This window comes from Meriones unguiculatus, chromosome 7 (assembly GCF_030254825.1).
Source record: "Meriones unguiculatus strain TT.TT164.6M chromosome 7, Bangor_MerUng_6.1, whole genome shotgun sequence".
Lineage (NCBI taxonomy): Eukaryota > Metazoa > Chordata > Mammalia > Rodentia > Muridae > Meriones > Meriones unguiculatus.
In genome coordinates, this window is record NC_083355.1 from 87,083,174 (window position 1) to 87,207,918 (window position 124,745).

General features: G+C 42.7%; 2 protein-coding genes and 1 non-coding gene across 6 annotated transcripts; 1 reads left to right on the forward strand and 2 right to left on the reverse strand.

Moving 5' to 3' along the window:
* Positions 1–17,241: 17,241 nt before the first annotated feature.
* On the reverse strand, positions 17,242–106,146 carry Dcaf5 (DDB1 and CUL4 associated factor 5). 4 transcript variants are annotated; one of them, XM_021633513.2, is made up of 9 exons: positions 105,775–106,146; positions 83,744–83,887; positions 79,692–79,728; positions 78,698–78,834; positions 76,812–76,941; positions 52,765–52,978; positions 36,679–36,745; positions 27,881–28,008; positions 17,242–20,882 (listed from the first exon to the last, which is right to left on the reverse strand). In XM_021633513.2, the coding sequence occupies exons 1-9, from the start codon at positions 105,986–105,988 to the stop codon at positions 19,128–19,130; spliced, it is 2,826 nt and encodes a 941-aa protein (XP_021489188.1). In that variant the 5' UTR covers positions 105,989–106,146; the 3' UTR covers positions 17,242–19,127. The 4 variants fall into 4 exon arrangements, with proteins under 4 accessions (XP_021489188.1, XP_021489187.1, XP_021489189.1 ...); XM_021633512.2 differs by having other exon boundaries at positions 78,698–78,837; positions 105,775–106,145; XM_021633514.2 differs by having other exon boundaries at positions 78,698–78,837; positions 105,954–106,143.
* LOC110546601 (guanine nucleotide-binding protein G(I)/G(S)/G(O) subunit gamma-5-like) lies at positions 53,093–53,900 on the forward strand. The gene is made up of 2 exons (XM_060386189.1): positions 53,093–53,125; positions 53,363–53,900. Exons 1-2 carry the CDS (start codon positions 53,093–53,095, stop codon positions 53,672–53,674), a joined length of 345 nt encoding a protein of 114 aa, XP_060242172.1. The 3' UTR covers positions 53,675–53,900.
* Positions 68,527–68,665, reverse strand: LOC132655681 (small Cajal body-specific RNA 3). Its single transcript, XR_009593464.1, has one exon. It is a non-coding gene; the product is annotated as a small Cajal body-specific RNA 3 (non-coding RNA).
* Positions 106,147–124,745: the final 18,599 nt, after the last annotated feature.

Sequence of the window (124,745 nt, forward strand, 5' to 3'; positions counted from 1 at the left end):
AAGGAGGTTTCACAGCTAGCTGAAGACTAAAATTCAGGGTAGTAGACTCCATTCCTAGCTGATTTTGCCTCTCCAACTCTGGATACTGAGTTTCTATGCTCAGTACTCAGTGTGAAAGGTAGGGAGACTCAAGGTCAAGGCCTGGAGCATGTCCCCTCACAGTCAGGACAGTGGGGACACCTGGTCTCACTAGGTGGTGTTCTTGTGAAGCTGTCGTCTGCACAACAGGCCTTCCTGGGCTCACCTGGCCTTAGAGCACAGGAAACCAGGAGGCTCTGTGCGTATTATCAGTCAGAGAGCAGGCTGGAGAATTGCTGGCACTGGACAAGAGAGCAGAGCAGTTTCCTGGCAGGCTGGGGTGGGGCACAGGGTAGGGACAGGAAAGGACACAGAGAGCGCCTTGGGGTGGAAGGAGTGCTTCTTGTCTTGTGATGTAAAAAAAAAAAAAAAAAAAAAAAAAAAAAAAAACCACAGGAATTTTGGCTGCAGTTCATTGCTGCTGCGCTTTACTGCATACAGGTTGCAACTCCGTTTGTGAGCATTCCAGAGGCAGGAGCAGGAAGATTGCCACAAGTTCAAGGTCAGTTCTGTCTACACTGGGAGCTGCAGGCCAGCCAGGGTTATATAGCAAGAGCCCGTCTCAAAAAAAGAAACGAAGAAAAGAAAAAAGTTAAAAATACTACGTTACAAAAACAAAATGAAACGAAACCCAACCTTTCTCCAAAGAATCTCCTTGTTTTTTAACCCCGAAGTAAAGAATGTGGCTTTACTGGGCGGTGGTGACACACACCTTCAGCCCCAGCACTCAAGAAGCAGAGGCCGCTGGATCTCTGAGTTCCAGGACAGCCTGTTCTATGGAGTGAGTTCCAGGACAGCCAGGGCTATGCAGAGAAACCCTGTATGGAAACAAAACAAAAAGTAGCTTATACTAAAGCGAGGACTTCGGTGGGAACAGGCACAGTGCAGGGAGCCTGGAAGTTTCCTGTGTCTCCTGAGTAAAAGGGCAGGAGCTCGGCCCCATGGTGTGAAGGGAATTACGCCAGTGAACCCTGGAAGCTTTGAGAGTTGAACTACTGTCCGGGCATCCCGATGGAGGGTTAAGGCATACAGTTATCTTCAGCAAAGGCTGGCGTAGTGTCTTCTTTCTTTCCCCTTCTTGCTGAGGGCTGGTGGATTTTCGAGACCATTGCTTTTCAGGCCATGTTCTCAGTCTACAAGTAAATAGGAAGCAGATTTTTCACCAGCACGTCTGAGGATGAAAGCGTCTCTCTCTGGATCTGTTTCTAACCTAATTGTTCAATAAAAACCAGCCTGGAAGCATCCATAAAGCTGTGTGCATCTAATAAATAGTGGTTAGTAACAGATGACCAAAAACTACTAAAAACGCGAGGCTGCATGTGCTGGTGCAGGCCTTTATGACCAGGCTAGCCTGGTCTACATGAGCAAATTCCAGACCAGCTGGGGCTACACAGTGAGATCAGTCTCAAAACAAATGTAAGGTGGGGGGTGGGGGGTGGGGGGTGGGGGGGAAGATGGCTGTGGATACAGGCTCCAGCTGCTGAACCTTACTGCCTGAGTGTGTGCCCAGAACCCACGGAGTAGAAAGAGGGGCTATCTCACAGTTTGTCCTCTGATACTCATGAACTTAGCATGGTGTGTGTGCCCTTCCCCCATAAAATAACAGATGTCAAACAATATGCAGTGGGCAGCCCATAATAATTAAAGCGGGTTGTTTTTATTCATCTCTTGGAATTAACCAGAACTAGACACTAAAGATAATTATGATGGGTTTTAACACTCAACTCTATTGAACATACACATAATTTTTCTTCTGTTGATGAAGCTGTGACCAGAAGCTATTTTTTTTTAAATCCTGTTTAAGAGGTATTTAAAAAAATAGGAGCAATAATGAAACAAACTTGGCCATGAACTGGCAACTGTGAAAGGCAGGTGACAGAGACTTCATGAATTATCCTGTTTTCATGTGGAATCATCCTGTTTTCATGTTTGTTTGTTTGTTTTGTTTGTTTCTTCATTATAACTTTTTAAAAATTCTTTTCTATCATGTTTTTGAGATGAGGTCTCACTAGGTAGTCCTGGCTAGCCTGAAACTTGTTTTGTAGAGTATGGCTTGAAATTTACTATAATCTTGCCTTCTGTGTGCGAGGTGGTGCATGCCTGTAATCCCAGCACCCGGGAAAGCAGAGGCGGCCAATCTCTGTGAGGTTGAGGCCAGCCCGGTCTACAAAGTGAGCCTAGAACAGAACAGCCAAGGCTACACAGAGAAACCCTGTCTGGAAAAGCCAAAAAAAAAAAAAAAAAAAAAAAAAGCAAGAAAAAAAAACCAAGGAAACAAACAAAAAACAAAATTAAATTAAATCAAGTAAGTCACAAACAAGTCCCTTGAAGCCCTTCTCATTCTTGAGTTCTCAGGTTTCCTTAATAAATCAATGTTTCCTTTGCTCAAAATAATAACAATTCCCCAAATTCTATTTATAGGTCTTCTAAGTGTTCTTAGAGGGTTGTTCCAGGGTTTCCTAGCACACCAGGTCTGCAGACACACAACCCCCCTAGAAATGGTTGCAAATAACCTATGCAATAGGTTTGGGTTTGCAAATAACCTATGCATATACTCCTGCATACTTTACTCTCTAGAGCACACGTAATGCGCTGGCTGTCCTGGACTCACTTTTGTAGACCAGGCTGGCCTTGAGTTCACAGACATCTGCCTGCCTCTACCTCCCGAGTGCTGGGATTAAAGATGTACACCACCGCGCCCAGCTCTAGTCCCTTCTATTTTGTTACGGTGACAAAACACCAGAGGGAACAACTGAAGAGAGGAAAGGCTTGCCTCACAGCTTCAGAGGTCACACACTGGTCAACTGGCTGCAGTGTTCCAGGGCCTGTGCCAACACAGGGGATCACGGTGGAAGGGCAAGGTGGGACGGAGCAATTCACCCATAGTAGCCAGGAAGCAGGAAGAAATGTGCTCAGCTCCTTTGTTCCTTCCTATTGAATGGAGCCCTCACAGGATGGTCTGCCTTGCTTCACCATCTTAGGAAATGCCCTGGCAGACACACAGCGAAGGGTGCTTCACTCATCTTTTAGGTGGCTCTCAGTTCCCATCAAGATGGCAAGATGAACCACACCAGCCTAACAGAACACTCCTGGGAGTGGTGATATTTGGGCAGATGTGGATGAGGCACCGGAGAAATCAGAAAAACCTTGTGCTCAGGAAGCAGGGAGTCAGTGCTCCTCTACCACAGTCCCTAGGGCTCTGGCCAGACTCCAGGCCTAGAGTACAGAGATGTGGGGGCAGGAGTAGAGGCTAAGCTCTGGCCTGTCCCTTGGAAGCATTCAGGGAGGGAGAGAAGGGGCCTGTCCAGGAGTCTAATGTAGGTCAAAACTTAGGCCTTGGGTACTAGGCAGCTCCCCAGAGAGTCACTTCACACTCAGGCACTATGACTGACAGAACTAGCCGTCAGCGCTTGAGAGGCAGAGTCAGGATCTTGAGTTCAAAGCCAGCCTGGGCTACCTAATAAGCGCAAGGCTCAGAGGGATACATAATGAGACTGTCATGAAAATCAGACGAATAGCCCTCTCCACAAAGAAACCTGCCCAGCGTTCTGCCCAAAGATACGTATCCGTTCAAATAGAGGGAGGTTCCTGTGTCAAAACAGGCCCTTAGCCAAGCGTAGCAGTTTCATTGTTAGTCCAGAGCATCCTATGAAGACCCTAAGGTCCATGGCATTATGCTTGACACACAGTAGGCACTCAGTCACTGGTAGTTAAGTCTGGAAAAAAAGACTCCAGTTACCTGGGACCCCGAGGAGAAGGTACGGTTTTTAAGAGCACTGGTGGCTCTTCCAAAGGACCTGGATTCCTAGCACTCACACAAGATGGCTCACAGCCATGTGTAACTCCAGTCCCAGGGGATCCAATGCCCCCTTCCGGCTTCCACAGGTCCTGCACGCACATGGCACACAGATAAACATGGCAGACCAAACACCCGTACACATGAAATAAATTTTAAAAGAGACTTAACTCACTTACGCAGAAATTGAATTGAAAGCTGAATTTCCCTGCAGGCTGTGGCCTGGAGAGCTCTCCGGGGCTGGCCTGCGGGGACCACAGGAAATCTGTTTCTAATGGGCTTCTGTGGAAGCTTAACCAGTCCTTCTATCCAATTAACAGGCCCAGCAGACATGAGGGAACAGATTTCTTCCTGAGCCTGGACACTGCCATCCCTCATCCCTTGGAAATGAGATTATGGGGAGGGCAGGGCCAGGGAGGAAACTGACCTAACTCAATTATCAGCCCTGGTTTGTCCATTTTAGCCTGGGAATAGGAAAGGAGGAGGTGAGATCAGAGGGGAAGCCAGAGCCTCTCAGGAAATGACAAATCTGAAAACATGGCCAGCGTAAGCCCACCTCAGCTTCCCTGAGGACCATCCTGGGATTAATAGACTCATCTCCGTGCTGTCCTTATCAAGTGCCAGTTGCAGAGGCCCCCGTTGTCCCTTGGAGATCAGCGTGGGCACCCTTTATAGCTACAGACTCTCCGCTTTAGCTCCGGCTCCCTAGTGATGAGGTGGTGGTTATCTGTCAAGGCCTTCAGTGACATTATTGATTCAAAGGCAGATGGCTGCGCTGTCACTGAGACTGGGGACAGCTGGTTTCGGATTTGTCACAAACCAGATATTGAACTTTGGGAGGTATTTGGCGCCAGTCTCACCTGTAAATGATATCTATGACCCTGTGGGAGACATAGGGGCTGTGTTCTTGACATCGCTCATTTCCCTCTGGATGGCAAATCATGATCTCCAGGTGGGTTCTCGGCAGCTCTTGTAAGTCTTGCCTCTTGCCCTTCTAGCCTTGAGAGCTGAAGGCCTTGTCCTGGCTGAAGAGGTCCAGGTAGAGCCACTCCATTAGGGACTTCAGAAAGCTTCTCTCTTGTCCCCAGAACAAGTCAGTGCTTTCCTGAATGACAGTAACAGCTACTTTGACACATTAGGAGAAGCCAGCCCAAGACAAAGCAGACATATACAGTAGGGACAGGGACCAGAGAACCGCATAGGAAGAACTTGGAGCCCCGAGAAAATGTCAGGGCCACTCCGTTCTGGAAATGTTCAGCCATAGCAGAAGGCAAGAACTTTCCATCATTACTTCATGTAGTTTGAGAATGAAAAAAAGAACTACAAAAGAAAGGGACATGATTAGTCCCGGGTATGGTGGAGGAGGAGGTTTAAGGGAGAACATAGCCAGAGGCAGAGACATCTGGGAAAGTCCAGAGTGAACACGACCCTGAGCTGGGCCATGTGAGGAGATGGGGGAGAGAACAGGGGAGAGCCAGACCAAGAGGCCAGGAGGGGATAGGGTAGACGAAAAGTGCCAAAAAGACTGGTGTAGTCAAATGTCTGGATTATACAGGGAAGGGCAGCCTGGGCCCTTCCTGGAGAAGTTCAGGGTAAGGTGCGGGTATACCAGCCATACCCTGTAACAGGTAGAAACTGAGGGATGCAGGGAGAACCTGGCAGCCAGGTCCACCTTGATACACTAATGGACACCTCAGTTAGCCAGCCATTTGTCCTGGGTTTGAGGCTTAACAGTGTGCATGGCATTTTCCATCGCCTGTCACCACCAGTATCTTAACCATGAACCAAGATTACATTCAGACTTCAAAGGCTCCTGAGGGGAAACTGGCTCCTGTGATCTTTCCCCAGTGACGTCCAGTGTACCTGGGGTGTGGGTGGGGCTCACTGGACACATCCACTCTGTTTGCACAGGAAGGGTGGTCAGGAGTCTGTTGGAGATTTTTCTCTTCTCTACCTATGTCAGCAGGTTGAGAAGGATTTTTTTTTTCCTAGACTGTTTTCCTAGGCTGGATGCAAGGAGCCCGTCGACAGATGCACAAGGGGAGGTGGATAAGTTCTGGCAACTAACTCTCAGGTGGCTGCTTCATTTATTTCCTGGCTGACTGCTGTGCTTAAAAACTGGGTCTCAGTCTCTTGTACCCAGGACAGCTGACTCAGAATCATTTTGCTGATCTTCGTTTCTCAGCACTCAATGCTCGCTGAAACGCAGGATTTCAGCTATGACCTTCCTTCCATCTTAACCAACTCCCCAAACTCAAGGTTGTATATTTTCGGCTGCCTGTTTGAGGGGCAGGTTAGGTTTGGGATTCATCGAGCTTCCAGCAGGTTCTATCTATGGGATAGAACGGTGCTAGGAATTTTCACACACATTTCCTTATTTCCTATCCAAATTGCTGCTGGTATTTCATACCCACTTCCTAGAAAGAAACAGTTACCAAGAGTTCTCAATACTGGTGCAGACAAGAAGGAAACATGTCTTTTTCCAGCTGCCACCGAGGAACTTCTGGTCAGGTGGCTCTGATGTCCCTTTCTTATTCCATTATGATGACTGGCTGAGGCTGGCTTGGTTGTTAGGTCCTTAGGCAGCAGAGGAAGAGGTTGCTAACCAGTAGCCCCATTGTCAGTTCTGAGTTCCTTCCAGGAACCCTTAGTCAGTCTGGTTTTCCCAAGCCTGAAGGGCCAGAGGCAACCACGTGCCACTGGAGTGCAATGGCCCTTGGGCAGGGTCAAGGTAGGTGAACCTTGACCAGTTCCTGTTTGAAACCAGAAGCATAAAGAGGAAGTCGCCAAGGCAAATTCGCAGGAGATTTTTCTCTCAGTTTTCCTTTTAAACATTTTTTACTGAGAAAGTTTGTGTGCCCTAAAATTTGCCCATCCAAAGTACACAATTTAGTATTTGTAGAGCTTTTAATTGCTATAGTGCTCTTGTTTGTTCGTTTGTTTGTGTCAGGGTTTCTCTGTGCAGCCCTGGCTGTCGCAGTTGAGACTGGCTCTAAACTCCTAATCCTGCTTCTACCTCTCAAGTGCTAGGATTTCAGTGGTGCACCATCACACCTAGCTCTGGACTTTTTTTTTCTTTTTCTTTTTTGGTGGAGTAACAACCCACTGTGTTTATCATCAGTTGAGTGGTCCACAGCTAGCAAGATCTTTATGTGATAGTGAGGTCCCCTCTTAGGTGACCAGCCCAGTTTGTCTTCACTTGGATCTCAGTTCTAGTGTTTCTGGTAGTAAGTGCCCTTATTTTATATGGCATGGACAATGTGCCTTCTCACTTTATGTACATGAACTTTTCTTCCTCTTTCTCTTTTTCTTCTTCTTCTTCTTCTTCTTCTTCTTCTTCTTCTTCTTCTTCTTCTTCTTCTTCTTCTTCTTCTTCTTGTTTCTCTGTGTAATATCCTGGCTGTCCTGGAACTCAGTTTGTACACCAGGCTGGTCTACAAACTCTGAGAGTTCTCACTCTCAAAGATCTGCCTGCCTCTGTCTCCTGAGTGCTGAGTTTAAAGATGTGTGCCACCAGGTCAGGGCTTTATTTATTTATTTTAAATCAGGATCTCACATTGTAGCCATCACTGGCCTGGAACTTGCTATATAGACCATACTGACCTTGAGCTCAATAAAGATCTGCCTGCTTCTGCCTCTGGAGTACTTGGACTAAAGGCTCACACTGCCATGCCTTGCCCTGCACATGCAATTTTCATTTTCATACATAGTACTGCCTTGGCTACTATTCTGCACTATTCCTTCACTGGCACTGTTTTTAGGATGATCCGTGTTGCCATGAGTATGTCTGGTCATTCTTGCCAGTAGCTGTGTAGCCTATAGGAGCAGTTTGCTGCCACATTTTTCACATCTGCCCCCAGGAGAATGAATGTTGGCCCCAGCTCTCTGCTACTGCCTAGTGGACATCCGAGTAGGGGTCTGTTTTGGGACCAGGTGGGAGCATCTAGAACACACGCCCAGGAGTGGATTTCTGCCTCAGAGAATGTGTGGTCACATCCATTGAGGTTCTGAATTGTGAGCAGTCTTTGCCTTCCTGGTGAACAACAAGCCTCGAACCACATGGAGACAGAACTGTTCCCACAAATTCCCATTCCAGAAACAGCAGCCAGGACATGCTCCCTATGAGGTCCGCACACCTCAGAGTCTCCGTGATGGGCTATATCTGAGGTCTGTACAACTCTGCATCTCCTTGATGAGGTACACCTGGCTACAGAAGGGCAGTACTAGCGCCATCTTTTTTTTTTTTTTCTATTGTGTTTACAGAGACGAAGAGGGGCACATGGGCCACGGTACTATGTGTGGAACTCAAAGGGCAGTGTGGAATTGGTCATCTTCATCCCTCTTTATGTGGATGTTCCCAGGGATGGAACTCAGGTCACCAGGCTTGTGTGGCAAGCACTTTAGCCCGCTGAACCATCTCACTGGCCCAGGTCCATCGTCTACGTCACATCTCACTATTAAGTCCCAGCCCTACTAAGTAAGTTTACTCTTTATAACTCATGGATTAGAGTTTTCAAGGGAAAGTACTTCTCCAAGAATTTGCTTGTGTTCTTGGGGTGCCCTGACCTGTAACCATCATGTCTGTGTTTTGTAACTGAGGAGAAGTCATAGGAAGGAATGGTTCTGAAGACCCTTGCTGGCACTTGGAAGATCAGGGAAGGGAGAGGAAAGAGTTGAAATGATTTGATGGGGATTTACCTATGTGGGCCAGTGGCCTCCCAGAGAGACTCAAGCGCTCCAGTGTAGGGGATTCTCTTGAGAGAACACCTAAGTTTGGGAATGTTGGTCATTTGGGCAAAGCTGAAGGCCATGTGGGCTCTTTAAAGATTGATTCCAGAGGGCCTCTGAAAGACTCTACTCAGCAGGGTATCAAAACATATGCTGAGACTCCTAATCAAACTTTGGGCAGAGTGCAGGGAATCTTATGAATGAGGGGGAAGATAGAAAGACCTGGAGGGGACAGGAGCTTCACAAGGAGAGTAACAGAACCAGAAAATCTGGGCACAGGGTTCTTTTCTGAGACTGATACTCCAACCAAGGACCATGCATGGAGATAACCTAGAAACCCTGCACAGATGTAGCTCATGGCAGCTCAGTGTCCAAGAGGGTTCCCCAGTAATAGGAACAGGAACCATCTCTGACATGAACTCATGGGCTGGCTCTTTGATCACCTCCATCTGAAGGGGGAAGAGCCTTACCAGTCCACAGAGGAAGACAATGAAGCCAGTCCTGATGAGACTTGCTAGACTAGGGTCAGATGGAAGGGGAGGAGGACCTCATTGGACTGGGGGAGGGGCATAGGAGAAGAAGAAGGAAGGAGGATGGGATTGGGAGGGGATGGGGACAGGGCTACAGCTGGGATACAAAGTGAATAAACTGTAATTAATAAAAATAAAAAGAGATTGCTTCCATTTAGAACCAGGCAGTCATGGTTCATGCCTTTAATTCCCAGCGCTCAGCAGGCAGAGGCAGCCAGATCTCTGAGAGTTCAAGGCCAGCCTGGTTTACAGATCGAGTTCCAGGACAGCCAGGGCTACACAAAGAGAAACCCTGTCTTGAAAAACAAAACAAAACAAAACATGTGTCTCTTTGAAGGAAGAGGAGCATCTGCAAAAGTCGTAGACAAAGAATCTGCTTGTGTGTAATGTGACTCGCTTTGCCCTCATTTTGGTTTCATGAGTTTGCCTCTCTCATCATAGGCTCTTTTTAAAGTGAAAGCAGCAACCCTGCTTGACAGACCACAGCACACACTCAGTGAACAGTCGGTACCAGCAACGTCACTGGACGCCTACTGGCAGCTGGGATGGGAGGTAGTAGCTTCAGTGCCTAGGGCTCCCCCAAGCTGCTGCCATTTCATTCCTTTCAAAGCCTCTGGCTTTCTAAGACACTTCTGGGCCTCACTTTACGCAGGCGGGGTTTAGGAAAAGAAGGATACCCTCTCTCTGCAGCACTGAGCTTCATTTGCGTGTGTGCTCAAATAAATGGCGGGAATGAAGATTGACGGGTGAGATTTTTAGAGTCTCCAGGACCCTCTACCACTATTTCTTGTCAGCATTTTGCTTCCTAGCAGTGTTGGATGATGGTCAATGGGTCAGTAGACCTGAAGGGAGACAAGATTGTGAGGGAAAAAAATAAAGGTTTTTTTTTTTTTTTTTTTTTTTTTTTTTTTTTTTTTTTTTGTAACCAGAAGAGGCTCAGGACTACAGAGCTGGAGAAAGCTTGACAGTTCCCTCTCTGCTGGAACCCTGGAACCGAGGGGCGGCAGCAGCTGGAGATCAATGGCCAGCAAGGGGCAGGAAGTGACGCAGAATGGCGTGGGGCACAAGATCTGGACCTGTTTTCAGAAGCCTCTCTGTTTCCTCCTTCGATTCCACTGAGCGGAGTCTACGATGTCTTCTCCAGGGGTCAGAATTTGTACAGCAGGAGGTCTGGGAAACTGTAGGGTAACCCGCTCCCCGTGCCTCATTCCCAAGGAGGGCTGACAGTAAGATGGCTGCTGTAACTGCAGGGCTCCCAGGTGTGGGCCTCTCTACAACCTGAGCTAGGTAGGGGCTCTTGGGGCCGGCAGAGGGGGAGGGGAGACTGAATGGTGATGTGCACGTTCTGTGGGGGAAGCGGAGGTAAAAAGAACTGAGGGGTGCTGAGAAGGCCTCTTTATGGTCTGGCTGCTCCCCTTGCATGAGCCATAGCAGTCAAGCTGGTGGTGCGGAGTTTTCCTTTGCCCTTTAGAGCCTGGATCTTCTGGGGTTTTGAAGGTGGGAACCCTAGAGCCTAAGGAGAGTAGAGACCCGGTGTCCTTCCTGTCTGCCAAGGCCTTGCTCCAATCCTACAGGAGAGTCCATGACTACATGAATGATGGCAAGAGCCAATTCCAACTGGAGCAGATGAGCTGGTTTTTTAAAACAAAAATATAGCTTGGCCTTTTTTTTTGGGGGGGGGGGATTGTTTATTTTGAGATAGGATCTCATTATGTAGCCTTGGGCTGGCGTGGGACTCATTACATAGACCAGGCTGCCCTTGTACTTACGATCCTTCAGCCTCCGCCTCCCGGGTGCTGAGATTAGATGTGCCCCAGCCCCTCTGGCCCTAGGTTGGCTTTGTAAACCTGATCCCTAGCCCTTTCTGTCTTCAGGGTAAGTCTGACTGTTGCTGAGAAGATGCTAGAGTCACACTTGCTATTGTCTTACTAGCATCAACCCAGTTTATCCTTCTCTTATTGCAAAGAGAATCCAAGAACTTACCTTTCTCTGGATTCCTTTCATGGCTATCGAGAGGGTGAAGAGGCATAAGTGCAATGTTTAGCAGGTCCAAACTGTCCCCTCATCTCCCGGCCTTATGAAGTGTTTGCCTACTGGACTTGAAATCAGGGGAAGAAAGCAGATAGAACGGCTGCGGACTAGACTTAGCCATGCTCCTGAATGATGCAAGTAGCATCCCACTGCAGCAGTAGGAACTCAAATCTGTAGCCTCCACGGGAGGCTCCAGCGGGGGGATCCAGGCACTGACCTTTGTGACAGCCAGCTCTTCCCTAGCAGATAATCGTGTGTGGAATCAGACAGAGCTGAGACCAGCCATCCACCTTTTGTGCTGACTCACCTCCCGGAGTTCAACCCTCCGCACCACAAAACCAACAAATCCACCCCCAAGCCGTGAAGGGCGTGAACTGCAAACTGCTTGCTCCAGCTAGTTTGAGCAGACCTAACATTCCCAGAAGAGGATGATTGGGCTTGCAACTGGGAAGATTCCGCTTGAAATGATTCCTTTCCTCATGGAGCCCTTTTTCCTTTTGAGACAGGGTCATTCTATATAGCCCTGGCTGTGCTGGAATTTGTTGTGTAGGCCAGGCCAGAGATCTGTCTGCCTCTGCCTCCAAAGTGCTGGGATTAAAGGCATGCACCACTACATGTAGCTACTAGGCCCTTTCTTGATTTCAAAGGATCGCTTAGTCTAAAGCCTATGCATGCTTTAAACCTAAACAATCAGGCTCCTACTCTCTACTTCCTTTTATGTCCATCCATGACCCAACCCCCACCCCCAAACTCAAGTCACTTTTTTTTTTTTTTTTTTTTTTTTTTTTTTGCCAAAGCTCCCAACCAACTCAACCTGCCTCCATGGGAGCATTTGCAATCCCTTACTATTGCTGTCTGTTGCCATCCAGCCCCAGTCACACTTGCTAAAAGTGAGGCTGTAAGGAATGTCATGTGGGAAGCCAGGCCCCAGGAAGCACACTCAGGAAGCAGTGAGATGGGATGGGAGCACCAGCCTTCGAGTCACCAACCGGAACTTGAAAGGATTGGTGAGGGAACCCCTTCCCCTCTCCCTCTGAAGCGCTTTAAGGTTCTGCTTCTTTGGTGCCTTGTCTGCCCCATGATGCTCTGTGTTCTAGCCTCTCTTCATGCAGATGTATTTACCTGAAACCATTTCACTTTTAAGTGGAATTCCGTTGCTTCTTTTCCACCAGCAATGCAGAAACCTCCCCGCTTACATTTCTCTGCCCGCTCCAAGAACCACAGCCATCGTCCTGCATCACTAATTCAGCTCCTTTAATGAGGCAGACAGTGAACTTCACCTTTCCAAACTTCTTTGGTCTAGTCAGACTTCCTTGTTGGTCTTTATGGTTTAACTTCATTTTGGATGAGAAACTGAGGTAGAGAGAATTCACATACACACACACACACACACACTCAACTTAGCATAGAAAACTGGTTAACCCTTCTGTGGTACATGTAGCATTTTTCCATGGCTTGCTTTTTTTTTTTTTTAATTTTGTTTTATGTGCATTAGTGTGAAGGTGTCAGATCTCTTTGAATTAGCATTACAGACAGTTGTGAGCTGCCGTGTGGGGGCTGGTAATTGAACCCAGGTCCTTTGGAAGAGCCTGTACGGTGCTCTTACCACTGAACCATCTCTCCAGCCCCCCATGGCTCGCCTCCTTCCAGGTTCTCTTAGGGTTGGCCCAGCCCCAGCTCTAAGAACTTGGCCTCAGAAGCCCGGAGAGCCTTGCTGTGCCAGCTCTTAAGGCCTAGGTCTTTTCCAGTATCACCATTTTAAGATTTTAGTTTAATAAAATTTGTAACTCATATCCCAACCTTTACAAGCTTGTCATGAGCAAGGGTCTTCGAGGTGTCTGTCAGCCATGTCTGGTTTTTAAACTTCCAGCCCTTTGGGCTGGCTCCCTGAGTCAGAGGCCAGAGAGGTCTCCCCAGAAGCTCCAAAGTAATTTTTATGAGGTCCACGGTAAAGGGGAGAGCACACTCTTCCTGTGTCTGCAGACTGAGACTTGCTGAGAAACAGCCATTCTTTCTCTGGGGGACGCTGACTACCCATATTCCTCAGGGGATTGCCATCCAAAAAGCCTTCTAGTGGTGTGCACACGGATGTCATGTCAACAAGCACAAGATCAGGGGGAAAAAAAGGTTTGCCGACAACTTGTGTTCTGTCTGTATCATATTATCATGTCATTTAAGACATGTGCCTTTAAGCTACATGATATATATATATATATATATATATATATATATATATATATACATACATACATATATATCCTATATTGGTTCTCTTTCTCCCTCTCTCCTTCCCTCTCTCTCTCACACACACTGAGAAGCTTGAGGCTCTGAGCAGTTGTATATTTGAGAAAGATCTTGGCTCACTGACCAGCTCTGCTGGGCTCTACAGAGATGTCTCAAAAATGATGTTTGAGTAGTCTGAAGAGCCCTCTGATCCAAGGTTCCAGAACAGAAGGGATACATTTAAGAGTTGAGGAACCTATCTGACAGTTCCCAAGAGTACAGGGGAGTTGCCCGACTCATGTTCTTCACTCAGAACCAGTGTAGGAGACACTTCTTGTGAGAGTTGAGTGCTATTTACACTCACAGGTCTTTAAGGAAGAAAGGAAATGACCTGTGGTTATTTAAGGTGGGGTCTTGGAGTGCCCAGAAATGTTGGAAAGCACTGCCTTTGAGATACTGAGAGGATAAGATGGGGGCTAGAGAGATAGCTCTAGTTAGGAGTGCATACTACTTTGGTAGAGGACCCACGTTTGGTTTCTAGCACCCATATTAGGTGGCTCAAAACCACCTGTAAACTCAACTTCTAGGGGGGGTCTGGTGACTCTGGTCTCAGTGGGCACCTGCACTGACCTGCACACACATAATTAATAAAAATAAATGTTAATATGGGTAAGGGAAATAAAAAGGTAGAGGCAAGCCTTCAACAGTCACTAACCAGTCAGGAACAGCCAAGTAGAAGCCAGGTGTACTGGTACACTCTTTTAATCCCAGCAGAGGTAGGTGGATCTCTGTGAGTTCGAGGACAGCCTGATCTACAGAGCAAGTCCAGAAATAATCTGTTTTGAAAAACCGAAAAACAAACAAAAACCCAAACAAATAAACCAACTAAAACACAAAGTCAAGCAGAATTCTGTATGTTACCCTGTGGAGTCCTGTCAATCACCATCACACACACTCCCCATGTTTATCTATGCTGGTATTGTTATCATAGTCTCCTCTTCCATTTTTATGGTATTTATTGATTCTAGGAGTTTCTCTACACTACTAGTGACTTCAACGATAAATGTGGGAATAGACCTGAAGGTTTTGTTTAGTGTTTGCTGCGTTTCAGTGTTGGACATCAGCCCCAGCTATGCTTCAGGCCTAGCAGGCAAGCACTATGGCATTGAGCGCCATCCCCTAATTAGCATGTTGGGTGCTAGCACAGGGATCCAGAAAGCTGTTGACTCTACTTAACTCACCACTGCTTCCACTATAAACTCTTTCAAAAAATTTAAACCCCCAGATGTCTTCCCTTTCAAGTTCCCTAGCCAACACAACTTCTCTCCTCTCCAAGGGCTCTTTTGGGTACCCGGATACATTAGCATTTGTCTTTCCCTCACTTTAGTGGAGAAAATGACAGGCAGATAGAGGGAAAGCAAAGCAGTACTGCGGCAGGAACAGCTCTCGGGCTCAGCAAGGAGTCATCTCCCAATGTAGGCCATCTGAAATGCTGGATTACGACCTCCTCACAGGACAGGCTCCACAGGACCCTTCCACACATTGTGAGCTCAACCGAGTGACTCCTCCTGCTTTTACAGTCTTCTCTAAGTTTCCATTCCAAGAGGCATCTTACCTACCAGCAATGAAATACAACTAGAATCTAGATGGGTTGGATTATCACTTATAGTGTCTGAAGCACTGGATCTTTGAAGAAAATGAAACTTTGTTTATTCAAACACGTTATTTCTTTTCTTTTTTTAAATTTTATTTCCTGAGGCAGTGTTTTTCTGTGTAGCCCTGGCTGTCCTGGACTCACTTTGTAGACCAGACTGGCAGGTGGATCTCTGTGAGTTAGTAGCCAGTCTGGTCTACAATGTGTGGAAGGGTTCTGTACCTCCTGAGCACTGAGATACAGCTCAGTCCTGTTTTGACTGGAATAACCCCACTAGAGAGGCACACAGCTTGCCAAAGGCCATTACTCTAGAACTAGGTGTGATTGAGTGTATCCATCTGCAATCCCAGTACCCTGGCTGAAACAGGATTATAGGCTAGTTAGTGAAACCCTGTCCTAAAAACAATATGAGCAGGGAATGGTGGCTTACACTGGAAACTGAGGCAGGATTGTCACAGTGTGAGATTAGCGTGGGCTGTACTATGAGACTGTGATCTTGCTTCCAAAGCAAAACACAATAAATTAACACCCTGCCCCCCCAAAAAAAACCCCACCACTACCACTAAAAACCTAAGCCTGCTAGCAAAAAAAAATAAAAAAGCCATTAATTATCCTGCTACTGGGGACAAACCCAGGCCTCAGGAGTGTAATGGCACCTTGGTTTATCCCCTGTGGTATACTACACAGCTGTATTCAGGGTGTAAGGGAAGAACAGGTTTCCCCTGGAAGTGTTTTCCCGACAAAGAGTCTTGGTTGATAGAAATGTTTCAGTTGTTTAACAGTTTTATAGGAATAACATGAGTTTTTCTATTTTTCACTGGTCTTTCTCTCTCACTCTCTGTGGTTTTTTTGGGGCAGAGTTTCTCTGTGTAGTCCTGGCTGTCCTGGAACTCATTTTGTAGAAAAGCCTGGCCTCAAACCTACAGAGATCTGACTGCTTCTGCCTCCCAAGTGCTAGGATTAAAGGCATGTGCCACCACCACCCAGCCTCTGTTCTCTTTTAAAGATTGCAACCTAAGATGTCATGAAAAGCATCATGGTATCAGAAAACATCGTTGGGGTGGGGCTTGTGGTGGTACTTTGCTGCAATGTGAAATTCCAACTAATAAAAATATCAGTTCCAGGATCTTGCAAGTCTGGGAAAGGAGACTAAGTGGACACAGCCTCCCCTACCTTTCCTTTCATTGTCAGATGTGACCTTTGTCTCAATACCTAGAAGTGACATGACCATTGTCAGACATGGGATTTGTCTTCTAGTCTTTCGTGTGGCTTTAAATCAAGTTTCCAACCGGGCAGGAATTAAAACAGCAAAGAAATAAAGGAAGAGGGTGTCTAAGCAACCAAGTCTTCCCAGGAAGAGAAGAGGAAGCCGGGGAGAAGTGATTAATAGGTTTATTTGCATATACACAGAGAGTCAGCGTTGCTGGGTGAGAAGAGGCAGGGCTGAGAGGAGGTAAGGCTTCAGCAGAGGAAGGCACCTTGACAGACAACACAAGACTCCTATTAAATCAGCACAGTTGCAAACTTCATTTGCCTCAAGCCAACAACTCATTGAACTCATTTATCGGTTAAGAATCATTTACAAAACCAGGTGAGAAATAAAGGAAAGAGAAACAGTTTCACTACCTGGACCTGCCACTTAAAACATATGTACACGGTGCAGGAAAAAAGTCCTGAAGAGGCACTTCCAGGAGTTCTTAGTCTGATCAGTGCCCTCGCCTGCTAGGAAAAACACTGTCATGGAAGAATTTGGGGATTAACTATGTTTTCAATATGGGAGGCCTGGATTCTACAATGCTTTAGGCAAAGGGACCTTTGAAGTAGTTCCTGGACCTCTGGAAACGAGTGTGGAGTGGCTAAAAGAAGCATCCCTTTCTCTCCAGCTCTGGTGGGTATTTCGGGCCCACATCCTGACAACGCAAACCTACGGTGCTGGAAGTCTCTCCCAAGGATGGAAAGCACCCCTCAAAGGATGACCTTTTTCTCAGTGTCTATAGTTACAAACTAAATGAACTCTGACTTTCGAATGTTTTTTGAGGACCCAAATGAGATAAGACAGCTTTTAGCATTAAAGACCACAGTTGGCACTTGGAAACTAATTATTAATAGCTAATTTTGCTTTCTTTTTCCTCCAGGAAGATATTGTGTAAAACAGAATAGAAGAACCAGGTATGCTGACTAAGGGGAAGAGAGACACACACTGAGTGGTTATAACTTTTTTTTGTATATAAAGAATTAAAAATTCCAATTTAATAATTTTGGAAAAGCAAATGTAAAATGACTTGGGCTTATAAAACCAGAATTTACAATTATTTGTGAATAGTCAAAAGAGAAATCATAGAACCATTTTGATTACAAATCTAAAGTAATTCTAGCGTTGGTTACAGAATCACTGTCCCTCCCCAGGAAGAGTCCAGCTGCTGACTATGCATCCCCGCCCTACTCAGGCACCTTCCTCTCCTTCTCAAACCGTGCGTCCACACCTCAGCTACATCACACAGATACTAGGCACATCTCCCTTCCGCAAAGCTCAGAAAGATGACATGGCCTCCTGGCTCTTACCAACCACCTTCCTTTTATTATAAGAGCCCTGGCTCCCAAAACTGACCGCCATCCATTCTTCAGCCTCCACAGGTGGTCTTCTCTTGGCTCCATTCCAACAGGACAGGTCCTCCTCAGAAAGGGATGCTGGGTCAGTGAGGACACAGCTGCCTTGTGCTAAGTCCTCCCTATGCCAGTTCCGGCCAGCCTCCAGCTGTCTAGCACCTTTACATCCACAGTTCCACCATTCTCTCTTCCTCCTGCTTTTAACACCTATACCAACAAGACTTCTGGGCATCCTTAGGTCTTCTAGTCTTGCACAACCCTTCAGGGACTACAATCACCATTACACACTGGAGATTTGATATTTTCTTCCCTCCACTGTTATCTACTTCAACAGAACACATTGTCTTCCGGGAGTCAGGAGACTTGTCTCTCCATACTCTCTGCCTCCTAACAGGTGTTACCACTCTGCAAAGCTCAGGTAGAACCCCACAGCCTCTGACAACTCCAAGCCTGAGGGAAGGTGCCAGACCCAATGGTGGACGGATTAGCGCTGGAGTAAAGTAAGTACCACCTGGTCTGCTCTGCACTACAACTCATTAGCTTTCCTCCACCAGCCATTTTATTAAAGTGAAAAGGTCTCCCAAGCGGTCCTTGCTTCTTTCAGTATGCCTTGACTCCATTATCTGGAGCCAAGGAAGCACCTGCCGGCCTTGAGTGCCTCTTAGGAACCCAGCACCTAGGTGGTTAAAGTGTGTTGTCCACTAGTCATTGGATGGCACCTCACAGCACAGAATGTAGCTCTACCCCTTCTGCAAACAGCGACACCATCAGGATCTGAGCTCTAGCGTCAACCTCTCGTTAGCATGGATAATGTTCTACTCAGAGCCACGGTGAATGCTCAGTGATGTGTTAATTGGAGAAAACATGGAGCATTTAAGAAAGGAGCCATGTTTTCCTCCTCAGCACAACCAATTAACTGAAAGCAGGCCTCTTTCCATTCGGCCCTCCTTTCTGCTAGCATAAATCTACAACTCATTGCAGCACAATCTGACCTAAGAGACACTCTTCGTTAGGACCAGGACACCATGTCATGTGAACAGTGAACAGGTGAGATGGCAAAAGCTACAGACCCACACGTCTTTGCTGATGGACAGCTAAAAGGTATCCTAGACAACAAGCCCACATGTGCAGTGGGCACACACACACACACACACACACACACACACACACACACACACAAACAAGCCAAATGTCCCAAGAAGGGCCCGTTGTCACAGAACCTGCACAGGACTGCTATGCTCACACCTCACTAGAGAAGGGCCATTAGGAGTCTCCCCCTCTCAGCAGAGCACGAGGCAGTTGCCAGGAAGACATTCTGACCCACTGGTGAGTGATGAACAGAAGGGAGCAGCAGCAGACACGGTTCAGGCCCCCGGTTTATGTGCCTTTAATACTTTTTCCTTTCCTCTGTGTTCACTAAACAAGAAAAACTATTTTGTAAGGCTACTTTTTGTAGCTTTTTGTTTTCCCTTTGTATTTATCATGTTTTAAATTTCTTCTCTGAGGAGGAATTCTCTGAATCTGTGTCTTCCAATTCAATTCGGTGCCTTTTGAGGGCACTGTGGCCATGAACAACCTTGTTGCTGTCCATGGCTGAGGGGTCAGTGGGGTCCTCTCTCATTCCAGCACTTGGGGTCTCACAGGTCATTTCAGCCCCACAACAATCTTTGTGTAGAAGTGTTCCTGTCAGGGATGGGTTGTCATGGTCAGTGTCTGAGTGTCCTGGGGAAGAGTAGGCTCCTGTCTCCAGCTCCCCAGAGTTCTGCCCATTGTTGTGGGGATGAAGGGGTCGGGGGTGCAAGCGTCCATTGTTGTGGTTGGCACAGAGGGTTTCAAGGCTCCTCTCCTCACTGTCATCAGACTGGGTCCTGGGACAGTTGCCAGACACACTGTTGAGAGTGGAGCCAGATGCCTTGGGGACTGGAGGAGAGGGTGGCTCCTCAGCCCGACTGCTCAGGGCCTTTCCATTAAGCTTCCTGGTTTCAAAAGCGTGTTCTAGAGGCCCACTGTTGTTAGTGTCCTGAGAGGTGCCCTCTGGCACCTCTGTCCAAGGATGGTTGCCGTGCTCTTGGCTGGCGCCACTGCTGGGGTTTCTAGTGGAAGTCCCTTCTTTACAGGCATCTTTGCTGCAGCCTTCCGAGAGCAGTTCCTGGTTCCTCTGAGTTGTATCCATTAGACAGGCTTCCTTACTGGAAGAAGGAGTTGGGTTGTCTTTGTGGCTGGTTCCTGCTCTTCCTTCATCTGCCTCCTCTGTCACTAAGGAGGTTTCTCCATCTTTGTTATTCGAGTAAGAGATATAGGAGTAGCGGAGCCATTTGTAAGCTTTATAAATCTTTCGCTCAACTGATTCCATGTTGGCAGCTGGTGGCGCCCGGCTTGGCTGAATATCCAGTGTGGAAGCACTCCGCTCGGGGGAAGAGTCTGGGGAGGAGGAGAGGTCATCCACCTTGATCTGGGGGTAGTCGTAATTGTCCTCTCCAATGTAGGTGTTTGTGGGCTTGACTGGAGCGTTGGGCCGCTCTTCCCGGGATGTCTTCTGTCGCCTCCGCATTGCATTTCGCTGTCGGGTGGTGGCTCGGCGTTGGTTCAGTTCCTCTTCATCCTCCGAACTGCTGGAGCTGCTGGAACTGCTGGATCCATCCTCAGGGCTGGGCGACCGTGGCCGAGGGAAGAGGTCTGTGTCCAGTTCAGCCTCACAGGCGTTCTCTTCAGAATCAGACTCGTTGGACAGGGCCAGGAGGCGCTTGTCCTGATAGCGACGCAGAGCAGACAGGCGCTGCTGTCGAGAGGCTGCATCCTCACACGTTGGTGTTGCTGGGGTTGACCCTACTGCACTTGTGGTGGTGACACGCAGGGGCCCCAGGTGGAAGGCGTTGTCGGCAGACTCATCTATCGTTGGAGGTGGGGAGTGGGGCAGTGAGGCTGAGGATTCAGAGTCAGTGTAGCCGGAGCGCTCACTGACTCCCGCATGCAGCTGAAGGATAGTGCTCTCGCTCAGGTCACTGTCTGAGTCAGAGCTCCAGCCCTCGATCTCTCGCCGCACCAAAGAGTCAAAGAAAGCCATCATCCGGGGGTCTTCCTGGACTGACTGGTTAGCGTAGTCGTGGGACAGGCCACTCCCACTGTTCAATACAAGGCTGATGTACTCTTCATGGGTGTAGAGGCAGCGGGAATCATCTTCAATCCGACCATCGAGGTCTCCTGTGCATCCTGGCTGCTTGTACGGGCTCCAGATCTACACAGAAGATGAAAGACAAAAGCATCCATTGAATGGGAAGTGTTGGATAGCTGGCCGTGGGAAAAGACCACTAAAGAGGCCCTCCCAGACGTCCTGTCTGAATTTTAAAGTCACAGAGCAACTTTAAAAGTATTTTCTTTCTAGATACAGTGGCACACTCTTGTAATACCAGCGCTTGAGAGGCTGAGAAAGGAGGGTCACAAGGCCAACCTGAGCTACAAAGCCACAACTTGTCTAAAAACAAAACAAATACCCCCCCCCACTGCCCCCAAAACAACAAAAGCTCTCTAGTAGACTGGCTCCTATTAAATGTATATCAAAAGTGAGGCTTTCGCAGGTGGGCAAAAGCAGTGTAGAGCATAGAATTAGACTCGTATCCAGATGTCTTTAGGCCAAGGATACCCATGTTGCCTCTTCCCCCTTAAGTTTTCTGCCAACACATTAGAAATTATAACCTTAATCTAAGAGGAGATGTGGAAGATGACTTGAATATTAGGTAATTTAAAAACCCTCAGAAAATTGAAGCTGTGCACAGAGAAGATACACCTTGCCAGGCACGATAGCACACTCGGAAAGCAGAGGCAGGCAGGTCTCTGTGATTTCAAGGCCAGCCTGGTCTGCACAGTTAAGTTTCAGGGCTAGTTTGTGAGACCCTGTCTAAAATACAAAACCAATCAATCAACCACACACTCACCCTAAGAAGATTTCAGCCTATAGCTCCACTTCTCCCAAACAGCAATATTCTATTTTTAACCAATGAGAATTACTCATTGGAGCTTGACAAGAATAGACAACTGCCTACACTGCACTTCCCTCTTGGCCATGTGGCATCAGTTACCCAGGAAACTGGGTTCTCTTACCCAGGGAGTGCTGGCTTGCTTCAAAGGTAATTTTCCTAGCTTCAGGAAGAGGCAAGAAGACACTGTCCCCAGAGGGGTGACTGTAGCCCCATTCCTTACCAGGTCATCTGTCTTTATGGCCCCCCACCCCAGCCCTGCCCAGTCAAGGATGTATACTCACAGCTAGAAAGTAGCAAAACTAGAATTTTAAAGTCAGGTGTTTTGATTCAAAAGCCGAGCCGTACAATTGTGTTAACTTATGCAAGATCAAGCTCAAGGTAAGTAAGCTGTTGCTGCAAAGGAGAACAATTAACTCCATCTGACTGGCAGTCAGGTCCATAGAGCAGCACAGAGCAATTCAGCTACCAGCCCACAGCCATAGCATCTCAATGAAAGTCCAGTCATTTTCATGCCTGACAGGCTGGTGCCTATCTTTAGATGACATCTAACTCAGAACAGTATCCTATCCTTTTCCCAAAGCTCACTAAGAACACATTTATCTCCTAGGAAACATCCCGAGGCCTACCCCTACCATCCATGCTTCAGCAATCCCCAAGTGGTGATCTCTCTGAAAGACTTCCAGTTCACAGGAAGCTGATGACACCTAAGGCTAGCTACTTCTCCTCAGCCAGCAACCCACATTTGTTCTTCTTTCAGTTTGTTTCCTGTCTACAACTCAAGTTTCCTCCCCTCTCTGGCTTCAAACTCTCACTTAGGAACTTGAAAGCAGCGAGTCTTAAACTTCGGTGTGTCCAAGAGATACCTCCAGAACAGGATTGACTCTGAAGACTGACTCTTGAAGAAACTATGACTCATTAAGTCACAGTTACTAAGATCATGCATTATTAACTCAGAGGGGTCAGTAGAGATAAGACAGGTTTAGTAACATGTAGTAACATATAATAAGGGTAAAGCAAGCAGCAGAGAGCAAAGGTTTTGTTTGAAGGACATTCAAATTCTTTGTGACAGCCAATGCTTGGAAAATGCTTAGGTAGCACAAGGCTCCAACTACAGATGTCCATCTCTGCAAACAGATTTCTGAGGAAATAAGAGTTTGGTGACTTAGGAAAGGAGCTAAAGGGTTCAAAAGCTGACCACCTTAGGCTGCCTTTTCAGGTCTCATCTTAATACTGAGCCAAGTGTTTTATTTTCCCAGTTTACAAATAACAAAATGCAATTAGCCACCATCCCTAATATGAAAACAATTCTAACCTTCATAGAAATCCACTCTGCTAACAGAAACGGCCTAACTACTCTACAAGCTACTTTTTAAAATTAAAATCTTATTTTAGGTAGCCTACTTCATAAGCCATCTTAAAATTAAAATTTTATTATATATATATATATATAATAAAATTTTGCCCACCTTGGAGGCCAGAAGAGGTAGTCAGAGCCCCTGAAGCTGGAATTGTAGAAAGTTATAAGCCACCATGTGGATGCTGGGAATTGATCCCAGGTCCTCTGTAAAAGCAGCCAGTGCTCTTCAACACTAAGCCACCTCTCTAGCCCTCTGACAAGCCATTATTAAAGTTCTAATCTCCCAGCCCCCATATTTTTTCTTCAGGAATAAAAATCACAACATTAAAGGTCAGTTTTATTTTGGCTTGGGAAGGTGTCAAGTTGAGCTAAACTGTGTATTCCTGAAGTTTGGGGTAATAAGACTGGATCAAGAGGCAGGAGACTTGGGAATGTGAATTCCTAGCTAACTGGTGACCTGGTTGAGACGTGCCTCCTTCATCTAAACACTGAATTAGATGGGTCCTAACGTAGTCCTAAGATTCAAAGCAAAACAGTCAGTGTTTGTTTGAGCAGTACAGAGCAGCAGAACACAAGTCCCACCACTTCCCACAGTCCTAAGTAAATGTCTTTACCCTGGAAAGCTGCTACTTCTCAACTACAGTTGAGAGAGTGATAAAACTACCTAAGCTATAGCTGGGAAGCAATAGGCATGCTACCTTCTCTTTAATTTGGTGGCTGAACCCCACAGCCAGGAAGCTCTAAGACCAAAATGTGTAAGCTGGCCATCAGAATTACTGACTCCTACTATCCTGGCACAGAACCATTTCAAACATATACGAAACTATTTCTTTAGCTCAAAGTCAACAATTCAAAACTGCAGCAAAGCTGGGGCTGGAGATGGCTCAGTGGTTAAGAACACTTGCTGCTGTTCCCAAGGACCCAGGTTTAATTCCCACATGACAGCTCCAAATATGGTCTATAACTCCAGTTCCAGGGAATTCAATGTCTTCTTCTGACCTCTGGAGGTACCAGGAATGCATGTGGCGCACAGACATACATGAATGAAAAATGCTCAAACACAATTTTATGTATTAAAATTTTAATGTTAAAATTTTTAATTGAAAGACTAGAGGCAGAGTGGATGTAGGATCCATCAAGGAAAAGTGAGAAATGAAACTGGAGGCACTCCAAAGGTGCCCCCTTCTGCCCTTCTCTTGAAGTCCACCACTTGTCAAAATCTAGCTCAAACATAATCTCTATTGAGATTATCCCAAATGGAGAAAAATTCCTCTTTCCAAAGTGTTTTGTCAACTGGGCAGTGGTGGCAAATACCTTTCATCCCAGTATTCGGGAGGCAGAGGCAAAACCTTGTCTTGAAAAACAAACAAACAAACAAACAAACAAACAAAAAAGAGACAACTACCTGGTGGCTCACAACCAACTATAGTGGGATCTGATGCTCTCTTCTGTCATGTGTACTTGCATGACATAAATAAATAAATCTTTAAAAAAAATTTTGTCTCCACATCTTGGGAACTCCTTTATCTTTACTTCTTTTCTCTCCTCCTGGGTTATCAATTCCTAGGGAGACTTGTGACACCTTTCTTTACCATATATTCCCCATAGGGCTGACCATGAACAGTAAGCACCCAGCAGATTTATCTCAATATAGAGCTTTGAAGGGGAAAAAGAATTTGCCCTATCCTCTCACGGTTGGCCTATAAAACAAACCCCTTTTGCTTTGTGTAGGTTTTCAGGGAAACAGAGGACCAACAGGGGTGTGAAGAGGTTGGCTCTCTCAATGGGAAGACCTGAAGAGATGGCAGTAAAGGAGGAGGACAGGGAGAAAGGAGAGCAGACAGAAGAAATCAGATCTCATGGGAGATGATGTTCCTGGAGCTTCTGGCCTATCCTGTAGAAGCAGCAAGCAGCAAAGTGATATTTCGTTAAATAGCAATTGTTAGGTTCAGGTACATCCCAAGGCAAAGGTGGCAAGCCGTCATTTACAAATAGGAGACATAATACAGATTGCTGAGAATTAGGGGCCTTTCAGAATGCTGTGGGCTCAGGCCAGGATAGTGACTCCAAGAGAACTGCAGCCAGCACTTTGTTTTAGCTTTATCCTTTCTACTGTCTCTCCTGCATTTATTTTTCCCTTTCTTTGAGACAAAGCCTCACTATGTAGCTCCGGCTGACCTGTGAATCTGCTATCTTCCTGCCTCGGCCTCTTGAATGCACACCATCAAACCCAATCTATGTTTTACATTCTATGGTATTCCCAGCCAGATGGGAAATGGGGAAACATCTGTGAGAAGCCAAAGCTGAGAACCTAGAAAACCCCTTTGTGTTTCTTTCTCACCGTACACAGTTAAGGTTTTAAGTGGCCAACTGTGCCCCTCTGTTCCTATGGGAACCTGGGAGCAGTGAGTTCTACTGCTCAGTATGGATAACCTCACAGAGAAAATATTTTCTTCTCTTTCTTGAGAACTTGGCCAGTTTCCAACCTATGACCTTTAGAGTTAAGACTTCAGTTGACTAAACAATATCTGGCGAGACTCAGCACAGAAGCATCCAAGTACATGCCAAACAGGAATTTCTCTTCTAAAGGAGATGCCCAAGCAGAGAGCTCTCTGAAGAGAATGACGTCAACAGCCCTAGAAAGGGCACGTTACGGTGCCAACCTATTAATCATAGGGCAAAGGAGAGGAGAAAGTAATGTGAGAGATAGAGCTGTCCAAGAGAAGGATGACTGAGATGGTCCAGTCAGCTGTCCACTCCCTTCCCACTAGCATGTGAATGTAGTGGGATCAGTCAAGCCACACAAAACCCTAGCATGGATAGGGAGGTGGTCACAAGGTCCCAAAACCCTAGCTGAGGAGCTCTGGCACCTGATAGCTGCTGTAGGAAGATCAGTTTCCAGAGACACAAGACACAGGAAGCTACACACACCTCACACCCCCCATATGCAAACCCCTACTCATCTCCATATACACCCAACTCATACACACATCCCATTCATACACTCATACACACCCCTCCCACACAGCCCATACATACCCCACACACATACTGAAAGCACAAAGTGGATTAAAATAGGCTAAAAAGGTATAGCACATAAAGTGGGAGGATAGTGTGGGGCAGGAGATGGACTTCAGGGAGTGGACTTGATCAACATACACTATATGCATGTATGAAATCTCAAACAATAAAATAAGGAGAAAAATAGCACAAATACAGTTTTACTTTTCCTCTGAAAATTATCTCAGGCTTTACAGTCATTAAAAATATTGGGGAATTTTAACTATTGTGGGAAACATAATCTCTCCTTACTCACAGGTCCTAAAGGATTTATCATTTTCGGGGCAGGAGGAGCTCAGTGGCAAAGCAACTGCCCAGCACATGCAAGGCCCTGGTAAAATCCCTAGTACCAGGTGAGGTGGGGAAGGAGGGAAACATTTTTTCCTTTTCTCAAACCTTCATTTCCTCAGTATAGAAAAGGGCTACTAGCACCCAGAACGTAGGCAAGAACGGCAGGTTACCCTTCTGTGACAACAGGCCAGGCTGGTCCCCTTTCTGTTAGCCATACAAATACTCCTTAGCCAAGGCGAATCTATCCAAATAGCATGGTTAGGATTCATTTCTCAGTCGTCTCAATCAAAGACATGTGTAGGTTTTTGTTTTTTTAATGCATTGTAAGACAATTTGGTCATGGTTCTGACAACTACTCAGTTAAAACTGTGCTAAAGCAGGAAAGCAATATAGACACGGGACATAGCAATGTAGACACCGAAGAGACAGTGGTTCTCCTAATGACATCAAACTGGAGAGTGGAACTTACCATCAAGATCAGAAGCCACTAAAACACAACAGGAAAGTAGTGTCCAGAAGACACTTCTGCCTTCAAAACCTGGTGACTAGTTTTAAAAGGGGATCTAGAGGTATAGCTCAAAACCAAAGGGAAGTCAAAGGAGACTGGGCCAGGAGCCCAAAAGTTTGGGTTAAGGTCATCAAATCTAGACTGAGCTCTCTATAGCTTCTCCATAAAAATAAACAGGTTTGATTAGCAGTTACCAAGAAGCACATGAAGGGATATTTATGGAGCATATATAATATAGAAATGTATCAGATGCATATACACTAATCAGTGTGGGGTCCTTAACATAACAGATCAAAGCTACCTATCTTTTATGGCCTTGTTTACACGTATATATACACATAGATTTATATAAAAGTATACATATATTTTTCCTTTACTTGAAATAGGGTCTCTAGTCCAGGCTGGCCTTAAACTCCCTTTGTAGTCAAGCATATCCCTTATCTTCTTGCCTCCACCTCTCAAGTGTTAACACTTGATTACAGGTGTGTGCCACCATACCCAAACAAACGTGCATTTCTGATAGAAATGAACACATGTAAAACACAGTTTTATAAGTATACTGGTTTATTAATAAATATGTTACAATGATTCTGAAAGACGGTAAATATTTTTTAAAAATCACATAAAAACAAACAAAAAACAGGCTCTTAGTATATAGCCCTGCCTGGCCTGGATTCACTGTGTAGACCATAGTTAACTTAAACACAGGGATCTGCTTGCCTCTGCCTCCTGAGAGCAGGGATTAAAAACATGTACATCCACACCCCACCTACTTTTAAAATATCAACTTCTAATATTTTAATCCCCTTTAAAGGCAGAATCTTGCTCTGCAGCATAGCGAGCTTTGGGCCTGTGAGTCTCCTAACCTCAGCTCTAAGTGTCAGGCTTACAAGCATATGCCACCATTCCTGGCACTCAATAAGAATTATGATGAATATTCAACATATTTAGATATGAATTCCTACAAACATTGTTCCAGTTTCTTCCAGTTATGAACTACAAACATTTCCCTAAAACAACAGAAGGGGAAAGTGCCTCACCTTGATAATCTTTTCTACACCAGAAGAGCAGATCATGTAGGTGTGGGGGTTAAAGCGAACCTGGTTAACAATGGACCGATGCCCTTTCAGCACCATGAAGGCTCCATTGACCACCCTGCCAATGCCACCTGGGAAGACAGAGGAAACAAAATCAAATGATAAAGTAATGACATATAAACAACTCTGAAGAGGAGCAGAGTCTTTTCATCAACTGTATGAGAGCAGAATGCATAATCTTTAGATAAAGTTGCCATGGGAAGAGCGATAGAACACCTCTCAGCATATGTGCTCTTAGCAAGAGCCTTTATTTAGCCGTAAGTGATGCCCACACTCACCCACAGTAATTCCACTGTCAATGACCCAAAGCTACTTAAAACTTCAGGTTTTTGGTCTCCAAGTTTTAATCCAAATGTTATATTAGAAAAAGCAAGAGAGCAAAATGAGATTGAATGCTTGGGACAAGTCAAGCTGCTAAGCCAGGAGCATGTGAAACCAGGAACATGCAACAATTTCAATACACAGGACATCTTTAACCTGTTTAACTCTCAATTTATACTAAGATAACATTAGAGGGAAGAAAATAGGGTAATAATGAACGACACATTTTTTTTGCCCTTGCATAGCAGGGAGAAGGGAAGATCCAGTGGATCTGGATCATGTTCATAATAAGCAAGGATGAAGAGCTGGAAAGAGGACCTGGGAGTGGCTCAGTGGATACTCAAGTGCTTGTTGCCGGCCTGACAACCTGAGTTCAATCCTAGGGCCTCACAACCATGGATGGAGTTGTTTTCTGACCACCTACATGCGGTGGCATCCATTTGCCCCTCCCCAAAATAAATAGGTAAATGTAATTAAAATAATTTAAAAACTTGGACTATAGAGTGGATCTTAATAAAACAACAGGCCATTAATAGAAAGCTGTAGCCATTTTTTTGGGGGGGAGGGGGCAGGCTTTCTTTGTGTACCACTGGTTGTCCTGGAACTCATTTTGTAGACCAGGCTGGTCTCAAACTCTGAGATCCACCTGCCTCTGCCTCCCGAATGCTGGGATTAAAGGTGTTGGATTAAAAGTGTGCACTAAGAAAGTTGTATTTTAAGGAACATTTTGTAGGCATTCTTTAGAGAATTCGAAAAGTACCAGGGGCTGGGCTTGTGTTAACAGCATAGATACTGTCCTGAATGAACCTGGGATAAACAGAAGCTCAACACACTGGCCATAGTATTACACCCACACAAACACATGCACTGCATTTTCAACAAGGTTGCTCTGAGCTGTCACCTGCAACTGAGTACACATGAGGCTATTAAGACAGGGCATGAGGTGTCCAGGTACAAACCAAAGTGTTATTTGACCAGTAGATACTTTCTTTGTGCCTCTACCGCGGAGGCAAAGGACCATAAAGTATCGTGTCTGCTCCATGTGCCTCACTCCACTCCCAGAAACACTCTGATCAAAACTCATTCCAAACATTTCCCAGTAGCCCAGTAAAGAAACAATGACTACAACAATACAGCGTCCCCCAATGAATCTCTTTCTAGAAATGCTTCTACATTTGGCTTCCTAGAGAAGTAGACTGACATGGTGTGATACAAATGTGCCTGACCTGTAGCCCATGGGCTGCACATATCCCAGGATTCAAGTACAGCCTAACACATCATGTCACAATGTCATATACTGAGGGTGGGATGGAAGGAGGGAAAGATGGCGTAGGCTGAGGGAGAGGAGAGGGATCCATGGGAACCTAAGGGCATACAACAGTTGTCTAGATACAAGGGCTCACAGCACCCCTTGGAAGCACCCTTTCAGTTTTACTTGTGCTGCTGTGACTTAGGGTTTATTTTAGCTGACAATTCCACGATATATTCCATCACTGGGGCAAGTATTGGAGCAGGATCTGAGAGAGCTGGTTCTGCTTTGGTACATCCACAGTCAACAGAGAGCATGAATGCAGGCATGCATGCTGTTCAGCTAGGTTTCCACTCACTGCAGTCCAGGGCCCAAATGGTGCTGCCCACTTTCAGTTTGGGTCTTCCCACATCAGTTACGGTTATCCAATCTTCCAGCTGGATGTGGTGGTGCACACCCTTAACCCCAGCCCTTAGGAGGCAGAGGCAGATGGATCTCTATAGGTTCAAGGGCAGCCTGATTTACATAGTGAGTTCCAGGACACCAAGGCTACAAAGTGAGACCCTGTCTCAAAAATCTAGAAAAATAAGAACAATCTTCCAAGGGCACACCTACAGGCCAGTCTCATCTAGATAGTCCTTCACTCTTCCAGGAAATTCTAGGTTAACAATGACACTAACTAGCTGGGAACAGCTGTGTGACTTTCTTTGTAGGAAAGGTTGACTTGACAAGGAGCATACAGCCATGGTTCTCTGAATTCTACTTTTTTTTTTTTTTGCGTGTGGGGGGATGTGTTTTTTGGTTTTTTGAGACAGGGTTTCCCTGTGTATCCTTGGCTGTCCTGGACTCACTTCGCAGAGGCTAGCCTTGAACTTAGAGATCCGCCTGCCTCTACCTCCCTGAGTTCTGGGACTAAAGGCATGTGCCACCGCACCTGGTTTGAATTCTACTTTTTAAACATCCCGTTCTTGCCCCTACCTCTAAATTGGGGTGGTCATTAGCAAATGCACTGGATTAAAGCTAGTGATAATCTTCTGTTTAAACTCACCTAACTTTAGGAGCGTAGTTCAAGCGACTCAAGTGTCTCATGACACCTGCAGTAGTTCTCCCCATTTCTCTCTCCTTGACAGCCCCACTCCTACCACAACTCAGCAGCCAGAGCAATCCTCTTCAAAAAGGTCATATCATGTAGCTCCTCTTCCCATCATGTTACTCAATACCTCCACCCTCCTCTGTTCCACTTACCTTGGCCTTCATCTCCCATTGTGTATCCCCTTTGACACCCTTGCTCTGCTCAACCCATTAGATCCCATGTGTGTCAAATACACTGGGACCACTCCTGCTCTAAGACCTTCCTTCAGGTTCCCTGAAATGTCCTTCCCCAAGACTGGTCTGTGCCCCTATTTCTTACCCTCTGAGGTTTTTGCTCAAATGTGACCTTGTCAACGATTTTGATTCAATCAAAAATTGCATCTACTGACTCCCGAAGCCCCACCAATGCCATTCTTATACCCCTTACTCTGTTTTACTGTTTTCCAATGACAACTAGACATTCTGTGTTATCCATGTCTACTGTTCCTTGTATGAAAAATTTCCCTCACTAAGAGTGAACTCTGTGATGGCAGGGGTCTTTTGTCTCTGCTGTGTAGCAGCATGTTTTCAATAAATACTTGATGACTAACCTGAAACATGAATATAATTTGCACTGTAGAATATAAGGGGGAAAACCCTCCACTTGTGGGCTCTATTACTCAGCGTATGGATTTATCCAGATGTTTATCTCTATGCTCCTGTTGCTAATTTTGGATGTTTCTTTTATAGCATATTTACTATAGTAAGAGCAAAGAAACAAAAGTGGTTAAACTCCCACCTATCCTTCATGATGTTTTAAAAGTCAATTCCATGAAAAGGTTACCAAACGCCTGAAGTCTCTTCTCGCTCCTCCTAATAACTGTCTTTTTATGGATCTTTGAATCCTCACGTTTTGAGACACCAATCCAGAAGCCACTTTTAAGTTGAGTATGTGCATGTACAGGTAGTACCCCTTTGCTCACCCCTATTACCACACAAATTCTTGTAAGTCAAGAAAGTGTTTATTGGCTGAGAATGTGGCCCAGAGGTATAGCATTTGGTTAGTATACTCAAGGCCCTGGGTTAAGCTCCCCTAGAATTGTAAAGGAAAATAACAGTATGTATCATTTCATGATCTGTCCAAACAACTTTGCAATAATGTCTTCTTTAAAATAGTAATGGAGCAAATTCAACTAAAGCCCTTTGTCATACTCTCTGAACCAAAGCTTGAAGGAGAAAGCTAGAGCTATAACCTGCAAGGATACTGCTTAGTATACAACTGCTGAGAAAATTAGCACTCTTGACTCCACTGGAAGAATTAAGAGTTTACAAATAAGGGTCTACAGAGAGTTCCAGGATAGCCAAGGTTATACAGAGAAACCCTGTCTCAAAATAAAAAACAAAAAATGTTTACAAATATGAAGGGCAAAAGACATTTCTCTTCCTGGCATACTTAGAAGAGATGGCCAAAGAAATCTTAACATTTCCAAAAGGCCGGAACCAACAGTTACAGGCTTTAAGTCACAGAGAAACACAATCAAGAATACCGACAAGACAGAGGGAGCAGTGGCTGTCTTCTGGGGAACATGTAACCACTTAAGAGATGAGAGAAGCCAATGAGGACAACAGTGCTGTCAACACAGCTCCAGGACTCCATAGGCAGCAATGCTTAACTGTACAGAGACAATAACACCGAGCTTTCTTCATATGTACTTCACATGTGTCCGAAACCAACTGTGTGTAACCAACTGAAAACAGTTGTTTTTCCAGTTACAAGGAAGGAAAAAACCAGATGCCTAAGCCTAACTCACCAAGAGCATATGTACATGTAGGAAAAGGAAGAGAGGGTTGGTGAGATGGCTCGGCAGGTAAAGGCAATCCAAACCTGATGAGCAAATCCTATGTGTTGGGATTAAAGGTGTGTGGCACCACTGCCTGGCTAAGCATGCCTATAATCTCAGCACTCAGTCCAGAATCAGTTAATTAAAAAGGCAGGAGGATGGATTAGGTCATTTCTCATTGACGTAGTCAAAACAAAATTCAAGGGCCACATATAGCTCTCAGATGTGCTGTTCGCTTGGCTGAAATTTGGATATATATATATATATATATTAAAGATTATGATTTAATTGCTAGCATTTAAAGATTGGAGGGCTAGAAAAATGACTCAGGGAGTAAATGAATTTGCTGCTAAGTCGAAAGGCCAGAGTTCAATCCCAAGGAATCATATGGTAGGAGAGAACCAACTCCCATGATCTCCACATGTGCACCCAGGCACATGGGAGTGTGTTCTTAAATGCACATGTGTACATGTGAGGGTAGGCACACACATGCGCACACACAGTGAATATAATTTTAAAAAGAGATGTCAAAGCATTTCTGAAGCTAGTCTGAAGAAAGGCTGAGAACACTCCCAGAGAGCAGATGTATCATCATGTACCTCTCTAGAGCCTACCTGCCAGGAACCGAGCACCTGATGTAAGCTGAGGCTTGAATATTGTTAACTGGTGGTGGCCTGAAAAGGTTTCACTATGGGGACATAAGCTGGAGGTGGAATTAAAGTAAAATCGGAGATCTAGGAGAACCATAGCTCTAGTCTGCTGTATGGCTCTTACAGTCATATTTTAAAATTTGTATGTTTTGTTTTATTTTGTGTGTGCATGTGCATGTGTGCATTTGTGTATGAATGGGTGTGGACTTGTTCTTGTCACCCCTTCTGGATAGAGGGGTCAGAAGACAACTCTGTCTCCTGTCATCTTGTTGGATCTAGGGATTGATCTCAGACCTTAGGCCTGTACCCAAGCATCTCTATCAGCTGAGCCATGACACTGACCATTACAGTCGTATCTTAACTGTCTTTCAAATAGCTTCCATATAGAAGAATTAACACACATAACAAGTTCCAGGTCAGTGGAATGGTGAGATCCTGTCTCAAACAAATAAGCCTGGTACACACTGTTAATCCCAGCACTCAGGAGACAGAGGTAAGCAGATTTCTGAGTTCAAGGCCAGCCTGCTACAGAGCCAGTTTCAAAACAACACAGAGAAACCCTGTCTTGAAACAAAACAAAACAAAAAAAAAAAACAAAACAACAAAAGCCAAACCCCAATCTCCCCCCAACCCAACAACAACAAAAAGTTAAACAATAAATGAACTACACACTATTATAGGGCAATGCAGAGAAGGCTGTTTTGAGTTTTAAGTAATTATTTGATTTAAAAATTACACACATAAGCCAGGCATGATGGTACACACCTTTAATCTCAAGTGTTCAGGGAGGCAGAGGCAGGTGGATCTCCGTGAGTTTGAGGCCAGCCTAGACTACAAAGCAAGGCCAGGACAGCCAGAGCAACACAGGAAAATGTTGTCTAGAAAAACAAACAAACAAACAAACAAACAAGAAAACATTTACATACAAATACTATTTTACTTTAATAAAATAATTTAACTACAATAATAGAAATAGAAAAAGAAGGAGGAAACTTCACATGTAAGAAAGGTGAGTAGGTTCTGCCAAAGTGGCAGCAAGGCTGTCAAATGAGTTAAGGCTTACTAAAAGTAATTGCAAAAGGTATTTTTATTACATGCAGATCAAGATGAAGATTAAAGGAAGTGACTTTCTGTGACATGACGTAATGCTGGAGGGACATACAGAGACAGCAAAGCCCTCAATTACCTCAACTTTCACAATCACCACGTAGGACACTTCACAATTAACAGGGCAAAGGCTTTTCTTTGGCCCAGCCTGACTACATCTGTGAATTCACTAATTGGATTAACTGTCACACAGATGCAGGACAGACTCAGAGTGAAATCAGTGCAGCAGAAGAGGCAACCTCAGTTCCTTGAGGAACCACAAAATAAAACAAGTCTACAGCACATCTTAAAGGGCACGTGAACTACCCTGCAAGAAGAGGAAGAAGCATCAGGGGTGCATATGCGGAGAGAGAAGTGAGGACAAAGGAAGAAGACCATCCTCAAGTCAACGAAAGGAATGCCATCTACTGGCGGCACCTTGACCTTCCAGCTTTCAGAAGCATGAACACATTTACGGGTTTTTGTTTGCTTGCTTGATTTTGGTTTTTGAGGTAGGGTCTCTTTAGACAGCCCTGGGTGCCCTGGAACTTTCTATGTAGACCAGGTTGACATTGAACTCTGCCCTCCTGAATGTGGGGATTAAAATCGTGAGTCAATATGCCTGGCTTTAAAATTTATATTTTTAATCCACCCACTTCGTGGTATTCCAGTATTGTAACTCTGGCAGAGTAAGAGGCTGGTATATCAAGGCAGTTCACTAAAGATTTAGGGGAATAACCCAAAACAAAATAAACAACAAAACCCCCAAACAAGCAAGCAAACAAACAAACAAAACAACCAAACAAAGAAACTCTCATTCTGTTGCTATATCTCATTTTTCTTTACACAAGTATGAAAAGACTACAGAGAATGGTTCCAGAAAAGGGGAAGGAGTAATCTACTTTTCTACATTGGCTTAATAATTAAAACCACAGCACATCCAGGCAAAAGGTACAATTAAACACAAAGGTTATTTCCCAGCTAGTCAATCTATGATCTTTTGGGGTGGGACTCTTGAGCCAGAATAAACTCCAAGAGTTCTCCATTTGGACTGTGCTGTTGCCAAGCTGCCACATCTGGCTGTGCTCAGTCAGAGTGCTGCCACATCTGGCTGTGCTTGAGAGGGAACTGCTTTTCCACACTTCCAAATTCCAGAAGGAAAGAACTTTATAACTTACTTAGTAACTAGACCACAGCAACTGGACACACCCACTCCTGCTGCCATTTTAAAATTTTTGTAGTGATGTTATTCATTCGTCAACAAAGCCAAAAAATGTCTCAACTCTGAGCACTAGACATCTCCTGTGTCATACACATGGCAGACTTCTCTGTTATCTTTCTGTATGCCATTTTACAGTTTAATGCCATCCGTCTATCATTCCCTAGCAGATGGCTGAGTTGAGCTGTCCTCTGTCCTCAAAGCCATTTTTCTAGCAGCAGGTAACTTTTTGTTTTGTTTTCGAGTCAGGGTTTCTATGTGTAGCCTTAGCTGTCCCGGAGCGCACTTTGTAGAGCAGGCTGGCCTCAAACTCAGTGATCTGCCTGCCTTTGCTTCCCCAGTGCTGGGATTATAGGCATGTGCCACTGCACCCGGCTACATAATACATAACTTAAAATAAAAATTTTAAGTCTTGAGAAAATTCTTTGAAATAAGATATAAAGGAGATTGTTAGGGTCTAAAGAAAAATGTTTGGCAATAGGGTGTGATGGCACACACTTAGAATCTCAGCAATCTGGATGCTGGGGCAGGAGGATTCAGAATTGCAGGCTAGTCTACAGTACACAGTAAAACTCTATTTCTAGAAGTTCCCTCCAATCTCTCCCATAAAGACTGAATGAAAGTAGGAAAGGTTCTGGGACTGAGACATGGCTCAGTGGGTGAAGACTCTTGCTGTCAAGATGGACAACCTGAGTTCAATCTCTGGCTCTACATGGCAGAAAGAGAAATCTGACTTTGGCACATTAATTGTCCCCTAACCTCCACACGTGCACCATGGCTAATGTGCATGCACACAAGTGTGTGCACACACAGCTACTCAAATAAATAAAACTTTAAATCGAAGGTTCTTAGGAGGGAAAAATATCTAAGTATCATTTATGCTAGATACAACAATGTGTAAATGACCTGGCTTCTTCTAAATCTTGATTTTAAAAATTCTCTTGATATTTTTTAGATGAACTGCTTATATTGAAAGAAGTATAGGGGACCAGCGAGAAGGCTCAGCAATTAAGAGCACTGCTGCTTTTGTTGAGGACTCAGGTTTGGCTCTCAGTACATACACGGTGGCTCACAACCAGTTGTAACTCCAGTCTTAGGGGATTTCACACCCACAAGGGTACCAGACACACATGTGGCACACATATATTTTATAAACAGGCAAAACATTAATACACATAAAAAATCTAAAGGAAGTTTTTTAAAGAAGCACATTTATCTCTTGTAACAGTGTTCTCTCAAGGAACTGCATGCCACAGGCAGAGAGAGTCAACCAGAGCGGCACAACCACACTGGGGCACACTAACCTGCTTCTGGGTCTGCAGGGATCTTCCACATGTATAGGTTAAAGTCATCAGAGCCTGAAAGGATGTACTGTTGGAACAAAAGAGACATTTTATATATTATTTTATAATTGGAGACACAATCATTCAATTACATTTATAATTCAATTTATATAGCCTTGTGATATCATTCTGTAAAGAAAATTTCATTAAGAACAGGGCCAGTGTGATGGCTCATTGGACAAAAGCAATTGCTGTGTAAACCTGATGACCTGAGTTTGATCCCCAGATCCCACAGTAGAGGGAAAGAACAGATCATGAACACCATAGCACTGCTACTCACACGTACACACATACATACACACACACTTTAAAACAGTATAAACTGTCATATATTTAAGGTCCTACAAAGTAAATAGCCTAGTAAAAATACAGATCACAAGGCTTTGCAGCTAAAACTGTGCAACAACAACAACAAAAAACCCACAATCTTAAAAATAAGTAATGAGCAAGCACTTCAGGTGGAGGCAGAGGCAGGCGGATCTCTGAATTCGAGGGCAGCCTAGTCTGCACAGTGAGTTCCAGGATAGCCAGAACTACAGAAAGAAACCCTGCCTCAAAAAATAAACAAGAACAAGGGACTCAGATAAACATTTGTTCAAAGAGTTTATGCAAATTCCAACCATTAATAATAGAGACATGCAAATAAAAACCATGATGAATATCACTATATACCTTTAGGATGGCTCTTACAAGTAAGGCTAGCCAGGTCTACAGAGTGAGTTCCAGGACAACCAGCTCTACACAGTGAAACCTTGTCTGGAAAGAAAAAAATACCAAAACAAAACAAAAAGCTGGGCGGTAGTGGTGTACACCTTTGATCCCAGCACTCAGGAGGCAGAAGCAGGCAGATCTCTGTGAGTTCAAGGTCAGCTTGGTCTACAGAATGAGTTCCAGGACAGCCAGGGCTACACAGAGAAACCCTGTCTCAAAAAAAAAAAAAAAAAAAAAAAAAAAAAAAAAATCCAAAACCAAATATGGTCCAGGATATGGAGAAAGGGAAATTCAGTTATTAGCATTGCAGCACGGTGCAGGCTCTGAGAAAGATATTCTGCCAATCCCTCAGAAAGTTAGCGCACAACTACCTTAACAAGCGCTTCTAGCCCAAGATGTCTAAGAACTGAACACAAAGACCAACAAACGCCTGTACGTGCACAGTCACGGCTGCCAAAAGGTGGAAGCACCTCACAGACTGCTGACAATGAATGGACAGACAAAGCATGGCAGCACATGTAACGGAGATCACTCAACCTCTGAAGGAAAGAAATTCTGATACATGCTGCAATATGAATGAACCCCAAGGATAGCTTGGTCTAACGAGGCCAACACATAAGACAAGCCTTAGTGATGCCGCTCCTGTCCTTACTGCAGTCACTAAGAAATGGCAAGCAGAACAGTGTTGTCACAGTTAGGTAATGGAGAGGTGGTGTTTGTTGGCTCCTACGAGGATGATTAAAAACAAAACAAACAACTTCTAGAGATGAATGGTAGTAATAGCTGAACAATGAAAGAATACAAAATGCCACTAACCTGTGCAGTTAAAGAAAGACTTATTTGTGTTTGCATGCCTGCAGGTGTTCGTGTTACACATCAGGACAGGATGTCTGATATCCCAAAGCTTGAGTTATAGGTAGTTGTGGGATGCCTGGCCTCTGGTCCTTATGGTTGTGCAGTAAACACTCTTAGCACTGAGGTATCCCTCCAGGCACAACTGTACATTAAAAGGTTCTCTACCTTTGTATTTGTTCTGTGTACACGCACACCGCGCACTTGTGTGAAGGTCAGAAGACAACCTGTGGATGGCTTTCTCCTCTACCCTGTGGGTCCTGAGGATATCTCAGGACACAGCTTTGACTACAATCACCTTTACCTACTGAGCCATTTCAACAGACCCACAACTGTACACTTTTACATTAAGTTTGAGTACATGAATATTGACCTCTGAGCCTTGTATATGTGAAACACCATGCTACTGAATTATACCTCAGCCCCTGAAGTGTACTTTGTGTGTCAGGTTGGGGTATGTGTATGAAATTGGGTATTGCTAGGCAGCCAAGACTGGCCTTAATCTTGTAATTCTCCTGTCTCACTTTCTTGAGTAATGAGATTATAGGCATGTATGTCTACACCCAACTCAACCCTAGTTTTTTATGTGGAAAATCTCAGGTCACAGTTTTTAAAAGTACAAAAAATAAAATCTAGCATCTTCATAGAGGTGTTTGAGGTCAAGCATCGCAAACTTCTCTGTATCTCCCTGATGCCCTGGAGCATCAGGCTATTGCCAATCAACCCTGACTTAGCACCAAGCATAAGAATATCTTTTTATGTGGCAGCTTCCAATCACCTGGCCAGATCTATTCCAATTACTTAGACTCACAAACACACTGTACTTATGAGTAAACAGCAATAAGTAGAAACTTTAGTAGCTCACTTATTTCCAGATATTGACAAAACTGTTTTGCTCTAACTTGAAGCCAAAATTACTTCTGTATTTTTACTCCATCTGCTCATTTTTCTCCAGAAAAAGAAAGGCCTATGGTTTTCTGATGACACTGTAAACTTCTAAAACAGATTAAGCACAACAGGCACACAATCTCTTTGGAACCACTTAAAATCAATGGTTAGGACTGGGATGTGCCTCAATGGTAGAGTGTTTGGTTGGTCTATGAGTTTAGGTTCAATAGCCATTATGGTTAAAAAAAAAAAAAAAAAACATTCACTAGCCTTCAAAAACTTTAAGGAGCATGAATGGGAGGCAGAGGCAGAGAGTTTGCAGTGGAGCTCTGTTGTTCTCAGGCTAAGACCCTGTGGAGAGGACACTTAGTATCTTCACATGCTAGATGAGAGAGACAGCCAGGCTGTTTGCCCTCCAAGAATGAATGGTGGAAGCCCGATGAGAATATAATGTCCTTAATCTATCATCAAAGTGGCTGAAAAATCACTCTGGGAAACTCAAAGATAACGTGTTACACTCCATTTGAAAAGTTTCCCTGCAGTTCGGAAATTGGAATTCAGGAGCTCAGGAGTTTCACAAGATTAACAGAAAATATTTACTCACTGGGTACTCACCCAGAATTTAGTTGACATGCCAGCTATTCTGTTGCCTACAAAGGCACAGAAAATGACACCTGGGTTTCCAAGGGGCTTACAACAAGTAGAAAACGTAAAACATGTTGGTATACAAGTTGCTAAGTTCCATTAAGAGAATACAGAACTTGGCAGCTCCCAGAAGAGTTGAGACAAGATCAGTGTGAGCACTAAGCTAGCTTCAGAGAAAGTCACGAGGCCAAAGACACAGTGATGGCTTGGCTCCCTACCCATTGGGCCGCTTGACTGCCTGACTGCCAAATGCCAGGTGCTCCCCCTCCCCTTCTTCCTGAGACAGGGTTTTTCTGTGTAGCCTTGGCTGTCCTGGACTCACTTTGTAGAGCAGGCTGGTCAGGAACTGCTTCTGCTGAGATTATAGGCATGTGCCACCACAGCCGGTCTGCTCCATATCTCTTCGCCAAAGCTTTTCCCAAAGCCTGTCTGCAGACTGCTCCAAGAAATGAGTGCTGCACAGAAGCAGCCCTCAACCAGACTGCCAGGAGCAGCCTAGCTTCGTGTCACAGAAGAACACAGATGTTTGTGCTTTACAGCTTCCCCCTCAAGAGCAAACTCAAAACTGCTGGCTCCCCTCACACGTCTCCATTCTGCTGTTGCTTATTGTTATTTCCAAAGAATTAGTTGAACCTGAAAACTGAACCTCTATAACTCCCTCTATAAGAGGGAGCCAGAACACAAATGAATCATCTACTAATTCCATGCCTGTATGTGTGTAGGCATGGAATATAACTTATCAATATCTCGTTCTAGCTAAAAAGAGCTGTAAACCTGATAGAGAACTCCTGCTTCCCTTCCCCCCCCAAACCTCGCCTAATTAAAGAAACAAAAAATGCATACTAAAAAAAAGTACTGCAAGGCTGTACTTATTGGAAGTCTTCCTTTGCTGAAGAATCAGTACTTTCCTACTTGTTTTGTATTCACTGGGGCAGAGCCCGGGAACGCTAAAGGAGCAGGCTGTCCAGACAGAACGCTGACTCAGAAGACAGCCTTAGAAGGAAAAAAAACGCTCCCACAGAGTTAAGCCTGCTGGCTTCAGTATGGCAGCTCCTCAAACACACAGAAAATGCTTAGAATGTTTTAAATGCTTTGGGGGATAAGGCAAAGTCTGATAGCTCATCCCCCTTAAAACTCCTCTTCCATCTACTAGGAAAGAACTGCTTGGGATAATTTCCAGGGAAGGAGTCTCGACCCGCTGACATCTAGTCAGACTGTGTAAGTGTTCACCAACACTGGAATTACAAGATGCCCTGAGGAATTCATTTATGTAATTTAGTGGTTGTCTGTTGGATTCCTGCCAACATTAACAGTTGGATGCCTGGGATACTGTTAACTATGAGAGCCTGAAATGAAAATGAGTTCATTCTTTTATTCTTTAGACAAATATTTCTTGAGTGTCTACTATGTGTTGAGCACTGCCCCAGGGAAGAAAATACAGAAATGGCAAAGAGACCCTGTCCCTGCCCTCACGAGTGAGAAAAATTACATACACATATAATGTGGAGAAGGGAAGCAATGTTAGGAACAAGAAGTCCATACATGTTGTTCCCAGTCGGAATAAACATTAAAAGAAAAGTGAGTCATCTGAATAGAGGATGATTTAGGGTGTGGTGGGGGTAGTTTGTTTCCATTTATGTGGGGTGGTCACAGAAGGCTTCTTTGATAAAACAGCATTTTGAGCAAAGACCTGAAGGAAATGAGGGAGCAAATTATATGGATCTCTGGGAGAAGACTATTCCAGAAAGGGGTAGAAGATTCTGGGATATTTCAAAATAGAAAGTAGCAAACTGTGTATAATGGTTCAATCCAGTATTCCAAGTATTCAGAAGGCTTTTGAGGCAAAGGGCTGAGTGAGAAAGAGCCCATAAGAGTTCCAGGCCAGCCTGGGCTACACAGTAAGAGCCTGTCACAAGACAAAACAAAGTAAAAAGCAGAACAAATTAGGAAGCCAATAAACCCATGGCTCCTTGAATTCTGAGAGGGCACTCCCACTAACTGTACTCCTGACATTTTAAAAACTTGTTTTGAGCCCAAGTCTTACAAGCTTGCACAGGCTGGCCTTGAACTTGCTATTGTAAGTCTTTGTCATCAGGCCCTGCTTTTTTTCAAAGCCATGTAGATGATCTCAAGTGGGCCTGAGGTAGAGAATAATTTAACTTCACCACAGAAAGTGGTGAGCTTCCTTTCCTAAGGCTGCCTCCTACGACTGGGCTGGTTGAGGCCTCAGACTGAGTGAGGCCTGCCAATGGCTAGTGCTCAAGACTGAAGTCCTGGTGGGCTCTCTAAAGCATTCTGCCATGGAGACTGAACAAGAGACAAAGACAGAATAGCTCGAATGCCAATCACTACGAAGAGAAAGATATAGTACACGAGCTCCTTAACGTTCACCGAAACAATCATTTGTACTGAACCATCAAACTGAAGTTCTGTGAAAACAGAGGTGTAATTTCTCTCCTTTCTTGGTATTGGTATCTCTTTCATCTCCATGGGATTACAAGCCTGGGCCACCATGATCCAGTTATCCACATGGGTTCTGGAGAGTGTGTGTGTGTGTGTGTGTGTGTGTGTGTGGCGGGGGGGGTCCTCATGTTTACAAGACAAGCACTTTACACACCCAGCTATCTCCCAGATCTAATATTCTCCTACACCTTCATGTCTAATTTCAATTAGGTTTTTAAGAATTGTTTTGGTTTGGTGCATATTTTTAAGAAAGAATCATGGGGCTGGAGAGATGGCTCAGAGGTTAAGAGCACTGACTGCTCTTCCAGAGGTCCTGAGTTCAATTCCCAGCAACCACATGGTGGCTCACAACCATCTATAATGAGATCTGGCGCCCTCTTCTGGTGTGCAGGTATTGATGCAAGCACAGCACGTGTACATATGTATATACACGATATATATCTCATATATTTCCCAGGCTGCCTCCAGCTTTTCCTTCCTCATCTTCTGACTTTATTTAGATCCTCCCTTTCCCCTTAACCATCCTCTTCCTCCTTCCCTGCTGCTTTTCTCTGCCCTCCCCTTCTTCCCTACCTCAGTTTGAGACCAGATCTCACTAGAGAGTCCAGATTGATTGGCTTGGAACTCTCAGATCTCCTGCCTCACTACTCTTGTAAAACTCGGCAGTAATTTGTGGGACTTTCCACAGTGATGTTTATGTATTAAAGTGGGTGTGTGGGGTGTGGGCTATGTCTGTGTGTTGTGGAGGGTGGCCACCTGTGTCATGGAAGGCATGTGGAACTCAGAGGACAGCTTTTAGGAGCTGGTTCTCTCCTTTCACCAACATGTGGCTCACAGGGATGGAACACGGGTTGAAAGGCTTGGTGAGCCATGTCACCAGCCCCATAGTGATGTTTTAAATGTGAACGCTGGTTGTATAACATCCTAAATCACAAAAAGGGAATGGACATGTTAACATAGGAATCTGGGATAACTGCTCTGGTGCCAAACTTACTGCTACCTAGGCTAGAAGCCCCTTAACTATGGATCAGCTTTAGATATAATGGGTTTTCTGGGGTAAGAATGCATAGATTCTGTTTGAAATTAGGTATCAAACTGGTATGTGGCACACATCTCTAAACCCAGTACTTAGGACAGTCTGGGTTATACAGTATAGGAAAGACTCTGTCTCCAGAAATAAAGGGAGGGGGGATGGAGAAGAGAGGAATAAATAAAACGGTATTGTTTTTAGCCAGGTAGATACGTGAAAATGAAGAACTGGCCTTTTCCTGGGTAAATTTTTCATTCTCATTTAACTTCACTCTAAACAAATTAAAAGTTCCAGCCAGGTATAGTGGCACATGCATTTAATCCCAGAAATCAGGAGGCAGAGGCAGGCAGCCTGGCCTACATAGAAAGTTCCAGGATAGCTGGGGCTATATAGAAAAACCCTGTCTCAAAACAAAAACCCTCCCCCCAAATCTGTTATTAGGAACCTTTACCTTGTAAGGTGGAACAGAACAAGGAGATGCCAAAGGAGGAAGACTGTATCGAATACTACTATGCAGGCAACAGTGTCCCCATTTCCCCAGATACTCAGAGCTGAGGACATGCAGGAGGAGGAGACATACTCTGCTGGCACTTGGGCAAGAAGATGAGTAACAATGTGAGCTTGGGTTGTATGGTCCATGTTCTCCACAGTGTTTTCCAACTAGTATCAAAGATTACCAGTTGGCCATACAATGACTCACTTCATGTTCGCAGTGAAGTTTAACCTAACCCTGTTAGTACACAGAGACTAACACGATCAAGCATAGGGAGGCTCAACGATCGTTCCTTCACAGCTGCTCTCAAAACACATATAAAAACATCAGAAACAAAAAGACTACCACACAAGGCAATGGCATGGGCTTGTCTGCTTAAATTATACCCACTACAGAAAAAGTTATTTTAGTGACTACCTGGAGTATAGGTAAATTCCTGGCAGCTACACTGTAAGTTTTATATAATTTTAGAATTATGGTTATCAAAAAAAATCTCCTATTTGAATTAAAAGGGGGGAAAACCCAAAGTATCAAAAAGCAAAAGGTACAAGCTATCCACGAGGCATAGTACAATTAATACTCAGACTAGGTCTCAACAAGCCCTTTGGGAAGAAAAAAATCTGTTGCTGCTCTTTTGACAGCTATGTGGATGGATGGATAGAAATAAAGATAAGCATACACAAAAGTCTGTGTGGTGTGGGGTGTGTGTGTGTGTGTGTGTGTGTGTGTGTGTGTGGCATGCATGTGTACATGGCTCTAAACATCTCCCAAACATCTACTGAAAGAAACATATCAATCAGTTACTACTCATTTTGTGCTGATCAACTTAAGAGTTCTATCCAAAGGCTTCTTCCACAGTAATTTATTATTTTCCAATAAATAGCATGTCTGTGTAATTAACTGTATTGACCAGGTTGGAAAAACCAGATGGCTCTGTGGCCAGGACCAGTAATAAAAGAGAAACAACTACTTTTATTTAATTAAACACAGCTCTTTAGTTCCCCTGACCTTTGTCAGAGGGGGAAAAAATAAGATAACACAACTTTGTGACAGACTCTTTAGAGATCATTTCTAGAGAAAGATGTGCTAGCTGTATAAATAAACATCTAATTATGCATTGGCACTATTACCTGTCACAAATATTATCTAAAACAATAAAGCAAAAGTTCTCCCGAAATGGGCACACCAGATTTAATTGGCGATAAGACAAACAGAACTGCATTGGCTTTGAGTGAAAACATGCGCATATGCACTCCTAGAGAGAGTATATGCATGCGCACATCCAGAGCATGAGCACATATGCATATTCAAACCCAGAGGAGGAGTACATACGCATGTCCATAAGAAAAATATTAGTCTTACATGTAAAGTTAGATTACTTTTGTTGTTTTGGACTGCTTGCCATTTTAGGTCTATTAAACTCCTGGAATTCTTTGGTTTATTAATAACCAAACATTATGCTGAGTAGGAAAATATGTTAATAAAGAAATATTCCATAACAGCAGCCAATAATATTCAAATAATCAGTAGGAAAGAAAAATTTTACAAAGTTCTGTCCAAATCATTATCAGCTGCTATAAGCAAAGGCAAGAATTTCTGGAAATTCATTTTGGAAACCCAGGTTTGGGCTGAAGAGCCATTAACCAAATGGCATTAGTGCCCAGCCTTCTCTCCAGGGGCCTCAGTTTTTGGGGAATGGATTGTCTCACTCCAACTATATTGCACTAGTAGCTAGGGTTGTACATTAAAGGAGAACTGGCATATCATGTTACCAGATCACAACAATTCCACTTACTCCTAAGAATAAATCCAAATTACCTTGTGTTCTTTTTTCAGTCAAACAGTTATTAACCTGGCCGCTTCTAGCTGGCTTTCCATGATTTCTAAGTTTTTAAACTCAGTGAATGAACCTCATCTAAGTGAAAAATTCTTTGTGGAAGATTGGTAGTCGCTGAGCCTCCCGGCCCCAGGTGCCCTGTAAACCCTCATGATTATCTGCAAACACTATGTGGTTGTATGTACTTTCTGACAGTGTTCATGGCTTCCAGATTTTTAAAAAGGCCCAAGGTTCAAAAGAATTCAAAACAGCTGATTTAATAAACAGGTTCTCTTCAGTCTACCCTTGGTCCTGGGGATTGAGTCTTAGGGCCTCACACATGCAGGGTAAGCACACCACTATGGCGCTTCATCCCTTCCTGGCTCTCCTCTAGCTTTTCATTTGGGGATAGCAGGATCTTCTTGCCTCAGTGTCTTCAGTGGCTAGGACTTCAGGTCTTCACCACCAGACCTGGTTAAAACAAAATCCCCTAAAATAGTCATTCACTAACAGACCATGGTGACATATGCCTTTAACCAGAGGCAAATGGATCTCTGTGAGTTTCAGGCCAGCCTGATCTATGTATCCAGTTCCAGGTCCCCAGGGCTACACAGCAAGACCTTGTCTCAAGAAAACAAAATAAACAAATATATAAAATATTTACTTTGTGGTGGCTGAAGAGATGGTTCAGTGGGTAAAAGCAATTGCCATGCAAGCCTGATAACCTGAGTTTGGATCCCCAGAATCCACAGAAAAGTCACCTTTAATATTCAGCATGCCCCCAAGAGGAAAACAGGAAGAGGAGACAGAAGACTCTGTCTTAAACTTACACACCGTGAGAAGACCCTATCTCAAACAAGGTGAGAAGGTGAGGAATAACACCTGAAGGCTGTCCACATATGTCAACATATGTTGTGGCACATGAGCACATACATAAAAACAAATAACTTTAAAGATTCACTCCCTAGACAATACATACAAAGAATTCATCGGGGGCTGGAGAGATGCCTCAGAGGCTAAGAACACTGGCTGCTCTTCCAAAGGTCCTCAGTTCAATTCCAGAAACCACATGGTGGCTCAGAACCATCTATAATGAGGTCTGGTGTCCACGTCTGGCCTGCTGGCTCACATGGAGGCAGAATACTGCATAAATTATAATAAAAAAAGAAAAGCGTACGAAGAATTCATCGGCCATTCACTCTGTATGTAGCTCTTTCTCATTGGCCCACGAAGACCACTTGATCTCAGTAAAGCAGGAGGCAACATGATTATGAACAATGTGCATAATCACAGGCACAGAAGTTTGTTTAATCCTGGTTTAGTTCCACTACTAACCCCATCTGCCATTATCACTATAGGCTTCACTTTCAAAGGGGCTGAAACCAACTATACCCTAAAGGTCACTCTATAGATTCATATACAAGAGAAGAAAATGAAAGCAAAAAAGTGGAAAAAATACCCAAAAGCCGTAAAACAAATCAAAGAATGGAACTCCTAAAATTCACACTTTCCTGTAAAAAAGCATATTTTTATTTCATATGAAAGAAATATTATAAATATAAACATAATAAAATATTATGAAATATTATTTTATATCACATGAGGGTCCTCAAGTGAGTGTCAGAGGGAGTAAGAGAGTCATAGAAAGTAGGGTTTTACTGGGCAATTCTCCCATCTGGTAAGTTCTTGTTTATTTGTTTATTGTTTTTATCTTTTGAGACAGGGTTTCTCTTCATTGCCCAGGCTGTCCCAGCCTGTAGACCAGGCTGACCTCGAACTCACAGAGATCAGCCTGCCTCTGCCTCCCAAGTGCAGGAATTAAAGGCATGTGCCACCACAATGTGGCAGTAAATTTACACATACATTCTTGCTGCTCATCCTACACACACATCAACAGAGAGAAGGTAAGTAGTGAGGTCATGCTTAAGGACAGGCCACATCTTTAAGGTCATTTTGTTGGATTCATTCACAAGACAGCTCTTTGGGGGAAGGGCCAATAATTTTATTACCATGATTTTGGGAGCCCTTGCCAACTGTCAAGTCTATAAGAAAGAGATCCCAATGCTCAGTCATCCTAAGCCTTCTCAGGAACACTTGGTTATATTTTTCTTTCCTTCCTCATTCCTCTTTCAGCAAGATAGAGACAAGGAGGCCTAGCATTAATTGAGAATGAGAAGAGAAGATTGTTAAATAATCAGCATGTCCATTTCTAGGTACACAAGTTGTTAGCATGAAAGACTGGCTTTTCAGAAGCCTGAGCACCCTGCTGGACCGAGGCTAGGACAAGAACCACTCAAGGAACTGTGAAAAAGGAATAAAAGATGATTGTGTACCAAAAAGCCAGCAGGCAGAATACTAACTTTCTTTCTAATCCATTAAGAGCTTTGCTCACCTAGGAGACAGGATGTAACCAAGTCCAGTCTCCGGAAGAAAAAACAAAATGTAAGGATGAATGAAGGAGAGAGGAGAACACTTGAGCTCAGGCACTTCTAAGGGATAAATGCTGTTTTGCTACAAGATCACTCACTAGACTCTAGGACTAGAGGTATACAAGTCCAAGGATGGGGCCTGTAGCCCTAGCTGCTCAAGGGAGGAAGATGAAGCTGGGGATCAATGAAGACCGAAAATTCAAGGTCAGCTGGGCCATAGTGAGACTGTGTCTTAAAAGAAAAACAATAAAAGGTTCAAATCTTTTTTGTTTTTTTAAGATTTATTAATTTTATTATCTATACAATATTCTGCCTGCATGTATACCAGAGAGCTGTGATGCCTCCATGTGGTTGCTGTGAATTGAACTCAGGACCTCTGAAGAGCAAGCAGTGCTCTTAACCTCTGAGCCTTCTCTCCAGGCCCCGAAAAGGTCCAAATCTTTTGTTAGGGTTTTCTTTCTGTTGATATTCTGTTGAATGCTACTGTTGCTTAATCTAGCAGTGAATATTATTAAATCTGGATAATTTAAGTACACTAAAATAAACAAACCATGCACTGGTAGCCTAAAGCAGGGAAGGCAGACTATATGAAGAACTCTGAATGAAAACCAAAGCATGCAAAGTCATATAAACTGGTCCACCATGGCATCTAAAGCACAGTAAACATTCATCAAACATCTGTGTTATTATTTTAAAAGGCATAAGGCCCTGTTCTCACTCACCCACTAATTAGACTGACCATGGAACCAAACACAAGGTACAATACCTCATGGAATGAGACACAGAGGTCTCATGGTAGTCTACATCAGAATAGAGATAGTACACATATTCGCTCTATTACTACAATGAGGATCAATTTGTTACAGTAATTAAAAAAAAGATTTCACAAGAAAATTTACCTTTGTTTAAAAAAAAACAACAAACCAGATATCTGGCAACACAGAGACTGTCACGGCAGTGATGAACTGAAACTGAGTGGAAGCCAGCCCACCCTAACAGAATATAAGCCTTTCAGTTAAGTACAGTTTCCACCACTCCTTATTGTATACTTCAGACAAATTTTTGCAGTCTGTCCTGCTTCTAAGAGTCTTAGTTCTTGTCCTCACCCAGCTATAAACATACATATGGTGATCTGGGCACCTTACCTTTCTGAACCTCAGCTTTCTCAAATGGAAGAGTTGGTTCAAGTGATCTCAGACAACTCTATGGTTAGAACTTACAAGACACACCATGGGCTCAGCATTATTTCACTCTTTATTCCTTGAGTCTAATTTATCAAAATACTGATTTCATTTAGAGGTAAATGAACTACCTAGTAAACCTAGGATGGTAAAAATTAAAAACAAGTGTGGTCTCTGGCACAATATCCAGATCCACTAAGAGGGCCTGATTAATCTTGTAATTAAAAGCTACAAGGCTGTTTCAGATAGATGGGATCATCCAGGTTCATTTATTCCTATTATGGAAATCCCCAGATTCCTCTCTGGGATGGTTACCCAGCCTATGACTAAACAAAGATGCTCAGCACAGAACCCTAGGCTGAGGGAGTTTTCAGAGTATAGACACAGGAATGATGTCAAATATAAAGACCAACTGAGCACGGTTGTGGATGCCTGTAATCCTACCCACTTAGATGGAAGGCTGAGACATTATGACTGCAAGTTTGAGGCCAGACTAGGCACTATGTATAAAGATCCTGTCTGGACTAGTCAAAAACTGCCAGTGGTACAGATCACTGTGAACTGGCCACTGCTGCGTTAGCCTTGACTATGGAAAGTCAGAGCCTATGAATCACCACTGAGGGACATGCTCCAACACTACAACAGTAAGTTTGTTTAATGCTTAAACTGTTTGCACTGTTAAAACTATAAGCTTAGTTGACTAGTTTCACTGTAAATCCATTACTTTTTTTTTTTTTTTTTTTGCTGTCTTGGAACTTGCTCTGTAGTCCAGGCTGGCCTCAAACTCCTAGATCTGCCTGCCTCTGCCTCCTGAGTGCTAGAATTAAAGGCATGTGCTACCTCTGCATGGTGTAAATCCATTATTCAATTCATCCTAATCAAGGCCTCTAAAAGTTGATCAGGAAAAATTATTATCAATCCTGAATTACAGTTACAGAAGCTTTCTGTCCAGAAAGCTAAATACCACACATTGATCAGAGTAATCAAGAGTCACTTCAACAAATATTTACAGTGTGCTCTTACTACATCCCAGGACTTGGAGATGAGACAATGACGAGTTAGCTACCTTCTTAGTCCCAAGAAGTGAACAGAAATGTCAAACATGAATCTATTTCCTAATCCACTAGGTCAGATGCCTCTGATAGTCTGTAAGGGGGACAAGAGCAGACTGAAGACTGATTCAAGCCAGAGTCAATAACTTTTATATCCTCTTTCATCTAAGAAAAACCATTTACTGCAACCAAAAAGCAGTGTAATTTATTAAAGAGACTATAATGTCCTACAAACTCTCCCACTAGGATAAAAGTCATAAATAATAACCTCGTTAACTATGAATAGAGAAAAGAAAATGTTTTTATCATTATGTATTAATCTATAAGGCAAAACCAGTTGTATCTTCAAAATATACTACATGGCTCTACTCCGGCAATACCTATCCCAGTGCCCATTGGTATGATGAATAATTACAATATAAGACGACAGTTTCTCAACCAGAGAACACATTCCCTATTTAAAGGGGCATTTGGCAATGTCTGGCCATTTTTGCCTCTCAGGAGGACAAATGAGAACGACAATATTAGCGCCTAGTGAGGAGAGGCCAGAGGTGCTGCCCCATAGAGAATGGTACAGAACAACCCATCATAGCAAAGACTCATCCAGCCAAAATATTCACAGCGCTAGGACCATAGTCCTTCCTACACCCTCTACTTTGGCAAAGGCCTTTGAGCTGGATGTTTTAAGGGTACTATGAAGACAGGCTTTGGATGCTAATATAGAGTCCGAAGAGAATATAACAATCTATTTTCTTTCACCTCAGCCTATTTTCATGGCACTAAGAGAATAAACTATTACATTTATTGCATGTTCTTTATTAGTCAGTGAGCTAAGAATCCCATGCATAACAGGTTAAAAGATGAGGGGGGAAATCTGGGCACAGTGGCACATGCCCGTAACTCCAGCACTCTGTGAATTCGAGGCCAGCCTGGTCTACAAAGTGAGTCCAGGACAGCCAGGGCTACACAGAGAAACCCTGTCTCAAAAAACCAAAACAACAACAACAACAAAAACTGGCAGAAAAGATCAACAAAACAAGGAAAAGGAAAAAGGGAAAGAGGAGGAAGCCTGGATGACATTTCCACAGCAACACTGAATCAAATCATTCATCCTACACAGCAGAAAGTTGAATGTTATTGCTTCCTATCTAGAATATGATTTTTCTTCCACGCGAGGAAAAAAAAAATGTGTCTGAGGATGTGCCTCAGTTGAAAGACTGTTTTCTCATGCACAAAGCCCTGGGTTCAACCCCCAGATCAGCATCAATTGGGCTTGGACTTATACCTGGAACCTCAGCATTTGACTCAGGAAGTAAGAGAAGAGGATTAACAAGTTTAAGGTTTTTCTCAGCTACATGGCGAGTTCAAGGACAGTCTGAGTATGAAACCTGGATTAAAAAAAAAAAAAAGGAAATGGCGGGCTGGAGACATGGCTCAGTGGTTAAGAGCACTTGCTGCTCTTTTTCAAAGGAGCTGGCTTCAGTTCTCAGCACCCACATGATGGCTCATGTGGCTAGCTCTACTTCCAGAGAATCCAATGCCCTCTCCTGGTTTCTGCAGACTCAAACAAACACACAGTACCCATTACGCTCATACAGACAAACACACACAATGTTTTTTGTTGTTGTTTGTTGTTGTTGTTTGAAGTCTGTAATGTCACAGAGGCAAAAAACAATACCATTTAGATCTGTGGTTTTTCCTAGGAAACATCCCTTATATAACTGTGGCCATCTAGTGGTGTTCAATGTAGATCTCAATTTGGTAGGCTCTAGAATTCCAAATTGAGAATAATCCTAAAAATGGACACCTATTCTCTAGCTACAAAAAGTGGCATAGGATCCCCTGGAGCTGGAGTTACAGGAAGTTATAAGCTGCCTGATTTGCGTGGTGGTAACCCAACTACAGTCTCTGGGAAAAGAGCAAGTGTTCTTAAGCTCTATTCCACCTCTCTGGCCTGTAAACTGCACCCATTAAGTCAACATAGTATCTTCAGTCCCATTATCCAGAAAAAACTAGAAACACACAGCTAGGGTAGGAAAGTCCCAGTTATGACGTTGGCTCTTTCTCAAACAAGGCTGCTGAGGCCATTTCATCCAAGAAAAATAATGTCACCCTAAAAAGCTATTCAAGAAGCCATGTCTTCTGGATGGTGTGTGGGTTCTCATTTATCACTGTGCTACTGAAATGTCTCCCAGTGACAAGCTAATTTGCCACAAATTCTTTTCCAAAATGGCACATTCTTAGAATCTTAGGACACATTCACAAATGTGGCAGAACTCACTGCTTAAACCATGCTGTAACTAGCCTTGGTTTACAAGGGTGTGTCTTGAATCAATGTACTCCCTAACATCCTGGATGAAGACAGTCACTATGAAGCAAAACCTAAGAATCACTGTTCTCCTCAATAGTTCCTACTTTATGTGGTACAAAAGAGAAATTGCGAGCAATATAGATAGACACAGGGATGCAAAAGGTAAAGGCACTGACCTGGTCACGATCCCCTGCAAAACAGCAGCTCTTCATAGTGCATGAGTTGAAGTAACCCTGATTGTCAAACTGGAACACTGGCAGGCGGGAGTGGATGTCATAGAGGACAGGGGGCAGGCGGCGCCGCAGGGCCAGGAGTTGGGTGCCATTGCTGTTGAATCGAACACTCATGGCACTTTGGAGAGACAGGTTGCCACCATAGCGCAGGAGAGAACTGGAAGACAAAAGCACGAGGATCAAGTCTGAGACAGCCAGGTAGAAGCCTGTAAAGCAGTGTCCAGGCTGCCCTGGAAGGCTTGCATCAGAATTCCAACCAAAGGGCACTGAAATGCACAAGTATTTTCTACTAGAAAATGGCTCTGTAAGGCAGGCTGGTGGTAGGTAGCATTTGTCTTTAATTCCAGAACTCTCTGAATTCAAGGCCAGTCTGGTCTACAGAGTGAGTTTTAAGACAGTTAGGGCTACACAAGAGAAACACTGTCTCAAAAAACAAGCAAACAACAACAAAACAATAAACAAAGCAAAACAAAAAAGAATGGAAGGAAGGAAGGAAGGCTGGCTCTTTGGCTACATTAAAATAAGTTATTTAAAATGTCAGCCTCGGGGCTGGGGGTATATTTCCGTGGTTAAGAACACTGACTGCGGCCCCGCCCCTGCCGTCCCCCGACCTGCCGCCCCTCGAGTCGGCCTCAGTCCAAGCGCCCTGTCGGGTTCCTCAAGTGTCGCCGCCATGAAGAAGGTGGTTCAGCAGCTCCGGCTGGAGGCCGGGCTCAACCGCCTGAAGGTGTCCCAGGCAGCTGCAGACTTGAAACAGTTCTGTCTGCAGAATGCTCAGCATGACCCTCTGCTGACTGGAATGTCTTCAAGTATAAATCCCTTCAGACCCCAGAAAGTCTGCTCCTTTTTGTAGTCATACATCTTGAGGTTTCTCAAACCACTTTTCATGAACCAGTGAATATTCAAAACAACTAAATTTGAAGTCTGTACAAAAGCTTCTCTAGCGCACGTGCCATGATATACTACAATCTTCTACTTGTTGGTCCTTAACATCTACCTCTCTGAATTTTCATGGATTTCTGTTTCACAAGGTTTAACTCTTTTATATACACTGGCGGTAGCATACAATAAAACAGCATACAAATTTAAAAAAAACAAAAAACAAAAAACACTGACTGCTCTTTCAGAGGACCCAGATTCTGTTCCCAGTACCCACATGGCAGCTCACAAGTGTCTGTAACTCCAGTTCCATGAGTCTTATTCCTTCTTCTGGCCTCTATGGCCATCAGATAATGGGCATAGACATACATGTAGACAAAGCACGCATAAACATTAAAATAGCTAATTTAGTAAAATAAAATGTCAGCCTGCCTCTCAAGGTAAATTCTGAATAAATTTTAGAAGGAAAGATTATCAAGGGCTGGCAAGATGGCTTAGCAGGTAAGGGCACTTGCTGCCAAACCTTTGGACTTGAGTGATACTTGGGACCCACATGGTAGAACACGTCACCTGAAAGTTGTCCTTTCACACACACACACACACACACACACACACACACACACACACACACACACACTGTGGCATGAACACTAAAACTTATACAAATAAATAAATGTAAAAAATTAATAGAAACGGTATTAACACAGTTTGCAAAAAGAAAGACATTAAAATCAAATGGTTTACCCGTGCCCAAACAGATATTTAAAAGACCCTGGAAAATGCAGTAGTGTCTATCCAAAGTGGCCAATAATGGATCTTTTTTTTCTTTTTGGCTTTTCGAGATAGGGTTTCTCTATGTAGCCTTGGCTATCCTAGACTTGTTTGCAAACCAAGCTGGTCTCAAACTCATAGTGATCTGCTTACCTCTGCCTCGCTGAGTGTTGAGATTACTGAGTGTGTGAGCCATCACACCTGGCTTTCAATATGGATTTTAATATTAGAAACAAGCATTATCAGTGTTTCAGTTCTGTATTAGAAACACAAGAATTATCAGTGTTTCTTCTAGTAATTTTCAATAAGCATAAGAAGCATTTATTTTTAATTTGTCAAAACGTTGATGCCTGATACCTGAAGCTCAGTTTCCAGATCTCACATGGTAGAGATGGGGGCAGAGGGACTGGAGAGATGATTCAGCAGTTAAGAGCACTGGCTCACCTTCTAGAGGACTTGCATTTGACTCCCAATGCTCATATGGCAGCTTACAATCATCTGTAACTCCAGTTCCAAGAGATCCAGCACCCTCTCTGGCCTCCAAAGACACAAGCATGCAAGCGGTGCACAGACATATATTCAAAGCAAAACACTCATACATATAAAATCAAATCAAATATGTTTTATTTATTTTTTTATAGCCATCTCTGTTGATGCATGCCTTTAGGAATGAGAAGCAAGTGGGTCTCTGTTGTGAGTGCCAGGTCAGCTAAGGCTACATACTAAGGCTATTTCAAAAACAAACAAACCTAAAACAACAAGAAATAACCAAACAAATAAAAAAAATAAAAAGAAAATTTATATTATACATGGCACAAACAGGTAATACTAAATATTTAATTTGCACATCACCAATTGCAATGGAAGATTACACCTGCTTCCTTTTACTTGAAAACAAAGTTGTTTTATTTTAAATATTTACTCATTTGTGGAGTGAGGGGCATGCACCATGGTGCATGTGTGGAGGCCAGAGGCTGTTTGTAGGATCTGGTCTCTCCTCCTACCATATATTTCAGAGATCAAACTTAGGTTGTCATGCTTGGCAGCAATGTCCTTACCTACTGAGCCATCTCACCAGCACTTGCTTCCCAGCTTTTCAATTCCCAACTTTATATTTAACTTTGAAATATACTCAGATAAATACATGTAATTTATTTATCTAGTTTTCCTAAACAGTGGTATATTCTGGCTCTGCTAGTGTGTGTGTGTGTGTGTGTGTGTGTGTGTGTGTTATGCATGGATGCATACGTATGTGCACGAAGTGCATGCCTGGTGCCAACAGAGGCCAGAAGAGGGCACTGTATTTCTTGGAAGTTGAATTACAGACAGCTAGCACAAAGATGCTGGGAACATCAAACACAGGTGGTTTACAAGAGCTCTTAACCTCTGAGCCATCTCTCTAACCGTCAAGAGAATTCTTGATTACTTGAACCTTATCTTACAGGAGGATGATGCCCATGCTACAAACATGTTTGTTTGTTTGTTTGTTTAAATCTCAGAGTCCCTTTTTGGAGGACTGAATTACTGGTAGAAAAGTCAGGCTATGTTTGTCAGTGATACTGTAGAAAAGAACACCACGTCAAAGCTAGTAACTTGTTTTGTTTCACACAGACATTGTTGCCCCATAAAGAAAAGTGACCTCAGTCTGAGGAATGTGGTAGTTTGTAGAGTGCTTCGCCTAGCATTCAACAAGCCCTGGGCTTCATCCTCAGTACTGAATAAACTAGGTACAGTGATGTATGCCTACAGTCCCAGCACTTGGGCAGTAGATGCAGAAGGATCAGAAGTTCATAGTTATCCTTGGCTACAGAGTAAGTTGGAGGCCAGCATAAGATATGTGAGACCCTGTCTTAAGAAGACAGAAAGAAAGAGCAGAGAAAGAGGGGGCAGGGACAGAAGAGGGAAGAGAAATTCTAACAGCTTTAGGGGGGAAAAATTAAGTTCTAACAGTCAATTAAGAGACCTAAATTGGGGCACACACCTTTAATCCCAGCAAGGGGTGGTGGTGGTAGAGGACAACACATACAGACTCACAATAAGACTTGGACAGAACTCTCTACATAGTGAGTTCCAGCGGCCATGTAGAGAAACCCTGTCTCAAAAGAACAAAACCAAACAAAAAGAGAGACCTAAATTGATGCCTAGAAGATCTATCTATCTATCTATCTATCTATCTATCTATCTATCTATCTATCTATCTATTTTAATTTTTGGCAGGGCCCCACGCAATACAGGCTGGCCTTAAAATGACCTTGAAAAAAATTTTTTTCAAGACAGGGTTTCTCTATTTAGCCTTAGCTGCCATGAACTCAGTATGTAGACCAGATTGGCTTGAAACTCACAGAGAGATGTCTACCTCTGCCTTCCAGAGTGCTAGGACTACAGGCATGCGCCACTAAGCTGGCTCGAACTTAAATTTTTTAGTTTTTACCTTTTGCTTATTGTATGCATGTGTGTGTGTTTGAATGCATATACACACATATACATTACGTGACAGGGTCACAGCCACCTGAGTAGAACTCGAAGGAGAATCTGCAGCTTGTGAGAGCTGGTTTACTCCTTCTACCACATAGCTCCATCTTTACCTGCTGAGCATCTCTCTCAATTCCCAGGTTTATATTTAGCTTTGAAATATACTTTGGTTAATGCATATAATTTTATTTGTCTATAGCTTCACTAAGGAATCACATATTCTTGTTTTATTCTTCTGTAGTTTCATTATGTTAATAACATTTTTAAAGTCATACAATATGCTTCTAAATAACTTCTTTTGATGATAAGGTCCTGATTGCCTTTCTTACCTCATGTCTCCACCTCCTGAGTGCTGGTATTACAGGTGCCACATAATGTGGCACTGAAAACTAAATCTAGGACTTCATGCACACTAGGCAAACAATACCAAATGAACTACATACCCAGCCCAGATACACGTTTTTAAAATTTTTATATTATTTTACTTTATGTGTATGTATGTTTTACCTGCAAACAAGCATATGATTATATGTACCCCTGATGCCTATAAAGGTCAAAAGAGGGTGTCAGGCCCCCTGAACTAGAGTTACAGATGGCTGTGAGCCACCAAGTGGGTGCTGGGAATCTAACCTGGGTGCTTTACAAAAGGACTAAGTACTCTTAACCACTGAGCCATTCAAGTAAAAGCTTTTAGGGGTAGGAGAGTGATGGGGAACATTAAGGGGACAATGAAAATAACCTATGGGAAGAATGGCCCAGAAAAACCAGCAGTGGAGGGGCAGCTGCCAAACAACTTGCCAGCATTAGCCACAGTCATGCCTACTTCTCCCTCCCAAAGCAATCTTCTCACCAAGGAGAGGAATGCTGTGGCGCTGCTGCTGAATCCAGAAACAAGGCTCGGATAAAGCAGCCTGCAGTCCTCTTGGGTGGAATGGATGGATGGGGAGAAAAGAAAAAAAAAATCATTTCCAGAACTCCAAGTACCAAGGAGAAGCCTAGAATCCCTCAAGTCCCCAAGTAATAAACCCTGCAAAGAAACAGATGATCTTATAATGTCCTGAACACAAGCCACACTCCCTCACTCATACCCAGAGAATGAAAGATGGGGGCTGCTGGAGCCCAAGCATTTCCTTTACAGGGTGCCCTGGCCACCACAGGCATGTGGAGTTATCTAAACACTAAGTTCAAAAACAATGGGAGGCTTTCAATCTACAGTCAGCATGGAGCTTGCAAATAAGCCAGCATCTGTGGAACTGAGGGTGGGGGAGGGGTGGAACAAGACTCAACAGAAACAAACTTGGCCAGCACCACCAGCACAGCAGCAGGACGCATCAGCTCAAGCCCCTGACAGGAAGCTGGGGCCTCTGCCAAACTCCCTTCCATCAGTTAATAGCAACTCTGTCCATTCCAGTCAGGCCTGAAGAGGAGCCTGCCCAGCACTGGCCTATGGGTCTATTCTATCCCCATCCTATCCTTGTCCTGCCGTTATAATTTGGTTGCAGTGCAGGTGTCTGTGGCTCCAGTAACTTTTCATCTCCCTGCACTTCTGGGTATGAACATTAATCTCTCACACAAAGAAGGTGAATAAGAATCTGCTGCAGTTAGGGGTGTTTCATAGAGAATAAAATGTGCTTCCATCCAGGATAGAATGATAACCTACATCTCAGCTGGCCGCTCCCAGTAGGAATAAGGAATGATCTATTTTGACAGGAGAAAAGGCTTAAAAGCATTGTCAGAATACAGTAATGTTAAAGAATCTTTAGTTTAGGTCTAAAGTCCTGGCTCAGTAGTTAAGAGCATTCCAGAGGTCCTGAGTTTGGTTCCTACCACACAGGCTAGGTGGCTCACAACCACCTATAACTTCTGCTCAAGGGGACCTAACACCCTTTTCTGCTTCCAGTGTACAAATACTTTTTCTCTCCTCCCACCCTCTCTTTCCATCTCCCTCCAGCCCCTACTCTTTCTCCTCTTGCTCTCTTCTCACACACGCTTAACATCCAGGGATCAAGCATAATGGCAAACACCTATAATCCCAAAACTCAAAAGTCACTAGCTGAAGATAATCATGGGCTACGTGCCAAGACCCTGTTAAGGGGGAATATCTACAACTTTTAAAGTTTTTATTAAAAACAGTTTTGAAACAGTCTCTCTCTACATAGTCCTGATTGTCCTGGAATTCACTATGTAGACCGGGCTGGCCTCAAACTCCTAGAGATCCACCTGCCTCTTCCTATACAGTGCTGGAATTAAAAGTGATCGAGAGTCACCTAGAACCTATGTTTTAAAGTGCAGGCTTCCATATGACCCAGCTATAGAACTTTGGGCCACATAGCCAAAGGATTCTACTGCAGAGATATGTAAATCCATGTTCATTGCTGCTCTGTACACAACTGGAAATGGAATCAGTCTAGATGTCCATCAACTGATGAATGGATAATTAAAATGTGGTACCTATACGCAATGGAATTTTACTGAGCTGTAAAGAAAACTCAAATTATGAAATTTACAGAAAATTATTATTCTGAGTGTGGTAAGCCAGCCCCCCTCCCAACACCGTATTTTCTCTATCATATACATCCTCGCTTTGCCTTTGGTTGCCCAGCAGAATTAGATGGTATGGTCCAATTCTGAAGACATTATAAGGTTTGGGTACAGGACAGAGAAATCAAGCTTAAACTCAAGTGGAAGCTTCCTTTCTACTGGCTCGTTTTTCATAGTGCTGAAAGATGCTATGCAGGCCCCAGGGAGTATCTTACCCAGCAGGGAGCCTGCATGCTACCCTACAATACCCGTCTCCCAAGCAGTATGTGCCCACTGGTGCAATAGTGGCCTGTTAGAGAGATGACCAACCACACTCTTATTGAATCTGAGGCTGAACACACAGGAGAGAATCTAACCCTGGTACTGCAAACTTGGTAAAAGGATCATGGCTGGGAAGGTCATAGGTTCTAGGAAGGACACGTTACTATTGTCTGCTAAGTGGATATGTTGTCAAATGGTCTTTGAAGTATGTATGGTTATTACATTTTCTCTCTCCTCTGTATGTATGTACGTGTACATATGTATGGGTACTTGAATGTGGGAATCAGTTTCCCTCCCACCATGCAGGTCCTGGGGATTGACCTTAGATCATTAATTAGTGTGGCAAGTGACTTTACCCATTGAACCATCTTGGCAGCCCTAAATATTTATGTTTATATCCATAGGTGAGACTGGCTCCCAGCCTCAGAGAAGCTTTTTACAGCAGGCAGCAGTTGATAAAGAAACTGATAAGTGGTAAAAATGCTGAGATAAGTCAATGTTGAATGCTTAGCCTAAATAGGGCAGCCTAAATAGCCTAAACAGCCTAAACCCTACAAGGTTCAGGGAACACTGCTGAAGAGGTGATGAAAACAATGAGAGGCAAAAGGTAGGAAGTAATGTTTTGAAGTGCTCTTTGGAGCACAGCATGGCCACTGGGCCCTGATTTCCCACAGGGAAATCAGCTGTGACCACCTACACAAGAGTGAGTTCACCGACACTCCATCTGAGCTTTACCCCAAGCTGAGGAGCCATGGGTAGTCACTGGCTACTAGGGAGAAGGAGTAATTTTCTTCAGTAGTGTAGATCAGTAAGTTACTCCCATAGACTCATAATCCCATTCATATTCACGTAAGGAACTTTGACTAAATGCATGACTTTAATCCCACCACTTAGGCAGAGATAGAATCTCTGTGAGTTTGAGGATAGTCATGGAGAGCTCCAAGACATCCACGTAAGACCATATCTTAAAAAAAAAAAAAAAAAAGAAAGAAAAGAAAAAAAAAAGCAGCAGGGGGACTTGCTGTGGTTAAGAGGACAAAGGGGTGCTGAATATATTCATACACATATGAAATTGTGTAGGAATAAAAAAAATTTAATGTAGAATAGGAGTAAGCAAGATCGACAGATTACTGGTCTCAAAGAAATTTGAACGAAACAGCATGGAAATTTTACAGCCCTTTGTTACCAGAAAATGCTTTTGAGATAAGAGTAACACTGCACCAACAATATCTGCAATATCTCTTCCCCCACTCTCCACCCTAAACACATTCCCTCTATGAGAACTGACTGATTTTATACAGGGATGCTTCTATCCTGACAGAAAACTGAGTTGTTTTTTTTTTTGTGTGTGTGTTTTCTGTTGTTGTTGTTGTTTTTCTTTTGAGCCAGGGTCTCTTTATGTAGCCCCAGCTGTCCTGGAACTCATTACGAAGATAAGCTTGGCCTTGAACTCACAGAAATTTGCCTGCCTCTGCCCCAAAAGCTGATGTTAAAGGTGTTTGCCGTCACTGCCTAGCTCAGAACAATGATGACAAAGATGCCACTGTCACTCTTGTTCTCAGAAATGGCTGCTCCTGTACACCCAAATATGAGTGGCATCTGAAGCACTGGTAAACACACTAAAATCAGTCAAGTAAAAACATTCCTAAAGGAAGAATAAAAAGTTATTTTCAAAACATTTCAACCAGTAACTTGCAACAAGAGCACAGTAGGAGCTGATGTAAGGGGCAGCAGCAAAAGTAAAAGTAAGAGTACGACAGAGTGTGAGGAGGGCCAGTCCTAGCTCCATGGCCACAGTACTGTGACTCCAGTACTTGGTTTGTTCCTTGTTGTTTAAGCTACAGGAAGACAATACTCAGACGGACCTGTTTGTTGCTCTAAAAGGATACAAATTTTTGCCCAAGACTAAGTCTTGGAAAAGAAATAGGCCAAGGACGTTATTAGGAATATCATGTCCAGCTCAATATGGTGTCTTAGTCAGTGTTTCACTGCTGTGAAGAGACACCAGGACCACAGCAACTCTTATAAAAGAAAGCATTTAATTGGGGCTGGCTTACATTTTCAGTGGTTTAGTCCAATATCATCATAGCAGCATGTAGGCTAGAGAAGTAGCTGATGATTCTACTTCCCGATCCATAGGCAGCAAGAAGAAAGAGAGCCAGTGGGCCTGGCTTGGACTTTTGAAAACTTCAGAGTCCACAGCCAGTGACACACTTTTTTCCTACAAGGCCACACCCCTAATCCTTTCAAACAGTGCCATTCCCTGGAGGCATTCAAATCTACAAGCCTATGTGGGAATTCTCATTCAAACTACCACAATGGGAAACTGAAAAAATTGCTAAGTGTAGACTCCACAGACTACATCACCATAATTCCATGACTACATAACTTATCTAATGCTGCCTGATGATGCCAACAAGATTTCTAAAACAGACTGGCACCTATTTCTCCATCATGTGGGTCAAGGCACTGCTATTCCAACTGAATCAGAGCTGGTTCATACTGCATAGGCAAAAGTGAAGTCTATCATAGGAAGAAAAACTGCACATCAGTTCCTAAAGCATTTTGTAATCTCTAGATCACAAAGAATCCTAGGAGATACTAGAAAATAGGTTTACTATCCATTGAACTGTGTTTAGTAGCCCGATAAACCCCCAAGATATTTCTTGTATATAAGCTGGAAGAAGAAGAAGAGGAGGAGGAAGGGGAGGAGGAGAAGAAGAAATGAATCTCTCCCATCTCCTTCTCACCTTTTCCCTTCTCCCTCCCTCTCCTTGTCTCACTCCTCTCTTTCCTTTGCCACTGTCAGTACTGCTCTACAAAAAGCACTCTTTCCCCTTTCTTTTCTTTTCTTCACTTTTAGTTGGGTCTTGCTATGCTTCCATGCTGGCCTCATATCCCTAGACTCAGAACCAAGCTTCTGAGCAGAAGATGTTTTTGTTTTTCCAAAACAGTCTGACCCTTATTCCCAAAAATGAAACCAGCCTGAGGGGAATAAGACCTTCTGGACAACTAGCCTGAAAAAAAAAAAAAAATCACATTAAAATCTATGATCTGTGACTGAACAAATATATTGTACCCTGAAGATGATTCATTATGAGTCTGAGTTTATATCTAGAATTTTAATATCTAGAATATTTAGAATTTTAATAGCTAGAATATCTAGATATTTAATAGCTAGAATATCAAGAAATTTAAATTTTACTGAAGGAGTTAATGAAATTTCTAACAGAGATATCTTTGCATAATCAAATGGAATATCTAGCCTATCTATGAAGAAAACATGGATGGCAGGTATTGAAATCATGTCTAATCGTTATCTTATAGAAAAGGAACATTCCCTAATGGGAAGTATTCCAGATCCTGGGTTTTTCACTTTGGAGCCCAAAGGGTTTTAATCCTTAAAAAGGAATTAAGAGGCAGTGCTATAATAGCTGTCTTCTAGGATTACTTATGATTTTCTCATAACATCAGGGACCCACTGAGTTCTTCAGGCAGCTTGGTTTATTCAAAAACCCCACCAGCTGTGGTGGCAGATACCTATAATTCTATCAGTTGGGGGTTATGGCAGGAGGATCACAATTTGAGACCACACACCCAGTTTCAAAAAACCAAAACCAACCAAACAGAAGGAGCAACCTTCAAATACCCATATAGGGCAAGGTGGTACATGCCTTTAATCCCAGCACTCAGGGGGCTAAAGCTGGGGGATTACTATGAAGTTGGGGCCAGCTTGGTGAACACAGTGAGAATTTGTCTAAAAGATATCCTTAAGCCACAAGTTCTGACCTTTGGGGGGGGGGGACCTGAAGAAACACAGTGAATAATTGTAAGCAGCAAGAAAGGGAAAAACAGGAGGAAGGAGGCTGAGATGGAAGTTGCTACTAGCAACAGAAATAGTACAGGGGTGGAGAGGAAGATCTGAAGGTAAGCAGGCAGCCCCTGAGTCAGGAGGACACAGACAGCATTAGGTGACAAGACCACAAAACTAAAGGAATGATAAGGAGGAAAGCAGCAAAGGGAGAGGGGACTGGAAGATCCCAAGTAGAAAAGGATCATAAAACTATATTCACCTTCCAAGAACTTTTAGGGGGAAAAAATGCCTGAAAATAAAAGAAGACAGAAAGGGGTCATCAGACTACTGGCCAATGAGACAGGATGATGCAAGAGGAAGTGTGCTTCAAACAGGAGCCGCTCACCGAGAATGATTTTTGAAAAAGCTAGTTGTTCTGGCTGACAGCATGATTGCCTCACCATGGTTTTCAGATATTTTTATAATGTCTTTGGTAATAAATGCATTTTACACCGCTTCCCAGTACACCCACACTTATGTAGCACTATTATATGCCAACTTTCTATTTTACTTGTTTTTGTATTTAATAAATTCTTTATGACCATCCCAACTGATTTCATGCTGCACTAGATTATTGAAAGAACTTGCTACTAAACCTCCTTGCTTCCATTCTTTCATTTTAATTAAAAAAAATTTTATTATACTTAAGTATATGAGTGTTTTGCCTGCTTATATGCTGTGCATACACGTGCAGTATCAGAGGTGGCCAGACGTGGAAGGAAGATCCCTGAGAGTGAGTTACAAATGGTTGGCTGTAAAGTCACCCTGTGGGTGCTGGGAATAGAACTCAGGATCCCTGGAAGGGCAGCCGTACTCCTAACCGCCGAGTCATCTCTCCAGAGCCTTGCCTCCATTCCTGACCCACTTCTGCTCTGCCTGACAGACCCTGACCTGCATCTCCTCACAGTATTCTTCTGTGGAGAACTCTCCAGACGTCCCTGTTTCACAGTGAAAACCATCAAGGATGAGAGACAAGGTCCTTCTGTCTCCAGTTTCTCAAGACTCCATCCTCCTTTCCTCACACTCTTACCTTACTCCACTTCATCAAGATGTACTCCCTTTGTGCCCCTAGACCACACTAGAAATGATTCTGCTGTAGGACATTTGCACTTGCAAGATCCTGACACCTGGAATGTTCTCTAAGTGTGAGCAAGAGTCATTTTTACTTTCCTCTTATTCAGATGCTTCCTTCTATGGACGGGTCTTTCCCCAACACTCTCTGTAGAAAGACAACTAAACAGAAGTAGCAACACTTGCCCATTTCATTTTCTTCTATTACACCAATTACTATCTCACATACATAGGTTTTACAGGCTTGTCTTTTTCCGCTAGACTGTTAGGTATTTATATCTTTTTCTTGGAAATTTTAAGCTTTTAAAGCAATGCCAGGTACATAGCTGGCATTTAATAAACAGCTCTTGAATGTATTATCTAAATGATCAAGAGTGGCAGTCTATAAAACTCTTGACTTAGATTATTTTTTTTTTAAATCCTTAACTAGGTGAGGTGTCATATCTTTAAGTCCAGCACTCAGAAAGCAGAGGCAAGCATATCTTTACTAGTTTAAAGCCATCTAGGACTACACAGTGAGTTCCAGGGCAGCCAAGACTACACAGTGAGACCCTAACTCAAACAACAACAACAAAACACTAAGAGATTTTGGCTCTTAAAGGTTCATACAGCTCCTGACATTTGTCTGCCCAGCAAGTTCAAACCTAGCTACCTTTAAAGGAAAGAGAGAAGCTTTGGGAAGCACTACAGTGAAGGTCTATGATCCCAACACTGAAAAAATAAAGCAGAAAGACCACAAGTTCAAGGCCAGTCTAAGCTACATAAAATTCAAGGCCACCAAATACGTAATGAGATCTTATCTCAAACAAAAGGACTTCCCCACACACACCCACACACAAAAGTGGAGAGATGCTCAGTGGTGAGGCGTAATTGTAGCTCTTGCTCAGGACTTGGGTTCAGTCCCCAATACCCACAAGGTGGCTCACAAACACCAATAACAATCACAAATAAATAACTCTAGTTCCAATGTCCTCTTCTGGCTTCCACCAGCACCAGGCATGCAAGTGGTGCCTGCAGCCAGAATATTCACATACATGAAATAAATCTTTAAAAAAAGAGAGAGGTTAAGGGAGTAAAGTGCTGCTGAGGAACTGAGCTGGATCCCTGGAACCCATATACTCATAGGAAGAGAAACCGACTCCATAATGTCTTCTGACCTAAAGCCCAAAGACCATAGGTATTCGTAAACTTGGCAGCATATTCAACATGGACCTCTCTAGCTAACCACAGAGGTCATTCACTGCTAGAGAAAAGCCAAGTTGCTAAAATTGCTTATAGAGTATTTACTTAAAACCAGCAGTTCATAGGTCTCACTTTAGACCAGTGGCTCTCAACCTTCAGGTCACAACCCCTTTGGCAAATCTCTATCTCCAAACTATTTACATTTCAATTCATAACAGTAGTAAAATTACAGTTATGAAGTAGTAACGAAAATAATCTTATGGTTGAGTATCACGACAACATAAGGAACTGTATTAAATGGTCACTGCTCTAGACCAATAATTCAATCTCTGGACACAAATTTCAGTAGAGCGATTTAAGCAGCAACCAGGTGATCCTGATGTCTGATGATCATGAGGTGGGGAGGGCATGTGAGTCTGGAGTCCACCCATGAGCAAAACTGATTTCACAGCGCCATCTTGTGCCTTAAAGCTAGAAATCAACTTTACTAGGATACCTGGCCTCCTCCCTTACATTCAAAACCCAACAAGAATGTGTGGACCTTCTCCTAAGGAGTTACTCCTTAGACACAGGATTTCGGTCCTTGTTATTACACTTTGGAAGTACACAGTTCGAGGCTGGAGAGGCTGAATATTAGACTACATAGTCTTAATCCCACCCTTGTCCTAAAAAGAACACTGAAAACAAAGTATTTAGGTCTGAGTATAGCACTATGTATTTATTCAACATTTACTAAGTTTCCATAATGTCCCAAGTTCTATGCTATGCACTACAGGTTAAAGCTGAATAAAATATTTTAAAGGTCCTGTCCTTAAAATTTTGGAGAAAAATCAAGAACTATAGAGCAGGTTAACATCTCTTTCTGGGAAATAGTCCTTGCACCCTGGAAAGGACAGCAAAGATATAAACTGGTTTCACTGACAATAACACACAGTCACTTAGTAACCAATAAGAGCAAAAGTGGCGAGTGACTCACCCAACATGAATGCTGCAGGCCTCAAGTTCTCTCCAGAGACTTTGACTAGAGAAAGAAATCCCCTCAGAGTAAGGGGAAATTGGACCCACTACATACATACCTTGTGGCAACACCACACTAGGTGCTAAGAACACAAAGAACAAGCTTTTGAAGGTCCTGACAGGAAGGTCTAGTGAGGGAGTTTTCTCTGAGGGGTTATAACTTGATCTTGGTAACTAGGAATGAACTGGATAGAGAATAATCAAGAAAGGAGAACAGTGTGTGACAGAAAATTGTAATTCTAGCACTTGGGAGGCTGAGGCTTGAGGACCATGAGTTCCAAGACATTCTGGGCTACAAAACAAGACCCTGTAACAAAAATCAGAAAGAAGGGGATGGAGGGATGGGTCAGCAGTTGAGAGCACTGGCTGCTTCTACAGAGGACTTGAGTTTGATTTCCAGCATTCACATGATGGCTCACAACCACCTGTACCTCCAGTTCCAAAGGTCCCAATGACCTCTTCTGGCCTTTACAGGCACGAGGCACACATATGCTGCACATGCAAACACAATACCCATAAAACTATAAAACAAAATTTTTAATAAATCAAAAAGAAAAAAAGGACATATTATCCTATGTTTGCTTGTATGTTGGAGAGGAATATCTACGGAGGAGAAAGACTGCACAGAGAAGGGCAGACTGCTTAAGCAGCTTCATTTTTTATCTAGTGAAATAGATTATTCATTCAAAAACTATTTACATTTTTATAGCATCCTATACAATATAGGCTCTGGGGATATGAACACAAACAAAGATACCCAAGCAAGGTAAAAGACAACAGCAAAAAAGTGAGGTTTAAGGATCTGCTCTAAAAACAACAGGCCAAGTGAAGAGCCAGTGTGGACAGCACCTACAGGAAGAAGGTAATGGCTATGAAATGGAAAGAAGCTTCTGGAACTCAAGAGGCATAATCAAAGGATGGGTAAAGACAGGAAACTTATGCAAGACTCAAGGATTTTACCCAGAAAAACTGTTAAAGTGAGGACAGCATTAATAAAAGCAAAGGAGAATGGAACATAGTGCTGGAGAGAAAGCAGGCTTTTAACAAGTGTTCTAGTGGGTGGAATACTTATGTAATGGCTGAATGGTAAAGATGAGTGGGAGAAGAGGATAGCTAAGCCAGGTATGGTGGCTCACACTTGTAACCCGAGCACTTGGAAGGCTGATGCAGGAGGAGGGCTGCCAGAAATTAAGGCTATCTTGGGCTCCACAGTGATACCTGTTCTCAAAATACAAAGAAAATAGAAGGGAAGAAAGAGGGAATAAAGAAGAGAGGGAAGGGGAGAGGAAACGGGAGAGAGAAGGAAACGGACAGAGGAGCTAACTAGCTGGCCTCTGACTAAAGCTAATTGATCTGACAACTAAACTCCAATGAGGCCTGGTTTTCTGCTGTCATTTTCTACTGTACCATCTAAAATCTGTTCTCTCTTTGTCCCTTCAAGTCAGCTCTCTATAGAGTTAATGAGCGCTGTTACAAGCACTGGAATCATGGGAATAAGGTAAATACTCATTGAAAGCAACAGAAGCCTTGGATTATTTTTCCCCTAGAGTAGTAACTTCATAGGGTTTCCTTTTTGTTCATTTTGTAATATAGTACAGTATAGCAGAGGTACTGAACAAAATAATAAAAAGAACAATATTTAGAGTATCAGTCTAAAAGTTGTGTGGAGGTGAACGATCAGACTTAGCCAGCTATCCTAAGTCAGACAGAGACCTCCATGTTCATGTAGGACTGCTGCATTCTGCAGACAAAAGGCATTTTCTCCTTGTCTACATGGTTGGTTTTGCAGCTTCCAGTTTGGATTCCTTTTTGTCAAACTTATTTTAAGATACAACATAAGCTAGGCATGTATCTCACCTGTAGAGTATTTGTGTAGTGTGAAGTCCTGGGGTTTGAGCCTCAGTGCTACACAAAACAATTAACATGATATAGTGCTATGCACTAATTCTACATGTATATAGTTAAATATGTAATTTCATAAGTATATTCCAATGGACCTCTCCCAAATCAAGATATGACGGCAAGTTCAGTCAATACCCTACCCTAGGGTAACCATTATTCTAAAACACCTACAATCTGCCTGTCCTTAAACACCACACAAATGGAATCACAGACGGCAGCCTTTGTAGATGAGCTGTCTTCCTTCACTCAAAATTGTAACCATGAGGCTCATCTACACCAGTGTGTACAGCAACAGTCTGTTCTTTTCATGTTTGTCCAGTGTTATTATATGGCTACTGTACACTTTGTTTATCCACTTTCCTTTAGTGGACACTTGGGCTTGTTTCAGCTTCTGGGGTACTCCTATATTTATCTATGTATTGTAGTGAAAAGACATAACCATATCTCTTAGGTAGATTTAAGAGTGAGGTTGCTGGATCACATGTTCAGCTTCAGTACACACTGACAGTTTGCCCTGACAGCTGTACCTATTTAGATTTGCCTAAAATATGAGTTTCATTAGTGTTACAGCTTTGTCAACACTACCAGTCTTTTCCACTGTAACCATTCCGAGAATTTTCAGTTACATCCTGAATAACCAAGTCGAAAAGCTTTAATCTTTAACTTTTCTTCCTTCCTTTTCAAACAGTCTCATTAACTCAGGCTGGCCTTGAACTTGCCACTCAAGTGAAGATGACCTTTAACTCCTGGTCTATTTTGCTTCTACCTCTCAAGTCCTGGGACTGAAGCTGTGAGCCAGAAACTTTGAACTTTCAAAAGCTTATTGTCTGTTTGGCTATCTTATTTGATATAGCTTTTCTGCTGTTTTTAAAGACTGGAACTTAAAGGCTGGAGGGCTGGCTCAGTGGTTAAGCATTGGTTGCCCTTCCAGAGGACCTGGGTTCAATTCCCAGCACTTACATTTGGCTTATAAATGTCTATAATGCCGGTGCCTGGGAGTCCTATACCTTCTTCTGACCTCTTTGGGCATCAGACACACAAATAGCTTACAGACATTCATGTAAGCAAAATACCCACATACATTCAAAAATTAAAAAAATAAAATTATTTACAAATAGAATTCTATCTTTTTTATAGATTCATACTTCTTTATATACTCTTGATATGAATTCTTATTCAATATATATATTACAAATATAATACCTGTCCTCGGCTTATCTTTTCACAGATATAATGCTATCTTTGATGAACAGAAGTCCTTATTTTTAATGAAATCCAATTTAGTAATGATTTTTTTATTTTTTGGTTTTTGAGACAGGATTTCTCTGTGTAGCCCTGACTGTCGTGGAATCTACTCAGTAGACCTGGCTGGTCTTGAACTCAGAGATACACCTCCCAAGTGCTGGGATTAAAGGTGTGTTACCACTACCACCAGGCCTCAGTAATGCTTTTCTTTTATAGTGCTTTTACAGGACTTTTGAAAAAAAAAAAGTAATGTGTGAGTTCAAGTGCCTGAGGGGACCAGAGGTCCCCTTATTTAAGAAATCTGTCTTGGGCTTAGAGAGATGGTTTAATGGTTAAGAGCACATACTGTTCTTGCAGGAGACCTGAGTTTGAGTTCCAGCACCCACATCTGGCAGCTCAAAACTGCCTGTAACTCCGGCTTCAGGAACTCTGACATCCCTCTGTCCTCATATGTAGACAGATACATGTAACCATAAATAATAATAAAAACAGTAAAAAAGAAAAGAAATCTGTCTACTTCGTTGGGCATAGTGGCATGCCTTTAATTCCAGCATTTGGGAAGTGGAAGCAGAGGCAGGCAGATCTCTGGTCAATATTGTTTTCCAGGCCAGCCAGAGCAATACAGTAAGACCCTGTCTCAAATTCTTTGTCCACTTTGATAGCCTTGTAATCTGAAAAATATGGTCAAGGTCAAGAAAGCCTCATTCTTTCAAGTTGAAGCAAATATCAGACACAAGGTTCTAATATTTTATAATATTGTGGGAGCCTTCAAATGCAATGTGGCAGAAATTGCTTGGCTTGTCCAAAATTAAGGAGTTAACATTTATTTTGGTCTCTATTGAAGTAGGATTGGCACAGGTCTCAAAGAGCAGACACTTTAACCTAGCGGTCCTAAGAACCAGACCAGGTCCTCTGAGCAATTTCCTCTGAGAGTTGTGCCCTGGTTTGCTTCTCTGTTGCTGTGATAAAAACAAAGCAACCTGGGGAGGGGCGGGTTTATCTGGCTTACAGGTTGCAGCCCACCAGCATCGGAATCTAGGGAGGAGTCTAGAAGCAGGAGCTGAAGCAGAACCACAGAGGGCGGCTGCTTACTGGATTGCTCCCAGGATACCTTTCTTATACCTCCTGCCAAGAACACCTACACAGGATGGCACCACCCCAGTGGCTAGGTCTTCCCGCATCTATCATCAGTCAAGAAAATGTCCCACAGACATGCCAATCTGATGGAGGCAATGTCTTAGCTGAGATTCCTTCTTCCCAGATAAGTCTATGCTTGTGTCAAGTAGACAAAAAATAGCCACACAAGTAGGAATTTGTACTTGCTCACTGCCCATTTTCTTACATGTCATTTATACAATACCTAAAATATTATCTAATAAGGTAAATCTATATAGGAATTCCTAACTTGCCTAGTTTTATTATTATTAAGAGAAATTGTCAAAGCTAAGAGACTGCTACTGACATAGAACAGTTCCTGACAGAAAGTAATAAGATTGAAAGGAAAGGAGATGGCGGAAGAGACAGCCAAAACAGGAAATGAAGGACTAAGATAGCCAGCGACAGTGGGAAGCTTTGCTTTCTCTCAATTGTCTAGAACTACAGGACTTCAGTTCTAAAAATTATTCCAAGGCTATTGCAACAGTCCAAGCATGACAGAGTGGGATGTTGGCATTGACAAAGGAGGATAGTTGTGAAAACACATCAGAAATTATCCAAATGGAATCAATGACATATTGTCTCTGTGTGTGAAATATACTTGTAGATGTGAAGCTCTCTCTTTTAATCAATTATATGCACGTTTCCCTCCCTATGGCCCAGGCATCAACACCCAAACTCCTAAAGCTAAATTTACTGTAAGTCTATAGGGCCAGGCAAGTCATCTGAGGACTCAAAACTAATATTAAGCTTTCAAGAAATGGTGGGACCCTGAATATATCAAGAAGTAAAGGAGAACCTGTAAGTTTTGCCTGTTACTATGAAAAAAAGGTCCAATGATATATAAAAATCTTTTAACTTTTCAAAGTGGTGCACATACATATATGCAGGTAAAACATTCACACACATAAAATAATTTTCAAAAGAAAAGTATTTTTTAAAAGACAGAACTTAGAACCTAGTCACATGTGGTGGCACAGGCCTGTGATGAGGCATAATTGTCATTATCCCTGGTAATGAAACGTGACATAGCTCAGCTCAGCTCAGGGTCTAACGTCTGCTGCCTTGATCTACTCTGCTGGTGTCTTTACGCTTCACACCTGCGCTGGAAAGGAAAAACTCAAGCTCTTCAGCTTCTTCCTGCATAGTTCCCTCAGGAACTCAGACCAGATGCTAATCCAAGTCCTTTGTACCCCTAAGCTTTTATTCTGCTAACCAGGCTCTCATAGGTTTATTTCATGGCAGCAGTGGAACAGAATGACGGTGTTCATACGCCTTCTTAGCTTCAAGCTAAAGTGGAGCAGTCTGGTGTAGGAGAAGGCAAAAGAAAATGCTGACCAACTCTATACCCATAAATTGGGCTAGAAAGAGAGGTACTCAGTGGAAGGGCCTCTTCATGGCTCTTAAGAAAATTATATTTCTATGAGTCCAATAGCTCTTCAGAGTAGGCCTTGAATTCACCCACACCCACACTATTATAAATTGGAGATAACTTATAAACTTAGTACAGAATCACAGCAGACTACACCTAGAATCCTCAGGATCTCAAGCAACTTATCTTTCTGGGTTGAGGTCTCCACGAAACCTGATAAAAAGCTTTTCTTTTTTTTCCTTTATTTAAAACAACAACAACAAAAAACTAAAGCCAGGGTCTCACTATGTAGCCTTAGCTGTTCTGGAGCTCCTTATGTAGACCAGGCTGGCCTCCAACTCATAGAGATCCACCTGCGTCTGCCTCCCAAGTGCTGAGATCAAAGGTGTGTACTACCATTCCCAGTGCAATAATATCATTTAGCTCTAGTTTGTTTGGTTTTTGGAGACAAGGTTTCTCTGTGTAGCCCTGGCTCTCCTGGAACTTACTCTACAGACAAGGCTGGCCTTGAACTCAAGAGATCCGTCTTCCTTGTCTCCTGTAGGCATGACTATAGGCATGCACTACAGCACCAAGTGAAATCTTTTTGTCCTTGAGGAAAAAAAAAATATTGCATGTGATCTCTCAGATTAGTTATAATTTTATTTGCAATTATAAGGGATTTATAAGACTCCTAATATCTCTTTCTGTGAGTATCTCTGAAATGGATCTATCCTGTTCAAGCCTTAAAAGACTGACAGCCCTCTCTCCCTTCTCTACACCAACTTGTATTGAGGGGATTCAGACAGAGAAGAGCTGTAAGTGAGCCCCTTAACTCCAGCACATGTGAAGTTAAGAAGGCTCTGAGAGTACTCCATGTCCCTTTCATCCCAGCACCAACAGAGCCCTCTAAGAGCTGAAATAACAAGGCAGAGATCTCATTCTCATGGTTCCAAAAACAGACTCAGTCTAGACTGCCACCGACCTTATTAGATGCTTTTCTTTTTAATGTGCTTAAAAACCTATAGGTTCCCAAAGAGAACACAAAATTCCAGCCATAACTTTAGAAAAAATTAAAACAATACGTATTATCTACCCTAGAAGACTAGTATCAGTTTGTTGATACAGGTCTGAATATAGCTGGGAGAATTTTAAATCACTGTTGCCTTTTGTGGTGAGGGTTCAATTTGACTTTCTTATAAAAAAATTAAAAAAACACCTTCCTAAGGCATGATGACACACATTTGTAATCACTTGGGAGGTAGAGACAGTAAGATCAAAGTTCAATATCTAGGGAGGCAAGATGGTTAGTGGATAAAAACTCTTGCAATCCAAGCTTGAAGACCCAAGATCAATCCCCAGAACCCTCAGCAAAAAGATAAAACTGACTCTCCAAAGTTGTCCTTGGACCTCCATACACATGCCACGGTGTAAGTATACTCCCCACAATAAAGGCAAGAGTAGTGGCAGTATGAAAAATAGTAAAAATAATAACAGTAGTATATTTTTTAAATTTCAGGGCCAGCCTAGGTTACACAGTACATTCCTGATAGAAGAAAACAAAGGGGAAGGAAAGGAAGAAAGGAGGGAGGAAGAGAAGGAACTGAGAGTGACAGTTCATGTTGATGATCCTAGGCTTCAAAAGAGGTAGAGGATCGGAGCTCAAGCTCAGTCTGGGTTGCAAGGGCTACAGGAAATGCAGTCTCAAAAAAAAAAAAATTAAAAATAAAAAGGAAGGAAAGAAAAGAGAGAGGGAAACTTAAATACCATATCCTACCTCCAGGGACTCAGGTGATACAGGCGTTTGCCACCAAGCCTGCAACCTGACCCGAGTTTAATCCTCTAAACCCGCAAGAAGGAGAAAACCAACTTCTGCACACTGTTCTCTAACCCCACATGCTTACCATGGTACCCATCCTCTCACCTTCATACACATATACATAAAAATACACAAAAATAATTTTAAAGTGAAACACACCCTTTATGTACCAACTCCTCACAGGCATTTTGCAAAAGTAGGTCAAAACAGGTCAAACCAAGTTCAACACAGCATTGTTTATAAGAACCAAGTTTTAGCTTTGAGGTACATACTACTAATGGAATATATAGCTCTTGAAGAATGTGCCAGATCTGTAAGTACTCACGTGAAAAATCTCTAATATAGACAATGAACTGAAAAAAGAAATTGAGCTAGCTGAGTGTGGGTGCTTCCTTAAACTTTCTGTGAGTTTAAGGTCAGCCTGATCTACATAGTTCCAGGATATCCACAGCTACAAACTGAGACTCTCCCTTAAGAACAAACAAACAAATAAAAAGAAGAAAAAGGTGGGGGCCAGGAGATGAAAGAGGTTTAAGGCACTTGCTGACAGACAAGCCTGATGATCTCCAGTTTAACCCCTGAGGCCCATATGGTAGAGGAAGCTCTCTCTCCCACACATTGTCCTCCAACCTCCACACTTGTACTGTGGAACATGAATGAGTGTGCATGCACCCACACACATACATACAACAAATAAATGGGGGGAAGTTGAACATGTGTATTATTACGTGTCTCCTTCATCCATCCATACTTGCTTGTATTAGTATTAAATTATATTCTAAAAAGACACATAAACTGTTCACTGCATTCACTGTATTTAATGTGACTTTAGAGAGTGACTACAGACTAAGAAGAAACAAAAACTAATGTACATTCAAATGGATTTTTCCTCTTTTCTCTACACTTTCCTACATAGAAGCTCTAAATTCAACATATGTCATTGTATAAGTAAAATGGTAATCATCAGTCAGGGGCCTGGGGCCCTCCTACAGGCCCTGTTCTCCCACCCCCGCCTCTTCCTCTGCACATCACCCTTACACAAGAGCCCGACCTAGAATTGCTCCCAAATATCCTTTTACCTTCTTCCTACTACCTAGCAAACATGACAATGTCTTAGGAATTCTAAAAGAAACCACATTCAGTGAGGAGCCAAGAGGAAAGGGAAATGGCTCAACCAGTACACAGCAGGGAACTGGCTGGGGAATCAGGGGGAGGATGAGAATGAAGACACTAGCATACTCCTCTCAGATACTGCTGTGACATCATAAACCACTCAAGCTTTCAGCTGGAGACCACCTCAGTGCTCCACTCCAGTTGCCAGCTATCCATTGCAATTCTAAGTAGAGCAGACAAGCAAGCTGGGAGACGGCTGGTCCAAATAGTTGACCTCAAGTCTGTCTTTTAGAAAGAATCATAGTTCTGAACCAGCAGAGAGCACTAAGCTGAACCTAAGAGACTGTCTTCTTTGCAGACAGTGCCCTCCTTAGGCGCACAGTGCAAAGGACATGAGGGGGCCTGCCACTATATGCACTAGAAAATCAGCAGGGGTGAGGGAATGTGCAATAGAGTGCAGAAGCAATCTCCTCAACCCTGTGGAGCCTCAGGGAGCCCTGCTCAACTCCTCTGCTGCAGTACTTCCAACTCCCTGAACTCCAACTGCCCTGTGAAGAGAAGCAGCCAGTACTGAAAATCAAGGAAGGTAATCCTCTGTGTTTAACCGCTGTTTCATCAAAGGCCCGTTAAATAAATGAGAACCCTGCTTACTTTGCACGCCACCCTGCAATACTGTTTCACAGAGTTTTATCTCCACACAAGATTTCCAAAGAAGTTAACTGCCTTTTATAAACAAGGCAAGCTTTATGACTAAGTGCCAAAAGAGGCCCTGCCCCCATCACAGGATTTTGGGGACAAAAAAGAACCTCTTTTAATAACTTTAATGACTCCTGAAGTCCCTTAATTAGTGCTTCAGAACTGTGCCAGTGTACTTAAACAAATTAGCTCCCTAGTATCACATAATACTAGCTGTTAACTTGTACGCACTAATCCTTTTGTGGATTTTGTCAAAAACTATATATACATTAATAGATAGCACATTTAATTTTGGGAGTTAGGTAGGAGGGACATCCTGTGGCCTGAAGAAACCCTAGCTTGGAACACTCCACCCCTACCTCCCACCCAAGCTCCTGGACAAGTAGGGAGGGGACAAGGGAGGTTTTTAACTCTTTATACTTGCCCAGGAATGACCCTGTCTAGAGTCCCAGACTAAAACGTCTGACTTCACAAGAAGCAGAGTGGGTCTCTCATCCATCTGATACTTAGGAGTAGGCTCTCCTGGCTTTAAATAAGCAGACCATTTTAAGAGATGCCCAACTGAGCTCAGTTGCTATACAGGTTCTTGAAACATTTGCAGATTCTATTCCCTGAGAAATGAAAAATGCATGTCTGAAGTGCTTCTGAGTCAGGGGACTTACCTTTGAGGCTTTCTAATGTCCCACAGTCCCACTCCTTCCTTTGAATTGGCTGTGGCCAATAACCGGGGCTCCACAGGGTTAAACATGACACTGTGAAAGGCTGATGGGTAGTTTGCCAGGCAGAAGGGCTCTGTGAAAATAGAAATTACAATCATGTCACCTGAGACACCACTCTATCACTGCTGTGGAGAGCATAACCCATGAGGCACCTATCTTCATGTCTCCCTAAGCCCCACAAGAGCAATCCCCATTTAGCTTCAAAGGGGAAAGTCAGCTGTTTACAGAAGTAAAAACGAATTCCACTGAGAAAAATTTCACAACCAACTCATGGTAAAGTTATTATTCCTTTAATATTCATAAAATTGCAAGTATTATACACAAATTAATTTAATGAAAACAAAGTGAAACAGTAAAAAATTAAGATAAGCCAGGCACAGTTGTATATACCTATAAACCTAGTACTCAGGAAGGCAGAGGCAGGCAGATCTCTGTAAGTTTGAGGCCTGCCTGGTCTACAAAGCGAGTCCAGAACAGCCAAAGCTACACAGAGAAACCCTGTCTCAAAAAAAGAAAAAAAGAAAAATTAAAATTAAGGCAAGGCAAGGCAAGCAATAATACAGTTTCCCTTCTGGTTCATGATAATACCTGAATGGTTAGGGCAGAACTGTGTTTGACTTTGACCTCCAGTATCAAAAAAAAAAAAAAAGAAAGAAAAGAAAAGAAAAAAAGAAAGAGCCTGGTACCCCATTTTCTGTAATTGAGAGAGGACTGAGTGTTCAAGACCAACCTGAGTTACAAATTTAACACTTGAGCTGCCCTTGAATCCAGACAGTCCCTAATCAACTTGACCTGGAACTCCTGAACCCCTTTGCTCCCTGTGAGGAAAGAATCACTTTGCTACCTTGAAAGAATATTCTTCTCTGGGATCTGTTACAATCAATCAAGACAAAAACAAACAAAAAAAAGCACCTCTTCATCTATGATTTGTAAATACGGTTGTGCGCAACCCTGCGCACAGGAAGCACTTAGCCACCTCAGCCATCAGGCAATGCAGAACAGAAAATGGTCTACATGCAAGCACGATGCAGCCACAGACGCAGTCCTTTGTGAGCTGCTCTGCCAACCCCAAGGACAGGCTTCTTTATATCCTGAACCTTGAGACAGCCCATCAGTGTAAATGTCTGATATATGAGGAACACAGACTGAGGTCCTGCCAAACAAAGAAGGCAAGATAGTAACTGTGGGTTTACAAGTTACTAGTTTGATCATTACAGAGGTGGGCATGACGGTAGAACTAGAAGAAACAGCGTTTGGTGACAGTAAGAGAGAAATCACTCTTCAAGACAGAAGCTAAGAAGATGCATTTCCTGAGGAACTTGAGAGTTGATAAAACAAGTCTTCCACTCAGAAACTGAAAAAGCACCTACGGAGGTGCAGTGTTCAGTGTTCAGTGACTGCTCTTCAGCACTTGCCAACACTTTAAAATCCCACATGGAGGTGAGGGTGTGTGTTTTTTTAAACAAAAGAACAAGCTTAAAATTGTATCTGCAAGGAGTTCACAGTACCTTGCTCCTGTTCTCTGTAAACAACCCAAAATATGTGGATTGGATTGGCACCACATAAGAGGAGCCTTTGGTGGCCACCACCTACAAGGAAGCATCAAATCTTCTGCTCCTAGGGCTACTAAGTGCCAAGGTGCAGGATTTGCAGTCATGGTAGCTGTAGAATATTTGGCAAATGTGTTCCACTTCTGACTTCTCAGGGCAGGATGGCCCTCCAGTGTCACCTGTCTGTGCTGCATGTGAGAGGCCCACATTTCTTTTCTCTGGATGTTATTCAGAGATTATAAAGCAAATATACCATGAACTTGATACACAATGACCTACCTCCATGGGGAGACTCCCGGATGTCCCAAATGAGAACCCGGCCATCGTCTGAAGAACTGGCAAAAATGTTGTCATTCACTGGGCTCACTGACAAGCCATATACTGCATCTTCATGAGCAAACACATCCAGGGTCTCACTGCTGAGAAACAGAGAGGAGAAAAGCACATAGGCACATACAGGGTGCAGAGGCCCAGCTCCTGGGTTCAGTTTCTTTCATTCCCAGGAGACATTCAACCCAAATAAACCAACAAGATATGGAATTAGCTCAGAGGTAGTGTTCAAAGTATATAATATGTATGCATAAAATATGTATGTGTGTGTTTAAAGGTTTACTTTCATAAATTTCCTAATTTTCATTCTAAGAATATTTAAAAGTGACTGAGTTTTGTGTTTCCACTTATCACTTGTATGGAGATTTGAGGGTGGTACTAGATTTCCAAAAACAAAGGGGAGGTTTTAAAGCAGCTAGACCTACTGACAGCAGACGTAGAGAAGGCCTCCCAGGAGACTAGCATGGCAGTTAACAGCACCGCTCTGGCTCTGAGCTAGACAGAAGCTGGTGCACAAGTCCTGGCATCACCTGACCTTAAGTCACCTAACAGCTCTGGGCCTCTGTTCCTTCTTGTCATGGTTAAATGTTTCTTCTTGTGAAGGCTAAATGAATCAATACAAGAAAATCCTTTGAACAGTGCCTGGTACATGATAGTAAAAACTCAATAATTATGTTATATTACTATATCATTTATATTATGTACAAATAATAAACATAAAGAGGAGAATCCTTCCCTCTTATCTCTAACTGTATGCCAACTTTGCAAATCTTTTTCTTTTTCCAAATAATACTGAAACTATTATAGGAATCTTTTTTTTCTAGATAACTAACATTGTTCCATATTATTTTCTTCCAAAGTTAAAATACATGTCTAAGGAGATATTTGCCTTTGTTCATCTAAAAAATGGTCAGTCATCTTTACACATTAATAGTTTATTTACCTTTCAACATCATGGAGGATAACTTGCTCATCATTTCCTGCAAAGGAAAAAGACAGACATTTCATAGTTCCTGCAAGGTGGTGCCTTCCACATGACAATATGGAATTTTAAAGTTTCAAGGGAAAAAAACAATCATAAATTGGCAAGTTGGCTCAGTAGGTAGCAGTCTTGAAAGCCTGATTTCCTCAATTTGATCCCCAGAACCCATGGTAAAAGAGAAAAACTAATTACTAAAAGTTGTCCTACACATGTGCTGTCATACACACACACACACACACACACACACACACACACACACAATACAGCATAATACAAAATACAAAATAGGAGTGTCAGAAAAAACTGTGAAGACAATTTAAGAACGCAGGCACAGTGGTACCTGCTTGTAATCCCTACATGTGGGGGAGGTAGAGGCAGAAGGATCAGGAAGCTCAGGGCCAGCCTAGGATGCATGAGGACCTGTCTCAAAAAGACACGTTTTTTTCTAAAAAAAAAAATAAATAAAATTGAGCTGTCTTTTGTTTTTTAAATAGCAATAAAGTATAACCTGGTAACAGTTCTTAGGACGTATTATTCAGGGGGTGAGACCAAAATAAACTGTTGCCCTTCAGAAAAAGTAAATGATCAAACAGCTCACTCATCCAGACTAACCCACCCCACACCCAGCAAAGCAACCATCAACTGTAAGACTTGGAATAAAAGCTCTTAACATTTCTAGGCTTCAGCTGTCTAGGTGAACATAGGGATAATAAATATCTACTTTACTGGGCTATTATTACAAGAATACAAGCCTAGAAAAGCATTTAGAATAGAGAGAGTACTTGATAGGCCTCCAATAAATGTTTGCTTTTCTACCTCATCCTTCATAGCATTAAAATCTGATGAGTGTGATCCTAAATGATGGTAAAGCTTTCTTCTACAACTTTCTCATATATCCTTATTCTAAGAATCTAAAAACACTATATTCATGATATGCCTTCAAATGGCTTATAAAGCAAAAGACAATCAGAGCTTACATGTGTAAGACATATCCCACTCTAAATTTTCAAAGTCCTAGCTATAAATTCTCCAGTGAGTGCATACTAATGATGTATCTGAACTCAAGCTAATATCTCCCAGGTACCTAATACAATGAGGCACTGGGGACATGAGAAAAGATTCTATCCAGTCCTTTAAGAATTAAGAGTCCAACTACACAAACTAGTAGGAAGAGGAGAGTAAACTGTGAGGAAATGGGACTTTTAGCTTTAAGGACAGTATCCCCTTTATGTTCAGAGAGAAAGAATCAGACATCAAAGATACTCAAGCAACTCTAAACTCCTGCCAGTGGGACAAGGATAAGCTAGATGTGTGGCTCGGAGCTATAAACTCTGTACTCAGGAAGCAGAGGCAGGAAGATTGCCAGCCTGAGCTACATAATGAGCATTAGGCCAGGCCAACTTGGGACCCAAGTGAGATCCTGTATCAGGAAAAAATTTAGAAGGGGGGAAGGCACAAGGGGCAAATAAAAGCAACCCAATGTAACCTAAGACCCGAAGTAGTTTAGTTGGCAAGGGGACAACGGCTAGACGGGTCAACTGCATTAGGCCTTATTCTGGGAGTACTAGAGGGTCAAAGGAAAAGAGTCAATTTTCTTTTTTAATGATAATTTATGGCCAGAGAGAGATGGCTCAAAGGCAAGAGATCTGCCACACAAGCCTGGTGACCTCTGATGATCCTTGAATTCACGTAAAAGCAAAAGAACAAAATGGGTGGTGGTGGCACACACCTTTAATCCCAGCACTTGGGAGGCAGAGGCAGGTGGACCTCTTTGAGTTCCAGTGTACAAAGAGAGTTCCAGGACAGCCAGCTACATAGAAAAACCCTGTCTCAAAAAAAAAAAAAAAATTCTGAGAACACAATCAACACCAGAAAGTTGTTCTTTTACCTCTGAATACACAATGTGCCCATACATATCATGTACACACAATTAAAATTTTAAAAAGCTTCGGTATTGTTTCAGAAGTCATTCTAAAATACATAAATGAATGATAATTTGTGTAAGCATCCCAGCACTTGGGAGGCAGAGGCAAGTGGATCTTTATAAGTTAAAGGCTAGACTAGCTACAGAGAAAGTTCCAGGACAGCCAAGGCTACACAGAGAACTTGAAAAAAAAAAAAGAAGAAAAAAAATTTGTGTAAGCAATGACTTGAGAAAAAATGAGAGATCTGACTATAAAAAAAGGCAGGTTCGAGGATGACTTCTGCATCATTAGAAAAATAAGTTAAGCACAGTGGCTCACATCTGCAATCCTGGAATTCAGAAGGCAGGATATGAACAACAGGAGTTCAAAGCCAGCCTTGTCTACACAGTGAATTCAAGGCCATTATTAAGATGAACCATGTAACCAGGCATGGTAACACATGCCTGGATTCCCAATACTCAGGAGGCTAAGGCAGGGAATGTCATATGCTTAAAGCCAGCTTGGGCTACATAAGGACTTTACTGCAAAACAAAATAAAACAAAATCAAACAAAAGAAGATGAACCTTGTAAAATAACATTTTGACAAGTGAAAAATGTATGCTCAGCAGTTTCTTTTACCTTGATGTTTAAAGCTGTTGTCCCCTCCCACCCCTATTTTTGTCATGTTAAGAGTGACTCAGTGACTTGAATGTCCTAGGCAAGTGTGCTACACTGAAGTATAACCTTAACCCAGTTGGGTTCACTTAAAATGCTTCTGAAACACAGCAGAAAGCCAATTGGAAAATCTGCAGTTTAACAAGCATCAGTACTAGAAATTCTGTAGTCAGAAACACAGTGGCTAATGAAGTAGCCATCACCAAGAAGTTGGCTTACATATCAGCCAGTCCAACTGTAGCCTAACATGCTGCTTTTCAAGCCAGGGACTTTAAAAATCTTTAAAAATGAAGCAGTAGGGGCTAAAATGATAGCTCAGTGGCTAACAGTGCTTGCTATACGAACATGAGAACTGGAGCTGAAAACCTAACACAGGTATAACAGCAAGGCATCCCTCAAAGGCTCAGAGCTTCAGCACTGAAGGATCCAATGGTCTCCTTTGGCCTCTACACATGGACAAGTATATGTAAACATGCACACGCATGCATGCACATATACTCATGTAGACACACAGACACAGACACACACACACACACACACATACACAGGTGATTCCTAGGACCCATATGGTGGAAGGAGAGAACCAACATTAGCAAAGTGTCCTCTGACGTCCACATGCTTGCCATGCCACACTCCCTGAATAAATAAGTAAACGCAACTTAAAAAAAGGTTTTGTTGTTGTTATTGTTGTTTGCTTGTTTGTTTTTAAAATCAAGCCTAATGTTAGCAATGGGCCTACAATATCAGTGCTTCAAAGTAGGAGTTTAAGGCCACTCTGGGCTACTTGAGATCCTTTGTCATCAACCAAACAAACAGCAGCACAGCAGCACAGAGATGGAAAGCAAGGAAGGCAGGAAGTACCTATGATCCCAGCACTGGGGAGGGAGAGACAGAAGGTCAGCATACAAGGTCATCCTCTGCCTCAGCTATGTGTTGTGTTTCTAAAAAACAACATGGTCGACTCTTTCTTTCCAGATAAAAAATTTATACTGGAAAGATGGGTCAGGAGGTAAGAGTTTGTTACACAAGCCTGGTGACTCAAGTTCAATTTCTGGAAGTTACATAAAGATAGAAGGAGTATATACACCAACAGGCACAATTACAATTAAAAATACAGTAGAACAAAAAATAAAATCTCAGAAGAGATAAAACAGAATAGAAAGCAAAGTCAGTGTACAATATATAGTAAGGTTTTTGCCTCCTCTCTCTGCAACAAATTAGAACATGAAAAATTTTCAGCCAAAGAAAGACCAAGGAAGAAAAGGAGGGATGACGGCAGGGAGAAAAAAATATGATAGAATCCTAATCCACATGACTAAAATGCTGTAATACACAGAAGAAAAATTATAGGAAGCTCAGTAAGATGTGGAAGAAAAATACATTCTCTTGGCACTCTCTTTACTAACTTCACAAGGTAGGATGTCTCTTCTTACCTCCAGAGAAGACTTTGGTGTTTCCACTGTTGAAAGCCAAGCAGAAAATGTTGGAATGGTGCTCGCCTTTCAGCTGTATGGGTTTAACCCTGGAATGGATAGCTTGTTCCATGTGCCATAGCAGAACTCGGCGGTCATCTCCTCCTTTAGCGGGGGGCAAGAAGCTAGGGTTAAAAGTTGACATTGCAAGGCTAACACCTCAACTCCCATCCTTTCTGATTCTACACCTCCCCAACTATGGAAGATTCTGAGAGGGCACACAAATTCAGGATTTTTACCCATGAGGCACATGAACTCTAGAGCAGCCACATTCTTCCAGGAATTGTTTGGGCTTTATTTTTGTTGTTTGGTTGACTGTTTTATGTTAGTGGTAATAGAGATGGAACCCAGAGCCTTACGCATACTGGGCAATTGCTCTACCACTGGGCTACATCCCAGTCCATTTCAAGTTTTGACTTTTAAACAGTAATATAAAACTTAAAATGGACAAACACTGACACTGAGAACACTCCTTACCCAATACCATTTTGTTCATGCTGTCTTTCTTGAGACTTAGTGTTTAAATATTTATTTGCTTATTATATTTGCAAATAAATATTATTTGGAATCTTTCTAGTAAAGTCTTTTGGGAGGGGAGCAGGAAATAGCCAATAGAACCTGAACTGGTTTCTACTGCTTGCAACCAAAGAACTCTCAAGTAGTAGTTCTAGCATAAGTTTGCAAAGCAACCTTTGATGTGGTTTTAGTGACTATGGGACAGTATACAGATAACAATTAAGGGCCTGCTTGATCCTAACACTCCTACTAGAGTTGATATAACCCAGATCTCATGGAGCCCAGCTCTTACCTCTGTGTAATTTTCAGTGGTCTGAACTGCAAAAGTAATAGCATACTGTATGTGCTAGCTCCTAGAGAATAAGAATATATGTGTTCTATATATTTGCAGATGTATTAAAAAGTGTCTGGAAAGAGGAACAAACTATTAACAAAGACTAATTTGATGAAACACAAGAGAAATAGAGAGGTTGCATTTCACACACACACACACATACACACACACACAGAGAGAGAGAGAGAGAGAGAGAGAGAGAGAGAGCTGCCTCCTACTGGAGCCTGAACTCAGAACCTTGTGCATGCTATCAAGATTCAAGTGCTCATCACTGAACCTATATCCATCCCTATCTGGCTTTAAAAACATGTTTGTGTGTGTGTGTGTGCGCGCACGTGTGTGTGTATCTGCATGTGGTAATATGCACAAGAGTGCAGCTTCCTGCAGAGGCAGAGATTTTGGATCCCTTGGAGCTAAAGTTACAAATGGCTGTGCTGCCCAACAGAGGAGCTGAGGACTGAACGTGAGACCTCTTGAAGAACAGTCAATGCTCTCAACTGCTGTGCCATCTATGCAACACCTCCTGTTTGACTTTTACAAGCCAATAACATACTCTGTTGGGGGTTGTTGTAATGCTGGCCTTCAAGATCTGGTTACACCTATCCTTGTTTTGTGAACCTACCTAAGACATACCTGATTGGTTGATTAAATGGCCTATTTAATGCTCAGCCTGGGCAGAGCAGAATGGATGAGGTGTGACTAAGGTTCCCAGGCTTCCAGGATAGGAGAATCATGGGAAACAGATAAATGGAAAGAGAGGAGAAAGGATGAGATGATAGGTAAGTATACAGAAAAAAAAAAAAAAAAAAAAAAAAAAAAACACATGGGCTGAGAGAAAGGACTCCAGATGAAGAATACAAGCAAGTACCATGGGATTATGGATGGAAGGTAGCCCAAATGAGGAGGATTAAGGTGGATAGCATTGGATGGGGGCTGGGAGATAGATGAGGTTATTGAGCCACTGTAGGTGAAATATCTGCCCGGCCCAACGTAAATAAGGCAATTATGAAATCTAACAAATGTTTGTGTCTTATTTATGATAGCAGGTTAAATAACACCACGGTGATAATCTTAGCTAATAATAAACATTATATAGCCCAATACTTTTTTTTTTACTACAATACTCTTTTCCAAAATTAAAAAAAAAAAAAGCTACAAAGAACAGCAAATCACAGTAGCTCTGAGCCTCTGGCTCTCAAAAAACACAATATTAAAAAAATTCAATGAATGGAGCTGGAGAGATAGCTCAGCAGTTGGGAGCACTGGCTGCTCCTGTAGAGGGCCTGGGTTCAATACCCAGCACACACATGGCAGCTCACAACGATCTGTAATTCTAGTTCCCGAGAATATACATATGCATGCAGGCAAATTACATAAAATAAAATAAATAAATCTTTAAAAAAAAATACAATGACTGGGATATCTAAGCCAGTGGTGAAGATATGCCGTGCTAAGTAAACTATGATTTAACGCCACTTATAGCACACCCATACAAGATCATGCCACCCAGCATTAAGTCAGTGCATTTATAAGAGCCAACAGAGAAGTACCTAAAGGTCTTTGCTAGGGGGAAAATTTGGTGTAAAAGAGTATGGGCTCTAATATCCATTTGTATAAAACATTTTTTAAGCTATACAATATCAGTAATTTTGACAGTTTTGTTCTCTGTTTTGTTCTCGCTGGCACTTAAACGAATGAACCAAAAAGTAAGCGTTGGGTCTTGCTTACTGGACTGATAGTTAAGAGCAGGACAGATAAGAGCTCAGTGCCCAGCACTCCTATCAGGTGGCTCAGGATCACCTGTAACTCCAGCTCCAAGAGGATCCATCACCCTCTTGTGGTTTCCCAGGGCACTGCCCTCATGTACAAAGGCGTATGCATTTTCAGCTGAACAGTTTTTTCTTTTCAAATTTCCTAAACATTTAGTGTGTGTGTGTGTGTGTGTGTGTGTGTGTGTGTGTGTGTGTGAGACCTTTGCACCTGAAGCCTGGATTTGTGTCATCATTCAGACAGCATTATCATTAGTCACTATGGATACCTGCAGGATGATTTAATTTTGCCAAGTATTTTGAAGACAATCTTATGTAGTTCAACTTGGCCCCAAAACTTCAATGTAGCTAAAATGACCCTGAACTCCTGATCCTCTTGCCTCCATTACAGGAAACCAACAAGACATCAAATTTTGTGTGAAGCTAGGTACCAAGGCATCCTGAATGTCAGGCAAGCACTCTACGAGCTGAGCTACACCACCTGCCAGTTCTTGTAACTGAACGATGGCTGCACTTTGTTCATAGGTAGGCTAGGTCGGGTGATTTGCCAAGGCACAAAGCTGGCATTTAATGGCACTTCTTAAATCAGGAAAACTGGTCAGGGAATTAAACTGCCTGCAAGTACAGGCAGGTCTGAAGGTTTCATCTGGACTTTGCCCATTACTGCATAAAGTTGCCAAAGGTAGAACCAGGCCTTGCTGCATAGTCCTGTCATTAAAACTACTCTGGAGGCTGAGGCAGGAAGATAAAAACTTCAAAGCATTCCTAGGCTACAAACTAAGCCTGAGGTAGAATCACATCAACAGGTATCAACTTCTGCCAGCACCCTATCTTTTCCTAGTGCTTTTCTTTTGAAAGATCAATCTGTTTATTTAATTTTGTTTCCTATCTCCAAATAGGTAAGTGAGCAAACCTATTCCCCATTTTAAAGGAGTCAAAAATAAGGGCTAGGCGTGGTGGTATACGCCTGTAATCCTGGTATTTAGGAGGCTGGAGGATTAAGAAAAATTTGAAGCCATCGTGGGCTACAGAATGAGATACTGCCTCAGGAAGGAGGAAAAAAAAAGAAAATGAGGCTTGACTTGCCTTGATTACTAGCTTGGCACACTCCCAGCAATGGGTATCAAAGTTTTACTTTAATTGGATATCTAGGACCCTGTGAAATAAAGTGGTTTCTCTAGAATCAGGTAACTAGTAGTCTTGGAATATAATAAAGTTATAGCTTTAAAATCCAAACTCGATCCAGTCCTAGACAATGTCTCTAATTCCTGGGCAGAAACAGAAGAAATCTACTGCGCTCAGGTGTCCTTTCTCACCTAGTCACACTAGTCACAGAACAGTGTTGGAAAGATCCCTGAGAGATCGGTTTCTCCAATGGCCCCATTCTGCTGGTGAGGAAACACATACAAAAGAGACTATGCTCGCCAGTCCCAAGAAGCTATCACCAGTTAGAGGAAATGGGGGATTGACGTCCAACATATGTCTGCTCTTTCTAAACACTGTGGAATGATTCTAGAGAGCAGAGAAATGGTTTTTGTAGTATAAACTGTATTAAAAAAAACAAAAAACAAAAAAAAACCTAGCACAACAAAACTCACAGCTTCATAGACATAGTAATACACAAGATTTCCTTTCAAATACTATTTTAAACGAATAAACTTAAAGAGGCTACAGAGACGGTTCTGTTAGTAGAATGCTTACCAGCAGAAGGACCTGAGCTCAATCCCCATCCTCTACATTAAAAAATACCCTATAGCCAGGCAGTGGTGGTATACGTCTTTAATCCTAGCACTAGGAAAGCAGAGTAGGTGGATCTTTTGAGTTTGAGGCGAGCCTGGTCTACAGAGTGAGTTCCAGGACAGCAAGCACTACACAGAGAAACACCATCTTGAAAAACCAAAATAAATAAAATAAAAAAGTTATCAGCCAAGGGCTTGCTTGCTTCCTGCCATCATATTGGGTCCATGTTCTCCACACAAAATGCCTAGTGAAGCTATAGAAATCATCTGCTACAATTGCTACAGACTGAGGTCAAGACAGGATTTGGACTGAATCCTATGGTGTTCAGTACCAGAGCTACTAAGATTCACACATACTACACACACAAGCCCAGGTGGCAATAGCAGCAGCTCAAGTCAACAAAGAACCAGTCAGTATGGGAACAAAAGAAGGGCTGTGTCCCAACTGGGTCTTCGACATATTCCATGGATCACTAGAGGCACTACAAGGAAATCTAAGAATATCTTGTCTTCTTGTCATCACAAAACCAGATGTTTATAGGAGCCCAGCTCCAGATACCTACATATTTTTGTGGGAAGCCAACACTGAAGATTTATCTCAGCACACACAGTTGGCAACTGCTAAGAAACAAGGTCAAAATATTAAAAAAAAAAAAAAGACTCCATCTGCCCAGAGGAGAAAAGGGTTGCTGATGGTCAAGTCACAAGTAAACGTGTTGAATGCAAAGGCTATGGTGGCTCTGAAAAACAACAAGGGGGACCCTGTAAATGTTATTATGGAATTAACAATGTTAGCATCTTAAAACGAGGACCCTTTGGTTCCGCCTTTCAAAAGGCGAACTACAAACCAGGAGTGTGGGGCACACCTTAGGCAGAGACAGATGGATCTCTAAATTCAAGGCCAGCCGGATCTATAACAGTGTGTTCCAGGTCCCAGAAAGGGCTACACAGTGAGACCCTGTCAGGAAAAAAAAAAGTGGAATTACAGCTTGGTTTGAAATGTGCACTATTTATATCACCAACAGAGTTATGGCTTCTTGTGGGGTGAGTGTTAGGAGCGGGTACAGTGGTGGCATACACTTGTAACCGCAGTGCCCAGCAGGTGGAGAAAGGACAATCCTGGAGCTTGCCGGCCAGCCTGCCAGCACAGCCAAATTGGTGAGCTTAGGTTCAGTAGGAGAGTATCTCAAACAATGAGGTGGAGAGTGATGAAGGAATACACCCAACAGGGACTTCTGGTCTCCACAGGCACAAGCACTCACACAACTACACAGATGCAGGTGCATATGAACACACATACATATGCACATACAAGTGGGATAAACAAAGTAACTTTTGAAGAAAAAGGGAAGTATCAGCATGAGTGGCATCCTTTAAATATGATGAAAATCAAAAAAGCAAAGCTCAAACTTCTGAAATTTAGAGAACAAATTACCAGCCTGCCTCTAATCTGAGGCAGTCACTCCCAAATGCAAACACTGTAAATACAGAATAATCTCAAAAGCACAGAAAAACTATGTTTTAAGTTAAAAGGTTACAAAATAATCAGGTACACTGTAACCAGACCAAAGGAAGACTACACAACAACCAAAATTTAAGATAAAGGTGTTCAAACATCTTTAGAGGATTATTTGGTGATATATAACAAATGTATTTATTCTTCTGATTCTTTGAGACAGAATCTTAGGTATTCCAGACAAGTCTCAAACTGAGTATGTGGCTGAAGCTAGTCTTTGAGCCCACTTTTCAAAGGGGCAAGGATTATAGGAGCATACCACCTTACCAAACTACACAACATATTTTTAAAATACAAAAAAATATTCATACTCATTGGTTCAAATTATATTTCTAAAGAAAGATTTGGTCTAAAGGAAAAATTAATTTCCAAGATGATCTAGCTACAAGGAGCATGAAAAAAAGCAGAAATTAAGTAGAACAAGAACTGATAAAAATTTAACATAGTCGTTTAACAACATATGATGCTGTCATAATGTACTTTAGGACGGCTGGTCTCAAAGTTTTGGATGGACTTCAGAAAGTCTGCGAAGCCAGAATAATTGTTCTTTTTTTCCTTGTTAGTGTACCGAGAGCTGAGCCCAGGGCCTGAGGTTGTTAGAAAAACACCACCACCCCTTTTGTACTTGACAGAGTCTCACTAAGATGGCTGGTCTAGAGAATTCTTAAAAATCTTCATGCCTCACCCTCTCAAATAGCTGGGACTGTAAGTATGTTTCAACAACAAATTTTTATTTGCTTTATCAAAAGAAAACTGTGCATAAGGAGGCATTCAAGAGTATAGAGAGCTGTCGTGGTTACTGTTCTATTGCTAAGACACTATGAAAGCATTTAGTTAAGGACATGATTACAGTTTCAGAAGGTGAGTCCTTGACCATCCTGAAAGGGAAGGTGGAAACAGGCAGGCAGGCATGACTCTGGAGCAACAGCTAAAAGCTGACATCTAATCTTCAAGTCCAAGGCAGAGAGAGACTAGGCCTGCGTTGGCTTTTGGAACACCAAAGCCCACTCCCAGTGACATGCCTCCTCCAACAAAGCCAAACCTCCTAATCCTTCCTGGATAGTCCAACTGGGGTTATTCTTATTCACACCACCAGATTCCACTCCCTGACCCCCACAGGCCTATAGCCATACCATAATATAAAACGCATGAAGTATAACTCTAAAAATTCTCCATAGTCTTTCACAGTCTCAAGATTAGTTACAAGTCCTAAATCTCTTCTGAGACTCAAAGCAAACCTTTTTTTGTTTGTTTGTTTGTTTGTTTTTCAAGACAGGGTTCCTCTGTGTATCCCTGGGTGTCCTGGAACTGTCTATAGACCAGGTTGTCCTGGAACACAGAGATCTGCCTGCCTCTGCCTCCCAAGTGCATCAAGGCAAACTCTTTTTAACTGTAACCCTCAGGGGGGAAAAAAATCAAAAAGAAAATTACGAACTTCCAATGTAAAGTGGCACAGAATACACATTATCATTCCAAAAGGGAGAAAGGTGACATAGGTAGGAAATACTGTACCAAAGCAAGACTGAAACCCATCAGGTCAAACTCAAAGTCCTGAAACTCCATGTCTGATGTCATAGGACTTTTAGATGGTCCTTCAAATTTCCCACTCCTTTCAGATCTGTTGACTGCAACACACCACTCTCTTGCGCTGGCTCCACACCCTGTCTGCAGCATTCCTTGGCAGGTACCTAATGGCTCTGGCATCTCCATCATCTTGGTGCCTCCAATGAAATCCAGGCTTCACCTTCACAGCCTCATTCCATGGTCTCTGAGCCGCTACACAGACCCCTACCCTGCCACACACCTGGCCTCAGCAGCTTTCCTGAACTGTGGAGGAAGATTCCATAATTCCTTTAGGCCTGTATCCTTGGCTTTAAAGCCAAAACCACTCTGGTCAAAGCTGCCAAATTCTGCTTGTTTGGGATGGAATCCAGCCCCAAAAGGCATTACATTTACATAGATTTGACTTGTTGATGCTTTCCTTTGTTAAATTACTTTCCTTTGGTTTAAAAGATTCCTTAGGCATTTCACAACCTGGAAGCTTAGCTTGAATGGGGTCTTGTCCTGAGAGCCCTCTATCTCCCTGAGTGCTGGGATTATAGGTGTACACCACTGTGCCCAGCCTGAGAGCACAACTCTCTTTACTCATTTAGTTAACAGGCCTTTCTTTAAATTTCTCATCTCCTTGAGCACAGGACTTGGTTCCAACATTACTTTTCCTGGTGTTCTTACTCTCCTGAACTATATAGTTTGAATGTTTTGCCCTGCTTGTTCTTTTTCATTACCGATCTGCACAGCAGTGATTACTAATAACCACATGACACGGTTCATATCAGGTTGTCTTGAAATCTCCTCTGCCAGTGACATTAGTCCAAAACTCTTCCTCAAGTTAACATCTGGCAGGACAAGGGCAAAAGGCAGCCATATTCTTTGCCAACTCACTACAAGAATGGTCTCTAGCCTAGCTGCTAATATCATTCCATTCTGAAATCTTGAACTGGGCTTTCATAGCCTACATTGCTGTCGGCACACATTGTCTTCCACGCTCACGCTAGGGCTCATTAAACAGATGATCTGTTTCTTCGTAAAAACCTCACTAACCTATGACATAAAAAAATTATTGCTCTGAACTTATAAGGAGCTTGTGGAATAAAAGACAGATAAAAATATTACTTTGAACTTATAATGAACTGTGGTGCTACAAAATAGATAAAGACTATTTAATTAGGTATGAGCCTTAATGGAAAGGCATGTAAACAATTATCTTGTTTAAATCCTTAAACCATGCTAACCTTGAACCTTGATAACCTATAACCTAAAGAACTATTGCTTTGAGTTTACAATGTACTTGTGGAATGAAGTGATAGATAAGAAATGTTTAGTTAGGCACAAGTGATCAATAATCCTTCTGTAATTTCCTCTATGCAACAACTTTATCAGTTTCTGTGATAATTGCTTTTATGGCTATTAGGTAACTTTTCTTATGGCATAGAGAGTTTTATCATAAAGGGTATGAAAGGAACCAAAAAATAATAAATGTTGGTTGGAGGCTGTGGGGTTTACTCCATCCACCATATATGTATGTATATAAATATATATGTATATATATGTGTGTGTGTGTGTGTGTGTGTGCATACATGTATATATGTAAGGTTGGTTGCTGGAGCCTACTCATCAGAGCTTTGCTCCATCCACCAAATATGTATCTGTCTGTCTGTCTGATTGTATATACATATATGCATGTATGTAGGTATGTGTAAATTTGTTGAAGCATGCTGGAGCCTGCCTTTGCTTCATCCGTCAAGTCTGTGAATTTCTCTCTTTTCTTTCTGTGTCATCTGGCTATCATCAGTGGCCCACAGGTCATTAGCGGCAGCCCAAGCCGGATGCCATCAGCTCTGATCTCTCAGTGCTCACTCCTACCAGTGGCAGTTAAGCCAGGTGCCATTAGCACTGGCTTCTAAAGAGTTACTTGAGTTCCACAGTCACAAACAGTGCTGGCCCAGAGATGCCAGAAGCTATCTGCTCTGTTAAAGAGATAAGAGAGGCTGGGCACAGTGGTGTACACCTATAATCCCAGCACTCAGGGAGATAGAGGGCGGCGGATGGCTGTTAGTTCGAGGCCAGCCTAGTCTACAAGGCCAATTCAGAACAGCCAAGGCTACATGGAGAAACCCTGCCTGGAAAAAAAAAAGGTTAAAGAGAGTTTTAGAGTTTCTTGCTGTGATCGGCACTAATAGCGAGAGAACCACAAGCTCCAGTTATTAAAGAACTAAAGAAAGTTTCAGAGTTTCTTGTCAATTATCTACATCCCACCTCAGTTTACCCTGGTCTTTGACACTCTGCTTCTAACTTCTGTCTTAGTTTCTGTTCTATTGCTGTAAAGAGACATCATGACCAAAGCAACTTACAAAAGAAAGCATTTAATTTGGGGCTCTTATAGTTTCAGAAGGTAAGTTTATGATCATTGTGGTGGAAAGAATAGAGTCAGACAAACAGATGTGGTGATGAAGCAGCAGTAGTTGAGAGCTGGTGAAAGCTTTAAAACCTCAAAGCTCACTCCCATTGGCACACCTCCTCCAACAAGGCCATACCTCCTAATCCTCAACAGTCCATCAACTAGGAACCAAACATTCACATGTATGAGCCAATGGAAGCCATTCTCATTCAAACTACCACAAGGTCAGAAGGCAAAACTGAGGCTATCAAGGACTGATATCCAGGACTCAAACTAAGGATATCAAGCACGGCAAGCCCTTTTGGCACCTCACCAGCCAATTTTCTTTTTAAATTGTATTGACACTGTACTGACAGTAAAAAAGTAACGATGGATAAACCACTGATACCTCAGTGCTGATTAGAGTAATGACACGGATTTTACTGGTCTCAGCGTATTCTTTATAATACATATGCTTATTTATTTAATTTTCTGTGTACAAGTCTTTTGCCTTGAGGTGCATATGTGTACTATGAGTGTGGCGTGGTGCCCTTCAGAGGTCAGAAGACATCAGAGCCCTTGGAACTATAGTCATGATGGTGGGAAGGCAGCAGGTGGTGCTAGGTACCAAAGCCTGGTCCTCTGCAAGGGCAGTAAGTGTTCTCTTCCAGACTCATCTCTCCAGTCCCTCATTAGCTCACTTAGAGCTGCTAATTACTTGCAGTAAAACAAAACAAAATTTTAAAATGCCATCTTCATTTAACACGTCCTTGATGAAACAGTAGAAATAATGAAATCAAATTCTAAGCACAGGATACACCCTAATACTCTTTATGATAAAACTCAAAGTACTCAATAAGACACATACATAGAACAATGAGTTCCACAGCACATGCTGAACTGGGTGTCTTTTTCATTGCTACCATTTTTCTTTTCAACTGAAACAGACTGACAAGACCTAGGGACTTGGCAATATTTTCTCAAAATAAACCAGATAAGCCTGTGATCTCAAACTAATCATCATCATCATCATCATCATCATCATCATCATCATCATCATCATCTAGCAGTTATCTATAGCCAGTGATAAAATTAAACTTTTCAAATGAAAATTTCAAAAACCCTTGAATTTGCCACAGTGAACTCAACTACTTGTTACTGTTTGAAGATTTTTCTGATGACATTTGTGAGAATACTAATGAAGTGATTTAAATGTTTTAAGGAGCAGTGAAACAGCTCAGTGGATAAGGGCACTTGCTGCTAAGCAAGTTGTCCTCTGACACTCTGCACATAAAAATAAATAAATAAAATAAAGCAGTGTGGCCCACTTGACAGAGTGCTTGTCTTGGGTTTAATTCCCAGCAGAAATGTGGTATGCTGGCACATCTCTGCAATACCAATACTCAGGAGGTAGAAGCAGAAGATGAAAAGTTTAAGGTCATCCTAAGCCAGCTTGGGATACATGAGAGTCCAAGTTTAAAAAACAAAAACAAAAACAAAAACAAAAGACCTGGGCAGTGGTAGTGCATATCTTGAATCTCAGCCCTTGGGAGACAGAAGCAGGTGGATCTCTGAGTTCAAGGCCAGCCTGGTCTACACAGAGAGCTCCAGGACAACCACAGCTACATAGAAGTCCTGTCTCAAAAGACAAAACAAAACAACAACAAATTAACTTTAAGACTGTGTAATGGAAGGCATATACCTACAGTCCCAGCACTCAGGAGGTGAAGGTGGGAGGACATTGAGTTCAAGGCCAGTCTATGGGAATAAATTGTGAGTTTTGGACTAGCATGGGCTCCATCCCAAGATCTTATCTCCAAGCTAAATAAACAGACATAGAAACGCACACACACACTCACACACATACATGTCTATTTAAATGGGTATCTAAACTTTTTCAATTTTAATTCTAATGCAATAAAATCATAAAGACAACCCAAATTTTAGTTTTTCTGAGATCTTCATGATTTCAATGTAAAAAAATGTTGAGACCAGAAGTTTGGGATTTTGTTTTATAGCAATTTTTTTTTAACCCAACTGATTTTGACTCCCATGGTACTGGGCATAGCTACAGTCATTTTTTGCTTGTTACAAACAGGAACTATTATTACCACAGGAACATACCGAGAAAAGGCTAGAGAGGCTGCTACTGTGCACAGGACAGCCCACCATAACAAAATACATTCAGCCCCAAACACTGCTGAGTGAAGAAAACATTCTTCAGACTAGTCAATAACATATGAAGAAAATATTCACTTTAATTAGAAAATGTTACAAAACAATGGACATGACATCATTTCAATTTTATTTTTAAAACCTACAAAAATCTGGGTGTGGTGGTACATGCCTAAGCGTAGTACTGAAGAAGTACAGACAGACCATCACGAGTTCAAGACCCAGCTGTAGTTACATGGTGCACTCAAGGCCAGTCTGAGCTTTATGACCTCACCTAAAAATAAAAAAATGTAAACCAGAGCTGGCATGGTGGCACACACCTGTATATGAGCACTAGGGAGGCTGACAGGAAAGAACAGATTATGAGGTCAGCCTAGGCTACACAATGAGATCCTGCCCCAAATGAAGGGATTCCTGGGCAACGGGGATGCACACCTGGACATAATGTCTTAGTTACTTTCTACTGCTTTGATACAACACCATAACCAAGGAGATTTATAAAAGGAAGCATTTGATTTGATTTGATTTGATTTGATTTGATTTGATTTGATTTGATTTGGCTTACAGTCTCAGAGGATTCAAGTCCATGATGATAGAGCAAAGAAACAGTTACTATCTTGATCTACAACTACAAGGCAGAGAGAGAATTACTGGGAATCACAGATGTCTCTGGAAACCTAAAAGCCTACTCCCGGTGACACACTCTTTCAACAAGGCCATGCCTCTTCATTCTTCCCAAACTGTTTACCAACTGGAAACCAAATATTCAAATATGATAAGCCTATGGGGACCATTCTTATTCAAACCACTATGCATCCATTCGTAGCACTCCAAAGATGGACCCAGGAGAATCAGGAGTTTAAGGGCAACCTCAGCTACAAATATAGTAAGAAGCTAGCCTGAGCTATGAGACATTGGTTCCAAAACAAAACAAAAAAACCCTAATATACACAAAAAGGCTAAAAATATGTTCCAGATATTAACAATAGTCATCCAAAGTAGGAAGAATAATTTTTCCTTTTTTTACTGTTAGTTAAATGTATATGTGCATCTCTATGCCACATCTGTACAGGTGCAGGCAGAAGCCAGAAAAGAACATTAGATCCCTTTGAGCTGGAGGTACAGGAGGCTGGAAGCTGTCCGATGTGGGTGCTGGGAACTGAACTCTGATCCTCTGGGAGAGCAGCAAGTACTCTTAACCACTGAGTCATCTTGCCAGGCAGCCCCCAGGAATTACATTTTCTTTAAATCAAATTTCCTATCATTAGCAAAATATCTGCAAAAACTATAAATGAAAGCTGGGGGTAGGGCTCAATGAAAGAATCCTTGCCTAGTGACTTCAATCTCCAACTCCACTCCAGCCCCCAACACACCCAGACACCCAGACATCCAGACACACACACACCAAAAACCATAAGGGTGGGCAAGATGTTCCAGCAAGTAGAAATGCTTTCTCAAAGACCTCATGACCTGAGTTCAGGCCTCAGACCCTCAAAGGTAGAAGGGAAGAACTGATTTCCAAGAGATGTCCTCTGCTATCCACACGTATGACATGACACTTGAGTGCCCACATTTATATATGCACAGAAAATAAACAAATTTTTAAAGGTACACAGCTTTAGTCCCAGCATTCAAAAGACAGAGGCAACTGTATACCTGCATGTTCAAGACCAGCCCAGGCAACAAAGTGAGACTATGTTTCAAAACAAGCAAAAATAACAAATGGATGGGAGGATTCTTGTAACTGTCATATTCTGATAACTACTGTGAATGTCTTATTGAATTATACAAGTCAAGCATAGCATTGCTGACATTAAAAACAAAAAAAAAAACCAAAAAAACAAACGCAATTAGAATAGAGCTAGACACTGAAAACAGTTTTTTCAGTGACTAAACAGTAAGGAACCATGGAGAGGCTACTTGGAATAGTAAGTGTTGCAATGCCCAGACCACAAGGCCATTGTGCTTTCCAAGGTCTTCTAATTACACCAGACATTCCAATCCATACCTCCTGAACAGTTTATGACTTCATTTTTGTATATAAGATCACTGTCTGCCTACATTTTTACAAAACTGTGCAAAGGAAAAATTAGTGCCATAAAGCTTATTTTTTTCTTAACAACTCTAAGATTGAATCAACATAGACCCCCTCCAGCCACTACCCACCCACCAATACTCTGAAACTAAATCAAAGCTGTCAAATATCCAAATTTCAGTTGTTCTAGCCAGAGTGCATTATAACAAAAAACAATAAAGTGCACTATCAAGAATGGATCAGAGGCCCATACCTGTGAGCCCAGCACCTGGGCAGGCAGAGGCAGGCAGATCTCAGTGAGTTCAAGGCCAAGCTGGTCTATAGAGACAGTCCAGGACAGCCAAGGGTACACAGAGAAACCCTGTCTTGAAAAAACAACAACAAGGATCAGTAGACCTAGACCCCCTACGCAGATGTAGCTGATAACAGCTCAGGCTTCATTTGGGTTCCCTGGTAAGGGGAGCAGAGGGTGTGGGAGGGAGCGAGGGGAGGTGAGAAAGGGAGAAGAGGGGCTGTTGCCTGCTTTTCGATCACACCCCCACCCCCCCCGCAAAGGGCTGCCTCGTCAGACTACAGGTCCTGATGGGACTTGATGAGCTGGGGTAGGTTGGGGGGCACCCTTTTTCTGAGGAATAAAGGAGGAGGAATGGTGGAAAAGGCAGGGAAGGTGGGACTAGGAAAAGAGGAGGGAACGGGTTATGATCAGGATGTAAATGAATGAATGAATGAATGATTTTTTTTAAAGCTTTATTTTTTTTCTCAAAATTTAGAATGATTCCCCTACTCTATACCTAATAAAGCTAAAAACTATAACTCAAAAAAAAAAAAAAAAGGCTCAGTGGGTAAAGGCACTTGCTGTACAAGCCTGGAGACATGAGTTCAATACCTGAGACCCATACAGAAGTGGAAGGAGAAAACCAACTCCACAAAAATTGCCCTCTGACCCTGATACACATTTTGGGAACCAAACTCAAGCATCATGCTTGCACATGCACACATGAACACATGTGCACAAAATAACTCTTAAAGTATTCTTAACCAAGCCATCAAACTCAGTCAAGTTACCCAACAATGAGAAAGATAATCCTCAGGGCTTCAAACTAGGTAGTGAGGTCAAGTGGTACAACTAGAATTTAGATAAAGACTTGAAAGGGAATTCGGAATTAAAAAAAAAAAAAAAAGCTATGTAACCTAATTTTGACAGGCATCCTCCTCCTGAGCCATGTGTGGTGGCCTAAGTCTATAATCCCAACACTAAAAAGGTTAAAAGGAGGGTCATAAATTCAAGGTCATTCTCAGCTACATAGTGAGTTCAAAGCCTACCTGAACTTCATAAAACCAGCCTTAAGAATGAAAAACAAATTCCTCTTCTTGACTAATATTCTAGGAAGGAAACAAAGACTGTCCAAAGTAAGAAGTACAGCTCAGCCTCACGCTGGAGACTCAGCCGGAGAGAATGCCCAACTCTATCCCGCAAAATTTCCCCTTATGGGGCACTACTAATTTAACACAAACAACTATGAAACTACAAAGAGACTATACTGGCAAAGGAACCCACTAAGAGAGCTGACACTACTTGAGCAGGTCTTTGTTTTTGCTCATCTGCGAGGTTCAAATGAAACAGCAACTGTAGCAGCAATAGGACCTCTAGACAAGAGCCAGGACTAAGCCCCTGGGGTCAGTCTTCATCCCAACCCCGGGATACTGTTGACCTTACTCCATGGATGAGGAGAGAGACAGGATCAATAAATGACTTGTCAAAGGCAGCCAAGTTAGCAAGAGTGGAACATCTCAGACTCTCTTCATAACTACAGATTCCTGTAACCAATGATGTTGACGGTTCATGTATATGGAGCAAACTAAATGGCTATCTCCCTTTATAAAACATGACCAAACAACTAAATGTCTCTCCTCACTCACAGCTCTTCAATTGGAACCTGAAAAGCTTCTAAAAGTACTTTTCTTAACACTTAGTCATAAACACCAGAATGAGATAATAATCTCACTGAAATATAAAATTTATTACATATGGGCTCCTAACCCACTAGCTCTACAGAGTCCAATGCCTCAGACCTCAATGAAGGAGAGAGATTACAACAAATTCTCATTACCAATGAGCAGAAACTCCTTTTTCAACTGCTAAGATTCTGCTTATACAAACCTTCACACTTATAAAATATAAGAGGTGCTGGAGGGGTGGCTCGGCAGTTAAGAGCACTCACTGGCTGGCTTTCCAGAAGGCTGTGTTTATTTCCCAGCACCCACAGGCGGCTCCAACCATCTGTACCTCCAGTTCAGGAGATCTGCCTCCCTCTTCTGGCCTCTGGGCACCAGGCAAAAGTGATGCAGACACACACATGCAGCAAAACACTCATACATGCAAACTAAATAAAATATTTAAGAAGCCAATTTTATAATCCATGTCAGACACATACAGAGCTATTTTCTAATTGGCCTTCTAAACAAATCTCAAAGATGTTTGACTTAAAGGCTACTCACACATCCAAAGAGTTATGGATGATTCTAAGTAGCCATGTGAGTGCTAGAAACTAAACCCGCGGTTTTTGCATGAACAGCCAGTGCTTTTAACCACTGAGCCATCTCCCTAGCTGTATAAACCCTACTTTTTAGAAGTCTAGTTTATGCTTTATTAGTTTTATATGTGTGTGTATGTATGTATACATCATCAGTATTCAAGGACTAAGTGTTTCTTGCAAGCAATCCTAATGATATTCGTAAGGTGAGAGCACTACATAGATGTAGGGACTATCCCGGAGTTGGCTTTTATGTATGTGGGTGCACGCTGGGATAGTTTACTTGCAGTTGTGGGGCTTGAACTTAGGGTTTCATGCCTGCTGGGCATGTGGTTTACCACTGATCTATATTCCCAGTTCCTGTATGTACATTTTCACTACCTCTTCAGTTTTTCCTTTTTCCTATTGTGTGCTCTTTTATAGGTTTGCTTTTTTTCCTTTGGAAACATGAGCCTAGGCTGGCCTCGATTTCACTGTATGGCCAAGGATGGCCTTAAATTTCTGATCCTCCTGCCTTTTACTTCTCAAGCACTAGGCTCACAGGCATCAACCATGCTGACAGCTTTGTCCAGCGCCAGGTTTATGTGGTGCTGGTGATCGGGCCCAGGACTTTGCGCATGCTAGACAAGCCCTCTGTCAACTGAACTACATCCCTAGCCTCAGCTCTCTCATGCATAGCAATTTCACTGACCGTTTATTACCATCTGTCTTGTAGTTAGGGCAATCTAGTACCCTTATTTTATGAATGAATGTTGAAGTAATTTACCTAAATTCATACGAGCTATGACTGCTAAGACTTCTAACTTCAAATCACATATCACCCTATATTAGGTGTTTGCCCACAGCTTGAATTCAATCCCCAGCATGACAACAAAGAAGTCACAAAACCATACTGTCTGCCCAATTTGCAGTGTTAGAAAAAATTGGCAACTATGAGTGACACCATAAATACCAAAAAGTTAAGAAAACAAATAGGTTTTATTATCCAATGTTTGCATTGTGTTCAGCAGCCTACATATACTTTGCATAATGGAAGTCTCATAACAACCCTTTGGGTAGGCCCTGGTATTCCCACTGCAGGCCAGAAAACAGCAGCACAGAACTCAGTACTGTGAAGTCACAGGTTCAAGTGGCCTAGCAATGATTTTAGGTACATGTCATGCCATAATACCACACTGCTTGCATGGCATCATTGCATTGCTGTTTCCTGATTGATAATAAACATAAAAGTAACTTTTTTGATGAAAATATTTTAATTTTCCTTAAAACCGGTCATGGCTGAAGCACTGGGGAGGTGGCAACAGGAGGATCAGAAGTTCAAACATGTGTGTATATTCCAGACTAAGAGAACTGAACAGAGAGCCCTGAAAACTAGGCTAATCACTCTATACATACCTACTACTAAGCCTGGTTTTTTTTTTTTTTCCTTTTCTTTTCTTTTCTAAGTAAAGGCTCTTGCTAAATAACCCACACTGTCTACTTTCAGTCTCCTACTTTAACCTCCTAAGTGGATGAAACTTCAAGCAAGTGTGTGTCACCATGGTCACTTTTCACAATGTTAAGTGTCAAATAAGACTAGAGAGATGTCTCAGCAGTTAAGAGCAATAGCTGCTCTTCCAGGGAACATGGTTCCAGGGAACAGCAGCACCACGTGGCGGCTCACAACCATCTCTAATTCCAATTTAAGGGGCTCTGAGAGCACCAGACATAGATATGGTACACAGACATACATGCACATAAGCCAACTATACACATAAAACAAATAAAATTTTAAAAAAACATAAGTGTCAAATAATTTAAAGTATCAACCATCCTCTCCCTTGTTGTCATAGCTGAACATTTTTTTTTTATTCTGATACCCTCGAAGTTACATTTATACTTGCAAGCCTCACTGTACCCTGGAAGACAGATTAACCATCAGGAGAGTGATATTTCCTTAAGCAATAACCCTTTATATGGCCACAGAAATCACACAAATATTTCTGTCCTAGGTCTTAAATAATTCTATCAAATCCTGTGTATTAGTTGCAAACTGTGGGCCTGGCCAAACTACTAGCAAATGAAAACAAATAACTACAGATACTCTGTCAGAGGTATCACTTCTCATAGGGGCTCTCACCAATCCAAAACAAGACACAAAAAAAACAACAAAATGCACAAAAGAACTCTAATTACCATCCCATCCCAGAGTCTGATATCCCACCTTACAGGGCACAGATACACTAGGCTCTTGCTAGTGTGTGATTACCCCCTCAGGTGATAATTGTTAATAGTAAGGGACTGTGACAGGTAGGAACAAATTACAAAGGGGTCAGGTGAGGGATCCCAGGGGGAGGATCAAGGAGTTCCCAGGTCAACCTCAGCTACATACTGAGTTCCATACTAGCCTGGGCTGAGACCTATTTCAATAAATCAAAGGAAAAAAAGCACGTAAATATGACACCTCAAATCGTTTTAAACCTGGAAAAATCACTGAAGGACTTCTCAAGGGAAAACTTATTTTTTAATTAGCTTTAACAAGTTACAGTGTCTTATGAATCTCCAAGGGGGCTTCCTTGTCAAATGCAGCAGGAAGAATTCTGTGTTAATACAAGCTGTTCTCATAATGCAAGGTGAGTTGCTTTTAACCAAAACTTGTGTTCTGGGAATAAACAATAGCTGACCCAAACTGGAAGGGCCAATAGAACTGACTGCTAAAAGAACTAAGAGCAAAAGCAGGAGTTGATAAAAACGGAAACAAACAAACAAACAGCAACAGAACTAGGAGTGTTGGAGGAGGGCTGGTGGGCTGGAACCCAGGAAGTACTGACTACTGGAGATGGATAAATCAAGGCTAGAGAAGGAACAGACTACCTAAAACCAGAATCTGTCCTATGCGACCAGCCCTTTTCCTCAGCATAAGCTGAAAGTAAGACCCTGGGGCATGATGGCTCACACTTGTCCCAGCACTCTGGACGCTAAGGCACCTGGGGCCAACCAGAACTTCAGTGTGAGACCCTGTCTCCTAAAAATAAAAAGAAATAAAGCAATATAAACTCAGGTCTAGGGAGGTAGAGACAGCAGGGTTAGGAGTTCAAGGTCATCCTTGGCGGCATACTGAGCTCAGGCCCACCTGAACTAGACTCACTCTCAAACAAAAACCAAAAAGAAATGAACTGGCCAAGACTAGAGATCATGGTGTGTTCAACTAAGATATAGAGGATGTAGAGGTGGGCTACATAGCAAGACCTTGTGACCAAAACAAAAAAAAAAAATGATCCTTAAGGTAAGGATCACAAAATGCATGCTGGAAGCACACACTGCTCAGTGGTCCTTCTGATGTTTGTTTTTTTCTTTTTTTAATGTATTAACTACTACTTCTCTGCCTTTGGGCTAAGTGTAAAATGTACAGGGTCATGCTGGAGCACATCTTTAATCGGAGCAGAGGCAGGGGGATCTCCGAGTTCGAGGCCAGCCTAGTCTACAGGGCAGGCAGGACTACACAGAGAAACCCTGTCTCAAAACAACAACAAAAAAGTAAAATGCATTAACTTTAAATGGGAGAAGTTTATGGTATGCACATTATATTTCAAGTTTACCCCTAAAGTGTGTTAGGCTGGGGCAATATGTGATCAGTTATGATTTATCCACTCATTGTAAGGGTATCCTCACTCACTCCGTAGGTACAGACTATCTGGGAGACCCTCTGTTGTAATACAGTAATCTCAGGAGAGAGCTGTATTACAAACAGAAACAGCCTTCAAAGAAGGGGTCTTTCTCCATTTTTGTACTTGGAATTTATTAGATAAAATTCTATGCCGTGGTGTGTGGAAGGAAGTTTTTTTAATGCAGGGGCTGCCTTGAAGTAGTCTATCAGGTTTCTTTGGGGAAGGGGGACAGTCACCTAGGGTCCAAACTGTATGCCAGGGGGAAATGATCTGGTGTGAAAAGGGGGGGGTCAGTTCTGGAGAAACCCCCGGTTTGTCCTGAAATAATCACAGACCTCTTTATCTCTGCTACCCACAAACTGGACCATACTCATGGTGTCACTTCCGCCTGTAACTTGCGAAGGAGACAGATGCTTTGCCCTAAAAGCCGAAGTTTCTGGAAAGCTGCCCAATGGCGCAAATTAGAAAGCCATTCGGACATCCACCTGGATGAAGTCGAGCGCCACGTCCAGGGCTGGGCTCCCCTTCAACCTTCCCAGCGTAAGAAAAGGAGTGCAGGAAGGAGGCAAGCAGGAAAGCCCGAACTGGTCTAGGCCCTTCGCAGCGCAGCGGGGTTTCTGGGAGCCGCCCCTTCCCAGGCGAGAGCCCAGCCTCACCCGCCCTCACCCGGGGCCACGACCCCGGGGAGGAGCGGGCGGCCGCCAGCGACCCCCGACCGCGGCGTACGCAGGCGCCGCCGCCGCCGCTCCGGCCCGGGCCTCCCCTGGAGCAATAGGCTATCGATTCAGCTGCCTGTCGCTAGGAGCCCCGGGAGAGTAAGGCCTACACCGCCCGGCCGGAGCCCCGGCCTCGATTGCACCACTTTCCCCACCCCAGCGAGGGGACCCTGGAGGCAAGTAGGCCCGTGGGGAGGGAGGGGGCGGAGGAGGCCAGCAGCCCCTGCAACAGGAGCCGCGGATGATGAAGGGAGGTGATGGGGCCCACCTCCCGCCGGCTAGTCTCTCGGGGGGTCGTCCCGAACCCCTGCTTCTGGAGCAGCGCATCCAAGTTCAAGCTGGTGCCCCCCACACACCCCCACCCCGGTCTCCGGAGCCCTCGGAACCATAATAAAAACAAGACGCGGAAGAGGCTACCAGTGCTTGAAGGGAGATGGGACTGGGCCCTGAGAGAGCCCGGGGAGGGGGGGAGGGGACGCCGCTCGGCCGCCCGTCACCACCCGCCCGACCCCGCTGGCCCCTCGGTGTCCCGCCCTGTCAACGCCGGCCTCCGGCTCCGAGGCCCCTTTTCTCCAAGATGCCCAAGACGAGGGGGGGCTCGAGCTTCCCCCCGGCCTCTGGCGCGCCTCGGCCTCTTCCCCGCTGCGAGACGCCCCCCACCAAGCGGCCCCCGCACCTTTTAAACTACGCAAAGGAAGAGTTTGCCATCCAACTTAGTCAAGCCGCAGCCTCGCCCCCATCCCCGACCCACACGGGTAGGGCAGACATCTGGAGGGACCACTTTGCACTTGAGATAAAGCGCATTAAAGACCTGTCAACCATTTTAGGTCTTTTTTTTTTTTCTTTATAGAAGACATCCTCTCCTTCCCCTTCCTCCTTCCCTCCCCCTCCCCCCCTCCCTCCCTCCCCCTGCAATGGTATTAATTTCACACCAAATCTTCCCACCGCTGGGAAGGGGTTGGGAAGGGCGGGGGTGGGGGGACACAGGGCAGCAGGAGGATGGCGGGGAAGGGCAAGGGGCAGCTGGAAGGGGCCCGGGAGGCGCGGGGAGGGGAAGGAAGTGGGTTGATTTACCTGAGACCAGCCACTGGCCTCCATTGTTGGAGAATTCAATGGCATTGACACAGCCGAAGTGGCCGAGAAGGTCCTTCTTGTAGAGGTTTCTGCAGCCCCGCAGGCGTCTCCTCTGAAAGTCCTGAGTGAGCAGGGGGTCCCCATGCAAGCCCCGCTGGGACAAGAAGCCCACCACTGACCTCATGCTGCCCCCCAGGCCAGTTCTCCTCTTCATGCTGGAACCGCCGCCGCCGCAGCTCGCGCCGCCGCCCCTCCCTCGGCCGCACGCCCGGCCGCCGCTCCCCTCCCGTCCCTCCCCGCGCGCCGCGGCGAGCCGGAGGCTTCCTCAGCCAGCCATGGCAGACGGAGCGAGGCGTGCAGACGGTCGGCGGCGTTCGCGGCTTCCTCACGGTCGTGTCCCTCCCTCCCCTTCCCCCTGAGGCTCCGCCCCTCCTCCGCCTCCTCCAGCAGCTGATCCACCCCCCCTCCACCTCCACGCCACCGCCACCACCCCCGCCCCCAGCTGCGGTCGCGCTTCCGCGGTGCGGGGCCCTTCCGCCGGCCGCCGGGCCGGAGAACGCGGGCGCCAGCCGCCCCTCCCCCACGGACGGCTGTCGGGAGACGGCGGGCGGCGGCTCGCAGCGGCTGCTGCCCGCGCCTAGCCGCGGTTGGCGCTGGACGGCGGCCTCGGTGCGCCCCCGGCGCGCCGCACTCTGTGAAGTTGGACGCGCGTAACAATCACGGTGGTGGTGGCGGCGGCCCGGCGGCCGGCTCACCCCTCCTTCCCTGGAGGGGGCCAGCGGCTCGGCCGGCGCTGCTCGCTGCCTCTTGGGGTGCCCAGTCCCGGTCCAAGTGAGGGAACCCGAGATTGGACCCTCTAGAAGGAGGTTGTCTGTGGGTTTTTTGTTAGTGCACCTGTCCCCTCCAAAAATTTATCACCACCCTTCTATTCCGCAATTCATTTTTCTAATTCACCCTCCACTTATCCGTTTAAAAAAAAAAAAAAAAGAATTGTTTAGGCTGATAGGGCACTTGGTATTGGGAGGGGGTAAGGGCTGATATTGTAGCTCTGTAGTAGAGCACATGCTTTTAGCATGCTTCAAGCCCTGGGTTCAACCTCTAACACTAACAATCCCCTCATCTCTCCCCACCTCCCCACACCCCCCAAAAAAGTGAGAAGAAAATTGCCAAAATCCAAATTGAGAAAGTTCTCTGTCCATTGGTTCCAGATGCATTTGCAAGCCACAAGAAACATTCTGAGAACATAGCAGTGTCTTATTTCATTGGTAGTGGTGAGGCCAAAGGTCTTGAGTGTGGAGCCCTGAGGATGCACAGCTGTTAACCAGCAGCCACAGTACAGGCCAGAAGTAGCTCACTGCCTTTCGATAGTGTGGGAGTCCCCAAGATGACCTCAGTGAGGAAACTGGGTAAGAGCACTGGAATTTTACCAGGTACAATTTGAAAGTCCCCTTTTCAATGTAGTGCTTTTCCAAGAAACTATCCCCTGTCATTAGTGGCAATTAACTCCTGAAATAGGCAGGTGTCGGGTTTGCCCTTTCCATTTAGCAGGCATTACATCCTCGGGACCAGACATGGCACAGGACTGGTTGAATACAACCATTCATGAACGATGGACTAAAGAAATTCTTGAGATAAAGGTGGGCTGACCATGGAAAAGATTCACCTATCAAGCAAAATTATGTCTTTTGGCGAGTAGTTTGTTTGAAAGTTCATATTATAACATTCTAAACTTACTAGAAAGTCACCAAATTTAAAAATGAGAATTCTAATGGAATATATTACCTCAAACAGGAAAATATATGCTTTCTTTTTTTTTTTTAATTTTATCCTGTGAACACTGGAGTGCATGCATGTAATCCAAGGAAGTAGAGGTAGGAGAATCAGGAGTTCAAGGTGAGCCTGGGCTACAGGAGACCTTGTCTCAAAGCACCAACAGCTGGGCAGTGGTGGCTCACACCTTTAGTCCCAGCAGAGGCATGCAGATCTGTGACTTTGAGGCCAACCTGGTCTATAGAGCAAGTTCTATGACAGCCAGAACTACACAGAAAAACCCTGTCTCTCCCTGACAAAAATAATAAAAGTTTTGTGCAATTATTGCTAGGTTATTTCTCATCTCAGTTCCTTTGCTTAACATACACAACTAGACATTTTAAAAGGGCCCTCTGGCTCCTTTGAATTAATAAGCCATTATTTATTCCTGCCTTGTTTGCGTAGGGTAAGGGAGAGAGGCCTAATGACTCGTTAAAGTGGCCTTTAACTGTGTCAACACGTAAGACATACCCTCTTCTTCCCCTCTTAAGTACATAGTTTAATCCACAATTTTAAATATGACTCTTCCCCCACCCCCCAACCAATCCCTGGAAAACCTCAGCCTAAAAATAGTTCAGGATCTGGTCACAAGCTAGCTCAATTCTAGGACTTTGCTGGAAAGTTTTCTAACTGTTCAGGGACCAACTAGAGTAAAGATGTAGAACTACCTCATCTTTACCATACAGCTATTACCGTACAGCCATTTTGGACATTTTATTATCTCTTTTTGACAAATCTAGGGATTAAATCTAGGACCTTGTGCATGTTAGGAAGTGCTTTGCCACTGAACTACACCCTCAGTTTCTCTGGATTATCCGTCTTTAGATAAATAGGGTTGCCAGAGAAAAAAGGTATTCATTCAGTTCAATATGAGTTTCAGACATATGGTGAGTTGGGTTTTAGTATTAGTGTACCTATGAACTAACTATTGGGCTTACACTTTTAAATATTCATTGGTGGGTTTTTTATTTGTTTGTTTGTTTGTTTGTTTTTTGAGACAGGGTTTCTCTATGTAGACTTGGCTGATCTGGAAACCCTTTTTAGACCAGGCTGGCCTCAAACTCATAGTGATCTGCCTGCCTCTGCCCCTCTGCATGCTGGGATCAAAGGCATGTGGCACCATGCCCAGCTTAATTATTCATTGTTCTTCTGAAATTCAGACTCACTGGGAATCCTGTAATTATTTGCCAAATAAGCTCTACCTATACCAACTGACTTTAGGAGGTAAAGCACCACATTATTTACATGCCAATATTAAGAATGTAGGGGCCTGGAGAGATGCCTCAGCCACCCAGAGCACTGGCTATTCTTGCTGAGGACGCACAACCAATTCTCCCCATCCACATGGCCAGCTGTAACTCCAGTTCCAAGGAACTTGATGCCCTCTCCTACCAGCCCAGTTTTGTTTTGTTTTGTCTTTTAATTTATTTTTAGCTGTGCTTGGTGGTGCACGCCTTTAATCCCAGCACTCAGGAGGCAGAGACAGACAGAGCTCTGAGTTCAAGGCCAGCCTGATCTACAAAGTAAATTCAGGACTACACAGAGAATCTGTGATTCAAAGAAAAAGTACCCTAACGTTCATCCTTTAGGGCCCTCTTGTCAATGTTTCCATAACCTCAAGGCCCGTGACACACTGACCTTTATAGGGAAACCAAGTAAGCCACCATACCCTGCTCTGGAGCTGAGGATTCTACTGAGGCCTCCAGCCTGCTGAGCTACACCCCAACTTTAAATGTACTCACTGAAAAATTACCATTATCTAGATTTACATAAGGCTATTTTCATACAGGTATAGATGAGCTTTTAGAAAGTAATATGTATGTTTTGAGTTTGGTGTTGTATTGAGACAGGGTCTCACTATGAAACCCAGGCTGACCTTGAAGTGACACAGATTACAGGATTACAAATGTGATATCCACTTGCCAGGTGACATACTTGTTGAAAAGAAAAAAAAAAATGACTTCAGCTATAATCCCAGCACTACAGAAGTGGAGACAGGAGGATTGCAGCTAGTTTGGGGCCACTATAATCTACGTAGTCAGTTTCAGAGCAGCCAGAACCACACAGAGACCCTAGCAAAATAAATACATCAAACAGAAAACATGCCATGATGGAAATACTTTTAAATATCATTTTTCAAAATATCCTTTGGAACAGCTTTTGAAAAGCAGTTGTTTTCTCACTTGTCAAAATGCCAACCCTACATTGGAACAGAATTTAAAAATATTGTTTCTTAGTATCTGCAAAGTAGTGTACAACTGACAGCTGCCGTATTATCACTGACAAAGTCAGCAGACTGTTAATGCATGACTTTGTAAAAGCACAAGTTATTTATAAGTTCTGGCAATTATCTTAATACTGGACAAGAAACGCCTATCACAGCCCTGGAGGAAATCAGTCCCTTCGTGATCAGCCAGTATCTCATTGTAGATAACAGTGGATCTCAACCTTCCTAATGCTGCAACCCTCTAATACAGTTTTTCATGCTGTGGTGACCTCTATCCATAAAATTATTTTGTTGCTACTTCATAACTGTAATACTTTTTAATCAATCATAATGTAACTATCTGATACACAAGTGTTTGATATGTGACCCTTACAAAAGGGTTTCACCCCACATGTGAACAACTGCTGTGGTAAAGATCCTGCTGCAGGGGCCTGCAGAGATGGTTCAGTGGTTAAGAATACACACTGTTCTTGCAGAGGACCCAAGTTCGGTTCACAGCACCTATAATGGATGTCTTTCAACCCCCTGTAAGGCCAGATTCAGGGAGTAACATCCTCTTCTGATGTACTGCAATCATGTACATATACCCACATAGTTAAAAATATAGTCTTCTAAGGAAGAAAAAAAATCCTACTATGTAAGATTTACATTTATATAAAAAAATTAACATCATTTCTTGCCCTCCACACTACCCCCCCCCCCAAATATTGCTTGGGGAGCACAGGCTCCCTGTTGTTTTTAACAAAATCTCAAATGTTCAATTTTACCAATCAAATTCAGGAGCCAGATGCTGGGGTGAAAACCTGCTATCTCAGAGAGGTAGAGAGAGGTAGAGAGATTTATACTTATACCTTAAGGTATATTTATACATTAAGAAAAGTTTTAAAGAGTCAAGTGAAAACCAAAAGATGATTAGATTAGTGGCAATAAAACAGGTGACCTTTCTCCTCAGCCAATGTCCCAAAAGAAGGAATGTTTCTTCCCCAGGCTGTCTCAAAAAAACCCTGAGATTGGGTCTGGAGAGATGGCTCAGTGGTTAACAGCACTGGCTACTCTTCCAGAGGACCTGGGCTCAGTTCCCAGCACCCAGCTGTCTGTAACTCCAAGATCCAACACCCTCACACCGACAAAACACCAATGCACATAAAGTAAAAATAAACAATTTCTTAAAGCCCTCAAACTGAATGTCCCTCCCTTTTACTTGATATGCATCACTCTATCCATCCTCCTGAATTCCTCTTACTCTCTGTTTTTTTCCTATGTTTGCTCCCTGTCAACTCGTGGCTTGCTCCACCTCTTGACCTGTGGTTGACTTTATTTCATCCTGTTTGCAATATTCAAGCAGAAAGCTCTTGGATTAAAGGTGTGTGCTAGGGCTGAGCCACACCACAAGTAGAAACATTTTTTTCTTTTTTTCAGTAAACAACATAATCTCAGGATTCACAGTATGATCAAATATCCTGCAGTATTGCTCCCTTTTTGTCTAAATAAAAAGGAAAGATTTTTAACTCTAACACAGTAAAACTATTTACAATAATAGTTTACAATAATTTCCGACAAGCTTTCCACAATGTCCAGCTTCATTGTATTTGGCAGTCTTAGCATTAAGGGGTTTGTTGTTGTTTTGAGACAGGGTTTCTCTGTGTAACCTTGGCTGTCCTGGACTCCCTTTGTAAACCAGGCTGGCCTCAAACTCACAGAGATCCAGTTCCCTCTACCTCTCAGAGTGCTGGGATTACAGTTGTGGTCCACTGTGCCTGGCTGTATTAAGTATTTTTTAGTTCAAAGTTCTGCAAAATGTTTGTATCCGTCTCCTATGAACTCACAAATTTGAATGTCTGTAGTCAGAAGCCGATCTTTGGGTGGTGTATGTCAGCTTAGTGGCAATCCTGGCTATGTAGAACACAGCAGTCAACCCAAGCATGTCCACTGTTTGCACTGTTTGCATGGTTTTGCCTCATGGTTAGCTTTTACCATCATCCAGTTGGATTAGTTATTGCAAGCCCCAGCACGTTCTTGGGGACCTCAAAGGTTACCGTTAGGGATGGTAAAAAACTTAAACATTTTCAATGTCATATTCAGCAGATGTCCAAAAGGTCTAAGGACTGCAATTTATTAGGTACAGTACATATGAAGTACACAAACTTTGTTCCTAGTTCAGACTCAACCCTAAAAACAGATACAGGAAGGCAGATGAAGCTTTTTTCTAGAATTAGTTACTACTCTGTATAACTACTCGTATCATGGCAGAAGCTTTATATATACATAATAATCTTATAGATTTATACTTATACCTTAAGGTATATTTATACATTAAGAAAAGTTTTAAAGAGTCAAGTGAAAACCAAAAGATGATTAGATTAGTGGCAATAAAACAGTCCCTTATGTTTTGTTTTTGTTTTTCGCTGTCCCATACCAGGTGGCACTTCTGATTTGAGACAGAGATTATGGATTTTCTTTTAGCAAGCTTAGGTGGGTTTGGATAAGGAGAGAGCCATATTCTAACTATAAAGCCAGCTTTACTTTTTAATTTAAAAAAGTCTACATAAAGATCATTTGCCATTTATATCTGTAGAGGGCAGCAGAGACAAGCTGGAGGTAGGGGAGACCACTTGGCCAATTTATTCTTTCTTGAGACATTTTCTCTTGATGATTTGTTCTTTTTCTTCAGATGTTTCATTTTTATTCCAGTGGTCTCCAGATTCCTTAGTTGGATGCTTTTGTTGTCCTGGAAAGATAAAAGCAAAACCCTGCCCCAGCTTTAACTCTGGGAGGTTCCTTTTTTGGCAGGTTAGACCTTTCCTAGGGCAAATGTTTTTTGGCAATAGAGAAAGTGTTATCTTTCAATTGAAGTTAATTTTTTTGTGAAATGTTGAAGCTAAATATACCTTAGTATGTGTGGATAAATACTCCAATATTCCCCTTTCTCTTTCTATGTGAATCTAGGTTTATTTATTTATAGATCACAAAGGACATTCGCTTTGAATTTCAGCCTGCCTTTTAGGATTGGCTTTTGAATTTAAATCACTGTAATTATGTGCCTGCCTCTGCCTCCCAAGCATTGGGATTAAAGGTGTGAACCACAGCTTGCCTATTAGCTGCCCTTTAGTGAACTTGTAGAGGGTTTTTATAATAATCTATACATATGGCGTGTGATTTCTCTAGTGTGCAAACATACCAATTAGGAGCTGAATTTGAGATTTGTCCCTGGGTGGTGGGATTACATTGCACCATCACTATCTTGTTCACTGTAACTCTAGAATCTAGTAAACAACTAATTTATAGAGATCCACATGTTTCTGTTGGGATTAAAGGCATAGGCTACCACCACCTTGCTCAAATACTTTTATCTTAGCTCCAAATTACTCCAAATCTTTTAGAGATTTAGGAAACAAGTTTGAAATGTAGTAACCTTTTGAATTTACTTTAAAAAATTTAAATCTCTTACCTATGTTTTTAATATCAAACCAAATATATCTGTTTTATTTAACAAGAAAACTAAGATTATATCCAAAATGGCATAGGCCACTTGGCAATCTACAGTCTAACACTCTAACATGGAATCAAGACATATCATGGTTTAAGAAACCCATTTTTCTTTTCATGCCAGTAAAGCAAGTGTGGCCTTTGGTAAATTATCATTCAAAAATATTATTATTTATTTTTATTTTTCATGCCTGATCAAATGAAAGGCATTTGTTAGTCTTTATAAGTTAGTTTGGAATGAATGATTAAGCTGTCTGATGAACTATCGCTGCTCATTCAGGAGATCTCTCCTGTTCAAATCTAATCTTTATTAATTTTATCCACAGTTTTTTTTCTGTGGCAACAAAAGACAAAAGCTCTTCCCCAACATAACACTCCAGGTTTCCATTCTGAGGTCAACACATCTTTAAAATATACAGGTTGATTTAATTCAGCAGGTTTTTTTTTTCCCCCACTTTCCAATGTCTCTCTGCATCTGTTGTTTCTTTTTCATTAGCATTAAAAGGATTTAAAGTTAATAAAACACTATGAAATCTATCTCTGGGGGTCTGTAGTACCCCTTTCTATTTATTAAGCATGTCTTCTTAATGTGCAATTAGATCTTTCTATAACTGCTTGTCCTATAGGATTGTGTGTTATACTTGTAATATGCTTTATGTTGTAATATACAAAAAAAAAAAAACCTTTCATTTTACTAGAGATGTATGCTGGAGCACTGTCATCTTAATTTGTACAGTTATCCCCATAATAGCCATAACTTCTAATAAATGTGTAAACACAGAAACAGCCTTTTCAGAACTTAAAGCCCACTGAAACCCTGAATAAGTTTCTATGGTATGGGTGCACATACTTTAATTTTCCAAACTCTGCAAAATGAAACATCCTTTTGCCAAATTCTATTTCATGGGATACATTCTGGGTTACTTCCTACAGGTAATAAAGTTTGGTTATACAAAGAACAAGAAGGCCATTTCCTTATAATTTTGCAGGCATATTGCCAAGTGATAGAAAAATCTTTCTTCAAATCTTTGCTGTTAACATAGTGTAACTTATGAAATTCTGAAGCTTCTAGCACATTTCCTATTAATAGATGATCAATTTCATCATTACCTTGTGCAAGAGGGCCTGGTAGACTTGTATGGTATCTGATATGTGTTGTATATACAATGGACGATTTTTATTTCTTATCATTTGTTGTAGTTGAATAAATAGCAAAGTTAATTCTGAATCATCTGGAGTAAGTTCAGTGATTTCATTGTGTAAAACAGGTCTTTCTGCATACTGAGAGTCAGTAACTGTATTAAGAGATTAAGGAAAATCTAATAATACCATAAGAATGGCATACAGCTCTGATATTTGAACTGAATCATAAGGGATTTGAGCCACTTTACTCATTTTTCCTGACTTATAACCTGCCTTTCCTGATTTATTTGTGTCAGTATAAAATGTAGGAGCTCCAGAAATTGGTGTCTCTTTTACTATATAAGGGAAAACCCAATTAATTCTTTATATAAACTGAAGTCTCTTGTTTTGAGGATATTTGTTGTTAATCTCTCCCAAAAATATTACTGCAAGCTCTTTGCCAGTGTTCATTTTATGCCATAATGAGGCAATTTCAGCTTTAGTAAAAGTAAAAGGTACCACAATTTCTGCTGGGTCTATTCCTGCTAATTGATGAAGACTCATTTTTCTTTTCAAAATCAATTCAGATACCTTTTTCTACATAGGTCTTTAATTTTTTACTGTTTATGTGCTAAATATAACCATTCTGAGATATTAGCCTCTCTCTGCATAAGAATTCCTGTGGGAGAATGAGTAGAAGGTAAAAGAACTAAAAACAATCCAGCTTTGGATCCAAGCGATCCATGTGTGCATCCTGTAGTTTCTTTTCTACTAGAGCCAATTCTCTCTCAGCCTCAGGTGATAATTTTTTTGAACTATTTAAGTCCTTATCACCTTATAAGGTTTTTAATAAATTACTTTGTTCTTGAGTAATTAACCCAATTATGGGCCATAGACAGTTTTTAAAATTTTTAAAATCATTAGGAGTTTGTAATTGATCTCTACTGATTTGTACTTTCTGTGGTCAAATTTTCTGTAAACCAATCTTATATTCTAGATAATTGATAGAATCTCCTCTTTGTATTTTTTTTTTTCAGGAGCAATTTGTAATCCCCAGCACAGCAAAATTCTTTTTAATTCATCAACCTTTTTTTGTAAGCTATCTGCATCTGAATCAGCCAGTAAGATATCATCCATATAATGATAAATTTTAGATCGAGGAAACTGTTTACAATTTATAATGACTGTTGTACAACATATTGGCACAAGGTAGAACTGTTTAATATTACTTGTGGTAAGATTTTACAATGGGGGCTGGAGAGATGTCTTAACAGTTAAAAGCACTGTCTGCTCTTCCAGACGTCCCCAGTTGAATTCCCAGCAACAATGTGGTGACTCACAACCATCTATACTGGGATCTGATGCCCTCTTCTGGCATGAAGTTGTACGTGCAATTAAAGCACTCATATACATAAAAACAAATAAAATCTTTTTAAAAAAAGTTTTTCCAGTGGTATCTCTTATTGGACAACTATTTAAGTAGGCACTGAGAAAGCAAACCTTTCTCTATCCTGCTCATGCAAAGGGATTATGAAAAAGCAATCTTTTAAATTACTATCAAAAGCCATGATTTAAGTAATAAAGAAGAAAATGGGATTCCAGGCTTTAAGAGCCCATTGGCTGAATCATCTTATTTATGGCTCTTAAATCTGTTAACACCCTCCATTTTCCTAATTTCTTTTTTTATAACAAACACAGGGGAGTTCCATGAGCTATTAGACTTTTCAATGCACTGAACATTTGGCTGCTCTTGTACCAACCATTATACTGTCTATAATATTTCTTTTATGTTCCATCTAGAAAGGCTAGTCAGTTAGGATTTTTATTTGCTTGTTTGTTTGTATTTTGTTTTGTTTTTTTCCAGACAGAGTTTCTCTGAGTAGCCTTGACTGTCCTGGACTCACTTTGTAGACTAGGCTGGCCTCAAACTCACAGAGATCCACATGCCTCTGCCTAAGTGCTGGAAGTCATTTTGTATATATTATGTATGTATATATATATATATATATATATATATATATATATATATGTACATTATGTACACCTGCATGCCAGAAGAGGGCACCAGATCTCATTATAGATGGTTATAAACCACCATGTGGTTGCTGGGAATTGAACTCAGTACCTCAGGAAGAACAGACAGTCAGACAGTGCTCTTAACCTTGGTGTCATCTCTCCAGCCCCAGTTAGTCATTTTAGTTACCTTGTTTGTTTGTTTGTTTGTTTGTTTGTTTCCAGAGCTGAGGACCAAACCCAGGGCCTTGCACTTGCTAGGCAAGTGCTCTACCACTGAGCTAAATCCCCAACCCCCAAGGTAGTCATTTTAAAGGCAGAGATGTTGGTACTTTTGAAAGACCCAATGGTTATTGTATCCTGCTTATGGACAGTCTGTGACTGTTCTTAATAATACCTTTTAATATTTTTCTCAGAAACATTGTTTTATGGTTTATTTCTAAGATTGGAGGAATGTTAATCTGTGTTTTCCATTGCTGCAATAAATCACATTGCCATAAATTTATGGCTATATTAGCCACATATGGCTTTAATTTTCCTTAAATCTCCTCAAATCTAATATGTCTATAGGATTCCATTTAACCTCTTCATAACCTTGGGTGTACCTGTTGTCTCCTGGTAGGTCTTATATAGTAACTAGATAAACTAAGGTTGAACCTTGGGCAGCCCCTGTTCAGTCTCACCATGCAGTGATGTGGTAGGTTCTTGTCTAAATTCTTCTGTTTGTGACTGAATATTTTTCTAATTTTTTTCTTCCCTTGTTTTTTGAGAGACAGGGTTTCTCTGTGTAGCATTAGATGTCCTGGACTCACTTTGTAGACCAGGCTGGCCTTGAACTCACAGAGATCCGCCTGCCTCTGTCTCCCTGAGTGCTTGGATTACAGGTGTGTGCATGACTAGCTTTCTTATTTTCATTTATAAGTCTTTCTAAGGCTTGTATCTTATCAATCCATCTTTCCTATTTCACTCACACACACACACACACATATACAAACCACTATGGTTATTAAATATAAAATATGAATGACCAGACTGATAGTATTTATAATTGGCATTATGTCAATCTCAGTTGAGTCATTTATCTTTTCATTTCCTGATTCTATTTTCTTTAAATATATTTATTTATTTATTATGTATACAGTGTTCTACCTGCATGTACACCTGCATGCCAGAAGAGGGCACCTGGTCTCATTATAGATATTTGTGTGGTTGCTGGGGAATTGAATTTAGGACCTTTGGAAGAACAGCCAGTGCTCTTAACCTCTGAGCCTTCTCTCCAGCCCCTCCTGATTCTATTTTCAAGCCATCTAAAGTGACGATACTTACTTACTTATTTACTTGCTTAAATCTTTCCTTGAGAACTTCTGATGGCTTCTCAGTTTGTCTGCAGCTATTGTGATTTCTCTGTCCATATGGTCATACCAAATGTTGTTTTTAAACAAAATATGAAACATTGATTTTTACCAATAAAGACTAGTGAGCCGGATGTTGGAGTGAAATCCTGCTAGCTCAGAGAGGCAGAAAAAGCACCCAAGTGACCTTTCTTCTCAGTCAGTGTTCTAAAAGAAGGAATGTTCCTTCCCTTCAACATCTCAAAAAAACCTCAAACTAAATGTTTCTCCCTTTCACTTCCCGTGTGTCTCTCTATCCATCCTTTTGACTTCCTCTTACTCTCTATGGTTTTTTTCCCCCATGTTCATTCCCTGTCAGCTAGTTGCTTGCTCTACCTCTTGACCTATGGTTGAATTTATTTAATATTGTTTACAATATTTAAACAGAAAAGCAGAAAGCTCTTGGATCAAAGGTGTGTGCTAGTGCTGAGCCACACCACAACTAGGAACAGGTTTTTTGTTTGTTTGTTTTTGTTTTTTTCCTGTAAACAGCACAATCTCGGGATTCACAGTGTGATCAAATATCCTGCAATGTTCCTCTCATCTGTACTGTAAAACTCTTATGTTTCTCAAGATAGCAGAATGACTCAGAACCATTCAGACAAAACAGGGATGAGAACATCTATATAGCAGACAGCAAAGCTGAATTATTTTGTCTTTTTCTTAGATTTAAATACTACTGTAGAGCTGGGGAGATGGCTCAGTGGTTAAGAGCACTTCCAGAGGTCCTGAGTTCAATTCCCAGAATCACATGGTGGCTCATAACCATCTGTAATGGAATCTGATTCCCTCTTCTGGTGTACATGAAAGCAGAGCACTCATATACATAAAATAAATAAATTCATTTTTACAAGGCAGTGGTGGTGCATGTGTTTAATTTCCATCACTTGGGAGGCAGAGGCAGGTGGATCTCTGTGAGCTCGAGGCCATCCTGGTCTACAAAGCAAGTCCAGGGCAGCCAGGACTGTCACACAGAGAAACCCTGACTTCAAAAACTAAAAACACAAACAAAACTACTATAGCTGGGTGATGGTGTTGGACGCCTTTAATCCCAGCACTCAGGAAACAGAGGCGGATCTCTATGAGTTCCAGGCCAGCCTGGTCTACAGAGGGAGTTCAAGAACAGCCAGGGCTACACAAACAAAAGCAAAAACCCAAACAAACAAACAAACAAAAAACTACTGTAATCTGAAATTTCAGAGGCAGACAAAAGTGAATTGGAACTTCAAGACCTATGTGAGACACTGTCTAATAGTCACTTCAAAGTTACATATACTTGTCCTTCATAAGACCCTAGAGAAACCAAAGCTAAGAGAAGAAAACCTTTAGCAGTTTGTTGGCACACAACTATAATTCCAATATTCAGAATGAGACAGGAAGATGACATGCTGGAAACCAGCCTGAGATATTATAGTGAGTCCATCTTAAAAAAAATCAAAACAATACAAGAAAAAGTTTTGTCAATCTATGATAATGTTTCTAAAGTGTCATAGATGGAGTACACTTCAAAGCCCTTGTCCTCAGCCTTGATCCCTTTGTCATTCCTCAAGGATCGTAAAGCAGAGATCTGCCTGAATTTAACATCTCCCCACTACAAACCTCCTCTTAATCTAAATACCACTTCATCAAAGAAGCTTCCGCATTTGATGTCCTCATAGGCATGTTTCATTACTTACCTGCCTCTGCTTTCTCCACTATGAAAATAGATTTGTATGTTACTGGCCTTCCTCCCAAAGTTAGTATGTTCAGATAATTCCAATATTTAAAAAAAAAAAAAAGGTTTAGCATACTTTAATCCCAGCGCTAGGGAGACAGAGAGAGGTGGATCTCTGAGTTTCATGTTAGCCTGCACTACACAGTGAGACTTTGTCTCAAAAAAAAAAAGGGGGGGATAGGGTTGTGGTGGGGTTGTGTGGGTGGTAGGTGCAGAATGGTTCAGCAGTTAAAAGCACTGATTGTTCTTTGACAAGACCAGAGTTCCATTCCCTTCTTCCACGTGGTAGCTCCAACTTTGTGTAACTCTGGTCCCAGGAGATCTGACAGTGCCCTCTTCTGGCCTCCAGGTGTATCAGGCATGCACCTGGTGCACAGACACATGCAAACAAAACACACAGATAAACATTTTTTTTCTGGGGGGGGGACCCTAAGAATTTAAAGGAAATGAAGGAGAAGCCCTTTTAGATATTCAGGTGGTGGCAAGCGCCCTTACCAGGTCAGCCATCTTGTCAGCCTTGGGATGATCACTGTAAGCAGAGGAAATACCCACCGAATAGAGTATTCACACACAGGTGATGCCACTTACTTCCTAAGGTTAGGGTCCTAGCTGAATATGTGGAAGCTTAAAGAAGAACTGCAACATCAAGCATCGCCAGAAATGTTTACTGTAAAGTCAGAAGGAAGGGCAGGAGAGCGGTAAGGGAATTGGTTTATTGGGGAAATGATTGAGCGCTGGGTAAAGATCCCCACAACCCACATAAATGTGGCTGACCTGTAATTCCAGCCTTGTAAGGCAGAAACAGGGAATTCCTTGAGCAAACAAGCTTAGCAAGAGTAGCTATATCAGATAACTCTGGGTTTGACTGAGAGACCCTACCTCATTAAGTAAGGTGGAAGAACCATGGAGGATGATCTAACATCAATTTCCAACATCCACATACATGCACACCCCCATGTAATGCATCTATAGGTATAAACACACACATGGAATCACATCCATAGACATCACACACACACACACACACACACACACACACAAAGGGAAAAAAAAAGAATTCAGAAGAGAATTCTTTTCCCTGAACATATACACATAAGTTGGAAGAGGAGCCAGCAAGATGGCTCACCAAGTGGAGGCACTATGGCTTGGGATGACCATAAACTGACACCTGTAAATTTACCCTCTGACACACACCCCCATGCATGATGGGGCCCTCGAACCCACCCCCAGGAACACATAGAGTAAACACGTTTAAAAGAAGGAAGCTGCAAAGCTGTTCCTGGGCTAGTTTCTGTAGGAGGTTGTGAGGCCGCGGGTAGCTTTATAGCTCTTTCCTACTTTTAGCCGTCATTTCCTTTGCCCTTCTTAGAATCCTCTTTAGCAGGTTCTTTAGTACTGGCTGAACCACATCTTCATTCCTGAAGGGCCTAAGTCCGTTTCAACAATCCATACGTTTCTCCTTGCTTTCATTCTCCATTGTTTTCTCCTGTTTGACATGGAAATCTTGGCAGACTTTGTCATCCTCCTCTCCCTTTCAATTTAAACAATTTAAAAGTGTTTTTCAGATAGTATATTTTGTTCATGTCAGGAAGTGGTGGGGCAATGCCTTTAATCCTAGTACGTGGGAAGCAGAGGCAGTCAGATCTCTTTGAGGTCGAGGCCATCCTGGTCTACAGAGTAAGTTCCAGGACAGCCAGGGCTACACAGAAAAACCCTGTCTCAAAAAACCAAAACCATGGGCTGGAGAGGTGGCTTAGAGTTTAAGAGCACTGTCTGCTCTTCCAGAGGTCCTGAATTCAATTCCCAGCAATCACATGGTGGCTCACAACCATCTATAATGTGATCATCCCTCTTCTGGCATGCAGGTGTCCGTGTAGATAGAGCACTCATATACATTAAATAAATAAATATTTAAAAAGCCAAAACCACTATATATATATGAGAGAGAGAGTTTCTCCATATAGCCTTGTCTATCCTAGACTCACTTTGTAGACCAGGCTGGCCTCGAACTCACAGAGATCTGCCTGCCTCTGCTTCCCAGAGTGCTGGGATTATAGGTGTGTGCCACCCCTCCCAGTTTAAAACCAATGTATTTTGTTCATAGTCTTTTTCTTCAACTAAGAGAAGGTAGAAAGATTGTTAAGAGTGAAAGATGGTGAAAGACTCTAAGGAAATGGCATCTTCCAGCTACAATAGGGGTGGTGGACATATGAAGTCGCAGAGACTATGATGGCATGCACAGAGAATGCCTTTGACTCCAGATAAACTTGGGTACCAGTCTCCATCAGGTAACAGAAATCCAGAGTCTGGAGTGATGGCCCAGCCATGAAGAGCTGTTCTTCCAGAGACCCCAAGCTCTGTTTCCAGCACCCACGTTAGACAGCTCACAACCACTTATAAATCCAGCTCCAGGGGATCCAAGGCTCTCTTCTGGTCTTAGCAGGTCAGCAGGTGCCTGCATTCACACACACACACACACACACACACACACACACACACACACACGCATACACACACACTTTAAAAAAGAAATAAAATTTCCATATCATAATTAAGATCAATCATCCCACTAGCTACACATTTTCTTTTTGGCTATTTGGTTCAGGGCTTGACAAGGCCAAACTAGCTAGGTAGCATCTCGATTTCTTATTCCATGGAACTGCTGTGCTTTGAGGTAGAAGCATTTTTCTATTGAGAACTAAAACCTACAAATCAGAAGGACTGAAAGTTGCAGAAATAGGAAGTGGCTATTAGAGACAATTCATTTCCATCTTTAATCCCAAGCAGCAACACGTATGAAAACACTCGTGTCCTTATTGGACAGATAAGAGTTTTCTAGTAAGAATCCCAGCCATTCAGGGTGCTGTCTCTCTCTAGCACTGGCATTGAATCCATAGTCATTGGTCAGCCAGTTCATCACCCCAGCAGATTCTGGGCAATGATGTATATGGGGAAATGAGTGAGATCCACAGATACAAGCCCATTGCAACACTTTCGCCCACGCTCATCTACCAGTCCTTTCTACTTTCTGCTCCCTCCTTCTTGTCCTTCTTCCCTAAAGATGCATTGGAACCTATGCTTTAGCTTGAATTTAAACTTTTTGCTTCTTTGCTTGTTTTTTTGAGACAGGGTTTCTCTGTATAGTCCTGGCTGTCCTGGAACTCACTCTACATCACCACCACCACCAGCATGAATTTAAATGTTTTATAAAGCTGGAATGCTTGCTTGTTTTTCTTTCAGTGGTAGGGATAGTTATAGTACCTCTGTGAGGGAGAGAAAAACCACCTTTTGGGGGGGGGCGGTTGTGAAGAGATTTTTTTCATCACTGGATCTTGACTCTGAATTGTCCAACTCTCCTTATTCCAGGCTCCAGTGTTATCCTGTCAGTCGGTGCCCTGTCTTTCACTAGAGAGACTTAGCAAGGCTGTGAGGTTGACTCTGTTATTCTGAGAGCGACATAAGTAAATTTTGTGTTGAGCTTTCCAAAACAAACAAACAAACAAACAAACACAAACCCTCTCACCTGTAGGGACAGAAATCAGGGATTCTCTTAGGCCTGCCATGGAGATTTTTGTTTTATTTAACTTGAACTAAATGCTTAATCTCCTGAACATTTCATTTTTGAAGTTTTTAGCGTGTTTAAATGAAGCCACTTTCAACCTGCAGTTGTAGAAACAATTATTATAAATCAAATGTTGCTCCAAAGTACTTGTTTTTATAGATGCTTCAACACAGTTGACTAAAGGTGATTGTTTGTGATACTAGTCCATTCTGTCTCCCGTTGGTAAGCTGTTCAACACCGTATTGAGTGTGAGGGTATGTGTAGAAGGCTTGAGCACTCACAGATAAGCCAGCATTGGAGAAACCGGGAATGGTAATTATGCTGGATTGTCTCCTCAATGAAGAAAATGAGTGCCTGTTTTCCAGCCACAAGGCTAGGAGCAGATGATGTTAACATCCTGGTTACCTTCGCTCTCTGTAGAGCCAGACCTCACTCACATCCCTCTGAATTTTTATCCCACACTCTCCCTCCATAGACATTTACCTTTAGCTTTGCATCTCAGTCAATAGAACCCACCCTTAGGGAGGATGCCACATGTACTTTATAGCCTGGTGACCTCTATGCTGTCTGGGTCAGAGACCATACCAGGTCGTAGGCCCTTAAGCGCTAAAACCCATTTTCATCATCATGGGTACTTTGCAAAAGAGTTCTGACGTAGTCACGCCTTAAGCTTTATTGTGGACATGGGCTTGGGTTGGCTGTTACCAGGAAACTTTTTTCCAAAATTACACTGTAGTTAAATATGTCTAAAAAAAACGGGGGGTATCAGACCCTGGGAGTTTGATCCAGCGTAGCTAACTAAGTCGTGCTGAATGCAGTTTTCCTTATCTCGCCCTGATCATCTCCCTGCTGACAGTAGAGTTACAGGGATCCCCACAGGTATGAGTAAGCCAACTTGAAACCTCGGCTTAGAATACAGGGTTGGGATAGCTAAGTGGTAGAGTGCTTATCTGGTAGGTTCAAGGCCCCAGATTCAGTCCAGCACAGGGAGGGTAAGGAGCTGTTGAAGATATAATAAAGGAGAAGTAAAAAGGGAAAGCAGAAATGAGCTAGCAACTGTGAGAAATCAAGAAATAGGTGGGGTTGGAGAAATGGCTCATTGGTTAAGAACACATTACTGCTCCCATTACTGGGACCCAAGTTTGGTTCCCAGAACATATGTTGGATAGCTCACGAACATCTGTAACTTTAGCTTCAGGGGGAGCTTATACCTCCTATTCCTGAGAGTACCTTCACATAGTCAACACCCGACACGCACACACACACACACACACAGAAGTAGATGGGAAAATAAGTGGTTAAAGTTGAGATCACTGAAACCAAACAACTTGAAAAAGGAGCCTGAGGTAGCAGAAGCGCAGAGAAGACTGTGATGTCTTATTTATAGTGGCACCCCAAGTAGCTCAGAGGAAGGTCCCTGCATTGTTGTGACCCTTGGGAATGGCTGCTAGCTGACAGGTGGAAATCTCAGAAGGAATGTGATGAGGGTTCAGGGAAGTCCCAAGCTGGCATGAAGAGCCGTTGCCTGGGTGACACTAATAGGAACAGGAAGCAACAGGAAGGAGCGAGTCTTTTCTCCCTTCATTATCCCTTCAGATCTTCCAGTGTGAAATGACAGAGAGCCAGCAGCAAAAGAATACTGAGGCA

Coding starts and splice junctions, on each gene's coding strand:
- LOC110546601 (XM_060386189.1), top strand. CDS start 53,093: ATGCACAAGTATTTTCTACTAGAAAATGGCTCT. Junction 53,126..53,362: donor TTCTACTAGAAAATGGCTCT/GTAAGGCAGGCT, acceptor TTAAAATGTCAG/CCTCGGGGCTGGGGGTATAT.
- Dcaf5 (XM_021633512.2), bottom strand. CDS start 105,988: ATGAAGAGGAGAACTGGCCTGGGGGGCAGCATGAGGTCAGTGGTGGGC. Junction 36,746..52,764: donor TTGCAGGGGATCGTGACCAG/GTCAGTGCCTTT, acceptor TTGTTCCAACAG/TACATCCTTTCAGGCTCTGA. Junction 28,009..36,678: donor CCCTGCAGACCCAGAAGCAG/GTTAGTGTGCCC, acceptor CTGTCTTCCCAG/GTGGCATTGGCAGGGTGGTC.